Source organism: Gordionus sp. m RMFG-2023, chromosome 2 (assembly GCF_954871325.1).
Source record: "Gordionus sp. m RMFG-2023 chromosome 2, tfGorSpeb1-WG-v2, whole genome shotgun sequence".
NCBI lineage: Eukaryota > Metazoa > Nematomorpha > Gordioida > Chordodea > Parachordodidae > Gordionus > Gordionus sp. m RMFG-2023.
In genome coordinates this window covers 12,671,571-12,798,503 of record NC_088776.1, presented here as the reverse complement: position 1 = coordinate 12,798,503, position 126,933 = coordinate 12,671,571, and the positions used below count along the sequence as shown (strand labels likewise).

Sequence of the window (126,933 nt, the reverse complement as noted above, 5' to 3'; positions counted from 1 at the left end):
TAGAAATAGGAGACAGCATATGGTATAAAACTTTTAAAGATAATAATTGGGAAAAAGGTACAATAATGCGCAAAAACGGAAATTTGTTGTATGATATAGATACTGGGAACAAAATTATAAAAAGACACTTGGACCAAATAAAAAGAAGATCAACTAATGTAGAACTTTCTTCTAATGGTGCAACAGTTTTTAAAGCGAATGTTAATAATAATGCATCACCTTATACATTGAATTTTAGAAGGGGAGGTGATGAACCAAGAAACCAAAACGTACAAGTAAATGATCAGAATCGCAACGTTCAAAGACCAGTTAGAAATAGTGTGTTGCCTAGAAAATTTGAAAATTTTATAATGAATTAAATTTGATAATAAAATTTTTTTTCTTTTTTTTCCTTATATTAAAACAAAATTAGTTTTTTTGTGTGTGGAACTAAATAGATAAAACGTACAAAAGATCAACGAAGGGGCTAACGAGCAAGAATGACATACAACTAAATTATAGACAGAGGGCAAATAAAAAATATAAAAAAAAGTGTGAAATGTTAAATAATATTAACTTTAAAAAATTATTTTTTTTTTATCCTTAAGTCATTTATGGCGTAACTTAAATATTTCAAATGTAATAAAAATTGTTTCTTTCTTTTTGTTAAAAACAACTTTTTTTATTTTAAATCAATTTGTTTATAAACTAATATTAAATTTTATATTTTATAAATCAATTTACTTAACAAACTAATATTCAATTTTTTATTTTTAACTTTTTAAAAAAAGATCAATTTATGATAAATTACATTGTCAATATATATAGCAAACTATTTTTGAATATGTGATCATTATATTTTTTTAATTTAAATATCAATAAATTGACGTAATATACGTTTATAACATTTATTTTCTGCTTTTGATTTCTGCAACCTTTTTATGGTGGCAGTAAAATTTTCTAAAATATTAAATATAAATTAACTTCTTAAAATTTTTATAAAATCCAATACTATAAAATAGAGAAATAAGGATATTGTAAATTATAAATTATGAAACAGACCTCAAATAATAATGTTAATATTAATATTGAATTTCCAACATACACAGGTAATGGCGATGTTTTTCTAAGTCGTTTCGAAGACATATTCAACGATGCTCAGATCTCTGATATCGAAAAAGCAGGATCCTTCACAAGAAGACTACCAGACGAAGAATACATCAAGCTCAAATCGATATGTTCACCTACCGATTTCATCAATCCATCGATATTGATTGAAAAATTTAGGTTATTACACCCGAGGAAATCTACAAGTTCGAAATTGTTATTATTCAATGCAGCTGTACAAGGTAAAAATGAAAGTTACATCAATTGGACTGAAGACAAGCGTAAAACATTTGGAAAGACAAAGAGGCATAAAAGTTGAAGAAAACAAACAGGTGGTCAGATACGACGATAGACATAATCCACGATCGAATAACGATAACAGACAACGATGGACAGCAAGAGGCCATGACTTTCAAAGAAATATTTATCAAGGAAATAATTATAACCCCAGTTTCCAAGGAAATAATTACAACCCTAGATATCAGAATTATAACGCGAATTATTACAACGTCAGAGCAAACTATCCAGGATCGTACAATAATTCTTCGAGATTTGATAATAGAGCTAGTTATATTAAAAATGACTATAATAATAATAGATTTAATAATGATTATAATTACAGATATAACAGACATTATAACGATTCAAGATGTATTCAAAGATATAACGATAATCATAATATTGGAAATCGAGGAACTAATCAAGTATGCAATTATAAATATCATAACAACGACAATAATCAATCACGATATACAAATAAAGTAAACACTGTAAATATAGAAGAGATAAAAGAAGATGATAATGACAAACTAGAAAGAAAAGAATATAATTTATACAATTTAGACATAAACAATATGGATACCGATAATAATTACACAGCTAACGATGCTTATAAGGTCACGGTATATTTGAACGACGTGCCTATTTTGATGCAGATCGACACCGGGTCAAAGTATAGTATTCTACCGATTCATATCGCGAAAAAGATTGGAGTAAAAATCTTAAATAAATCAGATATTAAATTAACTGGTTATGATGGAAACACAATAAATGTTTTAGGAACTACCAAAGTCAAGGCAAAATTCGAAGACAAAAGTCAAATCTTAACTGCTTATGTAGTCCAGAGTGATAAGATTGCACTCTTAGGAAGGACCTGGATAGCAGTCTTTAGAAATATACTAGATAGATTTGTAAACTTAGTCGAAGAAGATTATGACAATACTATTCAAGAACTGATCAAACAATGCGAGTCAAAACTTAGCAAGAAACCAATACTATGCAATTATGTCAAACAACATCTAAAACAAGGTGCTACACCGAAAATCATACCTCCCAGGCGTGTACCTTATTCAAGAATTGACTTGGTTACAAAAGAACTACAGAAGTGGATAAGTGACAAAATAATTGAACCTGTTGAAGAGGTAAGATGGGCCAGTCCTCTCACTCCTGTTGTCAAGAGCGATGGTTCAATTCGGCTATGTGTTGACTTCAAGAATACTATTAATCCTGCGTTAGAGGATTTCAAGTACCCAATTCCACGCATCAATGACCTTATGGCAAAGTTATCGAAAGGCAAGAAATTTACAAAGATCGACTTTAAAAATGCATTTCTTCAAGTTCCAATACACAAAGAATCAAGAGATTTTTTCACTATTTCAACTCATAAAGGCTATTTCAGGTTTACAAGACTTCCGTTTGGATTAAAAACTTCGTCAGCAATATTCCAACAAACCATGGATAATATTTTCGGGAACATGAAAGACGTCGTGTTTTATATTGATGACTTATTGATTACTGGGGAGGATGATGAAGCTCAGGTGAACAACATAAAAAGACAAAATATCAAAGTATGGGCTTACACCAAACTTCACAAAGAGTATATTTTTTAAAAAAAAACTACGGTTTCTAGGTCACGATATAGACGACAATGGAATCCATCCGAACGCAGATAAAATAAAGGCTATTTCTAATATGCCGGAACCTAAGACAAAAGAAGAATTGGCAACTTTTTTGGGGATGGCGAGCTATTATCGAAAATTTCTGTGCAATTTTGCTGACATCGCCGATCCCTTATACAAAATAGTAAATAAAGACAAGTGGTCATGGGATAGTACACATCAAGAAAGCTTTGATTACCTAAAAAAACTCATAAGCACTCCGGCTACGTTAAATTTTTATAACCCGGATCTACCAGTGGGCATTGCAACTGTTGCTTCAAAGAAAGGTTTAGGCGCAGTCTTATTTCATATTGAGGGTGATGGCAAAGAAAAACCTATCGCTTTCGCGTCAAGAGCACTATTGAAATCAGAGTTAAATTATACCAATATCGAAAGAGAAGCTTTGTCGGTAATTTACGCGGTTAAAAAATTCCAGGAGTATTTAATAGGCACAAGATTTGTAATAATTACCGACCACAAGCCACTCGTGTATATATTTACGAAGGGACTCAAGGACAATTCTTCCATATCAATGCGACTCCAAAAATGGAACTTGGCTATGGGAGCGCATGACTTTACGATAGTTCACAGACCCGGGAAACGAAATATTGTACCAGACTGTTTGTCCAGATTACCACTAATGAATACAGAAGAGATGGTACAAAAGTTAGATGACGAAATAATTGATGACAATTTTTGGGACACACCAATAAATTTTAAAAGAATAGTTAAAGAAACTAATATTGATCAAGAACTAATGGAAGTAATTAATGATATAAGGAATCATGAGCAGATAAAGAACAAAACGTATAAAAATATGGTATTGGAATTGAGTTTAATCAAAGGTTGCCTTTTTAAAGAGAATAGGATCATAATACCGAAAGGTATGAGAAAAGAGATTTTGCAAGAGTTGCATAATGGGCATCTCGGTGCTGGAAAAACAAAATCATTAGCGAGAGAGTATCTGTGGTGGCCTGGTTTAAATGCAGACATAGATCAGGAGGTAAAGAATTGCGATGCTTGCAATAAATACGCAGACAATCCTCATAATATTCAAAACCCATGGGAAACAGCAACGAAAGTATTCGAGCGCGTACACATAGACTTTGCAGAGTTCAAAGATAATAATTTTATGGTATGTGTTGACGCCTTCAGCAAATTTCCTATTATTAGGAGAATGAGAAACACAACTACGGAATCAACGATTAAAGAATTGATGAAAATAATAAGTTTATTTGGTATACCTAATAGAATAGTCAGTGATAATGGAACTAACTTTACCAGTAAATTATTTAAGAAATTTTGTGAAGATCACGAAATCGAACACTTGCTCACCGCACCTCACCACCATCAGTCCAATGGCCAATGTGAGCGTATGATTAGATCAATGAAAATGAATATGAAAAGGAATATGGAAAATAATAATAAAATAGACGTAGACATAGCTCTAGAAAAGTTTCTTTTTAATTATCGTAATACACCCAACGCAACGACCAACAAAATACCAAGCGAAGTAATGTTCTCCAGAATGATTAGGACAAAATGGGAGTTGATAAAACCGAGGGATGAAAGAGATCATATACTAAATCGCAAGATATCAATAGATAGGGATATAGAAATAGGAGACAGCATATGGTATAAAACTTTTAAAGATAATAATTGGGAAAAAGGTACAATAATGCGCAAAAACGGAAATTTGTTGTATGATATAGATACTGGGAACAAAATTATAAAAAGACACTTGGACCAAATAAAAAGAAGATCAACTAATGTAGAACTTTCTTCTAATGGTGCAACAGTTTTTAAAGCGAATGTTAATAATAATGCATCACCTTATACATTGAATTTTAGAAGGGGAGGTGATGAACCAAGAAACCAAAACGTACAAGTAAATGATCAGAATCGCAACGTTCAAAGACCAGTTAGAAATAGTGTGTTGCCTAGAAAATTTGAAAATTTTATAATGAATTAAATTTGATAATAAAATTTTTTTTCTTTTTTTTCCTTATATTAAAACAAAATTAGTTTTTTTGTGTGTGGAACTAAATAGATAAAACGTACAAAAGATCAACGAAGGGGCTAACGAGCAAGAATGACATACAACTAAATTATAGACAGAGGGCAAATAAAAAATATAAAAAAAAGTGTGAAATGTTAAATAATATTAACTTTAAAAAATTATTTTTTTTTTATCCTTAAGTCATTTATGGCGTAACTTAAATATTTCAAATGTAATAAAAATTGTTTCTTTCTTTTTGTTAAAAACAACTTTTTTTATTTTAAATCAATTTGTTTATAAACTAATATTAAATTTTATATTTTATAAATCAATTTACTTAACAAACTAATATTCAATTTTTTATTTTTAACTTTTTAAAAAAAGATCAATTTATGATAAATTACATTGTCAATATATATAGCAAACTATTTTTGAATATGTGATCATTATATTTTTTTAATTTAAATATCAATAAATTGACGTAATATACGTTTATAACATTTATTTTCTGCTTTTGATTTCTGCAACCTTTTTATGGTGGCAGTAAAATTTTCTAAAATATTAAATATAAATTAACTTCTTAAAATTTTTATAAAATCCAATACTATAAAATAGAGAAATAAGGATATTGTAAATTATAAATTATGAAACAGACCTCAAATAATAATGTTAATATTAATATTGAATTTCCAACATACACAGGTAATGGCGATGTTTTTCTAAGTCGTTTCGAAGACATATTCAACGATGCTCAGATCTCTGATATCGAAAAAGCAGGATCCTTCACAAGAAGACTACCAGACGAAGAATACATCAAGCTCAAATCGATATGTTCACCTACCGATTTCATCAATCCATCGATATTGATTGAAAAATTTAGGTTATTACACCCGAGGAAATCTACAAGTTCGAAATTGTTATTATTCAATGCAGCTGTACAAGGTAAAAATGAAAGTTACATCAATTGGACTGAAGACAAGCGTAAAACATTTGGAAAGACAAAGAGGCATAAAAGTTGAAGAAAACAAACAGGTGGTCAGATACGACGATAGACATAATCCACGATCGAATAACGATAACAGACAACGATGGACAGCAAGAGGCCATGACTTTCAAAGAAATATTTATCAAGGAAATAATTATAACCCCAGTTTCCAAGGAAATAATTACAACCCTAGATATCAGAATTATAACGCGAATTATTACAACGTCAGAGCAAACTATCCAGGATCGTACAATAATTCTTCGAGATTTGATAATAGAGCTAGTTATATTAAAAATGACTATAATAATAATAGATTTAATAATGATTATAATTACAGATATAACAGACATTATAACGATTCAAGATGTATTCAAAGATATAACGATAATCATAATATTGGAAATCGAGGAACTAATCAAGTATGCAATTATAAATATCATAACAACGACAATAATCAATCACGATATACAAATAAAGTAAACACTGTAAATATAGAAGAGATAAAAGAAGATGATAATGACAAACTAGAAAGAAAAGAATATAATTTATACAATTTAGACATAAACAATATGGATACCGATAATAATTACACAGCTAACGATGCTTATAAGGTCACGGTATATTTGAACGACGTGCCTATTTTGATGCAGATCGACACCGGGTCAAAGTATAGTATTCTACCGATTCATATCGCGAAAAAGATTGGAGTAAAAATCTTAAATAAATCAGATATTAAATTAACTGGTTATGATGGAAACACAATAAATGTTTTAGGAACTACCAAAGTCAAGGCAAAATTCGAAGACAAAAGTCAAATCTTAACTGCTTATGTAGTCCAGAGTGATAAGATTGCACTCTTAGGAAGGACCTGGATAGCAGTCTTTAGAAATATACTAGATAGATTTGTAAACTTAGTCGAAGAAGATTATGACAATACTATTCAAGAACTGATCAAACAATGCGAGTCAAAACTTAGCAAGAAACCAATACTATGCAATTATGTCAAACAACATCTAAAACAAGGTGCTACACCGAAAATCATACCTCCCAGGCGTGTACCTTATTCAAGAATTGACTTGGTTACAAAAGAACTACAGAAGTGGATAAGTGACAAAATAATTGAACCTGTTGAAGAGGTAAGATGGGCCAGTCCTCTCACTCCTGTTGTCAAGAGCGATGGTTCAATTCGGCTATGTGTTGACTTCAAGAATACTATTAATCCTGCGTTAGAGGATTTCAAGTACCCAATTCCACGCATCAATGACCTTATGGCAAAGTTATCGAAAGGCAAGAAATTTACAAAGATCGACTTTAAAAATGCATTTCTTCAAGTTCCAATACACAAAGAATCAAGAGATTTTTTCACTATTTCAACTCATAAAGGCTATTTCAGGTTTACAAGACTTCCGTTTGGATTAAAAACTTCGTCAGCAATATTCCAACAAACCATGGATAATATTTTCGGGAACATGAAAGACGTCGTGTTTTATATTGATGACTTATTGATTACTGGGGAGGATGATGAAGCTCAGGTGAACAACATAAAAAGACAAAATATCAAAGTATGGGCTTACACCAAACTTCACAAAGAGTATATTTTTTAAAAAAAAACTACGGTTTCTAGGTCACGATATAGACGACAATGGAATCCATCCGAACGCAGATAAAATAAAGGCTATTTCTAATATGCCGGAACCTAAGACAAAAGAAGAATTGGCAACTTTTTTGGGGATGGCGAGCTATTATCGAAAATTTCTGTGCAATTTTGCTGACATCGCCGATCCCTTATACAAAATAGTAAATAAAGACAAGTGGTCATGGGATAGTACACATCAAGAAAGCTTTGATTACCTAAAAAAACTCATAAGCACTCCGGCTACGTTAAATTTTTATAACCCGGATCTACCAGTGGGCATTGCAACTGTTGCTTCAAAGAAAGGTTTAGGCGCAGTCTTATTTCATATTGAGGGTGATGGCAAAGAAAAACCTATCGCTTTCGCGTCAAGAGCACTATTGAAATCAGAGTTAAATTATACCAATATCGAAAGAGAAGCTTTGTCGGTAATTTACGCGGTTAAAAAATTCCAGGAGTATTTAATAGGCACAAGATTTGTAATAATTACCGACCACAAGCCACTCGTGTATATATTTACGAAGGGACTCAAGGACAATTCTTCCATATCAATGCGACTCCAAAAATGGAACTTGGCTATGGGAGCGCATGACTTTACGATAGTTCACAGACCCGGGAAACGAAATATTGTACCAGACTGTTTGTCCAGATTACCACTAATGAATACAGAAGAGATGGTACAAAAGTTAGATGACGAAATAATTGATGACAATTTTTGGGACACACCAATAAATTTTAAAAGAATAGTTAAAGAAACTAATATTGATCAAGAACTAATGGAAGTAATTAATGATATAAGGAATCATGAGCAGATAAAGAACAAAACGTATAAAAATATGGTATTGGAATTGAGTTTAATCAAAGGTTGCCTTTTTAAAGAGAATAGGATCATAATACCGAAAGGTATGAGAAAAGAGATTTTGCAAGAGTTGCATAATGGGCATCTCGGTGCTGGAAAAACAAAATCATTAGCGAGAGAGTATCTGTGGTGGCCTGGTTTAAATGCAGACATAGATCAGGAGGTAAAGAATTGCGATGCTTGCAATAAATACGCAGACAATCCTCATAATATTCAAAACCCATGGGAAACAGCAACGAAAGTATTCGAGCGCGTACACATAGACTTTGCAGAGTTCAAAGATAATAATTTTATGGTATGTGTTGACGCCTTCAGCAAATTTCCTATTATTAGGAGAATGAGAAACACAACTACGGAATCAACGATTAAAGAATTGATGAAAATAATAAGTTTATTTGGTATACCTAATAGAATAGTCAGTGATAATGGAACTAACTTTACCAGTAAATTATTTAAGAAATTTTGTGAAGATCACGAAATCGAACACTTGCTCACCGCACCTCACCACCATCAGTCCAATGGCCAATGTGAGCGTATGATTAGATCAATGAAAATGAATATGAAAAGGAATATGGAAAATAATAATAAAATAGACGTAGACATAGCTCTAGAAAAGTTTCTTTTTAATTATCGTAATACACCCAACGCAACGACCAACAAAATACCAAGCGAAGTAATGTTCTCCAGAATGATTAGGACAAAATGGGAGTTGATAAAACCGAGGGATGAAAGAGATCATATACTAAATCGCAAGATATCAATAGATAGGGATATAGAAATAGGAGACAGCATATGGTATAAAACTTTTAAAGATAATAATTGGGAAAAAGGTACAATAATGCGCAAAAACGGAAATTTGTTGTATGATATAGATACTGGGAACAAAATTATAAAAAGACACTTGGACCAAATAAAAAGAAGATCAACTAATGTAGAACTTTCTTCTAATGGTGCAACAGTTTTTAAAGCGAATGTTAATAATAATGCATCACCTTATACATTGAATTTTAGAAGGGGAGGTGATGAACCAAGAAACCAAAACGTACAAGTAAATGATCAGAATCGCAACGTTCAAAGACCAGTTAGAAATAGTGTGTTGCCTAGAAAATTTGAAAATTTTATAATGAATTAAATTTGATAATAAAATTTTTTTTCTTTTTTTTCCTTATATTAAAACAAAATTAGTTTTTTTGTGTGTGGAACTAAATAGATAAAACGTACAAAAGATCAACGAAGGGGCTAACGAGCAAGAATGACATACAACTAAATTATAGACAGAGGGCAAATAAAAAATATAAAAAAAAGTGTGAAATGTTAAATAATATTAACTTTAAAAAATTATTTTTTTTTTATCCTTAAGTCATTTATGGCGTAACTTAAATATTTCAAATGTAATAAAAATTGTTTCTTTCTTTTTGTTAAAAACAACTTTTTTTATTTTAAATCAATTTGTTTATAAACTAATATTAAATTTTATATTTTATAAATCAATTTACTTAACAAACTAATATTCAATTTTTTATTTTTAACTTTTTAAAAAAAGATCAATTTATGATAAATTACATTGTCAATATATATAGCAAACTATTTTTGAATATGTGATCATTATATTTTTTTAATTTAAATATCAATAAATTGACGTAATATACGTTTATAACATTTATTTTCTGCTTTTGATTTCTGCAACCTTTTTATGGTGGCAGTAAAATTTTCTAAAATATTAAATATAAATTAACTTCTTAAAATTTTTATAAAATCCAATACTATAAAATAGAGAAATAAGGATATTGTAAATTATAAATTATGAAACAGACCTCAAATAATAATGTTAATATTAATATTGAATTTCCAACATACACAGGTAATGGCGATGTTTTTCTAAGTCGTTTCGAAGACATATTCAACGATGCTCAGATCTCTGATATCGAAAAAGCAGGATCCTTCACAAGAAGACTACCAGACGAAGAATACATCAAGCTCAAATCGATATGTTCACCTACCGATTTCATCAATCCATCGATATTGATTGAAAAATTTAGGTTATTACACCCGAGGAAATCTACAAGTTCGAAATTGTTATTATTCAATGCAGCTGTACAAGGTAAAAATGAAAGTTACATCAATTGGACTGAAGACAAGCGTAAAACATTTGGAAAGACAAAGAGGCATAAAAGTTGAAGAAAACAAACAGGTGGTCAGATACGACGATAGACATAATCCACGATCGAATAACGATAACAGACAACGATGGACAGCAAGAGGCCATGACTTTCAAAGAAATATTTATCAAGGAAATAATTATAACCCCAGTTTCCAAGGAAATAATTACAACCCTAGATATCAGAATTATAACGCGAATTATTACAACGTCAGAGCAAACTATCCAGGATCGTACAATAATTCTTCGAGATTTGATAATAGAGCTAGTTATATTAAAAATGACTATAATAATAATAGATTTAATAATGATTATAATTACAGATATAACAGACATTATAACGATTCAAGATGTATTCAAAGATATAACGATAATCATAATATTGGAAATCGAGGAACTAATCAAGTATGCAATTATAAATATCATAACAACGACAATAATCAATCACGATATACAAATAAAGTAAACACTGTAAATATAGAAGAGATAAAAGAAGATGATAATGACAAACTAGAAAGAAAAGAATATAATTTATACAATTTAGACATAAACAATATGGATACCGATAATAATTACACAGCTAACGATGCTTATAAGGTCACGGTATATTTGAACGACGTGCCTATTTTGATGCAGATCGACACCGGGTCAAAGTATAGTATTCTACCGATTCATATCGCGAAAAAGATTGGAGTAAAAATCTTAAATAAATCAGATATTAAATTAACTGGTTATGATGGAAACACAATAAATGTTTTAGGAACTACCAAAGTCAAGGCAAAATTCGAAGACAAAAGTCAAATCTTAACTGCTTATGTAGTCCAGAGTGATAAGATTGCACTCTTAGGAAGGACCTGGATAGCAGTCTTTAGAAATATACTAGATAGATTTGTAAACTTAGTCGAAGAAGATTATGACAATACTATTCAAGAACTGATCAAACAATGCGAGTCAAAACTTAGCAAGAAACCAATACTATGCAATTATGTCAAACAACATCTAAAACAAGGTGCTACACCGAAAATCATACCTCCCAGGCGTGTACCTTATTCAAGAATTGACTTGGTTACAAAAGAACTACAGAAGTGGATAAGTGACAAAATAATTGAACCTGTTGAAGAGGTAAGATGGGCCAGTCCTCTCACTCCTGTTGTCAAGAGCGATGGTTCAATTCGGCTATGTGTTGACTTCAAGAATACTATTAATCCTGCGTTAGAGGATTTCAAGTACCCAATTCCACGCATCAATGACCTTATGGCAAAGTTATCGAAAGGCAAGAAATTTACAAAGATCGACTTTAAAAATGCATTTCTTCAAGTTCCAATACACAAAGAATCAAGAGATTTTTTCACTATTTCAACTCATAAAGGCTATTTCAGGTTTACAAGACTTCCGTTTGGATTAAAAACTTCGTCAGCAATATTCCAACAAACCATGGATAATATTTTCGGGAACATGAAAGACGTCGTGTTTTATATTGATGACTTATTGATTACTGGGGAGGATGATGAAGCTCAGGTGAACAACATAAAAATGGTATTTGACAAAATATCAAAGTATGGGCTTACACCAAACTTCACAAAGAGTATATTTTTTAAAAAAAAACTACGGTTTCTAGGTCACGATATAGACGACAATGGAATCCATCCGAACGCAGATAAAATAAAGGCTATTTCTAATATGCCGGAACCTAAGACAAAAGAAGAATTGGCAACTTTTTTGGGGATGGCGAGCTATTATCGAAAATTTCTGTGCAATTTTGCTGACATCGCCGATCCCTTATACAAAATAGTAAATAAAGACAAGTGGTCATGGGATAGTACACATCAAGAAAGCTTTGATTACCTAAAAAAACTCATAAGCACTCCGGCTACGTTAAATTTTTATAACCCGGATCTACCAGTGGGCATTGCAACTGTTGCTTCAAAGAAAGGTTTAGGCGCAGTCTTATTTCATATTGAGGGTGATGGCAAAGAAAAACCTATCGCTTTCGCGTCAAGAGCACTATTGAAATCAGAGTTAAATTATACCAATATCGAAAGAGAAGCTTTGTCGGTAATTTACGCGGTTAAAAAATTCCAGGAGTATTTAATAGGCACAAGATTTGTAATAATTACCGACCACAAGCCACTCGTGTATATATTTACGAAGGGACTCAAGGACAATTCTTCCATATCAATGCGACTCCAAAAATGGAACTTGGCTATGGGAGCGCATGACTTTACGATAGTTCACAGACCCGGGAAACGAAATATTGTACCAGACTGTTTGTCCAGATTACCACTAATGAATACAGAAGAGATGGTACAAAAGTTAGATGACGAAATAATTGATGACAATTTTTGGGACACACCAATAAATTTTAAAAGAATAGTTAAAGAAACTAATATTGATCAAGAACTAATGGAAGTAATTAATGATATAAGGAATCATGAGCAGATAAAGAACAAAACGTATAAAAATATGGTATTGGAATTGAGTTTAATCAAAGGTTGCCTTTTTAAAGAGAATAGGATCATAATACCGAAAGGTATGAGAAAAGAGATTTTGCAAGAGTTGCATAATGGGCATCTCGGTGCTGGAAAAACAAAATCATTAGCGAGAGAGTATCTGTGGTGGCCTGGTTTAAATGCAGACATAGATCAGGAGGTAAAGAATTGCGATGCTTGCAATAAATACGCAGACAATCCTCATAATATTCAAAACCCATGGGAAACAGCAACGAAAGTATTCGAGCGCGTACACATAGACTTTGCAGAGTTCAAAGATAATAATTTTATGGTATGTGTTGACGCCTTCAGCAAATTTCCTATTATTAGGAGAATGAGAAACACAACTACGGAATCAACGATTAAAGAATTGATGAAAATAATAAGTTTATTTGGTATACCTAATAGAATAGTCAGTGATAATGGAACTAACTTTACCAGTAAATTATTTAAGAAATTTTGTGAAGATCACGAAATCGAACACTTGCTCACCGCACCTCACCACCATCAGTCCAATGGCCAATGTGAGCGTATGATTAGATCAATGAAAATGAATATGAAAAGGAATATGGAAAATAATAATAAAATAGACGTAGACATAGCTCTAGAAAAGTTTCTTTTTAATTATCGTAATACACCCAACGCAACGACCAACAAAATACCAAGCGAAGTAATGTTCTCCAGAATGATTAGGACAAAATGGGAGTTGATAAAACCGAGGGATGAAAGAGATCATATACTAAATCGCAAGATATCAATAGATAGGGATATAGAAATAGGAGACAGCATATGGTATAAAACTTTTAAAGATAATAATTGGGAAAAAGGTACAATAATGCGCAAAAACGGAAATTTGTTGTATGATATAGATACTGGGAACAAAATTATAAAAAGACACTTGGACCAAATAAAAAGAAGATCAACTAATGTAGAACTTTCTTCTAATGGTGCAACAGTTTTTAAAGCGAATGTTAATAATAATGCATCACCTTATACATTGAATTTTAGAAGGGGAGGTGATGAACCAAGAAACCAAAACGTACAAGTAAATGATCAGAATCGCAACGTTCAAAGACCAGTTAGAAATAGTGTGTTGCCTAGAAAATTTGAAAATTTTATAATGAATTAAATTTGATAATAAAATTTTTTTTCTTTTTTTTCCTTATATTAAAACAAAATTAGTTTTTTTGTGTGTGGAACTAAATAGATAAAACGTACAAAAGATCAACGAAGGGGCTAACGAGCAAGAATGACATACAACTAAATTATAGACAGAGGGCAAATAAAAAATATAAAAAAAAGTGTGAAATGTTAAATAATATTAACTTTAAAAAATTATTTTTTTTTATCCTTAAGTCATTTATGGCGTAACTTAAATATTTCAAATGTAATAAAAATTGTTTCTTTCTTTTTGTTAAAAACAACTTTTTTTATTTTAAATCAATTTGTTTATAAACTAATATTAAATTTTATATTTTATAAATCAATTTACTTAACAAACTAATATTCAATTTTTTATTTTTAACTTTTTAAAAAAAGATCAATTTATGATAAATTACATTGTCAATATATATAGCAAACTATTTTTGAATATGTGATCATTATATTTTTTTAATTTAAATATCAATAAATTCACGTAATATACGTTTACACCATTTATGTTCTGCTTTTGATTTCTGCAACCTTTTCAAAGTTTTTAGTATAAAAAAAGAATGTAAAATATAAATAGTTTAAATAAACGATTTTTTATATAAACTAATCTTCAAAAATACTTTATGGATTACACTTATATTCAAAGATACTTCAAAGATACTTCAATTATATTAAATTTATTCAAGTTTGTAGAAAAAATTTCAAAAGAGCAATCTTCTCTTTCTTTTATAGAAGCTACGTCACTGTTATTAAAAAAATTCGGTTTTAACTTCTATTTATAAACCTGTTTATTTTCTAAAATCTTTGAATTATATTTGATATTTTGAAAAATAATTAACTTTTACTAATCTTTCTTTGTTTATAGTAAGGTTAAGTGGAAGGTGGTGTAGTGGGGGGGGGGGTTATTGGCTTAATATTTATGAGAACCTCCAGGCTATTCCCAACTCACTCTACTATAAAGTAAAAGTTAAATGTAATTGAATATTTTCTAATCTATAAATAAAGTAAGTTACTTTGTTAAGTACTTCGTTTTATGTTATAATTAACAATAACAATATGAAATATAAGAAATTTCCTAATTCACAAATATTTTGATTTTAGCCCTATTACATTATTGCTTAATTTATGGTTCAAGTCAATTAGGCAGCGTCTACATGAGCGGGAGGGGTTGGAACAATTTTCATCCTATTTTTTGAGGGGGTAGGCTGGTTTAATGGGGGTAGGAGCAATTTTTTGGGGGTTATCTATTAAATCTTGAGATGAAATAGGACAAAATTTATTGCTGTAAAAATTAATACTTTTATTATGGAATTATTATATACAATTTATCGACCAAATCTATATATTGCAAACAATCATACACATTGTTTTCCAAATAAACTATCCTTTTAAATGTAATTTAAGGTTTAGATATTTCAGCAAGCTCATAATGCCATAATAATTAATTCATTGTAAATAATGGAAGTTTTAATTGTATTTATTATCTAAAAAATAAATTCTTTATATTCACAAAATATCGATAGTTGGTTGTAGAGATAGACTAATTTAAGTTATCCTTTATAAATTCTATGAAAAGAGTATCAATAAATTAAATAGGTGAAAATAATAATAAAGCGGTAATTTTTTAGGGGGGTAGGCAAAGGTTTTTGAAGGAGGTTTGCATCCAGTGAAAATCCTGTCCTGTAGACACTGCAATTAGGTCATATTTTGCCATGTTTGTAAATTTAAAGCGAATAAAGCAGCGGCAGATCAGATGAAAATACTTCTGATGATTCGCTTTCAGACTGAAAAGCTGCTTACTAGTTAGATAGTATTTTTTTCTAATGTTTGTTCTTGGGTCTATCGGGATCAAGGTAATCTTCTTTTGATACTAATCCTGCCTGCTCGCCAACCCGTGGTCGTTGTTATACGTAAACATAGGGATTACGTCTTAGCTAACTATAAACTCCCTACCTCTGGAGTGCCGTTAACGACTTCGCGCATTTAATTTATTATTATTCAATACTAATCTCTGGTTTCTTTAAATTAGAATTATCATACCTTAGATTTAAGTGAAAGGATATATACTTAATTTCATGAAAGTTATTTTAAACTTGTTAAATAAACTGAGCTGGCGTGAGTAACGACTTCTACTATTTTGCAAATTTTTCTCTGATATCTGCTAGCCCTTGAATTGTTATAAATCCATAGGCGTAGCCGGGTGAGATGGGGGTAAAAAAAAATTTCCGCCTGGATACCCCTCATCAAAAATGTATATAATATATACTATTATAAACCTGAATTTTAAAGAAAAATTAGTAAAAGTTTATTCTTTTTAAATATGGACTATAATATATAATTTGTAGGAAAAAAACATTTTTAATAAAAAAAGTGGAAACCAAAAATTATTTTTATTCTAATATAGCCTAAGGATGTTAACATAAAGACTTGCGATAACATTTATAGGAATAAAAATCATTTAATAGTGCTTCCCCTCTATCAAAATTTTACCTATAGATAATCGGGTGGGGAGGGGGTGTAGTAATGATTTTCGGGGGAAAAGGGTAACTTTTAAGAGGGCAGTAAAATATTTTTGGAAAGGGAAGTAAATATAGAAGTGTTGGCATTGCTACCAAATCGTTCTCTCAAGAAGGCTCTATTACTAATCCATGCTAATATGACTAGCAGTATCATAGCCAGGATTATTTCATAAGGGGGGGGGGGGTTTAAAAATCTTTTGGTGGATTTTAAATATTAGCATAATAACAAAATTTTAGAGAGTATTTCATTATAGATTTTATTTATTATATAAAAATACTTAAGCATATTTAATCATGTATTTATTTTTATTATTTAAAATAAATTTCAAAATGTAGATATTTTAATTTTATACTGATTATAATATTAAAAATTTTATTGTATAAAAACTCTATTTAAAAAACATGTAATTTAACAATTACACAAAATATAAGTAATTCAAAATTTGATTATAACTATTATATATTAAAACTAATATAATCATATTGCAATTTTGATTTGAATTTATAAGGAGAGGTCTCTTTTTCTCTGAGATTTTGCTAATTCATATAGAATCAATTTTTACCTAATACTTACTAGGACTAATCAATTTAAACGTTTTTCACCGTTGGTATTTCTTAAATAGGTATTTAACCTTTTTAAAGTTAAAAAAAAGTCTTTCATTAGTGCAGATACTAATTGGTAAGGTAGCTAAATGCTTTGATATTAGGTAGGGTATCTAAAGGGCAAATACACATGGAAAGGGCCTGCAGAGCATTTTTTGGTCTCAAAGAATACTTTATTCTGTCAAGATATAATCAAATACTGGAGATCAATAATTATTTATAATAAATTAAAAACATAAAAAAGGTTAAAAAATTTTTCCAATTTTTCGGGGAGGGGGGATGAGCCCCCCTCCATATGCTTGTGGTATTGGTAACTAGTTTTGTAAAACTTTCAGCCAAAAAATATTGCCTAGGCATCAAGATTCTGGTAATAGAATATAGGCTCAAATCGGACCGTTTAACAAAAATTGTAACTTGGTTCAAAGTTATACATAAATAACCGGTTTCGGTAGATTTTTTTCGACATAGCCTGCAGGCACTGCCACCATTAGGGGGAGGGGTGTCACACAAGATATAGCCAATGAAATTTAAGGAGGTAAAGAGTTACAAAAAAACCTCCTTAAATAAAATGGGGGGGGGGATGTAAATATGTGCAAACGCAGTAATGGTATATACTGATTTCGATTAGGATTTTCTTTTAGTTATTTTTTTTCGTCGATTAATTTTTTACTGATTTGGATTTTGAGAATTCTATCTTAATATTAATTTTGATATTTTAAAAATTTTAAGGTGGAAGTATCTGACGATCTGTACTCCACGCTAAAATTACAAATTGCTATCTTTCAAATACAGCATGTTAATCGATTCATAGATATCATTAAATCTTTCACCTCGAATAACCTTTCCATGGGTTTGCGGTATCATGGAATGGATTAGGAATTTTCAAAAATTTATCAATTCCAAATAGGAGTACTCTCTCCTCCTTATCGATCGGACCATAATGCCTATCCAACTCTAACAACTTCAATATGCAAACTCTCCAGGTTACCTGACCACTTGTAAATTGATTTACTAGAACCAAGTCCTATATCAGACGCATTTCATTAAAGGTTAAGCGAAAGACAGGCGTTGTAATTAATATAATAATTTCCATAACCATATACTGAAAATAATTATTATTGTCTCAGAAATATCCTTTTTCCAATGACTGTTCAAATATATATATAAGATAACAATTATACTTCATTCCTGTTTGGATTAACAAAAAATTTCCCTAAATCAATACAATAAATTTAAAGAAATAAATAAATTATTTTCTTTCTTCCTATAAATTTTACATCATATGAGAAAAAAAATAGATTTTTATTTAAAATCTATTTTAACCGATAATTCGCTTTAGTCCGATTTTATTTTTATATTATAGAATCATATCGGAAACTAATTTTGTCATTTACCCGATTATATCTAGCTTTTTAGTCACATAGGCGGTGTCCTGGTTCGACTTAATTTTGATAAATAATTGCTTTTTAGCCTAAACTAAACACCTTTTGAATTAGGGCACCCGATTTTGGTTTGTTTTATAGGTTTATTTTTTGTATTTTATTCTAGTATTTTTTTTTAAAAAAAAATTCCTTTGCTTTTAAGGCTATTTGGTTGATACTAAATAGCCGGCTAAGCCGCAGGCTATTTATAAGTTGAACCAGGACACACTCATAATGCTCATTTTCAGACACATAGTGACTTTTTTTAAAAACAGTGTCCTCTTTTTGTTTGATAAGAATTGAAAAAGCAGTGTTTTTTTTTAAAACTCGAAAAAGGTATATATCTTTTTAAATTACTCTATATAATTACATATTGTATTCATTGGGGGAGGGGTAGGGTTAATGTTTATAAGCTTAAAATTTTAATTACGAAAACTTAAAAATGAACCCTTTTCTATTACATGTGGGAATTATTTTTTTTAAATTGACTTTTATTATACATGTAAAACATGTGTGACTTTTTTTTTTAGATTGAATTTTTTCCTAAATTTTTGAAGAAAATTTATATATGATATTTTTGTGTAAATTTAAAAAAAATATGAATTGTTTTTATTAAGAACTATATTTATTTCTTAATAAATTAAATATGGTAGTAAATCAATCAATATTTATATTATTAATATAACCAATATATTAGTGTTTCAATTTAAAAAAAAATTTATGGGAAGAAAGTTTCTATAAATAAAAGCTACAAGATAACTTATCATATAAATTTGCATAAACATACATTAACGTAATATATTATTTAAATGGAAATACTAAAAAAAAATAAAAATAAATTGAACCTCTTATTGAAAAAAATAAGTTTAAAAGCAAAATTTAACTTATTTACAGCCAAACGATAAAAATGTAATTTTTTAAAGCATAAATGTTTATAAACATTATAAGATAATCTTTCTAATAGTATCAATTAAATTTACTAATTATTATAATAAATCTTATTACAAACTGGTCAATAAGATTTGCAATCACGAGTAGTTATTAATATCCATGAATAGGCATGAACGAAGTTGCTAAGATTGTATAAAAAAAATGGAATAAAATATGAAAATAATTGTTGATTTTATAAATAATTATAAGAATGATTAAATAAAAAAAATGTATTTAAAATAAAGATAATTTAGGTAAGAGAATATTAAATATTTATACATGCATTATATATATTTTTAAATAACTATATTACAAATAAATTTTTAATTTAGAGGAATCGATTTGTTATATGGTAAAGATTGAACTATCACATCATTGTATTGGCTCATATTTTTTTTGTTAAGGCGTTAGGCATTCAATGGAGGATTTTTTCATCGTACAGTAATATATGAAACGAAGGAAAAATAAAAAGGTTAGCAAGAACGCAGCTTCAATATATATATATATATATATATATAATTTAATTAAATAAAACATAAAATAATGAATCTTATTCTGACAGACAAGAAGTACATTTTATAACTCATTTTTAATATAAAATATAAAAGGATAATAAAATTGAAATAGGGAAAACTTACAAACATAAAGTATTATCATGGTAGGCTTTTTCTGAATATGTGTGGTAATCTAAAAAATAAATAAATATTTTTCACAAATTTAGTTATAAAATTATAATTAATTTTTAAAAATCATAAGTATATTTAGTATTTATATTTACCAATATAGCAACAGAAGTTGTCAGCATCAGAAAGGTGAATATAAGAAATAACAACGATTTTTTCCGAGCAAAATTAGAACCAACAGAAGAGCTAAATAAAAATTAAAATAACTTGTTTTCAAGTCAATATCAAATAAAGAAAATAAATATACAGAATTATTAATATTTTACGAGCAATGTATGTATAGCCCGATTGAAACTTCAGTCAATCCGTGTTTGTAACTTTAGTATATACGTTAAAAATAACTCAAAAATTGATGCCTAAATAGTCCAAAATTTATAGGATAGGTTTCCAACTATAAAAGAAAAAGTAGCTAATAATTTGATATTGTTTTTTTCGCCAAGAAAGTATTTTAAAAACATTCCCATATTTTAAATGATTTGATTAATTGGGGAAAAAATAAACCAAACTTAATCATTCGTAATTGTGATAGATAATGCACCAAATATCGCTGGCCATGAGAAACTGAAATTCAAGGTATTTCTTTTGCCATAGTTTGTAATTATAGTTATTTATTTTATGCACATTAGTTCAAAAATAGATGATAAATTAAAATCAATCTATATTGGATGGAGTTTGTATCAATATCGGATCAGATCAAATTTTGTGGATCGGATAGGCAAAAATTTTGGGAATCGACACAGTCCTAAACCTATCCTATAAATTTCGGACAATTCTATAAAATGTAATACATATTGCTTAATTATGCACATTGCTATCTAATTTTAGTTTAAATTTTAATAGAATTTTAGATAATTTAATTAATATTAAAAAAAAGAAAATATAGAAAGATATTGATATAATTAATTAAACTTACACTTTTCTACAATGGGGGCATCTCGCTAATGTGTTGCTTGCCAGGTTGAACTAATAAATTTCAAAAATATAACAAATATTATATAAACATATACGCCATCTAACGGTATAATCTTTAATTAAAAAAATATATAATTATTTTAGAAATCAAAATATTGGAAAGAACAATATAAAAAATACATCATTTTCATGTTGCTCAATCCAAATGGGGTAATATTAATTATTGTCATGTTTTAAAGCAAATTTCAATCATTTAATTATTATCAATAAATGCATTTACATATCTGATCCTGGAATAAATATAAATATATAAATGGTTTTCAGAATCCCAATATTATGTACCGCCTTTATCATGGGGGGCATACCATTTGATGATCTTTAAGAGAAAATGGTTTTGCTGACAACACCATAATTTAAATTAAAATAACAATTTTTGAACACATCATAACCTTAAATATATCTGGTGAATTTAGCAATTTCCAGAAATATTGTATTTTTTCAGTTTTACAAAATTTTTCTCTAATAAGGAATAGGATTAGTGATCATCGGGCCTAAATTTTCAAGGCCAGACTAGCCCGAAATTTTTTTTATAAATTTTTGCCCGGCCAAAATTTATTTAAATATAGAAATTAATTTTTATAATTACTCAAAATAAACGATTTATGTTATATGGCGTCTACTTTCTATAAATAAAATCACATATTTTTATTTTACATAAAAAATTCAACATAAAATTGATAAGTTTAGATATATTTTAAAAAATTTCTAAAGCCTGCGGCTTACTTTTGCAGATCTCTAAATAGTCAGGGTTTCTGAAAATAAGGGATTTTGGGATTCAATGAATAATTTTCAAATTTATTTAAATTAAGGTCTTTCAAAATTTGTTGAAATCGGGTTTAATGTATAAATTACATAGTAAAATCTCTGAAGATTTTCCGTATGCTTTACAGTATTTTTTATAAAAAAGTAAATTCCTGCTTAAATTTGTTAAAATCATGTTTTCCTGTAGTTCATCTTTTTCATCTTTCATAGTCTGCACTGACATTTTCATATGATTTTTGTATAAAAAAATAATTATAAAATAAATATGAGCAAAACAAAACATGTTGATCGTCGTCAAAGGGGTAAAGAAAGGAAAAGCGTAATTTTTTTGGATTCTCGAATCTTAAAGGATTCAAATTTCAGAAACCCTAGATATCAGATAAACTTTGTTGATTTTATTTAGGTATTAAAAAATATCACTTTTTAAAATGATTAAAGCCTTAAAATTAGGGGTGTACCATACCACTTTTTGGAGGCCGATCCGATATTCCAGATATTAATTCAATATCGGCCGATAACCGATCCGATATCATATCTAATTTTGTATTCTGTAAAGATACCAATGGTTTTAATTTGTAATATACTTTTTATTAGTATTATAATTTAATTATACCATAACTTATGTGATTTAAATATATTATAATGATCAGTTATAGTTTATATTCAATTCTATTGCCTAAAAGTATATAAAATATTTTTATTATAAATCACTTTTATATAATAAGTAACAACATTAATCTATATACATAATAAGTAATAAACAAATATATTATGAAATTTAAATAAAATATTTAAAATAATATTTAACATTAATATATCGAAGATTTCTTTTTAGAAATATCAAAATTTCCAATTTATTAGAAATCAGCCTGAGGCGATGGTAACTGTCAATATCACCAGCTTCACTAAAAACAGATTCTGAAGAGATTATCGCACACTTTTATAAACAGAATGCGCAAAAAAATAACAATATGGCAGAATGTTTATTAATTAATTATTATTATTAAAAAAAATATGGATTTTGATTTTATTTATAAAAATAAATGATTTTAGATATAACTTTTTTTAAAAAATTTATATTTTATTTTTTTTAAGGACGCCATTTTATATCGGATCGGCAAATTTTATAATATTGGCCGATAACCGATATTTTATAATGGGTGTAATATCGGCCCGATCCGATCCGATAAAAAATATCGGTACATCCCTACTTAAAATATATATTTATTTGATAATAAATCAACAATGAGGTTTAACATTTCTTTACTAACTAATTTCTAATAAAAATATCAGAGATTTGCAGAAGTCAAAATTATAGGACTGGGCCAGGCTTAAAAATTAAATATTTTCAGGTCCAGTCCAGATTTTAAAATTTTATTTTCAGCCTGGCCCTTTTTTGAAAATTATAAAAAAAATAAAAAAATTATGTAATAAGAATAAGCCTTTAGAAGGGAACCCAAAGCAAATGTGGACTGAGAAAATCAACTATATATCAAAAAGTTTTTAAAAAAATCAATGGAAAGATCACAAATAAACCCATGATTATTCCCAAATGGGAAGGAACTGAAAAAATGTCAGCAAATATAAATTTTGTGACAAATTAATATAATAGTAAATCAATCAAATCTATACACTTATTCAACAAAAAAACCTTATTCTCTTCTATGGATAAAAATGAGCTTGAACAATTTACTGAAATTCTTTTTTTCATGTTCTAAATTATCCATAATTTAGACTCTATTGATCAGCATGCACAAGACAACCAACGATAGCTAATTTTATGTGTTAAAAGCAATAGCAGCAAATAAAAGCCTCACTCTATTTCAATGATAATCAGGTTAAATAGTTCGATCCTTTATATAAAATAAAACCTCTACTCAAGATTTCCAAAATTTTTTTAAAAAAAAATTCCATTGAAAGAATAGTGATATGTTGATGAACAAATTTGCTACAACGGAAACTTCAAAATCAAGCTAATCATTTTGCAGTAATGAAAGGCTAGTTTATAATTAGAAAATATTTACTGATAAAATTGAAAAAGTTGATGGATTCCCTGATATTAGAGCTAGTGGAAAAGCTCAACTTTTGAAAAGGTACTACTGCGTCGATAGGTTCTGTTGGATAAAACTTCAGATTGCCAGCTCAAGAGGGAATTTTTGTATTGGAATAACGAGAGGAAATAGAATTTATAATTGTCATTTTAAGTTGAAAGAGAATGATGGAGTGCAAATATTTTATTTAGAAGAAGGCAATGGTAGATGGTATATAATTATACCGCTTGACATGATAATAGATCTGTCATAATCCCAAGTAAAAATAGAAGGAGTTATCCTGACAAAGATTAGGAACAATTTTATAGTTTGAATATGTAACTAGATGCACTTTTAAATCATGTATTTTTTTTTATCTCGATACATTTAAAAGGTATTTTTTAACAACCTGTAAGGATATAATCTTACCCTTGATTTCTAATTATATAAATTCATTATTATATATGTCAAATCAAATATATTCTAATTCAAAATTGTGAAATAATTACTATAATTATGGGTAATTCCATGAAAAATCGACCAACGATTCGGCCAACCATCTCAAAAATGAAACTTGGCATGTTAGTTATTATTTTGTAAATGTTAATAAAATCGAAATTTTAGAGTGCTAGCCCAACCAGATCCAAAGATATACGCCTTCAAAGTCGAAAATTGCGAAGTGCGTGATTTCATTAAATCTTGTTATTTTAAAAAATACTTAAGATAGAGTTACAAATTATATATCATTTTATAGCCCTTAATATTTTACGTTGGAAAATATTTTAAAAAAATTAAAAAATTTTAAGTGTTTTCTTATTTCCGGTAAAAATAAAAAATTAACATTTAGGAAGAGATTTTTTTGGGGGTGTTAATATTCACTAAAAATGTTTATTACCTTTATATTAAACGATTTAATAAAAAATCTCGATAGCCATTTTTGTTTTTTTAATTTTATTCGAATTTTTATTATTTATATAAATAAAAAATGCAATATAGATGGCGTTATATTAATTTTTTTTATAATATGTAATTTTTAGTAAAAATATGAATAGTATTGTGATTAAAATTAAAAAATCCATTGAGTATAACCAAAAATGACGTCCTGGGGCGATATGTATCAGGCAGCCGATATAGATATGATTTTATTAGGACGCTATATTGTAAAATAAACATATTTTAAAATTTTATACACAAACAATATAAAAAAAAATACCTCTTGTTTTAATCTTATCCCATTTTGTGCTTATTAATATAATTTTTTGAGACGATAATTTGTAGGTGCGTCCTGTTACTGCAATAGGATCTACTACTGTTATTATTTCATTAATTAGTAACCACATCTTTTCTGCAATTGTGGGGTAAAAGAAGGATGGTGATGGTCCATGGGTATGTAAAAAGGAAATATATATCTCCTCTGTAATTTCATTTATTTTTAGTACTGTGGCTAACCACCAAAAATCGTCATAAACACATGTTACGAATCCTTTAATATTGGCAAAAGACAAATTATCGGCATTTGAGATATTATTAATTTGAAAGTCCTCTGCATATGAATATATTTTTGATCTAAGTTTACTTAAACTCAAAACAAATACAGCATGCATTTCCCGAGTTGGAATGGGACTGGCTAAATTGAATCTTTCTCGTAGTTTAATCTCTTGTAAATTGTATTGTTCACTGGTTTTATATGAAAATTTACTGATGGCATGTTTTGTTTTGCAAATCGATATCAATCAACTGGCATTAAAATGTGTCCAGAACTGATGCGCTGAAGGCTTGACGCTGCTAATCCTTTTAATGTTCCGCCAAGGCCATCACATGGACCTTTTCCATGGGATATAACTGAAAAATGCCATTCAGCTGCTACACCAAAATCTGATTCATGATAACAGATTTATAAAAAAAAATCTGTTTTTATATTGTGCAACTGATCCATCAGAGCAGTAATATATTTTGTTTGGCTTTTTGCTGAATTGATTGGTCAAAAATTTTATCATTTTAGTCTGGTATAAATGTACTGCAATAACATTATTGAAGTGATTCATATATTACCATATATTTAAGGATTTCTATATTGCCATTATTATTATAATATGCTATCATAGGATGGATAGTGGCTAGATTATTATTCCAGTGGAATCTTTGACAGTGTCTTGGAAATGCATAATTTTCAGAGAAATCACAAATTTTCATAAATACATTTGGTTGTAAAAAATGTTTAAGTTTTGAAATATATGATAATTGATTGGTGGCGATGATAGGAATAAAAAAATAAAATAAGCTGATAAAATCGCTATTTTCAAATAATAACGATAGTAGATCCACAACAATGAACTACAAATTATGGCCTTAGGAATTATTAAAAGGCACAAAATTATAATAGTTTGAATATAAAATTTTAAAATATGTTTATTTTACAATATAGGGTCAATAAAATAATATCTGTATGGGCTGCCTGCTTACATATCTCCCCAGGAGATCATTCTAGGTTATACTCAATAGATTTTTTAATTTTAATCACAATACTATTCATATTTTTATTATAAATTATATATTATAAAAAATATTAATATAGCGCTATCTATATTACATTTTTTTATTTATAAAAATAATATAAATTCAAATAAAATTAAAAAAACAAAAGTGGCTATCAAGATTTTTTATTAAATCGTTTAATATAAAGGTAATAAACATTTTTATTGAATATTAAGACCCAAAAAAAATCCCTTCCTAACAATGTTAATTTTTTATTTTTACCGAAAATAAGAAAACACTTGAAATTTTTTTAAAATACTTTCCAACGTAAAATTTTAAGGGCTATAAAATGATATATAATTTGTAACTCTATCTTAAATATTTTCTAAAATAACAAGATTTAATGAAATCACGCACTTCGAGATTTCCGACTTTGAAGGCATATATCTTTGGATAAAATTTTGATTTTATTAACATTTACAACATAAATAACTAACATGCCAAGTTTCATTCATTTTTGAGATGGTCGGCTGAAAATCTCGTTTTTTTGGTTGATTTGACGTGGAATCACCCTTATATCATAAAATTTTTTTATAACATATTACTAAAAATGTTTCTCCACAATGTACACATTCAACCCTAACACTATCAGGTGGTAATGGTAGAGATGATATTATTTTTGGTGTCTCAACTTGAAGGTTTAATATTCTTTTACTAATAAAGTGAAATTAATATAGGTTTAAATCAACTATACCAATTAGATCTTGGGCATGCTATTCTAGGGGCAGATTCTTTACAAATCAGTAAACAATTACAAGGACATCTTACATATTTTTTCTGGAGAGGAGCAGTTTTTAGTGGCTATAATAAAGATTATGTAAAATTATTATAATTAATCTTTACAGTGGCTTCATTACAAACGTCACATTTAACAACATGTTGATTTTCTTTGCCAGTAATATCTATCATATTATCACAGACTCGGCATTGAATAATTCTTGAGCCATCTGCCAAAGCATTGATAAATGGTCTTGGCTCTTCAATTTTTCCTATGCAATGTAAACCTAAAATGTCACCTAAAAAAATATTAATCGTAGTAAAAGTGTGAATTAACCTTTATCCTGAGGTGAAGTATTCTGTAACGAATCATTTTTTTGTGAGGGGGATAACAAAGGTTGTGTTTCAGATATAAGTTGGGCCATCGTTTAATAAAAATAAGTTAGGATAGATGATTGTTAAAATTATCATATGTTGGAGATTTAAATATGGCAATTGGCAACAATTTATTTATTGTTAAGTTAAGATTAATATTGAAAAATATATCGATAGATAAAGTCAAATTTTTTCTAACACTTTCTTAAATACATGCAAGTGAACATTTAAAGCAAAAATGTTACATATATTTTGCAGGGGTTTGCAGGGGGCGTCGCTAGCCTTTGCAATCTCAGGGGGCTCAAATAAAAAAAATTTATGGGGGCCTTGCCCCACCATACTCCCAATTTGCGGGCTTTCACTTACATAAACATAAAATGAAAAAAAATTAATTTTCCGTCATTATTTTTTGAGTTATGATGTCAATTCTCAGTTTAATTTAGATTTTTGTGATTTTAAACCGCCTTTACTCAGCTTAATATATTCTACTTTTTTTTTAAATTTGCTAACTCTAAACAATTATTCTGAATTTCATATTTTATCATTCATTATATTTTGCATACAAAATAAACTAATATGTAAATTACAAAGACGTATCTAAAAATAATATTTTTTAATACAAAATGTATTTATCAAAGTATAAAATATTTTCGATGGTTGATATAAAAAAATTTTGCTTCTAAAGAATTACAAGTGATAAAAAAGGTTAATTAATTCATACATATACCTCAATTGATAATGGTTTTTAAAAACCACATAAGGCTATATAATTCTTAGCAACTTGCATTGACAAAAGGCATGAAACTAATATAAGTATCTGTTACCATTTTAGACAATGTTTTATAGAATGGACTAATAAGAAACAATTTAGAGGCCTTACCAAATTAGCAATTCTTGAAGAAGAGAATATAAACGACCAATCCAAATCATAAAACTATATGGAGTTAGAGCTTCCTCTTAGATGACATGATGGAAGTTAGATAAGTAATCGAGAAAATTATTGTGAGATATCAAATTTCTAAAAGATTATCTTCCATTTTTAATGATATATAAACGACTACACTGTTGAACATTATTGCATATCTAAAATATGCAATCATATACTCTCAGCAGCTGAAGTAATAATCTTAAATTACATAGCCATACAAATAATAGGTGCTGGTTAATTTACAGTCATAGCCATCACACACACGATGGTAATACATATCAGAATTTATTATGTTAGATATGTTGAAACAAAAACACTAAAAATCTTTAGAAGAAATTATGCAAATATATTGAAGCTTGAGTTATTTACACGGCAAGGATGACATATTAGAAATGTGACATTTTGTAACTATAAAATAAGAAGAGTGATATCATGAAAGCATTTAAAATTTTATATATTATTGTCGCACCATCTCAAGTTGGTTTATTATATCTTAAAATAATAGTAGTTTGTAATAATATCTAATATATATTCGTTAAAAATTTAACTCAAAACTGTTTTCCAAAGAAGAAAAAAAAGCTTTCCTAAAAACACATAAAAAAAGAGAAGAAAAGATATCTTATTTATTACATCTATTGTGGGATAAATAATATGTTTAATTATAATAATTTTAAATAAATAGATGGCGTTAATTAAAATACAAATTGTTACTTATATTTATTATCAAAAGCATTGATTAGTAAAATTTTATTAACTTTAATATATTATATAACTGTCAAATACGTCTGCAAAAGTGGCATTTTACCTAATATTTTATAAATAATTATATATATTAGAGGATTATAAACTATATGTCCACTTACTTTTTATAAATAAATCTCTTATATACTTATTTGGATTTGGACCTTGAAAATAATTTTAGAAAAAGACATGATAATTTAATTTAATTTAATTTAAAAATCAATAATATAGTTGATTAGTGATGTTAATCTCGGCTAATTACAATTAAATTTGTTAATTTTCAATTAATAAATGATTATATTAATTTAATTAGGGTTAAATAATAATTTAAATAATAAAAGTCTATTAAGATTCGACTGTTAATGCTAAATTAATATTTAGTGAGTGATATTGATATATTTTTAACACAGAATTTGATCGCAAGCAGACATAGTGAAAATATAATTAATAATCTAATAATTAAAATAGTATTCATTTAATAAAAATTTAGATAGTCTTATTAATTTTTAAATAATAAAATTAAATCTATATATTACTCAATAGAATTATAAAAAAATTGTTCAGGGAGCAATTAAAAATTTTATTTTTAGTTCAAGGGGATATTAAGGAGTCATTAAAAAAAAATTTTTGCTTCAGGGGGCTATTCAAATTTTTCAGGGGGCTTGAGCCCCTGCGCTCACCCCCCCTAGCGATGCCACTGAGATTTTGTTATTATATATTTTTGTCTAGCATCTATAAACCTTCATAAATAAAATACAGATTTCATTAAGTCTAAAATTATTAGGAATTTTGATAAAATCCTATTTGCTTATCAGGGATAGTTAGGCTCTAAAATGTAATCAATGCTATAAAAGATATTATTATAGTTCATACATTTTATAATACATTCTATTTGGATTATATTATCATAATGATTGACATTATATATTTTCTAACAAATGCAACAATAAAGTCATATGTAGTAGTATAATTTAGTAGATTGGCTTCGAGTAATTCTTTTATTTATTATGAATAAAGAAGAAAAACCAACTACTGTAATTGGTAAAAGAGATGAATCAAGCATTTTAATTAATAAGAGTGGTGAAATGAATATTTTAAGTAAAACGAATAATGGCAATCAAGTACACAACAACTATCAAGAAATATAACAAAAAAAAATTGATAATTTTGATAAACAAAACAATTTTCAAGATAATATTGAATATATAGATGATGTACTGGAGATAAGAGGGATATTAATAAATAAGGAAACCAAGAAAAAAAATATTATTTGCATACATGGGGATTAGCAATTTGGCAGAGATGAGGTCATTTATATATCCATGAATCTTGAAATCATAACGGATTTGAACAATGTGGAAAAAGTATTCATAAAATTAAAACAGGCTGTAATGAAGGTAAAATGGGTAAAAATAGGTTTTTTAAAAGAATCAGTTTCTCTGGAATTTGCGATAGATAAAAATGGCATTCAACCTGCGAAGGAAAAAATAGATGTTATTCAAAGGATGCCAACTCCTAAGAATATACACCATTTGCGATCCTTTTTAGGACTTGTGAATTATCACGATAGATTTTTACCACACTTACAAGGTATCGATGCTCCACTGCATAAATTAACAAGCATTAAAAGTTCCTGGGGTTAATCTGACAGGGAATATGATGTATCTAATGAAATAAAGTAGCTTTTGTCAACAAATAAAACTTTAATTCCTTATTCGTTTAACTTGCCAATTATATTGGAATGTAACGCCTCCAATACTGGTTTTGGAGCAGTGCTACTTCACCTAGTTAAAATGGGTTTTAGCAGACCTATCGCATTTGCTTCGCGAACATTATTGGAATCAGAGAAAAATTATGCACCAATAGAAAAAGCGTGCACTTATGTTTGGAATCAGTGGCGTAGCTACGGGGGTGGTTTTCGGGTTTGGACCCGTCCCAGAACAAAATTTTTTTTAGATTATATGTTTAAAAGACTTAAAAGTGACCTTATATCAAATAAACACCATTAATATTTATATTTTTTTGGTTTTGATGTTGGTGAAAGGATATTATATTACTATTGAAATTATTATGGATAATATTATTATAAAGTCATTGAGAATAATCTAGTAAATTATATATTGATGCATTTAAAAAATATATTTATTATATATTATCGAAGATATGGTTATGATTTGTAAGATAAACCCGGCCTGTCTGGGGGCGAAGCTTCCCAGGCTTTTATATGTATGGACCCCCTCTAAGGAAAATTCCTAGCTATGCCACTGTTTGGAATGGAAAAATTTCTTTATTCATTTTTTGGATGAGAATTTATATTACTAACAGATCACACTGTGAAAAAATTATTTTGTGATAAATGTGAACTACCAAAAATATCCAATAGTAGATTATCGCGCTTGGCATGGAAAATGTGTGCATATGATTTTGATATTAAATATCGTCATGGAAAAAAAAACAAATTTGAAAACTCCTAACAATTAATCTGAATTTCATATTTAGTCATTTATTATACATACAAACTTAACTAGCATATAAATAATGAAAGTAAAACAATACAAGACATTTCTAAAGATACCATTTAATATAAAATATTTAATTTATTACACAATATTATATTTTAGATTGCGGATATAAAAAAATTTCGCGTCTAAAGAAATACAAGTGTATGGTTTTTAAAAACCACAGACAATATAATTCTTAGCAACCTATATTGACAAAAGATCATGAAACTAATATAACGCTATGTTACCATTCTAGACAATGTTTTATAGAATAGACTAATAAGGAAAAATTTGTAATTTAATTAAACAGCATCCCTTGCTGCTAACTTAATATAGATCAGAAATTAATTAGGCAAAATGGTTTCCATCTTATTTTGATATAGCTTAAGAAAATTGATAACTTTAATACTGTGATGAGACTAAATGAGAACTCAGTACAAATTTTATTGTATATATCACCCGGCCGATATCATTTAATGGTGGTCGAATTATTTAAAAAAACAAAGTTATTATAAAAATCACATCTCATGTGGTTCCAATTCAAAGGAACGTTAATAATATCATATTACGCGGAGACTAACGGCATACTTTAAACAATTAACTTGAAATGGTAGATTACTCCTTATCTACTATAAGGAAGATTTTGACTTAATTTAGTCACGGTAATTTTTTTACAATCTTAAGATAGCATGCAAAGCAAATTAGATGAAAAGTTAAAAAGAACACAACATCCTTTATGGTTTATTTGAATTATTATTGTTATAAAGACGGATTGAGTCAAATGGCCAAACCTGAGTATATAATCATTATATTTCGTTACTCGTATAATAAAATTCATTCGAATTTCATTAAAACCTCATTATTTGAATTTTAATATTCAGGTAAAATTGAGCATGATTTTTACAAATATCTTTAAATTAATTGGTATTTATAACTAGAAATTTTAACAATGCACTAAGTTATTCACTAGTCTTACCTTTAGTATACATCTATCAATTTTTTTAAAGAAACATAGAGTCCCCATCAAAAAGCTCAGAATGGGTGCATATTTGGACGATATCATGGTGTGCGGAAAGGTCCAAATTGATCATGAAAAACTCTTAAACTCTAAATAAACACAGCAAGGGATAAAAACACATCAACTCCCCTAAATGCCAAATCAAACGTTTGTAGACAAGGATGTGTATTATGGTTTTATTCCTAACTTCGACAATTGCCCAGCTTTTGCATTTATTTTTGGATAAAAACAGAAAATTAACTTGAAGTCATAAATATGATGAAGTGAAAGGTAAGTTTCGCAAACAATGGCCTTTCTTAAATTAATTCACTCGGGCAAGCTAAAAAATAGATATGTTATGTTTGATCAAGTAATGGGTACATAATAGTGTTGTTAAAAAGTCCGATTTGGGTCAATTTTTAAAAGGCTAAGAAGTCTAAACCTTTCTGTCTTTGATAAGCAAATCTCCAATCGTACTATTATTTTTTTGGTTAAAATTCCAATCGGGTCGTTTTTAAAATTTGCCACAAATTGGGCTTTATAACATAACTATTACATAATCTAGGGAAAACTAATATTCGATTTGAGAGATAGTTTATTTTATTAGATTTTATATTCAAAATTTCATTTTTTCATTAATTATAACTAGTTATAATTAAATTTTTATGATAAGAGATTGAATTAATAAAATAAATTACAGGCGTTAATATAACAGACAGGACTATCTTTATTTTTTATTTGATATAAAATAAAAATAAGTTAGATCCATTTTCATGAAAAATATTTTATAAGCCATTGATAATCATCATATTTGGAATAAATACGTGATATTTTATTAAATTCGAATAATTAGTTTTTCCTAACTTAGTTAATAAACTTTAAATTAAAATATTTCAAGTGGTAGAGAATAGTTAGTTCATTCCTACACGATAATAGATACAACTCTTTACCATTATACGATAATTTTTTTTTGACTATAACATAATTACATTTCTTAATTTAAGCATTCTCTTGCAAATTCAATTTGAATCATTACAAATGTCCTAATAATTAAGTATATCTGACTATAAATAGTTAATATTTTTTGTAGTGATTCTAATTAGTAAAATAATGAAACTACATTTAATTTATTACAGACATTATAAAGTGAAATCACTAATTCGCAAAAATTATTATTTCTATAAATAATTTTAGGCATTGCTGGAGCATTAAGATACTCCAAACCCAAGAATTGAAGTATACTTTTGTTATCTTTCTATATAATGCCTGTGAACTAAAGTGCTTATTTAAAAATTATTTTTTTTGATTTGATTGACATGATTGCACCAATTTGAAGTAAAAGTTACTAGAACAAGATTTGTATAAGTGTGATGGCAGTGATTCTGTCTTAACCAAGATTTCTCTCAAAAATTCTATCCACTCATATTTGTGGAAGAGGCACCCTGTTTTTAATACGCAACTAATCTCACGGAATATTTAGAAATCTATTAATTTAATTTTTTGAATTATATTTAAAAGAAAATTCATAAAAGTTAGGTCTCCTATTTTATTTATTCCGAAAAATTAACTTAATAAAATAATTGTATAAATCGTCTATATATGTGGACATGTGTATATTATGTAAAAACTAATACAAATTTACTAGATTAATAATGAGAAAATAACCTTCAACAATATATTCCCATTAAAACCATCTATTTATTATTTTAATAAATTAGAAATATTTTATAGTTTTTCTTTAATTAAAAATAATCTCTTTACTATCGGTTCGTTAAAAATTCTGATAAATATTGTGTCGTAAAAACATTAAAGTATAATCTTTCGATATCAAATATCGTTTTTTTTAAATTAAAATTTTCGTCAAATAAATATATGTCCACTTTAAAAATTTGGTAAATTCATGAGACACTATAAAACTTATACGATAAATACTAATTAATATATCCGGAATTTATAATAAAATATTTAATCAAATTTACTAAGGTCAAAGATTGATTGAGTTTATTTTTATATCAATTAAGTTTGATTGTATCCAAAAATTAAAATATAGTTATTAAAAACAAAATAAAATTTTGATTTAGAGGGAACTGATTTTATGAATTATTATAAATTAAAATCATCTCGATCACTGTGAAATGAACTAAAAAATTATCTGTAGATTTATTTTAAAAACAGAGTGGTAATTTATATCGAAATTGATGTAAACTAAAGGTCTGCAATGGTCGTGTTTTTATGGGTTCAAACATTTCAAACAATGTTCGGGGGGGGGGGGGGATTTTTAAAACAATAGGCCAGTGGGCGGGTAAATTAAAATATTGGGCGAATGAAAAAAGGGAGCCTATATTTATTAAAAATATTTTTTTTATTTATAATTTTATATATTTTATCTGTTTGCGTAAAATTATATTAAAATACATTTAAAAAAGAGCTAAATACTAATCAAATAATTTTAAAAGATTGAGCGGGCGGCAGGGCAAATTTTTTAGAAGAATGGGCTGGCAAGCAGTTGTTTTTAGCCTTGGATGAGAAAATGGGTTAAAAGAATTTAAAAATTTGGCCAGGCGAACTTTCGGGTTAAAACCCACTGATTGCACTTACCGACATTCGTAAAACCCTATTTATTCAATTCTATTTTTAATCTCTGAAAAACACAAAAATTTACAATAAACCCCTTCCTCTCTATTCATCAATTTTTTATACCTTTAAATTAACTACATTTGGAATCTATTAAGTTGGCATGCTAACATAATGATTTGTCGGTATATCCTAACATGAAATATTTAAGGTTAAGTAATGCAGCACAACTTATTTTAATTCATAGAAAAGGGGGGGGGGGTCAAAATTTTCAAAAAAATAGGAGTTAATTATATCCAGCATTCATAATTTTGGAACAATAGGTAATCAAAACAATTTTAAAAATCAAATTATATATAGGAGGAAAAAGGTATTACAAAATAAAATCATTGTAAAATTCATTCATCTTGTTTTTTTCTCAATGTTTCTTAATTTGATTTAAGGTTTTGTTATTTAAGTTAACAGATTTGATCCCATAAAATATCCCTTGAATACTTCAATGAGTATTTAACTCTCCAGAAGCACACAACCTCTATTTTTTATGAGATTATTTTTCTTTTAATATTGAATGAACTCATGTAATTCCTAACCAGGGATTTAACCGACCTGAATCAATTGAACCGTTAAACCGTTACTAACCAATATTATTTATCGAAACTAAACGAACCTCACTGAACTATTATAAAATTGTCACCCTAACCTAAACCGAAACTCGAAAAAGGTATATTAACCTGTTTAATAAACCTTTCGATACTATAATACTTTTAAAGATGTATGGCTGATTAGTATCAGTAATTAATTTTAGATATGTTTCTATATTGTTATTTAAGGATTGCCAGTATAGTTGAGTAATTACTATGTTTCTAGCCAAGCCAATTTTTAGTCAGCTAAAAAACACTTTGACCTCGGGGTTTTTCATAAAAATATAGCAGCAATTTTGAAAAAAACTAACATATATTAAAACGCCTTAATAACGGATTTTCTCAGGCACGCACCTTTAGATTGAGATAAATTAACCGATATTTAGCCAATACTCAACTAAAGTTCTCAGCCATAAAATCTACTCTTAATCCTTATAGATATATTTTGACAGAAGAGAATGTTAGAATACAGCTAATATTATTTTTCAGAAAAAAGCGACAAAATTTTTAAAAAATGTTCTTTTCTCCACATGGAAAATCTTGATGCGGTTTTTAAAGGTTCAGACAGAACCGATATTATTATTTTTTGCGAACTCTTTATTTTTATCTGAATCAGAACTGAACATATTCCTTACGGCTAGGATCCCTGTTCTTAACAATCTAAAAATGTCAAACCAGTGAACTATACTGACTCATTTATAACAAAAAAAAATAAAAAAATAATTCATGCTTACTGCTTTATGCAGGATTAAATCACTGAATAAGAATTTATTGTATAGAGAAGGTCATAGTTTAATTGGTTGCAATCTAAACTGATTAACACAAAAGAGCGCGCATTGAGAAGCAAATAGAAAAATGGACAACTACATAAAAATGCCTAATATTTATATATATACATACCATATGATAAGATGAGTAATGATGGTTTCTTATAATGATTTAATGAAGCAGAATGGTCGGGGACCTAGTTTTCGAGCAACTTCTTTTTGTTTGAAATTAATCTATTATTTTACTTTCAGTTTTTTTTAAATATATTATATTTCGAATTTATTCGGCTAATTTTTAAATCTTAGTAAAGGGATTCTATAATATTTTAGTTTACTATAGAATTCTAATTTTAATTCTAATTGAAATTAAGTTAGACTCTAAATTGTATCCTATTGGGCTCCCCCACCCCTCTTTATTAAATACCCCTTCAAAAAAATGTAATAGAATATAGTTCCTATAATATTCATTCTTTTTGGAGGTCTGCAACAATTGGGTTAGTAAAAAAAAATGGGTGGAATGAGCATGTTGATTATTTTGGCGGGTTAAATTTTTTTAAGACAATAGGCAGGCTTGCCGATTAAAACGCACTAATTGTAGATCTTATTATATAATATAAATACGCAATCTTTAGTTAATTCTAATTTATTCATAGAAATAATGATTTACCTTAAAAAAAATGCCAATACTTAATTGATAATTTTTTCTATGCATACTTTATCATAATTTTTATTTATATAAAATTTAAAAAGGGTTCACAACAGGTTAATCTAAAATATGTAGCGGCCAAAAAATAAATAATTTTCTGGATGCCTTGTCATGTTATGAGGAGGCATGGCTAAAATTTAAAAAAACATATCGCGTAAATGATTAGAATGTGTTAATTATTTTAATTTCACAATTTCGAAATAGTGCAATAATTTTTTATACCCATCCTAGCTCATACTAAAATTAGCTACGAATTTTTAAAATGAATATAATAATCAAACAATCGATTTTTTAAGTTAATATAATCCCATTCTAGTTTATCTGAAATTTAAAAAAATATTCTCGTCGAATTTGTGGATTAATATTATTTAAGAAATTGGTTTCTAATTTTAGTAATACATCTTGGAAAGACAAATCTAATAACATTAGCTAATTTTAGTGTGAGCTAGAACCCGGTAAAAAAAATTTATTGCCCTCGTTCGAAATCAGGAAATGATAATAATTAGTTCATTCTAATCATTTTTGTTTTTCATATTTTAGGCATGGCTCCTTATAACATGAACTAGGTGTATAAAGTTGATTAATTTTATATAAAAAAATTACTATAAAGTATGCATGGAAAAAATTATCACTTAAATATTGGAATAATTTTTTTTTCAGATTACTCATTATTTCCATGAATAAATTAGAATTAAATAAAGATTTTGTGTCTATACAATATTATATAATTTGATGATTTGTAGTATAGTTAAGTGTAATTTGATTTAATTAATAAATCCCCATAAATAAAATTGAAATGGAACATTTTGAACAAAAATAATTAATAAAGTGTTTAACTTATTCCATTTGGATTTTAATTTTATCAAAAAAATTGCTCACAAAATATTTTTGTGTAAAATTTCTTTTATGCCATCTTGGAAGTTGTAGTATGAATTACCTCTCAATTTTTCTTACTTCTATTAATCCATAAGTTTTTCTTATATTTGAATGCAAACTTTAATCCAGTTTCAACAATTTTGCACGTGTGGCACTCCAATTATACTCCAATGAAAGTTTAGAAAAGTGAATGATAGAAAATATTGCAGCTATTTTTTTTTGTTAGCTATATTCCATTTTTTATACAAATATACTGAGTTGTTTATTGGACAGAAAGATTAAAAATAACGGAAACTAAAAAACAGCTTTGAACGTTGGGTTAGTCAAATATGAGAGCGGTGTATAAATACGTAATCGATATTTTACAATTTAATAATAAATTTATTATTAAATCCTTAAGGATTGATTTTTTTTAGATTTATCTAGTCCATTCGTTATATATAATATTATACATATAACATGGAGTCAAAATTTTTGTCAATTATCAAAAAAAAATATGAACAATTTTAAATGTTTTTTTATATTAACATAAATATTAATATACAAACAACAATTTCAAATTGATTCTCTTTTCTAATTATGTCCTTGATGCCAACGCCATACAATAATTCGTGTTAAGTGGTATGCATATCATAATATGGAATTTTAAACGCTATTTTGGCTCTAGATAATGAATATTTTTTTTTTAAAAAATTATTTGCTACAATTATATTTTAGAAAGCTGAAAATAAATAAGTGCTTTATGTTAAAAAAAAATAGCTTATAAGAAATAGTTTTTGCGGAATAAAATATATAATTGTTTCCTTTAACTTAATGGTGTCCCTTTATGATCTAACATCATAATAGAGAATGTTTCAATTTTTTTTAAAGCATATTTTATTGCCTAATAAATATTATTTCGAAAAATAATAAATTAAAGTTTATAGGTAAAATTTTCATTAGTTAAAACCATAAAATATCTGCTTTGAACTATTCAAGAGCCCTCCCTCCACCCAATGGCTCTCAAGAACAGTTCTTCGCCTTTATCGCCACAAAATATTCATCCATTTTAGAAAATTTTTTATTCATTTATGGTCGGACTCATACAGTTTTACTAAATAATAATAAATCACTCAATCGTTTAAATTAAAATAAAATATATCAGAGATCTGCAGAGGTACCATTTGCACGGCCCGGCCCGGATTAAAAAATTTTCAGCCCGGCCCGAATTTTTTTTTCAAAAATTTTTTAAGGCCTGGCCTGGTCCGGGGTTTAAAAATTTTAGGTCCGGCCTGGCCCAGATTTTTTTAAAAAAATTTTTTTAGGCCCGGATCGGAATTTTTTAAAATTACATTCGATCTGGTATATACAAAAAATTCACCTATTTGATATTTTATCATACATATTTTCGGCGAGTATTATCATTTAATAAGCAAGCCTATTTAGCTAATGTTGTTAAACGGCTTGTTTTGAGCCTATTTTTAAAACTCGAAATTTCGATGTCTAGACCTTTGCTCATTCTATGAGCAAAATTTTCAGGCTTGCATAATATTTTTCTGGATAAAAAACTGAGTTAGCCGTTTTTAAAAATCGACTCAAAACGAGCCGTTTAACAACACTACGTACATATTTTATTTTTTTTATTCTAAACAGATATTTAGTATATTACAATTGATACTATAAAAAATTTGTGTAAATAATATTTTGAGAATATACTATATTAATTGTATTTATAAAAAAAATAAAACTGATATTTTAATTAATAAAAAATATAACATATATTATATAATAATGTATTTTATCCTTAGCGTATTTATTCCATGGTAGGAAAATTATAATTATATTATGTAATAGATACTATAAGTGTTAGCTAGTGTTAATTTTCACCAAACATTATATTAATCATAACTATATATAATCATTATAACCATATCTAATTGACAAATATAATAATTCATGTTGTATAAATTTAAAAAAAAATAAGGCAGGGCTTAGGGCCGGGCCTGCATGTCTCTGATATATATTATATATTATGTTAAGTCCACAAAACTGATTTTAATTTTCATAAGCAACACCGTATATCAATAACTGTCCGTAGGGCAAAAAGGAGCACCTATGTATTTAAATTTTACGGATGAATATGATCAATCATATTAAATAAATTGTGTGATGTATTAAAAAATTATTTTCGCCAAGGTATCTTCGGGAATACATTAGGGGAGACCGGGGTTATGGCGAACCCAAAAAGGCAAACCTTAATAAAATTAAAAGTACTTTATCATTTTTAATAAAAAATATCCCACTTTGTTCAGCTCTATTAGTTTTATGGTAAGTTTAAATTTCAAAAATATATATCTAATACTTTTTTCAAAATGTTATTTTTTCTGGAATTTTTTTTGGGGAACGAATAAACTCTACTCGGGGACAAACGAACCTTTGGTCATACTTAAATATATTATCATGAATGTACCCTTTTATGTAGAATACAGTGAGTAAGTAATTTTCAATTGAATTATCGCAATTGCCATTTTCATCATATACTAGGTATATAGATATCAGCTGTATAGGTTTGATGTTGGCTATGATTAGTATACAGATAAGTGGGTGTTTAGAGGGTTGGTAAAAAATTTATATGTATAAATGTTTTGTCTAATTTAATAAAAACTGGGATGCATGAGGCATAGATGCAGTTTAATTGAATGTATTCGTGTATTGTTATTTAGTGTAATGAATTCAGGGTATTGTATTCGAGGCTTGATGTAAAGTTCTGGTATTTCATTGGAGGTGAACCAGAGTATTACATTGGCGGAAATATTAGCTATAATGTCTCTCACGGGAAAAGCTATGCGAGAATGAGATGTAACCTGTAGAAGCTGTGGACTTTGCAAGTTAAAAATAAAAGATTCATATTTAAATGTGTATAATAATATAGATTTTTTAGATATTTTCATATCTCATTTTAAGGTAGGATAAAGAGTTCAATTTTTATTATTTATTTGGGCATAAAAAATGTTTTTCTCAAATTGAAATTATATTGTGTGTCTTCAGAATATCGTTTTTATTCGCCTATTCATTATTAACATTGATAATAAATTATTGATAGATTTGAAAAATCCTTATTGATTTTTATATATTGTAAAGTTGCGATTGTAATATGATACTAGATGTTATATAACAAACGTTTTCAACAAAGGCCATCGTGTCAGATAGTATAGCTGTTTCTAACAAATTTTCATGATTTATAAATTTTTATCAGAAATAAATAATATATAAAAGACATAACGATAAAGTTACGGTCAAATCGGTAATTTATTAAAACTATATAATTATAAAATATTATCTTTAATCCTCCATGGCAGGAATTAATTGCGCATATGTAATATTATATTTTGAGTTAGAATAGAAAATATAAATATGCTTATAAATAAAATTATTTAAATATTAATAAAAAAGATTTATATTCCGTAAAATTTATTATGGGATTTGTCATCCAACTATTAGGAGAAAATTGACTCATTTTACCCCTATATCTCCATTTTAAAACATTTTGTTTAATATATTCTCTCTCATATAATATATTTTTTATGTATATAAATTTAAAAAAAAAATTTTTACTGTTAAATTTTTTTAAAATTAACCTAAATTAATGGCTGGAGTTTTTAATCAAAATTTTTTTTTTTATTTAAAAAAAATTGAATATTTACTATCACTATACAATATACTATATTTATCTGTCATAATATATATAGTTTCACCAAGGTTGCGCATTTGATCGGTCAAATATGATTCGGCCAATTGACCGATATGTGACCGGTCATATATGGTCAAATTCAATTTTTAAGTATAATTGTAAAAAATGAATTTATGAAATATTAAATTATATTCTTTTAAATTCTATAATGAATGTTTTGCTCTCCGCGGCAGAGTCTTGTTCTGATTTGTATTCAGTATTATCATCTTCTTTAATATATTTAATCAATCGTTGGTTATAATATACTCTTACCAATTTTATTGTAGTTGAGATCTTCAATTGATTTCTTTTCTTCATATAAATATTACCACAAACCGACCAATTTCTTTCTGAAAAAGAAATATAACTAGGAGGTGGTAGTGAGATATTGGACACTTCTCCTAATGTTCAACGTGGGCAAAACTCATTCAAACAACTTGAGGCCTAATCTGATTGTTATTCGCCGCTTTTACCTCTGAAATTTATGATATCACTTAAAATATTTTAACTACACCATCTTATAAAATGCTTAATTCTTGTATCATATATATCACATGCCTCATCAAACTCACTATTAGTATGATGTTCTCCTTATACTGGGGATCCAATAAATAATCATCATTGTGGTGAGCACATGTATTTGGATTATTCTTTTTTTCAAACATATCTTTAATTTTTTTTCTTCAGGCGGTATGTGTTTTCTAAATTAAGCATCTCGTTTTTTATGTGGGCCAAAATACATTTATCCCTTTGCACTTACAACAAAAAGATAGTTAAATGTTAAAGAATAGTGTAAAATTTAACATTTTTCGTCCAAAGCATTTCTTCATTTAATATATTATTGGTAATTTCTTTCCGAGAAATAGAGCTTTTATTTCGTATTTGCTCCTTACATATTGTTTGGATAATTATTGTAAAATAAATTGACAATTAGTAATTTTCTCAAACAATGCTTTAGCAAAAATATTATATTTAATTATATATTGAGATCCAATCAAATTAATAATGAGAAAAATTATTTTATTTTATTTATATTTTTATTTATATTTTTATTTATATTTATATTTATATTTATATTTATATTTTTATTTATATTTATATTTATATTTTTATTTATATTTATATTTTTATTTATATTTTTATTTTTATTGTTATATTTTAAAATAAAATGTTTTAATATGAAATTCTTATATTTTAATATACAATTATAATGAAATCGATGCTTTGATGATACAAATATATTTTTAAATAAATTTTAACCTAATTAAATTGATAAACATGCGTTAATTATATATTATTTAATTAAATCAATATTTATTCACCAATAATATTTTAGAGTATTTGAACGTTGACAAATACTCCTTCGGTCAATTGGCCGACTTGACCCTGCGTTTCACATAAATCATCAATTTAGATTTAAAAATTGTGAGAGATGTTAAGGACGCAAGAAGAAACTTTAATCAAGAAACATTGTGAAATTATAATGAGATCAGAAATCAAAACGATAAATAAAGGGAAAACACAATAAGTTTGTATCTAATTTTTTTTAAAAAATAGCTGAATTTACCTAAATAAAGCTTAACAATGTGATAATAATTCTAGGTGGACTGGTTTAGCATTTCTCCATCATAAATGGGAAATCGACGGTTTATATAGATATAAAGCTGTTAATATGAAAATTTAACTATTTGATTATAAATAAATTTATGGATGACACGTTTGGCGTCTGTTCAAAATATTCAATACTATTGTAGATTTTAGTGGTTAGCCATTGTGTTAATTCTTATTTCTATATTTTTGTATAAAATGGAATATTCTCTTAATTTATTGAACCACTGTGACTTAAGTCAAAATATACATATTTTAATACTTTTAACAACATCCATCTATATAAAAAACAAATTAATTATTAAGAGGAAATCGTTAGATAGAACGGGGGAAGATCAGTTATAAGTAAGGCATCTATAGGCGCATTCCGTTCCAGATAAAGAGTGTTGAAACGAGCTTCCTGCTGGAAAAAAGACAAAACCTGAGGGATAGAAGTTTAACTTTCTATAAGTATTAATAGTAATTGATTTGAATGATTTTTGTTCGTAAAATTTTCATATAGTATTATATCATAACAAAAATTTGCTTCTGACATAGATTTTCTTTGAAATTAGCTATATAAATCATATTATAGTTAGTCATGCGATACAATTAAGATCACTTATTTGTATTTCAAATCGATATATAACATAGTGATTGTTTTGTAATTTAATAAATGACATAATTTTAATTTGTTAAAGTAAATGTTTCATAAATTATTAATATTATATTTTAAGCTTAATTTTTTTAATAAATGGTATAAAATTGCCATATAGCCACAAACTGAGATTAAAAAAATTAAATTGTTCTTTTTTTCCTACTATAAATGTTTAGGGGAAACCAAGGCACATAATACAGGATTTCGTAAAAATTCTTATAAAATTTGTTAACAAAAATGTTATCTTACTGTGGCTGTCTAAATGATGTATCTATGTACCACATAATTATTTTTATAGAAAAATAAAAATTTTAAAATTATTTCGATTTTTCAAGTAGAAAAAACTAAAAGATAGCATTCGACCAAGTGGCGGTCTACATAAGATCACATACAGGATCAAATAAAATATCTCTGTAATATTAAACGAGAACTCTAGAAATCAAAGATTTTATCAAAAAAATTTATGATAAAATTTGTGTCTATTTCAGTTATCGGTAAAGATAATATTGACAAATGCATTACCATGTTTTTTTGGTATTTCGTTGGCATACTATCTTATAATTATAGTTGAATAATTCAAAAGACTATCTAGTTAATCTAGGGGACAGTTTAATATCTGGACTAGCAATCTTGGCCACCTTAATTAATGTCCGGCAATTTAATATGTAAGATACTTTTCAGCTTTTATGATTATCTAAATTTTTTAAGAAGGTATTTTTTAAAAAATATGGTGACCTATATCCTGATCTTTCTTTCTTTCATCATGATATATTGAATTTATTCTGGACCAATGATCCTATTTAAGACTCATACCATAACGATATAAGTAAAAATGGGTTGAACTGGTAAAGGCCATGAGTAAAAGTAAGTTCAAGAGAAAATACCATCCAATCCTCACATAAGCCTATCCAAGATTTTGCTAATGGGAGGGGCACTATTAGATGAGATTTTCTTCTGTAAATTTTATTGAAGGTCCACTTATTGTAGGCCTTTGGCTATATTATAATTTTATAAAAATATTGGGCTTTTACTTATATTTTTAAAAAAATACTAAAAAATTTGAATTATAGTCATTATTTTAAAAAGTTATTAACTTTTATTATATTTCTTTCAAATTCCTCTTTATAGTGATATATTATATAAATTTTTTGAGGGAGAGGGAGGGGATGTATAGAGGAAATTTTTTTATTAACCTAAAATGATATTTAAGTAATCAAGTAAATTTGCGCTGAGAGAAGACCTCATCCCCTTGCGAATCCTCATTTTACAAATGTCATAGAGAACAGAAGAGATAATTCGTCGAAAAGGATACTACTAGATATTATAAAAATATGAATCTTAAAACAATAACCTCTTTTAATTTATAATATCATAAATTGATAATATATGAAAACAATGTTTAGAAAAAAAATATCAGCTATCCCAAGACAAAAATCTTGGAAATTTGAATACACTTCTTCCATTTTTTTTTAAAAAATTTGTGTTCGCCTTTTTTTATTTTTCGACATAATTTTTTTATTACCTTTTATTTTTCGATGAATTTTTATAACTTTTAATTTCAGCCAAAAACCTTTGTGATTTTCAAACGGAATTTAATATTTGTATATTTAAATGGTAATTATTCGTTTGTAATTTTCAAAATTGGAATTGTAAATTGGTAGTTAGCAAATTAAATAAATTGAATAATTAATTATTAAGCTGTTGAATATAATTGTGTATTTAATGTAATAAAATTAATAATCAAAATACATTATACAACTAAAATCAATTCAAACAAAATGTGTATATTGGTAGGTAACAAAGCTCAACCAGCTTTTCAAAAGAATTAGGAATACGGATCAATCCCCCAAAAAACCATTTTTTTTTATTTTTCACTACGAAACTTTAGCAATTATTCTCTCAAATTATTTTAGATTTATCTTCTCCATTAAATAATCTCCCTATCCCTAGCATAAAAACTACAAATATGGCCTTTCCTCCCCAAAATTCTTCTTGATCCTTACCCTACCTTTCCCCGTTTCTTTGAATTTCTTTTAAATTTCTTTCAAATTTTATACTATTTTTCTCTAATTTTTATCCCCTAATTTTTTTTTAAAAAAATAAAATTTATAAATTCAATCTTTTATAATACATAATAAATTATATAATAGTAAAACATAGCAGATTCATTAATTTTCCTGTTGGTGGAATAAAAAATTGACATTCGAAATAAAGTTAAATTAATGAATTTATTAAAATTCTGGTAATTTTTTTTAAAATTATGATATACTAATTTAAATACGGGTAGTATATTATATATAAATACAATGCACATTACAACATTACATTTATATAAATCTTAAAACTTTCAAAATGACAAAAATAAAAGGACTTCTTTTTGTTTAAAAAGAATTTGTTACCTAAGGCCTTCTTTTAGAGCAAAAAATATAAATAATTTATATTTGAAGTTTTTATACATAAAAATGTAATGATATATTGTGTATAATTAAATTTGAAAAAATAGTATTTTGGCTATGCATTTTTTTCTAATTTATCTTAACTTTTCTCATCATTTATGTAAAATATTATCTTATTTTTTTTCAGATTTTAAAATAAACATTTCTTTATCATTTCTAACTTATTTTTTTTTACGGTAAAATTTAATAAAAAAATTATTTAAAAAAATTATTTAAAAATTGAAACTTTTGTTTGGCTTCAAATGTTATGGCCATTTTACTTATTTTTTATTGTTATATGTTATTAAATTTAAAAGATTAATATTATGTTATATATAATAATTTTATATACAGCGAAATATGATTATTTTTTTGAAAAAGTAAAGTTATAATAAAATTTTAATCTCAAATCAAATTTATTTTGGAAAAAAAAGATGAAAAAAATGTTGTTTAAGAATAAAATAATCTCCAAAACAATTTTTCGAATATTATTTTGTCTAAGTTTATCCACCTTTATATTGTCGCTTCTCATATTTTTAATGTCACCGGGAATGACAGTAGAACGAAACCATTATATTTCTAGATTCAAAATTATCTCGAATGCTTATAACAAATTGTATTACTCAAACTTAGCCATTAATTTCCTTAGATTCTCTACAAGAATCGCGGTATTGAACTTTCAAAGAAGTAAAATGACAGTAACAAAGAGTGAAAATAAATATCGCGCAAAACGATCAGAGCAATCCTTGCTTTCCAATTGTGGTCAATTCAGTACTTTGGACAACATGCCATCAATATTTGAATATAAGAGTGATTGCTATTACCTTTTTAGTCAGGATTCGCAAAAAATGAATTGGTCGGATGCTAAAGGCTATTGCAAGTCTAGAAACACACAATTAATCCATTTTAAAGGTCAGCAGCTTGCTGGTTATCTAAAAGAAATTCTGAAAAAGCGGTAAAAATAATAACTTTCTATAAATCATTCTTTTCATATCTTACAAACTTCGTTCGTTTAAAAACGTTTTGTATAAAATGTTACTCAATTCGAACATATTCTACCCACTAGATAATTTATTCAGAATATTATTATGTTTTTTTTTCAATTTTACTTTTGTAAAATTTATTTGTTTAAATTTATTTAAAAAAAGTTTTATTTACAAATAAAAAAATAACTTTAAGGTAATTATAAAATTGTTAATTGAGTCACAAAAAAAAGAAGCATAATGAAATCTAAAAATTTTGGTTATTTTTGGGTAATATAATATATGCAGGCGCGTAGCCAAAGAGAGGATTAGGGGGGGGGGTATAATCTTTCATCTTATATTTATTAATAATATTAATTACAGATTTGAAGATATAACATATATTACTTTATGGGTAGATGGTCCTATTGTAAAATCCACCGATCCCATGCCATTTGAAGGTAATTTATTCAATTAAAAAAAATATTTGACAGACTAAATTTAGTGATTTTTTTTAATATTTAAAGTCAAATCAAATATTAGATAACTTAGGCTTCTTTTCCTTTTATTATGAAACACGGATTTAAAATTATATAGGATAAAATATAGTTTTTATATTTTAGATTAAAAAAAATTTGAATGTAAATAAATATATATTCTCTAAAAAATAACAATTAAATATTTAGTTCTTAATGACATATGAAACATTCCCCCCTTCTTTTGAATATAAATTTAGCCTTGAATCTGTATAAGATTTGTTGTATTTAAATCGAATATGAATTGAATATACGATTAAGGCTAATAAACATTTAAAACTTTAAAAGATTCTTGTCATGAGTTAAGATTCGTTTCGAATAATACCGAAAGTGCTGAGCCCACTACGACAGAAATATCACAAGAGGTGATGGGTAATAGTCCAGTTATATCATGGATGAAGCCGCAAGTCGTGAATTACCTTAGGGATTCTAAAAAATGCAGTGATAAAAAGTATTTTGCTTGTTACAAGACGCCCGTTCATGTGAATATGTCAGAAGTGATTGAATGTAACTTTTATAAAATTTAAAATTATAATCTTGTAAAATAATATAGCATGATAATATATCAGCTACCGCTAAGTTTTAATGAAATGTTTTTTTTTAAAGTTTATTCCAAATTTTTTTATTAAATGGTATATATCGTACTCATATCAAAAAAAATATCTACAAACAGGGAAATATTAATATTTATAAAAAATAAATTAAAAAATATATATAATAGGGGAGACTGGGGCTAGTCGAACCAATTTTTACAAAATTGGCTATAGCTCTTGTTGTTTTATAGATAATATAAAAAATAATATATGATTGGATACCTAAAACTATACTCTATAAAGATTCCTTATAAAAAATCTTAAGAATATAATCATTTTTTTAAATTTTATTTTTTGTAAAAGTAAAAATTTTGTTCAACAAATCCTAATAGCGGGGTGAGGCAAACCACTTCAAGGGGCTTCCTAAACCATTAGTTTTTTTAGGCCATAATAAATTGAAATGCATTTTTATTTATTAATAATGATATGTATAGAATAATTTTATTGTTTTATTATTCAAAATATCATAATACTTATAAATTGAAGCTAATTATATATAAAAATTGAAACTTAATTTTGGCTAATTTAATAAACATTATGGACATAAAAAAAATATGAATTTTAAGGAGAGATTAAGATTTCTTAGCATAAATCCTAAATACCAAACATAAACAGCCATGAAATAGCCTTTTCAAGATTTTGAAATTTTTTTCATTATTAATTGCCATAATTGGCGTGTATGGTTTAGCAAACCCCGCTTGCTCTAAATTGACAAATCATGATGGAAATAATATCTAGATTTGATAAATACTCATAAAACTTACCCAAATTAAGAAGATTGTTTAAACTTTGTAATAAAATTTAATTTACATATATATGATTATATATTTTAATAAAAATTAAAATTCTGTCATGTAAAAATCTTTTGAAAATTTCATTAAAATTTTCTTTCTTAAATAAAATTTTTAGTAATTAATTATTTTAAAATATATTTTATCCATAGATGTATACTAATGAAAACTATATTAGGATAAAATTTTAACCTTCTGGTTATTTAATTTTAAAATGAGATTAAGTGGTTTACCTAACCCCAGTCTCCCCTACTTGTAATTCATTCTATTTCTAAACATGAAGAGTGTTTCATTTTAAACTTTGCAATTATCATTTCTAATGCAAAATAGGCCTAAATTAAAAGTGAATATTTTAGAGGTCGGAAATGATATAACTTCAAGTTTAGAATGATATTATACTTCATAAGTTTAAAATGATATTTTAAGAGGTACTACATATCATCGATTGAGAATTAGATTATTTCATAGTTACTTTTTGTAATTTTACAGGAGCGCATAAAAATTAAGTTTCTATTGTTCTCAGTTGAATGGTTAATAATTTGCCTTATTTTATAAACATTCGGATTTTTTTTATGTAAATAAAATTATATAATTATAAAAAAATGAAAAAAATAATTGAGCGCACAATTTTAAATATATATTTTTTTTATTCAGTCTATTTTAAAACTTTTTTTGATTATTTATACCTTATAATTATATTGTAATAAGCTGTACCGCTAACTACTTGCAATACAATTTTGAGGATTACCCAACAAAGACCAGTTTTATATTATAAGAGTCCAGAATTTAGTGAATTACAAGACCTGATAAATAATAATATTCTTAACTGTGATATCTTGATTTTCAACACGTATCCCCAAGCTATATTAAATATTGAGTTTTTAAAGTTGAATTTAGAAAAAAGCGAAAGGTAATTATATCAGTTAACACTATAATTTTTTTAAAATGTGTTTCACATCAAATGTTATGTAATTGCTAATAATTCGACCTTTAATATTTTAATGTTTAGCAACATAAAAAACTTTTAAACTCTGAAATCTCTTAAATAATTTAATGAGTAGGAAATTTGTTAAAACCTTAGAATGTGATGTTAGCTCACACTTGAATTTATAAAATAAAATTAAAAAATAACTTTGCATAATATTTAAGGTGTCAAAACAGTTACCTAGAAGTTAGTACCTACGATGATATGGGTGCCTTATCAAACAATCTCTCTACACAATTCAATAAACTTAAAATTAACGATTATAGTGCATATAAAGCCATAATGTATAGCAATACATTCGAGTCCGCTAATATAGAATCAAATAAATATTGTGGGGATTGGGAGTCTAACATTAAGCTATTAAAATTTCAAAGTTTTAAGCCTCGTCTTAAAATGCATTTCTTCGCAAAGCACATTGCACTAAAAGGGGATTACACAAAGGGATTTGGGTTTAAAGCTTACTTGGAAATAAATAAGGGTATATGGCTTCTATTTTCAAATAAATATATTTTCTAAAATAATAATGAAATTCCTAATTATTTTAAATGTAAAGTTTATTATTAAATTTTTTTAAAAAAAGTCTTTAAAAAAATAATTGAATTTTCAAGGTTATAAAAAAAATATACAAAAAAATAGTAAAAGTTCTATCCTTTAAGAACAATTAAACCAATCTTGTATTTATCTGTACAAATATATTATATTTTTAAACAAATTATTAATTCTATAAGGATTTAAACATGAGAGGCAAAAGCCAAAAAAGATTGACTTCCATAATCAAATTGAGGGCAGTTATTCAAGCTCAAATTACCTGTCTACACCGAGATACCAAAATAACGCCGATATAGATATCAATATACGCATGCCTGATCTCAATTATCGAATAGAAATCAGCTTTGTTTTTATCGATATAGAATATCAAAAATATTGTCTTTACGACTATATAAGTTTTATAATTTAATTTATTTATGAAAATATATTAAATTTATCATTTATTATTATCTTCGTAAGTTTTTCTAAGATATGAAATATTTGATTGTTATTTTATATAATATATTTGCTAATTATCGTAAAAGTAACCATTTACACATGGATTTTTTTAAAAAAATCCAATCCTGGGGTTTAGTGTTGTCAAAAACCTTGATTTAAATGCCTATTTAAAAGGGCTTAAATCAAGATTTTTGCCAAAAAAATTAACAAAAACTTGAGATTTGGTCAAGAGAGGGTTAAACTTCTTTTCCCCCACCTACATGAAATCTCGAAACTTGGGTGAAATTTTTTGACTAAATCTTCAACCCTTTTTAACGCCGAAATCGAAGTTTTCGAACAACCATATGTTTTTTAAATTTGTCAATTTTACGGCCTAGTTCAAAATTTATTAACCATTGCATATTATATTACAACAAAAGGTATTTCCGACTCCGACACTCCTATCAAGGGTGAAAACGACGATATACGTATATGCGGAAAACTGTATTTCTTATCTCGGCAACATGATAACCTATATTATTCTTCCTCTCATTTAAATATTTTCAACGACGACACTTTCAATTCTAAAAATGATTATTTCAATGGGCCGAACTATAAAAATTACAATAGCATTTCCCTTAATAACAGCACATTGAGCATAGTTAATCTACCTAAAATTAACTTCAATGACAATGATCAAGATAAATATTTTGTAAGAAGCATTAAATCTGCCCCCATTACGCTTTCCGGGGTAAACCCGTTAACATTTTTAAGCTTCGAAAATAAGATGAGCGTTAAATTTAGATCTGATTCATCACTGAACGAAGGGGCTGGCTTTTTATTAAAGTGGAAAGGAATTGACATGCGAGACTGCGATAACCTATATATCAAAGTGGTGCCTGGAATCATTTATGAGAATAAAAACGAAGATATATTATTAGAAGATATAGGTAATAATTATAATAATAATATGAATAAAGGAGAAGTCATAAATGATACTCGGGGTTCTAATCAAGTTGCAAAACTTATTATTGATAAAAGCGTCAAAAAAATGCAAAACAAAATAATGCCCGCGATCTTTAATTATTTTAAGAGTTTCAACAGGATTGATATACCTTACCTAAAATGCGCCACGACTTTATTCATTAATAATTCAAACTCAGAACCAACTACGAATAATAAAACTGCCAGCATTAGTAAAAATGAGAATGCTAAGGATAGAATATTGATAAAATTCTCGAGCATTAATTTTGACGAGGATAATCGTCATACCTCTTGTTTGGAAGAATATTTTCTGATTGAGCTTAGCAATCCGCAAATCAGACTAAGCGATCTAAATCAAAATATTTATACTAATCATTATTTTAAACTTAATAATAGGACTAATCATTATAATATCTCACTGAACAACTCCAATAATTATGTTAACAGCTCTCTTAATTTTATCACCTCTACAAGAGGAATTGATAAGTACGAGTCACAAAAAATGATTGTATGTCCGGACAAAATCAATGATTGGAATTTTAAATACTTCGTGTCATATTCGAATGTATTAAGATTCCATTATATCAAAAATACTAGAGAAAATTACGTTCTAGATTATATGATAGCATATCGCCATGGTATAATATTTTTAAATATGCTATTTTATAAAGTCACCCCAGTGGTACTAATATAGCTTATTATTAATTATTGATTATTATTACTGTTAAATATTTTCCAAGGATTAAATTTTTTATTTAGTTTATTAATAGTGTTGAAAAGCCGGACATAGTTTTTAATTTTTTTATAAAAATGCTACATGCAAGCCCTAATTGGTCGTTTAAGACTTTTTATAAAATATTTTCCTTTCAAACTTTTCAGATTCTGGGTACATTGCAAATCTCTACATATATATATATTTAATATATTATTTGGAATCATTTTTAGTTCAAAAGGTAAGAATAAATGTGACGATATCGATAAACCATTCAAACAGTGAAAACAATTATTTGACTACTTTAAATTATCCTAATCCAATTCCTAGTGACACGATTCACAGCATACTGTTAAGATCGGACGAAAAGGCCAATATTCACTTGTACACAAAAGGCCTCTATTATGACAGTTCCTTTATAAAATTAAAAGATGGTGAGGCTGAATTTGATCATTTTACTTTTCAATTTTCATACATGAATTGAGATAATCCATTAGGATTCGGAATTTCTTAATCATACATTTACTGAGGGAGATTTTAAAATTTTAAAAATCTGAATTGACCTAAAATGTAAAGCATTTATGAAATACATACCTTATAAATTTCAGACAATTTTTGCAATTATCTTTTCTGTATTTTTCATTCAAATGAAAAATTTATATAAAAGTTTATATAAATTTTAAAATGCTTCATATTTAGATAAATTTGTTGAAATTCACAGTGTGGGTACTCTATACATATTGGAATGCATTTTTTGTAGAATCAGATTTTTTATATTAGTAAATCTCCCCCAGTGAATATTATAAAATTTAGAAATTCAGGATCGTCATGGATTCCATATCCTAATTCAACATATACAAGCAATCAATCGTAATGTAATATAAATTCAAAATAAAAGATATACAGTGTAATCAATAAAATATTTATAGATTAATTTTTTAAGGCAGTGAAGATAAACTTAATTCATTTTTGTTATTAATAAATTCTGACAATTAAATAATATTTTCACTTCCGTTCTATCTTATAATCCCATAAAAAAATAAATAAGATAAATGCGCAAATAAATTAATAATCGAGGATCCTTTCCTACTTCTTAAAGAAAATGACAGCGGCTACACTCCAATGAAAAAGATTTATTGCCTCAAATCTATAAATAATATTAATCGAAGTGGAGAGGACATCATAAATAATAATGATATAAATATTAACAGAAATGAATTATCTCACGTTATAACTTCGTTTATGCATGCTCTTATATTAAGAATCCATTCTGACTCGCATTTCTCAGCGTCTCCATTCATTTTATACTGGGAACTTAGCAAAGGTAAGGTAAGTTTAAAAGTATGTTTTAAGATATTATTTGTTTAAAACTATTTAACAATGGCTATCTTGAACCAAAAATAAATACAAATCAAATACTTCATTTTATTTTTTTAACGTTATAGATAATGACTTCGAGATAAAATCTAAAGCATCTACACTTTCGCAACTCCCAAATCATAATTTATGCGCCAACGGGGGCAATTATACTATCAATCAATGCGAATGTAAACCTCCATATTCAGGTTCATAAACTCTATAAAAATATGTTTTAATATTTATATTTTAACCAGCGTCTTCACGAGAGAAATTTTTAAAGGGTAAATGCCTAGATTTATCTCCCCTCCCCACCTCTTCTCCGCAATAAAAATAGTGAAATAAATAATTTTTTACTCATTATTCACAAGGAGTCTACCCCCTACCTCCTGAAAGATATACAAAGGCAAATAGTTCATACCCCCATCCCTATTCATGTAGACACTGCGTGTCGTATATTCAATTGTTTATAGATATGCTTGTTATTGTGACTTTACATTTTGACACTAATTCAGTAATAGTATATTATTAATCAAATTTATTTCAGTCATAATATTTAAATGAATTTTAAAAAAGGCAAATTTTGTTTGAATCATCCCTGCGAGTCTCAAAATTGTAATTTTGGCGTTTGCATCATAAAGGACAACACCTATGCATGTGAATGCGACAAATTTCACGTGGGATCAAAGTGTCAATACGAAATTTGCGATGCAAATATATGCAATTCTCAGGGGATTTGCCAATTATCGTTAAACGAAACAGAAGTTTGTAATTGCTATGGTGGATACACAGGTTTGTATTTATTAATTTTAGAGATTAGATCATCTTTTTTCATGGCTGCAATTATTAAATATGAGTAAGGAGGTCCAGATAGTTTAGCACGTTTAAATTAAATTGGAGTACGTAGAAAATTTTTTAGGGCCACGTTTATAATAAACGCGAAATACCGCTATACAGTTCAAGCGATGTGTAATTTACAATAAGCATAATGTCAAATTATATAGCTACACTAGATAAAACAAAAAAAAATTAAACCTATGGCTGAGAGTATAAGTAGATAAAGACCTTTAAAGTTGAAGTGTCTAAGAAATATTCTTAAAAGTCATTAAATAATATACCATATAACATACTCATGCGATTGTTATTTATTTTATATGTCTTATTGAATTTGGGATACGTAATCTATGGTAATTTGGAATCTCCAAATTTATAATTATTTTAATAAGTTCAATACTGAGATCCCGTTTAACCGAAAATGTATTCCGCTGTGTAGAGTAACTACCCAATAAATTTCAGACAATTTTTGCCATAAACATTTTGTGGAATTTTTAACAAAATCAATATAATGTATTTTACGGTCTGGGTACTCTATGCATGCTTAAATACATTTCCGGTCAAATCAGATTTTTCAAATTTAAAAATAACTTTCAATAAATGATTTTAGATCGAAAGATTCTGAATCCCATGGATTCTATACCCCAACGCTTATAATATTTGCAAATTTAAGAAAAAAAATAAAATAAAATATCAAGATATTGTTTAAAATAAATATAAATGACAGGAAGCACATGCGAATTGAAATTACCTATAATAAAGGTATTGACACCGTCCGAGAAATTTTTCCAAGAACCATTTTGGATGGGTATATTTTTGGTGATTATAGTGCTCATCATATTGGGATTGATTATGTTGTGCCAAAGGAAATGGACAGGGGAATACAAATTTATATTCTGCGACGATTGTAGTTTTATAAAACCAAGTATAGTTTTGATCGAAAAATAATGTTTATTTGATTGTTTATTATTATCCAACTTTTACGTAATCGTAATATTTGATTTGAGCTTGCATTGATAATAAAAATTATATTATATAGAGCTCTCTTTCGGTATTAACGGCAGGTTTTCTAAATCTCATACGTAATTAACAATAAGTAAAAAATAAAAAATTAATTTTTATATTTGAAATTAATTTTATATAAATATTATAATACAGGGCCTAAATCCAAACGAAATAAGTTTCAAGATAGCAATTTTTCTTCTTTGGACACCATCATCAGCAACATAAATAATAGTAGTAATTTAAATACTATTCCTAGCGACATCATTATACATAATGATATAGGAGATAAATCAATGCCTATTTCTAAGAACTTCACTAAAACCTATAAAAAACGTTCAAATGAAAAGAGAAGGGGCTCTTTTCTTCCTTTAGCATCACCTCTCAATCATTTAGCTTTAAGAATGTTTACAAATCGTCGCAAATCATCTCCAGTTACTAGTCAAAAGTCCTTTTTCTCCCAAAAAGATCATGATAATTTTGCACTGAATTCTTGTCGAGATAAAGATAAAAAAGATGAGAAATATAATAAAGAAATTGGGAATTTGCCTGAATTCAATAAGGGAAGTCTTGATTCTAAAAGAAAGTCTAAGGTGTCCAATGTTCTTAAAAATATCAGGGAGTCATCAAACGAGTAAAGATTATTTATTAATATTCATTTCCTTTTCGAAATGTTTAGGTGCTTAAAATATTTTACTTGAGATAAATTGATATCAGGTGTATTTTTGGTTATATATCATAATAATACTCTAGGTTTAATCTATTAATTTATTGATTTGTATTTAATATTATAACATAAGTATATTCCGACCTGTGAACGAAAAAAAAATGAAAATCAATTTATTCAACGATTCTGCCATGCCAAAGCTAAGGAAATATAGTTTGGCGACTCCTTATAATGATGACAATTTTTTAAGACCTCATTCTAATAAAAGTATAATTAACAGATCATCCACAATGTCTTCAAGCAGTGGTTGTTTAACCAATGACACCTCGATTAGTGATAATTTTTCTGAAAATCAAATTAGTTATAATCTAGATAAAACGGCTAATGACTCAATACCAATCAATTATAATGACCTCTGTAGTTTAACTAGTAGTCTTTGTGGTGTTTCACATAGTCCAATCATTAAAAGGTGTAATATTAATCTAAATGATCTGATACATAAAAAGGCCCATAGTATAAGGGAACGAAAGAATAAACGTGATTTAGAAAACTTTAGATGTAAAAAAATGTTAATTAAAGATTACTTATATGCTAATAAGTTGAATGACGCTAAATATTGGGATCCAAATTATATGGATTACTATCTGAATTATTTAAACCCTGGACAACATAACTCTGAAATTATCGATTCTCATGGGTTGTGTGATTCTAAATATAAATTGCCTACACTTGAATCAAATAGAGAAAATAATTGCATAGATGTTGTACTTACCAAAAATTTTGAATTCAAGGGCAGATCTCAAAAACCTATTATAACCATAATAGATACTAATGTAAAAATTAATAATTTTACTAATTAATATTATTTACATATTAATCAATTAAAATATTAATTATATAACAATTAAACGAAAAATTTTGATTTTAAGTTGGAGAACATATAAAAAAATTCGATCAAATGGGATATAAGATAAAAAGAATTTAAAACGTATTTGGAATAAAAGAAATCAAATGAGCCAAGAAAAACAGTTAACTTAACGTATTTATTATATTGTCTTCTATATTGTACAAGCATGATATATATTTTTAAATCAAATATAATGTAATATTGTCAAGCATGTTAAAACAAACTATTATTTAGGTTTTATTTAATGCATGAAATCCTAATAGCCAATTTATTTATTATTCCTAAATAATAGTGTGGTTAATAGGGGGGGGGGGGGGAGTACAATTTTTTCAATTTAGAATAAATAATTATTTTTTATAAATTTATAAAAAAGATGGTCCCTCCAATTTAAAAAGTCTGGTAATGTGAGTTAAATTTTTGTATTAAAATAATAGTGTAGTATCCCTTTAACAATTTTCAGAGCATGATTTAATTATTTATATAAATTAAAAGAAATCTAGAGGCATTCGATGAAAATGGCAAAAATCTTCCACCTCCCTACGTATCGGCGATTAAAGGTTTCATGAGAAGGTCTTCTTCACTTCTAAGTATCACCTCTTTCGGGCATACAAACACAAAAATAATTTCACCTAATATAAATAACGTTGAGAACAAGGCAACACCCGAGTCAAAAAATAATCCACATCCAGGAAACAATCGTAGTAGCAGAGTAAGTAAAAGGACTCAAAATTTGTTGATGTCTTATTCTTCACCATTTTTTGCCCAGGCTTTTGATTCTTCTTCCGAGGATGACGATAGAAATTTTAAAACCAACTTGTACAACAATAAAATATTTAACAGCGAACCAATACCGCCATTAACGGATATAGTAGCTATGAGAAATGATAATATTACCACTCGTAATTACGACACTATTGCTTGTTTAAGGGACAAAAAACATAAATATCCACCTTTTATACAAGCTCTTAGAAGCCCTCTTGAATTCAAACCGCTAAATTCAGTAATAGCTCATATGTTTACAGTTCCTAAAGATGGCAGCGTCCACAGATTGTCTTACACAGGTGGCCATATATGAAGGAGCAGTATTTTTTAAAAATTAAGAGTTTAAGTTAAATATAATATATTTCAAAAAATATGGTGCTAATTATTTTTTACTCCTAATAATTTTTGTTTAGTTCTATAATAGAGACGTTGAATTTTATATCGTTTTATATTATAATGATTTACTAGTCAAAAAATCTTTGCCTAAAGCTTGCACTATTTAAAAAAGGGTTAAAATACTATAATTCTCTTAACATTAATCTTAATCATAACAAAACCGAATTTATTTTTTATTAGTCCTATTACAGATTATTTCTTTAAAAAAAATGGGGTGCGAGCTGGAGTCAAGGGGGAAAAGGTTATTTTTTAGGATTGATTTATATTCATGGTATAAAAAGTTATAATTTATGATAAATTTTTCATTTTTTTTATAATTTATTATCTAAATAATACATATATATTGTATATTGTATCACTTTTCAAAATATTCGATCGAGCAAATTTAATATTGTAATAAAGATATATATATATATATGTGCATGATAAAATATCGTTGATATGGCTACCATTTCATTATTTCTAAATAATTTACATAATATAAAAAACGTATGTAATAAATTTTAAAAATGATGTATTGTGACATCATCACGGGAAGAATGTGATAGGTAACAATTAGAATTGCGGGAGGGATTGGTAAATCCTCAGAACCAATTGAAATCGATTCATGGTAACTATACAGCTTTTTTAATGTTAATTAGCTGAAAACACAAATTTAATAAAATACTTTTATTACTAATATATTATAAAACAATAAGTAAATAAACATAAAAATTATGACGCTTTTATATAGTAAATATAAAAAGGTGCAATAAAAAAATATAAAATAAATGACGCAGTACTTTTATACAAATATAAAAATGGGTTGTGCTTGTTTTCTTCGACTAAATCGCGTTTTTCCCTAAATATACTAATAAGGAAAAAGTCCTATTATTAATTTTAAAAAAATCTGTTAAATTTTTGGGCCGAAATGGTTAGTGTGTCCAGGTTTAATTTCTCCTGAACTAAGACCTCATTCAGCTGGGCTTCTCTTCCTATTGCAATCAGTATTAATTAAAAGGACTGGCTTCCTTATCCTCTATAATCTTAAAATAATTTAAGTGTTCTCATTCTAATTAAAAAATCATTCAGGCTTAAACAATATGGTTACAAAAAAAGGATATATTTAAGGGGAAGAGTATATAATATTGCAATTATAATGAAAATTCTTAAGAAAAAATAATTTTTATCTAACATTAAAATTGCTTGTAAAAAGCATAAAAAAATATATAAAATCAAACATTATCACAAAAAGATTTAAAAAATTCATTTTTAATTATAAAATATATTTTTATAATGCATATATAGGCACGATGAGATCCTTTATAAATGTCACAGTTCAAACAATAATATACTAAAAATAGAAATAGTTTATTCATAGCATTGAATTTTTTTTAGAGTTTGGGTTAGTTTCTTAACCATCAAACATAATATTTCTCTATCAGGTATTATTAAAAAATGCCCACCCTAATTCAGTTAAAAATTCAAATAGCGGGAAGTAACTCATTTTACATTTGAAAACTTCTTAAAATGCTATTAAAACAACTTCCTATTAATATTAGGAATAGCTGTCCATTAAACTAACAACTTATTAAATATTATTCTTATATAATGTCTATCCCAAATTTGGATCATGAAGTTGAGTTTTGAGTCGTTCTTCCATTTCCAACAATTGAAGCCTAGATTTCGTCTCATCATGAATCATTTTTTTTGAATCTTGAGCTATTTGCTCCATATTTTCGAGGATTTCTCTGTTTTTCGTTTCATTGCCCAGGTTGATAGTTGCCTTTAAATTATTAAAATATATTATTTTACGTCAGAAATGATTTTTTTTATAGAAAAGTAAAAAAATTTTTTGCACGTTTAATCTTTTATTGACCTTAATTTTCCATAATTTTATATTTCTAAATCCAGGGAAAAAAATTCGACAAACTGAAAAAACTGTGGGGGAAAACGAAAGGAAACATCAAGGAAAAAAAATCTTAAGAAAATATTTTTCTGAAGACTTTATTACTGCAGATTTTTCCCTGCGATTTGTCTTTGTTTAATATTTTTTTTTTGTTTGGCCAAGTTATTTTTGGGATTTGCAAATATAAAATTATATTAGAAGATTTAATGCAAATTATAATTTCTTTAAGGGTTTTTATAAAAACGATCATAAATCACGGAAGAATTGAGACAAACTATAACATAATATAAAAAAAATAAAAGCATGCAAATTATACATTTATTCATTTAAATGTTTATCAATTCTTTTTAAAAAAAAACAACCCAATAATTAAAACGTTTATATCTTAAAAAGCGATTTAATAAAAATGCTTGGAAATTTTCAGAAATATAGTTCCGCATAAATTGAGGCTACTAAAAAAAATCAGGTCAATATTTATATGTTAATTTACAATAACCAATTTTAAACATCCGGGTGTAGAAAAACCGTTCTATTAGCATAGAAAAGTTAAGATAACAGATTTTTTAATTTTTTGGGTTGTCATAAAAGTTAAGAGGAAGAGAATGGATGTAGCATGTATATATATTCATAAAATAACCCTGTATAACAATCGTTCCAACTGTTTAACTTTGTCTTTAAGAATGTTAGTATCAGCCTGATATCCTTGCTTATCAAAATTTCTACGTTTCAAAATATTTTGATACTTCAATTCACATGCCTTAAGCCTCTGGGTCAAAGTTTCATGTCTATCCTACAAACAAAATGTGTTTTTTTTTCGAATATATAAAATTTAATTCAAATTTTTTATAAAGATTTTCATAATTAAGTAATATGATAGATAAAATAAATTCAAACTGATAACAACATTTATCTTACAAATAATTTTTAAATTAAATAATTAATTTTTAATATATTTGATAACTTATAATAAAAAGATATATTTGACACTGATAATTTTGATTAATTAAAATTTACTGCCCAAAAAAATCCTACCCTTGATATCATTTACAATAAAATATTATTACTTACACTACAACATAATTCACCATATTTCACTTTCAAAATAATCAACGTATTTATTATATAGCCTAGAGGTAAATTATAATTTATAATAAAATATTATCACCTACACTAGAAAATAATTTATAATTTTTCAATTTCTTAATAAAATGGAAGTTCACAAAGAAAAATGAGAGAAAAAGCGTTAAAAATTTTTTTCCGTGAATTAAAATATTTTTTGACACCTAGAACCATCCATTTTTAAAAAGGATCTGGGTCCAAGTTTAGCTAAAATACGAGGGTTTAGGGTCCGGAGTCACATTTTTGATTAATATATTATATGTAATATGGAATCTCAAAAAAAATTTCAGAAAAATACAAATATTGTAAGGTAAAGGATGAAACAAAAATTGTTTCATCTTTTAGGTCTTTTTTAGGTTAGACGTGTCCCAAAGACACTATGTCTTGGACTGGATAACGTCTGGCCCAGAATAAGAACGCCTCCAACCAGTCCCAATTTGATATTCTATAGACTTATCAAATTTAATACTTGAGTACAACAAAAATATAAATCTAAAACATTATATAGCATATTATAAGTAAATAAAAAAAATATTGAATTTCTTACCGAATAAATTTGATGTTCTGCGATATATTTTGCATTCAATAATTCGTGTTCATTCTCCAAGTCTAAATACTTTTCCTTATAATATATGGCACTATCTTGAGAAGCCTTCATCTTCTTCTCCAAAACTTTATCCTAGACGGAAAAATATTAATATTAAATTACGTGTTTAAAATATTTTTTAATTTAAATATCTCTTATAAGCAAAAATATCAAACATAATTTCAAAAAAAAGGATGTTAGAGTATGACAAGCTATAAAAGATTAGTATTCTTCATGTCAGGGCAAAATAATGTTAATGAGCAATATAATGAGTAAATGAATGTATAATATTTTATGCATTTTTATTTTAACCATATTATATTTTTGACCATGTCTATATTTTTTAGCATCATCAAATGAGGAAGTATCAGTTTTGTCATTGAATATGTCTTCATCACTCAACAAATTAACATTTGACGAAAACTTCATGTGGTTTATTTGTGATCTAAGTTCTATGATTGTGTTTCTTAATGATGCTTCCTTTATTTTATAAATTTCTTCATTTTTATAGTATATTTTTTTCAACTCTGCCAAATCTTTAGCAGTTTGACACAATAATTCTTGCGTTGATGATAATCTATTGTGTATAAAAATATAAATAGAATATAACAGTAAAAAAAACTTCTTTATAGTTAACTTTCATCAATTTTAATTAAATGAAGCAGAAGTCTTATCTAATATTAAAAAATTTTGGTTATAGTTAAGTCCTCGCTTATTACAAACTATTTATGTTAACTCTGTCTATTTCTTAATGAATCTCATATTTTTTTAAGATATCAAAAAAATGCAACATTCAATAGTTAAGAAATTAATTTATATACATTTTACAATTTTTCTAGATTATATAGAAACTAATACTCCAAAATTTATTTCTAATAACCAGACCGGTGTCTATACCAACTTCTTTTTAAAAGCGTTTATGAACGAAACTTAAAAAACATGTAGTATGTTTATTGGGAAAAAATAAAGGTGGTATTGCGTCAATTCAGCACAGTCATTTTGTCGTGGTCAATGGGACGCCAAATAACTCGACGCCATTATTTTGGGCAAAAAAATGATCCAGCCCGTAGCATATTTTTTTCTTTTAAATTAAATATATGCAAGTTTTATTTTAGATATTTTTTTAATCATGATTAGTAAAGCAAGTGCCAATTGGGGCTTGAAAAACCAGGGTTCCTTTAAATACCAATGAATAATTATAAAATATATTTTTAAATTTATTTTGTGGATTACTCATTAGAAGTCAGCGCGTGTCAGCCAGGCCTATCAAAATTTTGATTAGGCTTTCCGAGCCAATCTTATAATTACCTTAACCTGTACAAGTTATTCTACCCATCTGTAATAATTTATTTAAGAAGGAAAGCGACATAAATTTGCCTAATTATGAGTCATAAAACATTTTACAGACTTCGGCAAAAGTATATCCCTTTGTATCTTAACTAAGGTTTTAATTTTACCTTTGCACTAAATTTTTCTGTTTGGCAATTTCCCTTTTTTCTATTTCTTTGACAAAATTTTCATTTTGATTATTTTTATCAATTATTTTTCCCATGTGAACAGTAATAAAACGCCGTTGCTCTTCAATCTCCAATTTTAGTGCTTTAATTTGTAACATTTCAATTTGTTTATCTTGAGATCTAAAAAATTAATTAATTAAAAATTTTAAAAGACAGATTACTACTTTGATGGGTTTGAATTTTTAAAATTCTGATTTTCTGCAATGTTTTCCAAAGAATTATATCCACTTGTTGATGCCCGAGATTTACTAAGTGCTAAACTGGGAATTGTTTTATGTGTCTTACCCATTACCTGGGTAGTTTTTAGACCCTATATTAAATATATATAACTTTTTTTGAGGTTATATTTACATCTTGATCAGAAAACAGTACTATTTCCAATGCTTTGATCCTCTTTTTATTATCAATATCTTTTATCTATAATCTTATAAAAATTAATTTATAAATGAATATGAATAACTCTTAATTGATCATTTTCAGCAGATACCCTCAAAGCACTCTCCTTCTCTTTTAATAAACAGATTTCTACTTTGTTTAATAATGCTTGAAGATGATATATATCATCATTCTTTTCTTTAATTTGTTGCCAAAAATCTAGCTATAAAAATAATATAGATTTTACATCCTTAATTCAAGTTACCTGATTTGTATTACATTTTTTAATTTCTTCTATCTTCTTAGTTAATGTTATTATATCCTTTTCGTATTCAGCCGATTTGTTTTTATAGAATTCAAGTAAATCTTTTGTTGGATTTTTATCCATATGATTTAAAGCGGTTATGGACCGCAAAATGGACTGGGAATGACATTTGTCAATCAAGCTCTTTGAAAAAAATGAATTAAAAAATCTTATTCCTCTGGTATTTTATAACCTAGCTTTGAGGCTTTCGGAGACTTTAATTGGTTGTATAGTAATATTAACTACTTTGGTGGCTTAAAAATTTGTCAGGTTCAAATATCAGAAAGCTGTTACCAATTAAATTTATAATGAAAAACCAAAAGTGTTCATTCCCTTACAAAAATCTTGGATAAAACTTTGGCGCCTTTGCAGATAGAGAGACTATAAAAAAAAAATCGCTATTGATAGATCTATCTGTGAAATGTCATAAGTGCCATCTATTATGACAATTTACGTTTTATATTTTCGAATCCTTTAAAACTAGTAAATTTACAATTCTGTATCATGTTAGAGCTGGGAGATGGTGAAAGTAGTTTTATTATTAAAGGAATAGAGGTTTTAACAATGCTTATGCTATTTATCAACTATATTCCTAGAAAAATATTCGAATTGATGGAAGAACTAATAATGAATATAGAACTATATATTTAGAATTAGATAATATTTTAAATTCCCATGGTTCAGCTCAAATAAGAATAGTAATACAATAAATATTCTAAATATATTATAAATATTCAGAATAATACAGAAATTATGGTAGCTGTAAAAACTGAAATAATGATACCTGATATTCTACACCCTGATGAAGGTTCAATTGAATTTTACCTTGAATGGTAGATAAAATTATCAGATTAAATATATTCCTAACTATAGTTCTGCAAATGCTAATCCTATCTTCCAAGGTAAAGGGGGGGATGAATTATCTGAAGAAATTACAACACTCTTATATAAATTATATGATTCTTCTGCTGCTTTTGATAAAAAGAAATTAGGTATTTGTAAAAATGAATTTTGTTGGAAGCTGTATGTAGAAATATTGGTAAAGTTTTAAAATTTTAAATTTTGACTTTATTAATAAAAGATTTTACAATATGGTGGCAATATCTTTGATGCAGTATCTCTTGCAGTTAAGGCTGCCTTACATAATACTAGGTATATTCTTCATATTTAAATGTATTCATTTTTTGGAAAAGGATACCTATTGTTGAAGTGAAGAAAGATGAAGATTTACAGAAATACTATATTGAATTATCAAATAATTCTAGTGATGAATTCAATATAGATGTATCAAATTGCCCTTTGTTATTAACCATATCAAAAGTAAACAAAATATTTAAAATTTATAAAAAATATTAATAAGTTAAATTTTAATTAGAAAAGAAAAGTGTTATTTCTAAAAGGTTCAAACCTTTAATTAAGAATTTAGAATAATGAAACATAAATTTTATCACTTTAGGCTTTTGAATTGAGTATATAGCATGTCTTTCATCTTCTAAATATGTGAAATAATATTTAAAAAATTAACACTTATATTTCAATAAAAACTAACTATTTGTTATAATTCAACTTATGTTAACTAACAAAATTTTCAAAATTAAATTTTTTAAAAATGAATACTTTACCTTAATGGTTCAAATTAATTTGGGTAGTCTATAATCCACCCAGAAAATCCCCAAATTTTTTTTAGATGAATATTCATAAATATTGTCAAGCATAAATCCAATTTAGATAGTGAGTATATACTTTTCAACTATGTTATCTTCACGCACAACATCTTTTAATTCATTAAGTGATGAACATGCTTGTATTTCAGTTCATTCCTTTATGATTACAAGGGGGGATTAATGGGAAACTTTCCTCTTCCTCTTTAATAGATCAATTTATTATTGATTTATCCTTACTACAAGTTCATGGCAAAATATTTATTGATTTAATATATTTCAGTTTATAATTCACAAAGGATTTCTAAAAAATTAGTTGAGCAAAAATAATATAACGATTTCATTTCTATTTTTTACGCCTTTTATATCTTATACATTTCAAAAATAAATATAAATTGATAAATAATCATAAAAATAAAATATATTTATACAAATAATATAAACATCAAATATAAATAACTTTTAAATAAAAAAATAACTCTGCAAGATAATCAAAAAATAATTTGTCCCTAAAAAGATATGAATGAAATGCCATAATTAGTGACTTATAAAAATAACGGAATATACATCACATTCAATTAAACTTAAAAATCTAATTTTAAGTAATATCATTTTTAAAAAAAGTAATTATATTCTCTTACTTGATTGTTTCCCTCAAATATTTTTCATCAGTCCATTTTTGGCTTGGCACACTTATAATTGATTTTATAGGAGATAGAAGGTATCCTAAGACTATGAAAAACGTTGACAAAATGTCAATTCCAAATCCTCGTTTTTTAAACTACAAATTAGTAGGCACTCTATAAGAGAATTCTTTATCAAAAAATTATAAAGAAAACATAAAACTAGAGAAGATCAATCGATACCAGTTTAGACCTCCTTTCAAAGAGTGATCATCTGCATACCTGGATTTTAGAAACAAATATTGGTGTTTTATATTTATTGGCCCGATAAAAACAAAAGAACCCTATTTTATATCTAAAATCGATCTGCATAAAGTTGGCTACTTTTTTAGGATCTCCCAGTTGACATTCTCTAAATAAAACATTTAAATTTTTATTCGCTAAATACGAAATGGTCATCCCAACTTCAGCTCTTGTAGAACGCCATTCCGGTTTCGCTACCAAACCCCCTTACTTCAGATATTTAAAAAAAAACATTAAAAGAATTTGGAATTTTTTTTAATTTAAGATATATTTTACTTAGCTGCATTATACTTTAGGATATATTCTGCTTTAAAATACATCTACTCTCCTAATTCCTTATTAATATGGATTCACAACCCTCTTTAATGCTATACTTTCTTAATTCATTCTAATATAGGATTCACACTACATTTTCTGACTATAGTACATGATTCTCTCATTAATTGAGATGTGCTTGTAATCACTTAAATCAAGTAAAATAAACAAATACGTAAAGACCTAGAAATATTATATCTTCACCATTAGCAAGTAATTAGATGGCCATTTATCATACTCATAATTCTCTTAAATACTCTGTTAGCAGGAGCCAATTCGATAAATTGCAAAGTGAATCCCATTTTCTCTAACGATTCCGAGATCAGCCAAACTTTTATAGGATAAGAATAATTTTAGGGAGATCTCCGCTGGGAAAACTCTATCAAGCGTTGGTAGATTAAGTTTTTAACATGGCACAATAACCTATATTTTATTGATTTGCATATCAGGAGACCCATATGGCTCGGTTGGACGTATTAAAGGGAAAGGTTTTTAGTAATATATCTTAAACATTTGTTAATAAACGATTATGTTCTCTTATTATGGGTTTGGGTGAGATTCCACGTCTCGATGGCTTTTGTACATCAAGGAGAGAACTAATGTTTAAATAGCCGTATCTTTATGGGATAGATAATTGGTTGGATGTCTTCATAAACGAGCGGTACTTAAATCTGGCCTTGTTCACGATATTCTTGTTTGGTTCCCTTTCTTGTACAAAATAACTCCCAGATTTTATGCACGTAACTTCTTCAATTTCCTCATCCTCTAGAATGTATAGACTGCAATCACCTTCGTTTTCTCTGAATTGAGATTTAGGCCAAAAACTTTTACTTTGATGATTATTTTATCGCAGCTTAGACATAGAAGTCCCCTGAAGTCATCTGCAAAAGCAGGAAAATTTATATTTTCTACCGCCATTTTTTCGCATGTGATCTTTGTTATATAATTTGTTATGAAGTTGAATATTCAGCCCCATCTTTACTGGAATTCTTGGTGATTTTGGACTAGCGTGAATAATTTGTACTAATTTTGATAAAGGTATCAATAATTGAATCGAACGCTCTTCTAAAATCTAGGTCGTGATGAATATTTGGCTCTTTCGTAAAGGGTCCTCTCCTTTAATTTTTCGTGCCATAATAGCTCCAACAGTATTATGACCCTTTCTAAACGAGACCACAATCTACATAAATTGGTGTTTGGTGAGATGGAGCATCCCCGGCCGATAAGTTACCGCTATTTAATGAATTTCCCCAAAGTCAAAAATCTTTCTTAAAGACTGGAGGGGTATCTCTTTAAATTCTGTAATTTACAAACTATTTACGCAAATTATATTGAACAGACTAAACCCAATCGTTGAGTAGGCGTATTTCCACCCTTTTAGCGATCTATCTGAGTTATAAGTTTTGTAAAAAATCAGCATAATTATACGAAGAATGGGCCTTAGGCACGTAACTAAGGGGTGAGGAGAATTTCTTCCTAAATCACAAATTTGCTTGTTTCGTAAATATCATTTTAAGCTATTAATAAGTACCCCCCCCACTCCCTAAAAACTCCCACCCCTCTCCCCCCGAATATGTCACTATAAAGAAGAATTTGGAAGAAAATTATTGATTTTTTATAATAACGACAAAATTAAAAATATTTAGAAAAAAAACGTATTTTTATAAAAATAAGTGAAAACCCAAAACAATTTTTATAAAAGTATAATATAGCCAAAGGCCTACGATAAATCGACCTAAAAACCTCCAATAAGATTTATAGCGGAAAAGCTCGCCTAATAGTGTTTTCCCCTTATAAAAAAATCATGGATTTGCCTATGGGCCTTCAGATAATTCACGATAGCTCATGATAAGAATATAAAATTTTTGAATTAAAAAGTATTATTGATATAATTTATATTTTAAATCATTATATTTTATCGTTCTTTATATTTTTATACACTATTCTATACAAATGGTGTTATTTGTCATTATTCACTATTATATGGGCTGAATAAATAAAAACGCGTTATTTTTTGCAAATGAATTACGATTGCGTAGGAATTGGTTTTTTAAAAAATGTTTACATTCTTCATCTTTATAGCATTATGGGAAATCTGGTCCGGATTTATAATTTTTTAAGGCCCGGTTCAGACTTTAAAATATTTCGGCCATTACCGCTCTGGATGGGTCTGCATAAAAATTGTAAAAAGATGACGAAAATAGAACATAAAAATTAAATAGACGTTGCTAAAAGGTAGAAATAAAATTTTTAAGAAAAGTACATTTCTTTTTTTTGTAGGAAACTTTTCCTTTTCATGTGCTTTTTTGATTGACACTTTTCCTTTTTTGACCGAACTTTGTCTTAAGACTGAACTTTTTCCTTATTTTGATTGGATCATTCCCTCTTGATTGAATCCTTTTCTTTTTTGGATGGGAAATCCTGTAATAATGTATTTATTTGTTTGCTGTGACATTCGGCGTTTACATCTGTATTTGCACTAAATTAGAATTCATATTTTTAAAAACGAAAATATTTGCTTATGACAAGCCATTTCGGATATGATTTTAAAAAATTAATTAATTATTTTATTTAAAAAAAAGATTGGTGCAAATCACATAATAGATGCTTGTTTAGAGGAAGAAAGTTGCTCAATAGCTAGTCTTATATTTGCTATCATCCCGAATGGTAACATTTTGTTAACGAAGAAGCTTGGCAATGGCAGCTTAAATCCTACTAGCATAAAGCAGATGATCATAGTACAATATTAATATAATTATTTTTATTACTAGTTATGATCTAATGATTATATATATCATTCTATGATTTAAATAATTGTAGGTATTTATAATATATTTTAAAATTTTATGAGTTTTTGTTGTTTTAACCCTTCATTCTATTCTAATTATATTTTTTTCTAAAATTAAGTGTTACATTTAATAAATCATAAACTACACGTGAAAGAGCCTTGCATAGAGAAGCGAGTCGGGCAGGCCCGCCAATATAAAATTGGGCCGGGCTGCCAAGATATATCAGTTGCAGAACTCCAATATCCATTGTCAATTTAATTATATAATATTTTTGTTAAATTTTATTCGAGTAAAATGATTGGTCAATATTATTTTATATCGAAAAAATAAATAATCAAGTCGGCAAAAGATATCGGCATCGAACTTCATGAACGATTAACTACTCTGCTAAACAATAATACACAAAATATAAACGTCGACAGGGATAAACTAGCGAAATAATATTTTATTTATATGATACGTCATTTTATAATGCAAATTAAATTATATTTTAAAAAAAGTAATCACCAAAAAAATTCAAATAAAAAATTATTGTGATACAATGAGAAAAAAAAGATATGAATAATTTTAAACTATAATACGTTATACTCGGAAATCATGAATATAATAAATAAATTAGTTTTGAACTTTCGTTATAGCAGTATAACAGGGGAATGGAAATGATAAAGTTAAATGCAGTTTTCTTGTGTATAAAAAAATATGCTTCAGTTATAAAATGATGTCCCTAGTTTTATTTTAAAAAATATTATGATTAAATATAAAAATTATAATATAATACCTATTATAATGCCTCGAGTTAATTATTTGGATTAAAATAATTAAAAATATAAATATTGGAGATACATTTTAGTTTTTTTTAACTAACTTTAAAATACTAAATTTTCTGGTAATTTAGCTTGTTAAAAATAAATAATTATATACATTTTATTTATAAAAGATGGAAGTAATTTCCACCCTCAAAAATTTATTATGGTTTTAAAGATTTAAATGGAGGACAGTAAAAATGTTGATTTTACTTAGAATAGAATTAACTAGAATAATATTGCATCATTTTCGAATAAACTAAAGGCAGAAATCCGAATATTGGTTTTTTTTAAAAAGGAGAGTATATCTTCACCACATTTATTTTTTAAATACGTTTTTTTACCACGCATCGGTGTATCTTATATCACATTCTTGCAAGGCTGGTAATTTTTCCTGTTATAACATAATTTTTTATTTAATTAATGTATATTACAGATTTTAACTATGAGAAATCTAAAAAAATGATTTGTTAACCAGTTCATTGTTAAATAAAAAAAAGTTATACCTTTAATCCTTCAAATGTTTTAGCTGACAGACTAGTGCTGTTTAGATTGAGTTTCCTTAAATTTTTCATAGCTTTTAAAATATAAATAACATATTTAATATAAATAATTCATGATTTCATATATTTTTCTTAGTCTTTAATTGTTATATAGATCAATTATATATATTATATTTATAGCTAATATACAAATTTAGCTAACTCATTTTCTCAGATTTTTAGTACTATTTATCCTTAAGTATTATATTTTCTATTTTTGCTTATGTATACTGTTTCAACCCACTTTTGGTTTTTTTAAATGACTTTTTCTCTCGTTTTTATAAATTTTTTACCTCATTTTAAAGTATTTTATTATAAATATTTCTTAATTTAATCTGATTTCTCCGTCTTCAGTTATTTTTATAATTTTAACTAATCGCATTTTCCCCTAAATTTTTTTTGTAGTGACCTCAGATTTAATTCATTTTTTTTCATAAACTTTGTTTTGTAACTACTTTTTTAATTTACCAAAAGATAAATAAAAATTAAAATGGGTTAAAAGTAAGTAAAAATAGAAAAAACTCAGGAAAGATCTTATAAAAAAATTTTAAAAAAGTGGATGAAAAATCTGGAAAAAGTTGATTAATTAGCTTGTAAACCTAGCTAGTTTGTATATTAACTGTAACATATATACCGACTTGATCAACTATCCATTCTTTAAAAATACATAGGATAGGAGTCCGCTTAGGTTCAATTTTATGGCCTGCATAAATATAGATAATACTTTAACAAGATAAAACTTAATTATAGTAAGAAAAAAGACCTAACTATTATATCTTAAAGAAAAAAGACTTCCTTTGAAGCTAACGTAATTGGACTTGTGTTTTATTATATTTCATATATATTTTTTAAAAAATATTTGTAAATTCTAAACAAAAATCAAAGTGTAGATAAAAAAAATGGGATCTACAGCTGATTCTCATATATATATATTTGAAAAGATTTTAATGAGTGAATAGTCAATATAGTTGGTAGAATAGTATTTATATATCGTGATGGGAGGAATCAGTGGGGGTTCGGAATCTAAATTTTAATAATCTGATAGGACAAAAGATGTAATTCCAGCATGTATGAGTACCCAAATTAAATTTCAGATAATATTATGTGATTTTTTGAACTACTCGTAATTAATTATATATATATGTTGTATTACATATTAAATCAACCAAAAAAAGGTCGATTCTCAACCCGACCCCCTTCGATTTTTTTAAAAATTTGTATGATGGTAGTATATACATTAACTAGTAAAAATATAAAATTTTAATTCTCAACTCAGCTTACTTCATGAGATATGGCCATCTTGAGAAACGTGGAAATTCCAAAATACACTATATTTAATTTTAAATATCTCAAAAAGTAATTAAGCTAAAGACATGATTTAAATTTTATTAAATAGCTCTTTAATATGAGATAAGAAATATTTTTGTGAAAAAAAGTATATTACCAAAAACCGGAAATGGTTATAAAATAAAAATTGCTCTTTTTTTTTCTTTTAAATTTTTTTTACAGATAGACATTATATTTCTTAATATTTGTACAAAATCCTAGATTGGGACGAGTATTGGGCCAAAAATTATTACACTTTAAATATAAGTAGTATGGCTTAAATCCTATATTATACTAAATAAAATTAGTTTGGGATCCGGATATATTTTTTTATAAATCTTTCTGGCCTTGTTAGAAAAATTAGACCCTATGCAGATCACTAGTAGACATTGTGTCATATTTAGCACATAAGTTTAGCTATTTTATTTTAGAAGAAAAATAATTGTAAAAATATTTATAACTTTATTTAGCTAATTAATGGGAAATTAATATTTTAATAAACATATTAACGTTTGGCCATTAAAAATCTATTTTCAAGATTGATTTCCATTCTTAAATATTCTACGTTGCTAACAAATGTATATTTAATTCCCGGGATATTGATTCTCGCATAATTATATAAGTCAATAGGAGTTATTATAGGATTTTCATAAGGACGTTGCAAATTTGCTCTAGCCGCCAGCCTCTTAACAATTCCCCCTAAACTATCGCAAGGAGTTTTGCCATGTGCAGTTGCAAAAAAATGCCATTCTGCCTTGATCCCAAAATCATTATATATTCCCCATCCTTCAAATTCGATTTTAATGGCTTAAAAAATGAAGATTGTTCCGAGGAATTAAAATATTTAATTTTTCAATCAAATACTCCACAAATTCGTTGGCGGACTTTGTTAAAGTTTCGAGTGTAGTATAGTCAGCTGCCAACCATTGTTTAAATGTTATATATTTTGTGGCATTATTATCAAACAATAAGTGTAGTCTTTCTTTAAGTTCCAAAGTCCCGGGACACATTTGGCATTTCCTCAAGTAATAGCAAGGCTGGGGTGGATTGCATAGACTTCGTGCAATGTAATGTTTATAATCTTTTAAGGGAGGAAATGGAAAGTTATGCTGGTTTGCAGTTAACTTATCTAATTTACCACCAATTATAATTAGCTTAAAATTAATAGAAGGTAATGTGATAGGGATCGTAAAAGTAAAAGGTAAGATGGGATTTGTTGAATATTTTTTAAATTTTTTCCGGCAAGAACTTTGATTAATTGATAAGCTAGAATTCACTTGTATCATCTATTATAAAACACCTCTAAGATCGTAACGTACTGAATGAGATTTTATTCGAAATGGGTTGCAGCACTTTACAGGAATTGTAGACATTTAAAAAATAATTTTTTAAAATTAATAAATAAATTTAATTTTTTAGAAAAATGGCTATGTAAAATTAATCAATAAAAATGACGACTGTTGCTGTTGGAATTAATTTTGAATATTGACTTTATGCCAAATATAATTATTTTATTTTAATTAATTATAATTAGATTAAAATAATCTTTAAAATGAAAATATATTTCTGACGATCACAATAATAATTAATTGTCTGGCAATGAAAAATAAACTTCATCATTCACTCTCAGAGTTGCCAGGTCAAATCTCGAATTTAAGAAGAAATTTGGGACGAATATAATCTTTAGGTTGGGGTGAAGAGATTATTGAGCTCACTTTTTATTATCATAGTTGTTACTTTATTACCTTATACAAAATCTTAGTCCTCCAAATTGAGGCGTTTTGTGTTATATTTAAAATAATACAATACAATTTGGTGAATGTTGTTTTGAGTTTTTTAACATTTAAAAAATGCAAAATAAGATTTTTTTGGATTTTAGTTTTAATGCAATTATTCACATATATTGCCCACTTTTTTAAAAAATAATTACTCTATATTTGGTATAATATAGAATTTAAGCCATACTACTTATATTTAAAGTGTAATATCTATTGACCCAGTACTCGTCCCAATCTAGAATTTTGTACAGATATTAAGAAGTATAATGTCTATCTGTAAAAAAAATTTAAAAGAAAAAAAGAGCAATTTTTATTTTATAGCCATTTCCGGTTTTTGGTAATAGACTTTTTTTCACAAAAATATTTCTTATGTCATTAAAGAGCTATTTAATAAAATTTAAATCATGTCTTTAGCTTAATTACTTTGAAATATTTAAAATTAAATATAGTGTATTTTGGAATTTCCGCGTTTCTAAAGATGGCCATATCTCATGAAGTAAGCTGAGTTGAGAATTAAAATTTTATATATTTATTAGTTGGTGTATATACTACCATCATACAAATTTTTAAAAAAATCGAAGGGGGTCGGGTTGAATCTTCAGTTAATTTGATATGGAATAAAACATATATATATAACAAAAAATGTTTAAAAAATATACAAAAGTTCACGAATAGTTTCAAATTTACAGGGTAGGTACTCTATACGTGCTAGAATACATTTCATGGCGAATCAGATTTTTCAAATTTAGAAATCGTTCTCAGTATATGAATTAAAAATGAGATACGAATCCTCGCGGATTTCATATTCCGTAATGACATATATCATTGTATAAAGCAATAACTTCTCCCTATAATCTTTCAATAATAACGAAAAAATATATAATTTAACACTTACAAATCAAACAGGAGAGCCCCTTATCGGTAACGGGCGTCTCACATAAGTTGAGCACCTGTAGCCTGGGCAAATGTTCTGTTATAAGTTGTAGACCAGGATCCCCGAACTGGGTGGACCAAAGGTTTAAGTATTTTAGAGAAGGGAGTTTTATTAAATATTCGGCGCATTTGCTTGTTACGTGAGTGAAGGCTAAGCTCAAACATTCTAGATTACCGAAAGAACCTTGGGATAAAATCTTTTTAAGGTCCGTGTCGGTGGATTTGGCCGGAAGGGTTAAACGTTTGGGGCCGCCTTTTTGTTGCTTGAAAGTGAAAAAAAAATTCTATAAGATGACAGCTTTTTTTATAAATCGTTTCGCTTGCAAAATTAATTAATAGAAGTGGAATTAAGAACATTATAATAATATAGCAATATCTTACAGTTATTAATATGGCTAAAAATTGGATATTTATAAAGAACGACTTTGGATTACCAATTCTTTTAAAGCTGCTAATCTATCGCATAAATCCGCGTATAATTTTTTGCCCTTGTTAGTCGAATGCAATGTAGTCACTATTTGGAGTTTTAAATCGTGATTTTCTATGGTATCTAATTCCAACATCGAACATAATACCTTTATTTGGTTAGGCACAGATAATATGAATACTTTAATATAGAATAGAAATAAAAAGAATGTTATGAGTAGATTAAATGTAAATCAAATAGTTTGGTTAGGCGATATTTTTTTTAAATATTAGTTTAAAAATAGAACCTCCATGGCAATTTCTTGTTCCCTAAGAGCTAAAAGCATACATGGTCCTAACATTTTATTCATATGTGTCAAAAACTTTTTACGTTTGCAGCAGCATCGCATTAACGTGGTGAGCTTGTATAATAAATAAGATAATCTTTCATCGTAAATTATATTAATATAAATTTATAATGAAAGCAGGACTGGCACCTATACATAATTGATTTGTCTCAAGATCAAAAATAAGAGGGTCAATAAATTATTTTGTCAAAAAAAATTCTGTAAGTTGTGCTTGAGCCTAATTTTTATTTAAATCGGGCCAGGCTCAGGCTTTAATAGAAAAAATGTTCTATCTTCTCAGAGATTAGGATATATCAATTTATGATTTTTTCTTTATTTTACATTATAAAATAAAATGCGTTCAGTTCAATCCATATATTTTTTCCAATTAAAAATTTCAAAAATTAATAATAATTTCGGACCATAATTAGGAAAAATGATAGAGGTTCATGGTCCGACTAGTGATCTATATATAATCTTATGTTAAAAATCTAGACGGTCAAATACCATTTCGCAAAACAATTTTCCCTCGAAATAGTCCATCTCATTTTCGAAACCATTGGCAACAGCCACTCCATTAATTCCACTTAATCCATTATGGGCATTGAATCCGTTATGACCATTGTGATGCATCATATGATCATGGTTATCTGTATTATAGGCCAAGTCTTCCGAATTATTATTCAACATCAACTCAGAACGATCCAAATTTATGCTATTATCTCTACTAGTTTCAGGGTTAGTAATACTGTGGGTTTCATCCAATAAGATGTTGCTGCTAATGTGATGAGCCAGGGGCGAAACAAAAGTTTGATTGAAATCGTAATAATAAATGGAATTGGCGGGGCAGAATAAATGTAACCAACCTTCCTTGCCTTCCCTAACACCCAAGAGTGCTTGATGGACCTCGCAACGATTATCCTTGGCCAAGTTAGATATGACTTTCTCCATACGTTTCATAAAAAGTTCATGGCAGAGGGAACTTTTAAACATTTTGATAATTAATAAATTTATTGCAAAATAAGTAACAAAAACTTTATATACTTCTAATTAAATAATATAACTATAATATATTTGAAGGTAACAATTTTAAACATAAGGTTTATAATACTGATTTTGATTTCTTCTTTACTATAGACATTTGCCGTTTTAAGTTTCTAAAAAAAATTCTGTTACTAATCGGGGAACGGAATCGGTTGCAATAGACTGGATAAGAGAGGTCTCCAATCTTCATAGGTCGACATTACGTGTATCATAGCCAGATAGCACAGGAGTCTTCTGTCTATCTCAGTCCCCCTCAGATTACTAGCCCGTTTCTGATTTCTAATAATATTGTCAGTCTCGATTGTTTCTTCTTGGCCGTTTAGGCAATCTTGTTTGAGTCTTTTTAATTATATATAATGATAAATAAGACATTTATTGTAGCAATGTTAATAAATGGTCCGATTAAGATTTTAGCAATAAATATCATGTAATTCTGGAGATCTTGCTTATAGATGGCAGAAATTTTTTGACCTCTATTTGTTAAATCTCGAGGCTTACATAATATAATTTTGGCAAAAATCTTAATCGGGTCATTTTTAAAAATCAACCAAAATCGGGCTTTTTAATAAATTATAGGATTTTGAGAGAGTATAACCGAGATAAAGAGGCCAATCATCTTTGTAGGTTTTTACTTAATTAAGAAATAGAGATTATAAATTTTAACTCCCCGTAAAAAAAAGAATTAATATTCATAATATTGGCAAAATTATTACAATACAGAAACGAATTTGTGTTTAAAAAGATAAATGTTATGTTACAAACTTTAATTTTTCGTCGTAACATGAATATATACCGGATAAGATGACCGAAACTAAATTGGGTAATAAACCAGGATGAGGGCATATACTGGCGTGTCCATGCATACTTTAATGATAAAATAATTATTAAAATCAAGCAAAATTTTAATGTCTTTTTTTAGTAAACATTTAATTACTATTAAATATCGATTTTTCTAACAATTGTATTTTCTTTTAAAAAGGGAGACTCAATTTTTCAAGTAAAGATTTAGTTGTTTTATGCATAAAATTTAATATCTATCTTAGTATACTATATTGAAAAAAAGAATCATTAAAAGTTACGGGACTTGTATACAAGTTTGAAAATAAAATTATCATAAAATCATTCCCTTTTATTTTAAAATATATAAAATGTAGATGTGTAAAACTAAGTTGATAATATATGATATAGCTTGAATTTGTAAGATGAAAAAAAAATGACAATCTAACGTCTAGTTTTGTTCATTTAAGCGTTGTTAATTCGATGGTTCCCATAATAGATTAAATTAATCCTTCGATAATCTTATACAATTAATTATTTCCTTAAATCTTTTCCTAATTAACGCGATTGAAATAACAATTTAAATAGTGTAATAAAATTTTTATTAAGAACAACTTATAAAAACCTCATTTTCGCTACATATTTTTTATCTAGTTTAAAAGATGATGAAAAATCTCATAATTGAATAAACTTTAAATTTTTTTAAAAAAATTAACTTTTTGACAAGTTGTTCAACAACCTCGATACCGTTATTTTGTGAATTGAGTGCCTGAATATATTCCTGGACGAATATTCTCATTTTGGGATATTTACCAAAATCTTGAAGGTTGCAACACTTTATATTCAAATAATAAATAAATAATCAGTTTGAAATGCCCTTCAAAAGTTTTTTTTCGAGAATGCTCTCAAAGCAGGCTTAGTGATCAAATTTTACCTAAAATTCAAAATCATTTATAAGTAAATCTTTGATTATGAAGTCGCAAATTTTTAAAAATCTCATTTGGGCTGTGTCCAAAACATAAAACAAATTAAATTCAGAAATATTCGAAACTTTAATGAAAAAAAAGACGCTATTTTAGATATAAAAATAAAAACATGTCCAAAATATAATTCGAATTTTTTTTATAAATTTTAAAAATTTAGCGTACGATTTCATTAAAATTTTAAAATAGTTTTGAAACTTTTTCAATTTTTTTAAAATGTTTGGGCCTTAAAAAATTCTCAACTGTAAATAATCAAAGCCTTTTTATTACTTTGATATATTCAGACCGACTTTGGAGATGCATCGCGGGGACGGTCGCCATTTTAACCACACCCAAAAATTATAAATGGCATTCATAAATTAAAAAAATAAGTATATGAACATGATCCAAACTCAATTTCCGCCCAAAATTGAATTTTGATCTAACTTTTTATGATATGGGTTATTAAGGGACGTGATGCCACTTCTAATAAATGTTTGATAGTAACCCACTTCAATAATACGCGCGACCACTCTTTACTTAATTAAAATATATAGGATTTAAATTAGTAAATATTCAAAAGTATCGTCCTACTCTACCAAAATATCAACTATTTCCGCACACCAATTTCAATTGTAAAAGCTTACATTTTTACCCTTGGATGATGGAATTTTTATTATTGGGAGGACATTGTATGGCGCCCAAGCGTAGAATGGTACAACATGCAAGTTTATTCCGGTTTCATCTAAGAAATATAAGGTTTCGCCTGGGATATTTAAGATCTTTATACAGTAGATTTGCCGAATATTAATTACCCCAGGATTATTTCCTCTATCTGGCTCTTTGCCAGCTTTTTTTTAGACCAATCTATATTTTTGATATATTTACTAATCATTTAAGTTGGAAAAATTATCAGTATTAGTATTACTATTGGATAATAAAAATCTATATTAAGCATTTTTTTATTGCTTTAGAAAAATTTTATAAATATTTTAAAACATTTTTTTATTAATTAAATTTCCAACATAATTTCTTTTTATTATTTAAACATGACGTTTAATCTTAATTAATTCCCTTATTTAATTTCAATATGTGTTAAATTAAAATAAAATCTTACTTTTTATACCCCCTTTTATTATATATTTAATAATGACACTGGTTTCACTGTAATAAAATTCTGGCACAAATTTTGAGATATCGATTTCCATATAAACTCTTTTCTTATCCAAAGAATCCTTTGTTCAACATCGATGCTTTCTAAGCCCTAGGTTGAGTAAGCTCCATATCTTTTCAATAGGATTGAGATCTAGAGAATAGTAAATTACAATTCTTGCGATATGACAAAGAGTCATATCTTTCTGGAGTTGTTTTCCTCATGTCTTCAACTGAATTGATGGGATCAGTACTTCGCCGAGAATACCTTATAACAGCTTATTTAAAAAAAAATATATCCTAATCTTTTTGCATTCACGCAACCCCATACCATTATAAGAATGGAAGCTTTTGCCTGGGAATTTATGATTCAATTTCGTATCAAAACTTATATCAAAGTTTGATTCATTGTTGAATATTGTGTCCACCTTTTGCTCTTTTGTCCAATTTACTTATAAGCCCAATTTAATCTTTTATACTTTTGTAATGCTTTAAAACTGGTTTCTTCTTAGTCTATATAAATTAGCATGAAGTAAACAAAATTTCAAACTATTTTTTTCTGTCTTCATGAAAGAAATATTCTATTAAATTTATTCTTTTGATAAGATGATATGGAAACTTATTTCTCAATTGCAGAAATCTCACGAAATCATATTTTTGGAAAAGAGGCATGACGATTTTTAAAAACAATCTTTCTAGAATTCTATCCTCTTTTGGATTAGTAATCTTTAAACGTTGACTAAACTCAATTACCCCGGGATTTTATATTTAGGTCATATATCTTTACTTGTAGATTAACTTATGGCAAATAAGTTTGCTATATTTCTACCAAAATTTCCTCTCTTAGATGAATTAATAATATTCTCAAGAATTACAAGATAAAATTTTAAAAAGCCATAAATTGATTAAACTATATATAATTAAAAAACAAACGGATGATAGTTAATTTTTAAAGAAGAGAAATAAAAATTAACATGGGCGAACATTTTGGTGATTTTTAAGAGGTGAATATTTATGCACAAAGTGAGAATAATTAATATTGTTCTTATAATTTAAATAATATAATGCAAATAAAACTAATATAAGAAAATTTCGAAATTTTAAAAATGAAAAATATAAATTAAAAAATTAAGTAAATAAAGTTAAAGCCAATATTTTGGCGAAGATAAAGAAATTCTTAGGGATCACCGGAAAGGGCAGATATTTTTAAATCTAGTAACCGGAGTTTCCCAAAGTGGAGTTGACAACCGAAACGAAGTGCATATTGTAAATGAATGAATATTTATTCCTCTTTTTGTTTTAGGCACACCAGAAGCAAATTTGATGCATATTTTTAAAACAAGTCTATGCACATGTAATCCAATGCAAGTGGCCCATCTCCCATGATATTCGTGACAATCCATCGAATCTCTTACCGTTGGTTGTGCCGAAACAGTTCTAGGAAGCATGATATGTTTATTTTAAGGCCTTAGATATGATAGGATTGAACAGTATCTTACTAAAGAACTTTAATTGTTTTTAAACGGGATTAATTTTTTTGAATCAGAAAATTAATGAAAAAATAAAAATCAAGGGCGGCCGAATATCAATGAGGTAGGATAGTATTTAGATGTGTTTTTATAAAAAATAAGTGTTCATAATTAATAAATTGAATGGATGGCATCCCTAGCATCATTTATGCAAGCTAAAAAATATTTATTATTTAGGCAAAATTGATCGGGCAAAAACATTTTAGACGCATATCAAATTCAATGTAGGCGTACTGAATATGAGTACAATTAGGCCTTCTTCCTTCAAGATTATTAATAGTGATTTGCATCAGAAATAATTATTCAAGCCCGGTATGCCCCAAAAGTTGTCCGTCCGGACCTGATACCTAACGTTTTATTTGTCCCGAAAGAATAAAAATTATTTGCTCCCTCCCTCCCCGGCTCGAATTTGTCTAAATATAGAAATTAATATTTTTTTTCAATATAGTTTATCTTAAAATATATTTCTTTTATTTCAGAATTTAAGCCTGACCCAGCCGGAAATTTTAAAAAAATATTAGTGCCGAACCATTTTTTTTTTAAAATGGGCCCAGACTTACCTTTGCAGACTTCTAATCATCACTAACCCGGCATGTATTCTTCACTATATTTATCAGAGACCTGCAGAGTTTCCAATTGTCTGGTTCAGCCCGTATACTGCCCTGAGCATGCAAATCTCTGATATTTATACAATGTTTAAAAAATAGTTTGAAATATTCCGGGTTTTTAGCCCAAATCTCCGTGCGACGTCATCACTGAAAGAAAATAAATGAAGCAAAAGAGTATCGAAAATGATTTTGATAAATAAATACATGATAATATTTACCATGTTATGTTTGAGTATTCTTTGAACGACAGAAGTAAACATTTCGATTATTACGGTTGATCGGGGACTGTCTTTGCAATGCTGTATATACATTATATAGCAAAATATATAATTCTCTTTTTTTGTTATGAGTAATTTAGTGTTTGTGATATCCCATGATTTTGTAAACCGCCCAATTCAAATTAAAAACTAACAAACTTAAATGAAGGTATTTATATCTTATGAGGTATACAATTTTAATTAAGGCTATGTTTTTTAAAAAAAAAATCATTTACTTTGGTAAAAAAATCACATATTTCGGGGGATGGATGATTATTTTCCAACAAGGGAGCTAGAGCTGTGATAATATTTTCATGGATAGTTTTGGGTATACATTTATTCTGTTTAAATGTTAAACAAAAAATAGTAATAATTAATTACTAATGCAACATTAAATAATATTATGAATAAAAATAATCTCAATTAAATTTTAACGGAATAAATCAACTTAAAATATATCATAATTTTTAAAATCATGTGGCGAATATTTATTTATTAAAAAGTATATTTCCTATTTAGATCATAATATTGGTATAAATAAAATACTACCTTTCGAAAATTTTACGTTTTATATAAGAGTATTGTCGCTAATGTGATTCACTGACATAAATGTTCTCGACAAATGTACCTTGAACAAAAAGATACTGGATAAAAATACCCTAATTATGAAAAAAATTATAAGAGGAAACTTTTTAAATGACCATTTTTTTTAAACATTTAAATTTTTTCTAAAATTGTAATATTTTTGTCCCGGGTACTTTTGTCTAAGTCATTTATGTAGTGATTCACTCCTATTATTGGTTAACATACAATTTATTTTATCCTATAAAATGATATTTTCTTTATTGGGTATAAAAAAATTTAAGAAACGAAATATTTTAACAGAAAAAATTAATAAATGAACACAAAATAAAGAAGCGTGAATAAATAGTAAACATAATAGGTAATACGTTGTAAATGTAATATTATTTCAACAATAATAAAACTAAACTTTTTGCAATAGATCGGATATTAGTTCCAATGGAACTTGGTGAATTTCTTCATCCTGTAAAGGAATGCTCATGGCCATGTCTATCAAATGCTAAAAAATATTTAATATTAGCTAATAAAAAAAATGGAGGCTTTACTTAATCGATATTTGCTATCATCTTAAATAATTAATGCATAGTTCATTAATAATATTAAGGAAAAATATTTTTAAAACGTCTCATTTCAAAAAGAAAATTTTTATGAGTAGCCGATTTTTCTGTATATTCTACAGTTTTATTTCATTCAAATGTTCATAATATAAAAATCGAAAAAAATTATGTGCAAAAATTAGTTTAAAAGTGATTTTTTAGTGCCGTATAAGCATCACAAAAGTAACTTCATTACTCGTTACTTTTACCAAAAATCAGGTAACTGTGTTACTATTCAAAAATATTTTTTTAAAAGCCGTGTTGAGAGATAAACAATCATAAAAACTAAAAAACAAATTGCATAAAAAAATTCTGCCCAATTATTTATTTCTTTAAATTTTTGGCAAAATAAAAGGAAAACAATTTATTAAATCTTTTTCCATATAACGGTTTCCATGTTTTTATTATTTTTTTAATCAATGTAATGGAGTTACTTTAAAACAACGTTATATACTATTTTTGCAAAAACGGGAAATGTAGTGACGTTATTTGAGTAAATTTGAAAGCTTTATATTTTTTCAATTTGTCTTCAGTTGACTTATCGGATTAGTATAGAATAAAATTTTCTGCATAACCAACGGCGCAAAGACGCGTGCGCGTTGATATTAGGTTAGGGAGTCGTATTTTAAAAATTTTTATAATGCAAAAGATCTGTAATAAATAAACCTTAATTTCTCTAGTTAGAACTTCTGGCCGTGTGGTATTTTGAAGGATTTTGGTATATTTCAATACTTGTTTCTGGATAAAATAAATTTTATATTTCAGAGTTTATTTGATTCAATATTTTAAAAAAAATAAGTGTATTATATTCAATTTTAAATACTGATACTAATACTAAAATTTAACTGACCGATTTAATGCGTATAAATATGGGATACCTACATATCGTTTGATTGAATTATCATAAAACTTAAACTCGGAAGAAAGACTGTTCCTTATATAAAACTCATATTCATGTTAGGATTTATTAAAACATTTCGAAATTGTAAATCGTAAATGAAAATATTTTTGTATTTAAATTAATGATCTGCATCGGGCCTAATTTTCAAGCCCGGCCCGAAATTTTTTTTAAAAAAGTTTTGCCGGCTCGGTCTGAACCCGAAATTTTTAAAAAAAGTTTTGCCAGCCCGGCCCGAACCCAAAATTTTTTTTAAAAAAATTTACCGACTCGGCCCGGCCCGAATTTATTTAAATATAGAATTAATTTTTATAATTAGTCAAAATAAAAGACATATGTTATATGTCGTTTAGTTTCAATAAATAAAATAAAATATTTTTATTTTACATAAAAAATTCAATATAAAATTTATAAATTTAAATATATTTAAAAAAAATTCCAAAATCCGACCCGACCCGGTCCGAATTTTTTTTTAAATATTAGGCGCGGCCCAAACCCCGGGCCGGGCCTAACTTTGCAGATCTCTAATTTAAATATTCATCTGTATAAGTATCTAAAAACTGATAAAAGTATAATATGGATATAATTAGATATAATTAAATGGATTTGACTTATAATAAAAGACGTTTTTTTGGAAGGCAACCACTTTGTATATTTTCTCCCATTTGATGATTATACAAATATTAACTAAAATAAAAATGCTTAAAAACTTAAATAGAAATATGAAGGTGGCCATCTAAGAAAAGAGGTTGTCAAGGCCATTCGACTTTCATATGTGGCTGAAAATTGCAAAATTGTTGCTATAAAAGGATATGCCATAGGCTAGAGCACATAATATAGCTTATCGACAAATCAACTGAAATTCATAGGGCAGTGTTGATCACATTTTATAAACCGTGCTTAATAATTTTAAAGAAAAAATAACACATTGTAGACATATTAAGTCTAACAATAATAAATTATATTTTGTAAGTAAATTAAACTTTTCTATTATATCACAAATAGGAAAAAAAAGGACTATTTGGGGGAAATCTTTCAAATCAAATGAAATTATTTTATTTAGTTATATTGGTTCGGAAGATATGCGAGATATAATGCTTTGGCACATAAAAAAATACTCGAAAAATATAGAATATAAATTACTGTTTAGTTTCATTAGATAGCCCCTTAAAGCCCTCTATTTAAAAAAACTAAAATAAATTGACAGTGTTTTATTAATTCCGGAAAAAGTAAAGGTCAATTTTTTTTTGGCATTTACGATGTGTTCAAAATTTCCGTTTTTTTTATAATTATTAAAATAGGATTAAATTTATAAAATAAAATTTCGTTAAGGGAGAATTTGTTTTAGACTGGGATTGAAACCGTAACCGATTAACCACGCTTTTTAATTATTTGCATTGAACCCAAATCTAAAAATAAAAAACGGATTCGGTTCGGGTTAAATAAGTTTTTAAAATATTGTATTTTTAATCTTATTACCGCTTTGTTTATTGAAAGCGAACTCTTTTTTAATTATTTGCCTTGAACCCAAACCTAAAAAATGAAAGAACGGATACAGGCTCAATTAGTTTTAAAATATTATTTTTAATCTTATTAATACATTTTTAATTAAAAATTGCATTTCATTTTCATTTAAGTGATTTTAAAATTTTTTTACATCAATCACTCTTATTTCCTTCTTTGTCAGCTTATTTCCTATTATCACCTTTACTATAAAATTCAAACCCGTGATTGAAATATTTTAATTTATATTTTTTATAAGATATGTCTATAAGCTTATTTGAAATTATAAAATCAAAAAAAAATTACTTGATTTGATTACATTACATTTAAAATTTAACTTGTACTTTTAGGTATAGTAGTTTTCCTTTACATTATCCATTTAGTAGGTTCTTTATTAATCACCTTTTTTTATTTTAAATTGGGAAATCAAATCATAATTTGTTGAAGTTAACATTTCATTGGGTGATTTAAATTATATTATCACATTTAAATCACTATTTTTTTTTATTTTACATTAGAGAATCAAAATATAATTATATATTACATTTCACTTTTATTTTTGATGATTTATATTATCTTTATCTCATTAATTAAGATATAAATATTTATTCACATAGTAATTTTTATTACCATTTAAAATAATTTGATTAATTAGAAACTAAATTTACATTTTTTTAATAACATTATCAAACATTGATATTTCAGAATATGATAAGGGATACCAATCCTATACAAAAGTATTTTAAATACTACCCAGCAACAAATGTATCCAATTGTCTAAATACAAAAATGTAAAATAAAATTTAAGAAAAATCATTGCTCAAACTTAGAAAAACATTTGCAACGAAATCCTATAGCAGAGCATGACAAATACATAAAACTAAAAGCAAAAACACAAATACCAACAACATTATCCTCTCTGGCCACAAAATATTAGCCAGACGCAAATCCTAATACCATTGATAAATGTTTCCTATAAACTTCAGCTACAGTTAAAATTTCACAAAAGGAAATAATTGAAAGTAAAGTTGAAATGGTAACAATAAATGCAGCCATTTTAAATTAAAAATAACAGTTGGTTTAGAATACTTAAGGGAATAGGAAGAAAATTGGTACTTAATGATAATTTAATTATATAAGAAATGAAGTTCTTGAAACTGCTAGCAGAATACGAGATCAAATAAAAAATCAGGTCCGGGGAAGACATCATTCATGAAGATTGATAGTGTTACCAGATTCGATAGAACTATATTAGGAATAAATATATAACTTATTGAAAGAGGCAAGATTATTTTAAGAACTGCTATTAAGGGAAATATTTGAAAAATCTTCGGCGAGAATATAAATTTTTTTTATTAGAAGTGATGATACCAGGTTAATTAATAAAAAAAACTAAGAATACCTACTGTCTAAAGCTAATAAAAAGTTACAATTTATAATTAAATTGTGAATCTGCAGCTAATAAAATATCTTTTATATTCTTGCGTAAAGGTTTTTCAAATATTTTCCTAATTCTAATAGCTAAAGTTCTTAAGCCCTCCCCGGGTAGCTCATCCTTTTCCAAAACAAAGTTCAGAAAAATTTAAACTGTTAAAAAAGTATAATTTTTTTAAAAATTATTTTTATGTATATCATAAAAGTAAATAAATGGAATAAAATGAGATATCATTTATTCAATATTATTTAATTTTATTGGCGTTTGCCTTTTAGGACTCGCATGCTCTCCGGTTTTCCCTACAAGTTAAATTTTATAATGTTGTAATGTAATCAAATCTAATAATTTTTGACTTTCTAATTTCAAATAAACTTAAAGACATAGCTAAAAAAATATAATGTATGTATACATTTCAATCGCGGGTTTAAATTTTATAGTATAGGTGATTAATAAGAAATACAGGCTAATAAATTTGAAAAAAAATTTAAAATCCTTCAGGCATCTAAAAAGAAACATTAATTTTTAATTTAATAGGGTTATTTATTTTATCTATATTTTAATTATACTATATGATGCCATACAAAAAATTAATCAATAAATCGATTTTATTAGAATTTAATTATCAGTGACCCGTAGCGCTCAAAATTTCAGCCAACCATGAAAATAAAATATATAAAAAATTTCCGGCAAGGATTTTTTATATTTTTCGACCTACATTTATATTACTCATCCCCGGTCCGATTTATGAATAAAAATTATTTTAAAAAAGATTTGCGACACTTTCGATAATTTAAGCTGTATTTTATTATGATTTCAAAGGGAAATCATTGATATGAGACATGGTTTAAAATTGGATGTATCGAGGACTGACTTAACTAACGTGAATCGGCAAGTTCTCGATCTTGAAGTTAGAGGTCAGCGAACTAGAGGCAGGCTACGACTAACTTGAATTTCTCAAATCCGTGTGGAAATGTTGGATAAGAAAATTGTGATTGATATGGCCCAAAGTGGAGCCATATAGAAGGATAGGACGCGTTTTAAAGATCCCATAAGTTTTGGGATTAACACGATGAAGAAAAAGTTATTATTCTAATAGTGGAACCCGAATTTTTTAAATAAATCATTTTATGGTCGATTCCGTGGCAAAAAATATAACATTTTAAAAAATTGAGTCATTTTTTTTATTTCCGGACGAGGTTAGGCCTGATATTTAGGCCATTGATATTTAATAAAATCAATGTATTGAACAATATACATGGCACTATCTAATATGAATTATTTTATGGGTAAAAAAAATAGAACAAAATAAAATAACTTTTAAATGTCTTTTTATAGTAATTTTAGAAATTCCTGTACTAAAATAAATCCTTATCTTTTCCAGAAGTGATAAACCAATTTAGTTTATTTTAAAGCTTATGTTAAAGTTATAACACCAAATATTCTTCTCTATTATTTATATTTTTCGAGTAATCTTTACTTTTGTGTGCAGAATTGAGCAATTGCTTAACGCCCAAAGCTCCGGAACTAATAGAAATGAGCAATAAAATTTCGATTGCAATAATCTTCATTAACATACCTAACAATTGTAAAAATATATACTATTTGATTTAAAAGATGTCGCCCGAAACTATTTTGATTTTAGGTGGAATGATTCTTAGCTAAAACTGATCACGTCTAAAAAAATAAACGACTGTGTTTTCCTCTAGTACGTTTGGTCATGTTTAGATTTGTTTTGTTGAATTAAAAATTAGGGACAAATTATTTATTACGATTACAGAAAGAGATCTAAAATTTATTTCATCCCGACTCAAATTCTTTTTTAAAAAAAATTGTAATTTTCAATTTGGCTTTATTTTGTAAATTAAGGAAATTGAAAATATGAGCAGGAAGAATATCTATGCATGTTCAGTTACTTTGTTAGCTCTAATAATATTCAGACCAAATTTATTATCACTTTTCTTCGTGATAACCCTACATGTATAAAATATGCTGTAATTTTGTATACTTCGCCGCGAATTGGTGATAACCGTGAATGCAGGTTAATGCGGTAAGCATATACATCGTTATGGAGATATAATATGCTATCGTGTTTGCAAGAAATACAGAAAAAGATGTGCTCAAGAGTGGAATTAAAATGAAATGTTAGCTCAAAGAATTTTTAAAAAATTAGGTCGCTCTCAAAAAAAATCTCGATGCGTTTGAGCATATTATATCCTATTGCAAAGATGCCGCTGTCCTAAATTTATAAAGCAATTATATTCATTAATTTTAGAGGTTATTAAATATCGATTTCATAATTATATACTTATTTATTAAAAATTATCAGGGACACTAGAATAGAAGCATAATAATAATAATTTTTTTATAAGGTATTATTTACTTTTTCTTCCCTGTGTTAGTGTTCCTCTAGGAAGATGTAATGTATACATTATATTTTGAATGTTAGTTTATAAAATGAGATTAGTTTGCTCTTAAAGCCATAAAATTAATTAATTATAGGTATTTTTGGTAATCAATTAATCGTTATTAATTTCGATTAAAATTTTGATCGCGTATAATAAAAATAAATAAGGATACTTACTTTCCATTGTAGTGAATATAACCATTGGTCCCTTAGATGAGAATTGTTTACCTATATAAAAAAATTGATATATTTATTTTGGTAAGATATTGGTAGCATAAATATTGGTATAATTATTTTAAGATTTTAAAAAAGGTGTTACACATATCAATTTTTGGTTATATTAAAAAAAATGTGTCGCGATAATTTAACGCACCTGTTTATTTTCAATTCTAAAGGATTACTTAATAAAACTAAACTCCAAATTTATAGAAAATTATAAGTTAAAAAAAACTATTAACCACTTTAAATATAGTAAATATTTTCGCATAAGTTGTTTAATTTTGGAACTCGTGGACTAGAATCTTTGACCGAAAGGCAAGCGTTTGAAATAATTGGTATAATCCATTTTTTTTTATTAATTAAAAAAAATATTTTCATTGATCATTCACTAAATTAGAGAAAAGTTTTATTATCAACAAATTATAATATACATAAATCATAGGGTGTGGTTAAATGAGCCAATTTTTTAAAAAGGAATAAATCAACATTTTAACCAGAAAAATATTGCCTAAAGCCTCGAGATTTCGCTAATAGATGTCTAAACCTTTGTGCCATCTATGAACAAAATCTTCAGGCTTGCCATTTTCTAAATAAAATATTAAGTTCGTTGTTTTTAAAAATTGGCTCAAATCGAGCAGTTTAACAATACAAATCTAGGGACCAAAAAATAGTGTTGTAATTATGGAGGAGGCAAGTTTCGCTGTGCCCAGATATTGCATTATGGCCTCAGTTCGACTTATGCATATACTGATAAATATATATGGACTTGCAAGAGAAAAAAGCGCAGTGAAATCTGTCAGAAGATATTTTCCCCTTGTCAGATTTATTTAGGAATAATTTGAAAAATTTTAAGAATAATTTAATCTGTTAAAAAAAATGATTTTTTTTTGTTCAAAAAAATTTATTTGCAGTTTTCGTGATAAAAAATAATATAATTATAAACTCATTAATTATTTTAAAAGCTTTTCCTTTCTTTGATTTAATTTTTTCCCCTCATTATGTTAAAGCGGAAAGGATAAAATTCTTTGTCCCTTGAGGATTTAGCCTCTGACAGATTTCACTGTATTAAATAAATGAATCTGCTAATAAATAAAACATATTAATAAATAATCGGAATTTCAAAAAGACCATTATGATGATAATAGTAAGATAAGATTCTGAGATAGCAAAAATGGTCGTTAATTTTTGGTGCGACCCATAATTTTAAGTCTTAATCTTGTGGAAAAAAAATTAAACGGGTGATTTATTCCCATTGAAAGTTCTAACAATCTAAATCTAATCGAGTTAAGTACAACGGTTCGTTCTCAGCGATCTTTTTCATATTGTCTTTAATCAGGACTGGTGCTTTAGTAGCAGTTCGGTCCAAATCGGTTATTTTTTAAATATTTTAATTAACTTATTAAATGGTAATATATTGACCGCAGCAACGTTTAGAGAAATAAAAATCATTATTATTTATATTTTATCATTTCTTTTCTAGGAAAGTTTTCATTTATAAATTCTCCCATAAAACTTAAAAGTTTATCAAGAGAACACTATATTAAATCCTAAACAAGCAATATCTATCTATCTCCAGTTACCAAATATTTCTTAAATCATGGGCTCTTATCCCCAAAAAGAAAACTTTCTAATATGATAATGGATATCAGGCTATCTAGTGGTTGAACTCTTGGCTACGAAGCATCTTTATGAACAAGGATATTAGCATTTAAGAATTAATCATCTATAACAATTATTTTATCATGTATATAAGAAATAAGAAATAAAATTATAAGCCCAAAAAACCGGCAGTCTGCGGTGCTATTAGGGTTTAAAGGTTATTTGGTCCGGACTTGGCTGCGAGCTTTGGTTCGAATCACTCCGCAGTGCAACCCGAGTTTTTAAGGTTATTTGGTCCGGACCAGGCTGCGAGTTTTTGTCTGAATCAAATACAGATGGTGATCTTCACCAATCTAAGCTTCAAACTTTTTATAAACAAAATTTGTTAAGGCACTAGAATATTATTTTATTTTGTCATGCAGTATTGATAAAATATTGTATAACTGAGCTTGGGTCTTTCTACGTGAATACAGAATAGTTTTGGCCATGCAATAAAATTTTATTGCTCAATGGCTTTATTAGTGTCAGATTAAAGCATAAAAATGACGCGTTGCTCAATTTTTTTTTAACTACATGTAAAAATAAATATTACTCGAAAATTATAAATGGCAGAAATATATATTTGATATCATAAGATAGCCCTTAAAATCTTTAATTCGAGAAAAAAAACTCGAAAAATTTTATATCGGTGTTTAATCACTTCCGGAAAAGGAAAAAGTCGATTTTTTTTTAATAATGCCGATGCGTTCTAATTTCATGAAATATTGCATATATTCATTAAAATAAGATAAAAGTTATGTTAAAAATTTTGTTGGGGTTTTTCAAATTTTTATCAATAAAATAGTTTATTCTAGATGGCGCTACCAAAAAAATTGATCAATAAATCAATTTTATTATAATTTTAATATCAGTGACCTGCAGCGCCCTATTTCCAAACCGAGCCTGGACTAAAATTAATAAAAATTCTGGCTAAATTTTTTAAATATCATATCACTTTACTCGGAATATCGGTCATCGAGCGGATTGTAAAGTGGAAAACAATCATGGTTCGTCCAAATAAAAATAAATTTTAATTCCGGTGTAACGTGTGAAAGTGATTACCGTGAGATTTCGAATTCTCACACCATCAAAATCTCACGGCTGACACCGTGTGAAAGTGATTTCATGAGATTTTGATTTTTATCGCTTCAAATACATTGGGGGCCATTTAAATCATCAAAATCTCACGGCTATTCAATATTTCAAAATCTCATGATTTTTTCAAAATCTCATAGATATTTTTAAAATCTCGCATTATTAATTTAAATATACTTTTAAAACGTCAGATTTGAATGAGGCTGTCAAATTAGAAATATTTCTATATAATACAATTTAATTTGAAATTCTTTTTTATTATGAAGTAAATTTTTAACAATATATTATTTATTTCAGAAATATTTTAGCTCAAATTATAATGATATATATGACTTCCTAAATAGAAAATCAATTATTCTATGGGGAAAGTAAATTTTAGATATGTCATGATTAATTTATTAAAATTAGCCATTATAAGTTTAATGCAATATATTATTTTTTAACATTGAAAAATGCTCAGGCCATTGATTATTATCTTTTTTTCATCTAAAATTAATTATAGCTGCAAATGTAAGTGTGTATATATATATATATGTAAGAACATTTGATAAAATTTTACATATAGGCATTATTAAATGCTATTTTACAACTAAAATTTAATTTAGTTTATCACATAAAGATGAAAAGTAAATGTTAGATACTTTTATTATAATGTATATTGGGCTTATAAATGATTGCATAATTAATTTATTAAAGTTAGGTATTATAATATATACAACTAAAATTGTATGACAAAATTAAGTGCAGTTTATTATTCTAGCCATTGATTATATATATTTTTTCTGCATCACAAATATTATAATATATATAATTTAATGATATTTTAGAAGAAAGAAAAGTTATACTGACAGGAGATGAACAAAAAAAAATAATTAAAACAATACATGAGGGGGGTGTATCTACAGTTGCAGGTATTGCTATGGGAGGGCATCTGGGGATTAAAACTAATCAAATAATAGCTAAAAGTAAAAATTTGCAATATTCTTTTAATTATTTTTTTTAAGCTTTTATTGGTTGGGGAGCAATAAAAGTGTTTTATCAAATCCTGTGAGGCTTGTCAAAAATCAAGCAGTCGTTTTGATAAAACCTCAAATGTTTTACATATATTTGATTTATTTTTTAATTTATTACATATACAGAATTGGATGATGATATTTTGATAATAAATAAATTAGAAAATATCCCTAGATATTTTTTTCCTACAACAAAGGTATGGAAAAAATATCATGCTAAAATATATGGTCTAAAGCCTCCCAAACATTGTCGGGATGTAGAATGTAGACTATGGGAAACTGGTGAACCCACCATCCTGGTGCAAATTGAAGGTGATGGGAATATTTTTTATAGGTAAAACATATTAATATAAAATTTCATTTTATTCTACTTTATATAATTTAGGGCGATTAGTGTAGAGCTTACTGGAGCTCAAAATTCCCATGTTATTCTCAGGCAATGGTTGTCACAATTTACGCTAACATCCGAGATGGGAAAGGTAATTAAAAATTATCTTTACGACACGAACAAAAAAATAGACATAAAAACTTATGTCTTAAATAATGTAATGATACAGCAGATATGGGCTTCTGACACAGAAGTAAGGGGGATGGCCACAATGTTAAATACAGCTATTTTTACTTATATAAAATATAATGATAATTTTGTATGGGCCCGATATGACCCATTTTATATTCACGACAATATTAAAATATTTAATAATAATTTTATTTATATAAAAAATGGGGAGAGTCATTTTGAAAATGTTTTAGATTGTGATTTATCTTCCATCTAATTACTATTTATTATTTTTATTAAAAACAATTTTTTATATAAAAATATATAAATATATTTCATTCATATTATAATTTATCGCCTTATATATATATTTTTTATGAAAGTTGTAGTTTATAAATAATATTCAATTACATTCTGATATGCAATATATGATAATAATTATAGTTTTCCATGATGTTTTTATTAAATTTAAAATTATGTATAAATATTTATATCAATAAAGTTCTTCGTCTATTTTCTTATACCAAATAAAGTTTTATCTAATATTTGTGACCCAATTCAGTACAAAATAATATAGAAATGGATTATCTTTAAAACATTATATTAGGTAAACAAAATAAGCATTACGATTAAGCCATTTAGGCTAAGAATTTATCTTACTGTTTCTTTGCAGTGATTTTTAGAGGGTTGGGTAGAAAAGGCGGTTTACCTCTAGTAAATTTTCTGTCATATATGAGCTTTGTCTAAATTAATATCTATCGAGAAGATGTACTTTGTATAAGAAATATCATGGGATCGGAGTATTTGGTTATTTTATAAATTTCATGTTGTGTAAAATAGCATGTTAGTAAGGATCTCTTCCCTACCTAAATATTGCTAAACTTTAATTATGATATTGATTGGAGCCTCCTATCAATAATCTGAACTAGAGGTCTGGATTGGGTGGTTTTTTTGCCCGTACTTAAAAAAAAATATTTTCAACATTGGGCGAGAGGGTTAAAAAATTTGGGAGAATTTGATATTTTTCAAGCGAAATGAGCAGAACAGTAAATAGTTTTTCATAATATTCCATATTATATGTTTAATTAAAAATACATTAAAATAAATAAAGAGCCAAACCAGTTATAAAATAATTTTAAAACAAAATATATATAAAAAAAATTATAAGTGAGAGCGAGGGCAAGTTAAATAAATCTTTTCGCTAAAAACCCACCCATTACAGACCTCTAATCTGCATATCTTATCACACACTATTTAGTATGATATGCAGACTAAAAATATAAATTTAAAACTATAGAGAGGCGGCGACTATTTAGATAAGATAGATAAAAAAAAACAATTATAATAAATTTACGCTACATAGATTTGAACCCGCATTTTGAGGATAGGTAATGTAAGTCTTACTAACTAGATTACCCACCACACCTTTTAATTTATAATTTTATTTGTTATATATAATCTACTTTTTAATTAAATTTATACATATCAAAAAGAGAAATTTTATTATATTGTTAACTTTAATGATGTTAAAATAAAGATGAGCTCTTGAAATGAAACAATATATATTTTACAAAGCATTACTAAAATATTATTTTAAAACATAGATTATAATTAAATAGTTAGGTGTGATACCATTATTGTCTCTATATTATATTTTATATCCTTAACTTTAATGATGTTCCTTGATTTTGCAACTCTCATTATTCGACTTAATGATCTTAAAAAAATAAAGATGAGTTCTTAAAATGAAACGATATATATCTTGCAAAGCATTATTAAAATATTATTCTAACATAGATTATAATTTAACAGTCAGGTTTTATACCATTATTGTCTCTATATTATATTATCATTTAAATTCATGTCATGAAAATTTTTGCTTTAGATTTATCGCTTCAAAAACATTGGGGGCCATTATCATCAAAATCTCACAACCCATCCGTGTGAAAGTGATTGCGTGAGATTTCGAAATCTCACAGATCACTTTCACACGTTACACCGGGTCGGAGGAAGAGAGATATTTTTAAATTTTTTAACTTGTTGAAAAATTAAACAATATATCATTCAAACCACTTCAGGTATTAATGATTGCCATTTGAAATCTTCATTAAATTCCGTTTAAATTACCGAAAATGTATAAAAAAAATCAAAATCGCTTAGGGCCGAATAATCCTGAAAACTCTATTAAAAAAGTATGAATCCAGGCCAGACTAAACCATAAAATTTGGAATGCTTTAGTTCAGTCATTTCTAATAAAATCGATTTATTGATTAATATTTTTGCACGGCGCCATCTAGAATAGACTATTTTATCGGCAAAAAATTTTTAAAGTAATATAACTCCCAAATTTTTACCCCATTAAATTTTTTGTGATAGCACAATGAAAATTTTGAGTATTTTAATTTTTTATAGAGGATTTTTAGTGCTATCTAATGACATCAAATATAGGTACCATTTATATTTTAAAGGCGATCTTCATTTACATCTTAAACGCTCTTGTCTCCAGAACTATTGTAATGATCCCCATAACATATCTAATAAATGGGCAAAATTTTACTTGATTTGATCTATATTTTCAAAATGGCCTTTTTTTATTCCGAATGACCTGCTTGCTAATATTATATCTTCAATAATTTTTTATCCACCAAACCTTATTAAAACCCGTCTAAGTTTATTACTATATTTTGGTGATTATCATGATATCTTATAAAATGATGGAGATAAATGTTTTATAGCTTTACTACTCTTATGATCTAGCAGTAGAAGCATTGGTAAGGGAATCTATTTTTAATCTTATTAATATCAAAACAAATTAACTTGTATAAGAATGCAAGCGTCTGGTATATTTATTTGAACGCAAAAACGTTGATTTGAATCCCATCTTGACATTATATGGATGTCTTCAATGATTGAGTACGGGATTGACGTCTCCATGAACCCAATATTCTTATTAAATAAATAAATATATCAGAATAATGGCGAAAAAAAATTTCATCATAGCATGTATAAATTTTGTTGATTAGTATTTCTTTAATAAATAATTTATATAGAAATAGGAAGGAAAAATAATCAAACAAATATTTTCCCAAATACAGTTTAATTGAAATATTTACAATTTTTATAATTATTGCTAATAATATTAAAAAACATATTTGTAATTCTGAAACAATGAATATAATATGAAATATTTTTTGATATTCAGACATATCGCCGATTTTCCTAATTCACTTCAAATTCTAAGCATATGCATTTAATAGTATAAACTTTTTAAAAAAATGTCTTGTTTTCTTTTATTTGCCATTCTAGGATGTGCCCAAAACATCAAAAAATTAAATTCACAAATTTTAGAACCTTTAATGAAAATAAATAAATAAATAAGTTATTTATAAAAATAAAAACATGTCCAAAATATAATTATAGTTGGGTAATGGCTAAATGTAGGCTAATTCGGCTCAATCTACTGACGCGTACCGAAGAAAATTCGTCAACATTAAGGCGTTTAAATTCATATTAGTTTCAAGTTTTCGGTCGGTTTATCCGATTTTTAGCTGGCTAAAAATTGGCTTAAAAGGCTAAAAAGTATAGTAATTACCCAACTATACGTAGAATATGAATAAATCTAATGCATTCATTTAAAATATGGGTACAAAACAGAACAAAAACATTTTATTATATAATCAAAACAAACAATATTCTTTAAAAAAAACTAATAAAGGATCTTCTGAAATTCAAGTAAAATTATACAAAAACCATTCCCCCCTCCCTCCCCAAATAGAAACGTAACACATTGCTCGACATTTAGTTTATTATACTAAACAAGATAAGGGCCAAAAATTAGTAGCCTATTTTTAAGAGGCTACTTTCCTTTAAAAGCCATTTATAAAATACAACAAAATGGCAAAATTTAAAAACCAGGATTGGGCCACAAATGACTAAATTTTTTAAATTTATAAACGGGCCGATAAATAAAAAAATAAAAGACCGAGTTAATCCCCCCACTCCCAAACTGAGCTTTAAAATGGATATTTATGAAGGTTCCTGCAATACAAAAATATTAGTAATGGGACCAAATATAGGGGAGAGGGTTAAGATAAGATGATGTTCATTGAATGGTCAAAATTAATTTTTTTTATTAACAAAATATATTGAAAAAAATAAAAACTAATTAAAGTTGCGGACTTTTGTAAATATATAATACGCATAGTAAAAAAAAAGAAACCAAAACTTTTTTTGTAATATGATGCTAGAATTTCAATTTAATGAGAGATAAAAAAAATATTTTTTCCCCAGATAGTAATCGCGTTATTTATTATCACTACAATTTATTGTAACAAGCATAAAATAGAATTCATAGTCGAAATCCATTTCTTGCTATAAGGAACAACAATTAGTTCATTTAAAATGATGAAAGGCGTGTGCTCAAAATAAACTTGCAGGCATAGAACATGGTTTTTATTGTCGTTAGTGAGAGACGATGCCATCGTTTTACTTATATTGCAACTTAAGCCTACCCCCCCCCCCCAAAAAAAAGATCATTTTCAAAATGTTAAGTCATTATCATTTATAATATGTTAAGTTAACAAGGGGAAACCTTTTCAAATAAAACATTTAAAATAAAAGTTATATCTCAATAGTTGGAGTAATGATTTATAACGTTGAACGTTATTTATTTTATGTGTGTTATATTAAAATAACAGATAGCGTCGTAATTTTATCCGTATATCCAAAAAAAATTGTCGCTTTTGAGTAACGTCTATGGTTCAAATGGTTGAATGCGTGCATCACTAATTCGTTAGTTCTGGGCTCGAATCCAGCAAGGTTTTATTCTGAAGCAAACTAAGTGGTCCTGCTATGGTGATGATATATAAAATATTAGAGCGGCCCCGTGATTCCGTTAATATATAATATGTCGGTCTTACTGCATTTTTAATAAAATTTGGTTGTAATTTCGAAACTTGTTATATGACGACCAACGCTTTATAGTATTATGAGTTGGAAGGGGGGGGGGGCAGTTTAAAGATAAACATCTTAAAATGGTGTCAACCCATAAATGGCGCGTCGCGTTGTTAGCTATCAATCATGGCCTGATTTCACTCTTTTGCTCCTCTTTAACTATTACAAATAGTTTTTTTAAAGGAAGAAATAAAACTTCGTGTCAGAATTTAGAGATAATAGTTAAAGAAATCGAACAGCACCGTGGCTTATTAAATTTAAAATTTTAAAGTTAGTTTATTATTTTTAAAAAATTTTATTAGTAAAAAATAAACACTATAAGATTTGAGAAAAATACTTCAAACAAACAAAATAAATAGCATGCAAATACATGCATTGTGAATATGTAAGTTATATATATAATATATAAAGATCTGCAAAGTTAGGCCCCGGGCTCGGGCCTAATTCTATTTTAAATAATCGGATCAATTTTATATTGAATTTTTTATGTAAAATAAAAATTTTTGATTTTATTTATTGAAACTAAACGACATATAACATATGTCTATTATTTTTAGTAATTATAAAAATTAATTTCTATATTTAAATAAATTCGGGCCGGGTCGGGCCGGTAAATTTTTTTAAAAAATATTTCGGGTTCGGGCCGGGCCGACAAAACTTTTTTAAAAAATATTTCGGGTTCGGGCCGGGCCGACAAAACTTTTTTAAAAAAAATTTCGGGCCGGGCCGGGCTTGAAAAATTAGGCCCGATGCAGATCACTAATATACATACATTAAGGCATATATAAGAAAATCGCACTCATTTAAACATCTTTTTGTTATTGTAGATATTATAAGTCGTAGGTTTTTCTGGAATATAGACTTGGATTACGAATCTTTATTTTAAATAATCTATGAAGGTTATTTTTAAATTGATTTTATCCGAAATGTATTCCATCATTGTGTTAGATATATCTAATATTTTTCAGACAATTTTGCCATGAACTTTTGTGTATTTTATAAATTACTAATGAAGTTCATGTTAAAATTGTTTAAAATTCATAATGTAGGTATACTCTATTACACATGCTGCAATACATTTCCGTTTAAAATCCTATTTATTCAAATTTAAAAAATCAACCTATTCAACTTATAACATTATATAAGTGATGTTCATTTAATATTATATATGAGTGTTTTTTTGCTGGACCTCACTTGATAAAGAATTAAATTCTATATCAAAATTATGATCTGGAAGACAGAGAAAATGTTGACTAGATCTTCTTTTATAGGTTTGGGTCAAATAAATGCAATTATAAATTAAATGGTAAAAATTATTGCTTATTATTAACTAGATTGGCATTGAAAGCGCCAAAAATTAGTAATCATAATTTAAAATAATAATAAGGATCTGGGAGAGAAAATTTTATGTATAGCATAAAAATATTATTCATATCCATAGGATTGGATTGTTATGCTATTTGGACAATAAAATACTTTAAATGTACATTAAAATAATATTTAAAACTATATATAGGCACTTCTACACCTCCTTCTTTCCCCCCAAGCCAATGATAATATTAACCCCCTACACTCCTGATGGAAATCTCAAAAAAGATAAATAGCAAATAAAAAAATGAAAATTAGCATATCAGGTTTTTCGGCCATTTAAATTGCCTGGCCAATACAAATTCTTTTTAGTATGGCCCGTGCAAATCTCTAATAAATAATGGTGGAAATAAAATTGAGGTAATTATACCCTGTATTGATTTTTTATCAGACTATGTAATTGATGTAAAAAAATTTTAAATATCGATTAATTTTAATATTTTATGTTATCACCTTTTAATTATGCAATTATGATAATAAGGAAAAGAAAGATATAACTTCAATATTCTTGTATTTATATTACATATGTCGTAAATTATAATAATAGGTTTTATAATCGTTCGGGAAGCCAACATTTTTGCATCCTTGGTTAAGATGTAAACCAAGTCATTTTACGCAGAATCTTAGTATTATATGGTTCTAAGTTAAGAAATACAAATGTATCCACACCCAAACACTTAATAAGCATTTTCGAAAACGAAGAAACAGTGTTATATTTATTTTCGATATACGATCAGGACTATTTAGTTAAGATGTAATAATCATAAATATCTAAAGAAATCATTTTTTGAGATTTATAGTAACATCTTCGCGAAAGATCTTGTCGAGGTCGAGAATTGTTTTATAATTTTATTAATTAATCTTGATATCCATGATATTTTGGGGCGGGATGAGGGTATGACAAAAGCAGTGAAGCGCACGAAGATATAAAGGGCGTCAAATTTATATTATTTTTGCAGAAGAATAAAATATTATAAATTAAATATATCTCGCGCAATACTACATAAAATATTTCTGATAGCTGTCAATATTTTTTTTTAAATTTTGTAATTCGATCTAAAAGGGGAATTTTCAGACGAAACGTATAAAAAGGGAAAATTACTTTAACCTTTAAAAATATTCTAATTCTTGTAAAGATATCTTCTTTACACTTATAGATTAAATAAGATATAAATTGCTTCTCAAGATTATCATTACCCTTTTTCGAAAACTATAGGCAGTCTAGTAAGATTGCTAAGAAAATAAATATCTTAGATAAAACTTCTAGCGAATGTAAATAATTTGGTGACGCTAAGACGAGATCGTATTGGGATATAGAATCCACGAGGAAGCTAAATAGATTTTAAATCGTGTACGAGTGCGATTTAAAAAAAATATTTACGATTTACCAGGAAATTTATCCCAGCATGTGTAGAATAGTACCTACCCTATTTGTACGAAAAATTCAAATGCAAAAATCACCATAAATTAAGAATAGTTCTAATGTTCACGGTATTGTTGTTAAACGGCTCGATTTTCAAAATCAACCCAATATTTTAGCCAAATATATTACGCAAGTCTGGAGATTTTGTTCATAGGTCGTAGGAAGGTTAGAACATCTATTAACAAATTCTCGAGACAAGTCGTTTAACATTAGTTCACTGTAAAATTGTTTGAAATTCACAATGTGGGTACCTTGAAATATAATTCGAGTCAAATATTGATTTATAAAATATAAGAAATGAGAGATTCCAATACCCCATGGATTCCATATCCCAATACGACATGTATAAAAAATACGTAAGAAAAAATAAATTCTAACGTAAAAACGAAGAAAAGAATGAGAGTTTTAAAATGATTGTGATAATTTAAAAAAAACGTATATTAATTTTAGGATGGTCATGTTGCCGAAAACATGGATTTAGATAATATTCAAAACTTTATCCCAAGAATACATATTACCTGTTTTGGAGATTTCACATATAAGATGGCAGTTTTTGATCCTCTTTTAACCAAATCTCGAGGCTTAGGGTAATATTTTTTGGTTAAAATCTTTGATTTACCGTTTATTGAAAAACGCCTAAAACGAGATTTTCGATAGCAAAACAAGTGCGAATAAAAAATTTGCTTTAAAATTGGGGGATTATATTTTCCAAAAGGATTATCTTTTTATTTTAGCAACATTAATAATTTACATTGAATTACTAATAATGCACATCTTAAAACCGCTTGGACAAGTTTTTAGCATGAAAAAACGGCTAGACTCTAAGGCTAAAAATTAGCTTAGCCATTTATTGCTCCGCGTAAACCTGAGGCAACGTCTTAATTATTTTGCTATAAATATTGTTATAAATGATTTTACGATCCAACGCACATTGTATATTCTAAGTAACATATATATTTTATAATAAAAACGTAATTATGAACATAACATTATTTTTTCTAACAAATATTATACATTTAATTATCACTTTTTATAAAATGGTTACCTTGAAAATTTAAATTTATTTTTCGTATTTTGATTCGTTATAAATCATTCAAATTTTAGTGGAATCCTATAAATATTTGAAAACTAGTAAAAGTAATATCATTTAATATAATTCCATTTTTGTAAATTTTTAAATTAAATACATTTTTTATTTCTAATAATATGGTATGTTAACTTAAGTTAACATTGTGCATTTAGATGATTATTGTCATAATAAAATATTTATTGAAAATTTTATCAAATATATTTATAGTTCAATGAGTGAATTAAATTTTAGAATACCGGTAGAGAGTGAGGATTCTCAATTGAATGAATCTTGATGATGAATATATACCATATGACACTGGTAAATTTAGCATTTCTTATGCTATAAAATTTTTTAAGGTATTTGATTCAAATGATTTGGATATTGAAAGCACTGTCTCTGACTCAAGCCAGCCAGATGATGGATTGTCAGGACGACGAAATATATGGAACTAATGTCCCATGAATAGCCTTAGATTGGAAAGGTTGTTTACCCTTCGTCAATAAAGTTGAAAGTCTGATATATATTACTTCAGAATTTTACAGGAAAATTTACTTCCACCAATAGTATTACAATCTGATCTTTATGCAATTCAAAAAGATCCTAGCAAGCCCCTTTAACGCTAGATGAATTAGAAAAATTCATAGGAATTCTGTCTGACAAGAACTATTTTATATTGGGCAGCTTATACTAGAGCCGCATATTGGCTAATATTATATCAGTAAAAGGTGGGAGTTCATAAAATAATATTTTTACCTAAATAACAACATGAAAGCATGTCATTTTGGGACCGAAGGACATGATGTTCTTAAATTAAAACCTATGCTGACGAGATATTATGAAAGAAATTCCACTAAGAGAAAATATATATGCGATGAACAAGTTGTTCCTTTCAAAAGGCAAAGTAAGATGAAACAATAAAACCCACCAAAAACCTAAAAAGTGGAGTTTTAAATTTTTTATTATGTGAAAATGAGTATCATTTATAATTATGATATGTATATGGGGAAAATTCTTCATCTCGAAGAGATGCCAGATTTCGGGGCTTGTGGGAATTTTGTTCTGCACATGGTTGTCGAAGTCTAGTTGCAAGAAAGTTTTGGGTTATGCTGTGACAATTGGTTCGCATAAATTTAATGGTTATATTAGAGCAAGGGAGATACAATATGTATCAACCGTTAGGGCAAATCGCCTCAAATGCGTTTTGCAGACAGATCAAGAATTTTTAAAAAAGGGAAGAGGAAGTTTTGATAAAAAATGGAGTCAATTTATCTGTTATTAAATGATTTGACAATCGTTCCGTTTATCAAATGAGTAGCTTTATAGGGGCCTACCCAATATCCTATGTGAAACAATTTGATCGAAAAAAAGGAAAGAATTAACGTGAAATGTCCAGCCATTGTTAAAAATTATAATAAAAACATAGGCGGAGTAGATGTTATAAATTCCCTACAGCATTTCATATATTTGATATGATGCTTGCTAATGGATGGCTATTATATCGAAGGGATTGTAACATGCCAGGAAGATTTTAAAATATCAGTCGCAGATGTATGGTGTAAATGAAATAAAAGTACTAATTCAACCTCGAGTAATAGACGGGTATCGATGCAATCCGAATATATAAATAAGTGTAAAAGAGGTACAGCACAAAGTTTAACAAATCCAAAAAAAATTGTTCCTTCTATATATATATATATTTATTATATATATTATATATATATATAGTAAAAAATGAGTATTATAAAGCGTGCAATAGAGGGTTAGGAGAGGCGAACCTAAAGTGTGCACAAAAATTGACGAAATCTACTTAAAATAAGAGCCGGATTTAGAAGTTAGACTAATCCATTTTATTTAACTTTTTAATTTAAAAAAAAAATAATAATTTTCAAACTTTTTTTGATTAAAATCATTATCTTATAAACGTATTGATTAGTGCCGACGCAGCGTTTCAACGCAAATAAAAAACGTAAATGCAGCTATGTTTAAATTGAAGCGTTAATTTTTATTTTTTTAATATGAAACGTCTAAATTTAAAACAAAAAAAAATGTCCAATTTAACGAATGTACTTAAAATGCATTATTTGCGTTTTGAAAGGCTGTTTGAAACGTTCAAATTGTGCGCACTATTATAATATGTCATATCATTTTTAAACCTTTTTATATTTTTTGAAATAAAAATAGGTAATGATGGATATTTAATCACGTATTCATATAATTTGAGTGAAAATATAATTCAAACATTTGAAAATTTTCATAATTGTCAATTTTAAACTTTTTTAAAAAATTTTTGGCCAAAATAATTCGATATAAATATTTTAAACATAGTGGCATAATTTCAATAAAATCTAGTTCGAAAAAGTGTCGAATTACATTTTAACTGAAATTATATTTATAGCGTAATCAAAATATAAATGGTGCTGTTAAAGAGGTTAATGCTAGATATTGCCAAGTCAACATATAGCCATTTTCTAAATAACAACCTAATTAGCTAAAAACGACCAAAATTTATTAAAATGCATTATATTAACGGAATCAAGTGATAGAATCCGATCTATATATATATGTATCATCCCTTCAAAAATAAAACAACCAAATTGGCCTAAGAAAAAGCATGATCCTTGCTGAATTCGAACCCAGAACCAGAAACTAATTACTTTGACCGAAATAAGTTATTTTTACCGGAACTAGTTACATTGTTAAGAAAAAATAACTAACTAATATTTTTTACATATTACCTGTATGTAACTAGTTAATTTTAAAATATCGTCAGTTGAATATTATATTATTCTATATTCACATTTTTGAAATTGCATTTTTTTTCGATAAATCATATTTAGTAGCATATTAAAAATCAACAGTAAAAATATTAAAATATAATTTAGAATAATCCTTTATTTTCATTGTTATAGTGTTATCTCCTATTAGAATGTGTGAAACATTTTTTTTAAAAGTTCTCCAGAAAAATTTTGAAATATGTTAAATAATATTATGTATATCATTTATTATCTTTATGATGATTTTACAAATTCAAAAATTCTTTTATATGATATTTTTTAAGTCATATTATTTTATTTAAATTCTTCTTTTGATTAAAATTTGTAAAAATTCTATAATAAAAAAACTATATTTAAAAATGATCGGTTGTAAATTCGTTACTTTTGAGATAATGTAACTTGTTACTTTCTAAATTTAAAAAAGGATGATTATGAATATGATAATTTATCAAAACATGTGTAAAATTGAAATTATTTTTGTTGATTGATTTTTCTTCCTCAACAAAAAGTATAAGATTTAATATTATTTCTTTCCCTTTATAAACAATTTGGAAAATAATGTAATACTACACTATGCATAAAATATTATTTAAAATATCGTTAATTGTATAATATCAAATAAAAAATTTAAAAAAAATTTAAACAACCTTTTTGTGCCATAATTGTATAGGAATTTTTTTATACCGCGATATCAAAAATTCATAAGAATTATTTAAAGAAAAAAAATAATTCGAGAATTGAAATTTCAAAGTGCTTCAATTAGCAAACTATTTAAATGATGGACTATATTGATATTTTATATTTAATCGTATACAAACCGCATTTTTTTAAAAATGCATTACTCTGTTTATGAATTAAATCTGAATATATTAAGTATCTATTTCATTAATCATTTACTAATTAAATTTTCTTCTCATTGAAAAGATAATCTCTTTCTATATAAAATCCTCTTTAAAAGTGGATAATCGCTCAACTCAAGAAATGTGTTCAACTGAAGGAAATTTTTTAATTGGATGAAATTAGGGTTGTACCGATCCACAAATTTTTTACTGATCTTATTCGATTTTATACAAATCTATATTTTAATAAATACCATAAAATTAATATTTTCTATTAAAAAAAAACTTTCACAAATTGTTAAGTGTATTTGTTTATTTTTATTCACAATAGTTAAATATCTCATTTAAAATATAAGTTAAATGCTTATGGTCGAATGTAGTGTTAAACGGTACGAATTAATCGATTTTTAAAATGGCTATCAAGATTTTAGCCAAAATATTATTACCGAAGCCACTAATTTTTTCAATAGATGTCCAAACATTTCTGCCAACTGTGGGCAAAATCTCCAAGCTTGAATAATTTATTTTAGGCTAAAATCTTGAGTTAGTCCTTTAAAAACATTAACTTAATATGACTCATATCTAAAATAATTCGATTTTTTTTAAAGTTAAAAATAAATTGAATTTTGGTTCTTTTCATGAATTTATTATTATGAAATTATGTATAAAATAAATGATATATTAATTATAATTATATAAATACAATCATAATATAACCAAAAACAATGAAAATATCGGATCAGTTATATCGGCCTGATCTGATATTTTTAAAAAACGTGAAATATCAGTCCCGATTTGATATTGAATATCGGCACAGCCCTAGATGAAATATATTTAAAATTAAACAAGCATTTAGTAGTAGGATTAAAGGATAATGAGATATAGGTTGGAGTTATTTAAATTTAAAGGTTTGAGATATAGGTAAGGTTTAAATTGATTTTTAATAAATCATTTTTATTAATAACCTGTCAAACCTGACAAGTCATGTAATTATAAATTGATGAATGGACATTTTAATAGATCAGCTGTTGTAACGGCAATTTCCTTGGGTTAAACCATAATCATAAAAATGACTCCACCAGCACTTATAAATAAAATATTTCGATCTGACGAACTTTAAAAAAAAATCAAAATGAATGTTGATAAACATAGATCCACTCACCCAATACAAAAATACTGATAATAAAATGCTCATACTATAATTAAGAAATTACTTAAATTAAATTCGTTCATTTCCTCGACCCCCAATTTTCTATAAAAAATAGATGCTATCCATCATAATTATATTATTTAATAAAATGAATATAAATTTTAGATAATCTTTAGTTCTCTAAGTAGAAACTGATCTAAAAGTACATTATTTTTATTTTTAAGGGTTATAGGTTAAAAAATAAAAAAATATTTTTTTAAAAAAGAATATATTAGTACATTTATTTTTTATCACCCGTATAATCCAAATCTTAAAATAATAGATGACAGGAAAAATAAAATAACTCTAGCGGATTTCATAACTGAAACTGTAAAAAAATGGTCACAAAAAAAAATTGAAGGAAGCTATGTTGAGACTAAACAAAAACTTGTTTTTTTTGGAAGTCTATAAATTTCCTGATCTGTATGCTTTAGTCCAGTAAAAAATCTAATGCCGCAGAAAATATGTATTGAAAAAAGACTGCAAAGTCTGGCTAATCCTAAAGTCCGGTCCGCGGGCTGGAAAATTGTTTAAAAAATTAAAAAGGGTCGGGCTGGGCTCGACAATTTGTGCAAAAATTCTCAACGGGCCGAAACGAGCAGAGCCATGCTTAGCAGATCTCTAATAAGGATATCGACAAGATGCACATTTTTTTTATTTCTTAAGGCCAAGGCCAAATATTTTCTTCTTTAAAAATGGCTATTAAATCATAATTCATAACGGTCACCATATTAACTTTATTATACATTACATTTAAAATGTCTAACATATATTGATTTTTTTTCCCCCCAGAAAGAAGAAGAAAAATTTTTTAATAAAATATATTTATTTTTTCAATATTTAATTTAAGTTGTGACGAATTAAATTTAACATTTCATAACTGTCGTCTTATTATTTTGAATGTGAATCATATTTTATATCTTACATTTTAACTTTTATCGCAATTTTTTTTATACCATTTCGGGAATGTCCATATTACAAATCATAATATTATAACGACGTGTATAAAGATGATATGGGGATTAAGGAACAATCTTAAAACGGTTGTAATTAAATATTTACACCAGAAATTGATTTTAAAAAAGGATCATCTTTAAGCGAAGAAATAATAAAGGTAATTAGGAAAATTTTTTAAAAAAAATTAATTTACCACTATAAAGTATAAGCCCCACTTCAAAGCATTATCGACTATAAGCGCGCTTTGATATCGGACGTTATAAGCAATTTATTCAGTCTTCTCGACTCTCCTAAAGCAATGACTCAGAGACGCCCCCCCCCCGATGACTAACATATGAAATAATTCATATAAAGATGTTGATTAAGATGGCACCCTTCCCCCCATAGATTTTAATGACACAAATGATTCGTACTCCCAGTGTTTGAGGGTCTCAGGCTTAAGTTTAGGATTTATTACGGCTCGCATCTTGGTGACAAGGAGAATTCGCCAATTTAGCAGCTCTATTTAATGATAAAAAATGAATGGGGAATGAACAACTCCAATGAATTTTCTAAAGGTAACCACCTCCTTATCTTAATCACTTCAAGTAAGTCACGAATAGAACCCCGCGCGGGCTGTCTGAAGCCCCGAACCTCGGGTTGGGTTGGGATATTTAAACTTTTTCTCGGACACGGATATTAAATATTAAAAATATCCTCAATAATCATTTTGTTTCATCGAAATATCAATCAAAATCACATGATATTTTTCATCTTACACATTTCACTCATTCATTTAAGTAATTTCCATTTCCCAAAATAACAATTTTCTGTGATTATAATTTGTATTGCGACTAGTTAAATCTCTGTTACTTATATACATCATATCTATGAGGTTAAATAAAATTTATAGTATATTCTACATTTAGCCAACATAAAATCTAGAATATTAAACTGTTATAACAGTTATGAAATATTATAATTTGATAACGTTTGTTTTATCTAACATTTACTCAATTAAATAGCTTCCGATTTTTATATTTTTGTTAATAGAATGAATCCAAATTTTATAATATTTTCTGAAAAGATTAGAACTCAAGAATTTGAGACCAAAGAAAATACAAATGAAAAACTAAAGTATGGAGGAAATTCCTACTTATATTTAATAAACAGGGTGAAAAATACCAATTTTTTTTTGTCGGGCTCGGATCGGATTAAAAAAATTGTGTTTAAGCTCAGGTCAAGCTCGGACACGATATATGATTAACTACGGGCTCAAACTGCGAAAAAATAATCCTGCAGGATTCTATTCAAGAATATGTTGAACATTTTAAATAGGATTTTGACAGGACATGATTGACCTAAGGTTTTCAAGATAAGGAGGTATTAACAACACCTCTATAAATTAGCCAAAACTTAACCGTATATTTAGACATCTTATGCAGATTTGACCGTATATTTCTATATAATGATTTATACAAAAAAAAGTGTATTATATAAAAATTAAAATATTATAGCTTTTTAATTTCGAACTTTTTTATGTAATCACGTTTAAAAAATTGAAACTAATTTTTAAAAATGTTTGGTGAATCTTTTTTTTATGCTTACAAAAAAATAATAATATTGTTGTTGGAAATAATCATATCGATTTCATAATTTTGAGGCTAAAAAATTGTGAAACATAGACTGATTATGAATTCTTCTCTAGCATGATTCATAAAATATTATAATGAAATTGTAATTATTAAATATGACTAATAAAATAAGAGTGCGAACATAGAATAGCTACCCTAGCTATAAAATATTCATGCAAACGAAAAAAAAAATTAAGCAAAATAGCGACATTTTGAATAAAAGATGAATTTTAGAATGCGAAGATCAATAATAAAAATTATTTTTAAAAAAATTAACAGATCGTAAAAGGGATAAGGGAAAGGAAACATCGAGACACAAATGAGGAATTTACGAATTGGCGCGTAAGGTTCAAATTACAAGTCAATAAATATAAAGTAATTTAATTTATATTTTATTTCACATGATATATGCATTTCTGCTTGTCTACATTTCTTCTATTGGTATAAAACTTATATTTTAGGCTATGTCCAAAACTTGAGGGAAAAATAACTTACAAAATATGAGAACTTTTACAAAATTAACAAAATAAATTTAAATAAACTAATGGAATTTTCCAAAATAATGATAGAAAATTGTTCTTGACATAAATCACTTTTTTTAAAGAGTTGGGGAACTGGATCTCTGCTAGGATCAAGGATCCCAACGAGGGATATTACCTAAGTCAGAGGTTGGCTCTAAACATAATAAAGTGCAATCATCTCAGCTTTATACTTTCAATGACCTAGATCTCCTGATTAAGCATCCTGTACTTGGGATATGCTTAGGCTATTTTTTCCCCAATTTTAACGTTGGCGTTAAAAAGGAACTTGGATCTCTGCCGATGACAGCAAAAATTAAAGACAAAAACAGAAACGAGAGTAAAGATGCGCAGAATTCGATAGGATTAGTGGCCGCCAAAGCAAAGCCAACACAAATTTTCGCTTACACTTAAATTATTAGTATTATATAAGTTTTTTAAATTAATATTATACTACTTCATAATTATATAAAGGCTTATTCCCTTATTATTTTCATTAAAATTTTCAAATTTTGTCCACCTTTCTTTCTTGAAGTTTTGAACATAGCCTTAAAAAATAATTAAATATGCATTTATCTCGTTATATTTTAAATCTACCCACCCACAACCTATTCAATATATTTTTAGTATGAACGAGTATGAAAATTCCTTAAAAATCTGCTATTGGTTATATCATCACTACCTAAATTTTTGCCGTTCCGATTATGTTCATAATTTTCTCTTATACCAAAATGATGTACGATCCAATCTACCCTATTGTTAATAAAAAAAATAACAATTTTGATATTTTCGAATTTCCGGAAGTCCAAAGTCGAGATTTTTTTTCTTCCTGAAATAGTATATTTAACTTAGGAAAATTTTGTCTAAATCCTATATAATAATATTATATCAATACTACACATTCAATATTTAAAATTTTTGTCCAGCTATCGTATTTCTAAACTAATTTTATAATATGCAAAGTTGCATTTACTCATTTAGATCCTCGTGGGGAAGAATTGATTACGTTGTATATGTATATGTATTATTTAATATATAATGGAAATCATCTATTCTATGAAGTGTAGCAATGTTGATGCCTTCAAAATAGCACTTCGGGTTTGAAAGCTTGGATAAAAAAAATTAAGATGTTCGCATTCCCAATCTTCAATAAGGGTAATATTTTTCATTTAAAAATGTTCATAAAAATATATATCACAGTTTTTTAAGATGTTTTAAGATGGTAGATAAAAGTAAAGTTATGAAAAAAGAAATTATATTGCCCACCAAAAAATGGTTTTATAAATATTTTATCTCAAAACCAATTTTTTTTTTATTATTTTTCCATAGCGCTTATAATTTTTCCGCTTTCATTTTAAATGGTACTTTTTTTACTCAGTAAATATTTTTCCTTAATTTTTTGTTTTTAATTGGGATCAAACTTAAAATTATTTCTAAAATAAGAGATTTGGATTAAATCTATTATAAAAAAAAAAAATTAGTCGGATCAGGCCGGACCCTTGATAATTTCAAATTGTGATTCCGAATAGCTATTAAATTCGATAAGATTTTGATAAGCAACGCGGCTAAAGATAAATAAATTGTAAGAGATTATAAAAGGGTTTCATTTTACGAAAGAACAACTAAATTTAAATAGCTATTACTATTATAGTATTTTATTAGGATAATAAAAGGTATCATTTTACGAAAACGACAATTAAAATCTACATTATCTAAATGAGTAGGAGCACTAAAAACAATTTTATCGCGAAAGTTTATATATTAATAAAGAAAACATTTAATTGGGAATTTAATATTTTCTCAAAAAGGCATCATAAAATCCTTCAGTCAGTCGAACTAAATAAATACCTGTCGCAACTACAAATAAAAAACCTTACCGAAAAACGTAAGTAGAAAAACTATGGATAAATCATCGAAAGCTGAAACTGAAAATTTTTTCTAAGTCTCCCTTCTCCATTACCAGCTAACAAAAAATTTTTTATTATTAATTTTAAGCCATAAATATGTTTTACAATATTAATAATTCTTCATAATTAGGTTGATTCCGCGACAAAATTTTAAAAGAAAGCTTTAGGATTCGCAAAATTTTTTATGGCCCCTTCCCCATAATTAAGGCCTATAAATTTGCAAAAATATCTCCTCCCGACAGCGTAAGGTCTGCAGAGGATGTTTGGTTAGCCATTAGACATAGGTCTAATTCTTATGGTTTAAGCTTATTTATCCAAACCCAAAGAGAGGACATTATATAATTTCTCTAAAGTTCTATATAATTAAAAGTTTGGTATTCGATTAAAAGGTGTTGCTCACGTTGCGTCCTACTTTAAAAAAAAATAAACGAAAAAAATATCTAGGATAATATTATTTAATATAATTATAATAAAAAAAATTGGGAACATATGGAATTATATAAAATATTTATGTATGATATAATGATGTATAATCTATAATGTTATATAAAAAACAGGAAATAAAATGATATTGTATTTTAAAAAATATAAATTTAGCCACAAATAATTTAAACCGAACGAGTAAATTAACTCAGTAAATTTGAGCTATCAAGGTTTGCCCAGTTCCTGTAGAGTTCAAATTTTTAGGCTCAATAACCACGGTTGCCAGGTCTAAACAAAAAAAATTAAGTAAAAATCTACCGCCCTCAGGATATCAAATTATACCACATTTTGAAATTTCAAAAAAATAAATCCAAATATCTATCAAAATCTCCTGTTTTTAAATTTATTTCAATGATTTTGAAATTATATATATAAAGCAATATCTGATATTATTGGATTTTTCATATTTTACCCTTTTTTATTTTTGGGGTCTTTGATTTATTTATAGAGTGGCTTAAGAACATCTGATCTTGATAATTAGTTTTATATAAGTTCTTTTAATTGTCTTGTTTGTATCGTATTTGTTTGATTGATGCAACAAGAATCTTTAAGTTAAAATTCTGGAAAATTTTTTGGTATGAACAAAAATCCCCATTTTTAGATGATATATCTTAAAGGGATTTAATCTGTTGACCATTGTTGGTAATTATCTCAACAAGCCTGAGGGAATATGAATTTCATTTTTTTAGAAAGGATCTTAAAATAAATAATTTATTTAATATCATAAAAAATAACCTTTTCGATTTAACTAGATACGTTGTCGATTTCTTGTATATTTAAAAGTCCCGTCCCGTATTAGCAAACATTTGCGTAATACTTCTTATTGAAGAATAATTTATCAAAAAAAATGGATTTTAAAATCTTAACCCCATCGTTTCCGCTACGTGCTGATCTTCCTTATGACCATAATGCACAGAATCTCAGAAAGATTCCTGAACAAAAAAGAACAAAAAACGGGGACAAAAATACCGATGGACACCCATAAAAATACCCGTTTAAAAATTTCCTTGTTTTTAAGCATGTTAAATTTTTTAAATTGGGATATTTATATTCGGGGTTTTTTTGTGCAGGAAATTTCACCGGATATTAACCTATTTGTTGTTATCGCAATGTGCCCTTAGATTATAGGTGTTTAATTTTAATTTATAAAAAAGATGAGATATATTTAAATTTGGGAGCGCCATATCATCTTGTCAAAATATTATGGCGACCTCTTTGACATTATCCATTCGATGGATTTCGTTGTTCCCTAAAAGAATTTTTTGCGTTTTTTATATTTAATTGTAAAGTTATTGGTTTATTTTATTATACTCTTTTCAAAAAGGTCATATTTATTATTTTTGGGATGATCTAACCCTTAATTAAAATTGTAATTGTAAATTCGGTAGGCATGCAAGGATTTGGTAATTTTTTGTTAAGCCCTTGTTTTAATTTTACATTTCATGCATAATTTTTAAATTGAGGTCTGATGTAAATAATCTTTATTGAAGCCTTTCATTCTTATTGTGATTTAATCACAGCAAATAATATAATGCGAAATTCAATTTCTTACACCATTTCTTAATTTTTTTAAACATTGTTTGCCACTTTTATAGACTATGAATATTTGAAAGATTATTTTTTTGATTTTTTTAGAAGAAATATGAAATTGTTTGCTGTGATATATTTAGTTGACAGAAAAATTGTTTACATATCTTTTGCTTCTTTGTAGCAAAATTCTATGCTTTTTATAATGTGCCAAAAAATTTAATTTGATTGATGCTATATTATATAATCAGATTATATTTATATAAGAATAATTAAATTATTATGATTGATAATTAATTATCTATATAAAAAATATCTTTTTTTGAAAAAATTACAAATATTTTTTAAGAATGCATTAACAGGTAGTAATGGAAAATCGCTCCATTTTAAGCCGTTTTTTAAAAACGGCTAATTCGATATTTTAGCCAGAAAAATATTGCCTAAAGTCTCGAGATTTCGCTAATTGTTGTCCAAACCTATGTGTCATCTAAGAGCAAAATCTTCAGGCTTGCATAATATATTCTGGATAAAATACTGAAAGGGAAAGTTTCTCAATTTTTAAAAATCGTTTTAAATGGAGCGGCCTTGCATAACTACTAACAGGGCCACATTTTTAATATATTGTTTTACCAGGATTTATAATAGTCGTATTCAATTTTTATTATATTTTATAAACATTTGAAAAATAAATATATATTTAATCTTTATTAACAAACGAATCCACTTAATTCTTGACTCTTCCGAAAAACAAGAAAGGGAGGACTGAGGTGAGACCCTTTTTTTTACAAAAATATACTATAATCGATTAATTTTTACTTGAAAACCTTGCCCCAATTTAATTCCCTCCCCCCACTCCCATTTTCAAGTCCATCACTAAACAGGTATTTAAAAATATGAGCAGTAATAGTAAATTGATGCTAAATGATTATATGATTTTCCAACTACGCCCAGGTTTGAAATTTATTCTTAAACCCGGCCTGGGCCATCAATAATTTTCAAAATCATATCATTTTGCGGTCATTTCGAAGCGGGTATATAGGTTTTTATCTTTGATATACTTTAATGTTAAAGAAATATTCGAAAAAAATAGGGGCTATAAATAATTATATAATAAAAATTATTTCAAAATTTAAAAAAATATATTTAAATTTAAAGTACGTGCCCCCCCCCCACTCCCTACTACATCGTATCGTAATATCAAAATTCAGAGTATTTTATCGATTTTATATAATCGGCATAATATACCAAAGGGAAAGGACATTATCACGTAAAAGTAACATTTTAAAAACTTTAACCCCATCTATGCCTTTAAAATATTCTTTATTTTTTAGTACAGTACCTCTAGATATTATTGATCATTTAAATCAAGTTCGTTTTAAAGATTTTTGTGAATTTTAAATATTTATTAAGGGAGGAATTTTAAACTGCCACTTTCTCTCTTAAACAAAAGATAAACAATGTCATATTTAATGTTAATTAGAGATTATAACTTTGAAAAATGAATGATTTTAAAATAAAATACTCGATTTTTAATCAATTTTAAAGTAAAATTTGATATTATATCCTCAAAGTAGAAATAAAAACAAGTTCTAGGTTTATCTTTTAGTATACTGCGAGCGAGGCCTTATTGTTTTCCAACAAATTCACAGTACATGATGACGCCCCCGTTTTTCAAAGAAGTTCCCCAATCCCGAGTTAAACTTTTAAAATACGTCATCGAGTGTTTTTGTCCATTTTTAACCATAATTTACCAAACATGGCTCCATTATCTACACATGGTTTTGAAAAATTTTGTTTTTTAACTAGTTCCCAACACAAAAATGCAGGGATCAAAACCAAACCCGAACCGTAAAAAAATTTGTCATTCAAGTATACCGAACCTTTAAAAAGATCTATAAACCGGGTTAAAAACCTTTTGTACTAATAATCAGTTTTGATTGATAAGTAGCAGTAATTATTTCCATATTTCTCGTAGACAGCTAGCCAAGTTGGCATATTAGAAATGTTCTCGACCACAGAATTTCTCCTTTCTCCTTTATAATTTTATCGAAGAAAATCTTAAAAATATTTTAAAATTATACATATTATTTTTAGAGAGTAGGGGAAAATTTCAAAAAATGTGCTTGTCTTTAGAAAATTCTATATGATTGGATGCAAAAAAGTTCAAAAAAACCGAACTTGAAAACTGTTATTTTTAAACTCCCCCTGAATGGAACCGATATTAATTATGTTTCGAAACCCATATTGGATCAATTTTTAAAATATACATATTATTTTTCTTAGAATTAAAAAATGGCCAAAAAAATCTTCCTTTTAATTTTCATTGAATTTCCGGCCACAATGAAACAATATTAATGTATGTATAATATTATTTGTAATTAAAAAATGGCCAAAAAAATCTTCCTTTTAATTTTCATTGAATTTTCGGCCACAATGAAACAATTTTAATGTATGTATAATATTATTTGTAATTAAAAAATGGCCAAAAAAATCTTTCTTCTAAATTTCTTTAAATTTTTGGAAATATTAGACATAATATTAAGTCACAAGTTATTAATATTTTTAACTTTTAAACTATTTTTGAAAAAAAAATTGTATTGTAAGAAATATTTTTTATGAAATTTAATAGAAGATGATTTTGAAATTTCTATTATAGAATTGGAGGATTTTTTGCAAATCAGATATAAAGAAGGATGATTTTATGATATTGTAATATTTCTCCTTCGATTATTACGTTGCCAACTTAAATAATCAAAGAAAAAAATGGTCATATTTGGCAGAAACCCGGCTATTCTTCGTTTCAGAAAGATTTAGACAAAATACAATTCATCTTGGAGGACCAAAGGGATAATGTAATAATAAAATTGTATTAGTTTCCTAATGCCAAAATAAAAAGTTGCAGATTGTTCAATGATAGAATTCTACCGTGAATATTTTATCAAGAGCGACGTAGATAGCCTTTTTATGAGTCTTTTTTGTAAATAAATAATACTCTTGACAATTTTTGGAAGCCGATAGCCATATAAGTGATCAAAAAGGAAATTATGAAATTATTCTATCTGCTGAATATTATTAGCAATATAAGATTTGCAATCTAATTTTAAAATAGTTTAACGTCTTTACCTTAGCTTAATTCTTTCTGAAAAATGGACTCAAACTTGATTAAATATTTGTTAAAATTTGAGACGAAATATACGTTTGGAAATCGAAGATGGAAACGAATTATCATTTTATAAAACACGTAAAAAATAGTGTGTGCGTAATTGCCGAGTTTGCCGCTCTAAAATAAGGCGCAAGACAACAATTTCCTGTAACCTACGCCATCAAATAATTTGTTATAACGATTGTAATCTTATGAGTAAAAACAGATAATTTTTTCATATTTCGTATTATCTTTCATTACGATTACTAAATAAAAACTTTCTTAAAGCCAATTATTCTGTTAAAAAATTAATAAAATATGTGTTAGACCCATCTTTAAGTATAAGTATTAATTCTCTTGTTACATAAGATTAATATAACTCAGGGTTAAAGTCAAAAATTAGTTACAGTATATTGTAATATTTTATAAGAAATTATTATCAACCAATGACATTAATACTAACCCAAACTGACGATTCATTCATTAAAATCTATTTCCGCCATTGTATATAGGCGAAATATAATTTCGTCTACAGTTGACTTAGCTGTTAGAGACCTGAATAATTATAGAAAAAATGACCCAAGCCCGTCTATATCCCAGTGGTATTTTTTAGATCCATTAGTGGTAGCCAATTTAAAAAAAATAATAATATAGGGAAGAAATCTCAAACCCCAGATATTTATTTTATTATGTTATAAAATAAATTATTCGGCAAAAATTTTGATAATTTAATGATAATGTTTATCTATTTTATTATATTCCTATTTATTACAAAATATGATATGAAAATGAATAGTAAATATTTTCCATCTCCTAATTTTTCTAAAGCTTTTTTAAATTTTACGTGATACGTGATAAAAAGGTTTCACCATCTCGTTGTGGAAACAGAGCTACGCTGGTTTTCCTCAAGTAGATCCAACTAAATATTTAATATGGGGGAGGGGAGCCCTTTACATGTTTAAATTCCTTTTATAATTACGATATTTCAATCAAGCAAAAAAGGAATAGTTGGAGGGAAATATAACACTAATATTCTTAGGGTTAAAGTAAAGGTGTAGCCTTATTTATTAAATTAAGGGAGAATTGGATTGAGATCATATAAAATCCCTCTGTATTTCTAGTCAGCCTAAACATTTTGCAAATATCAGGTAGAGCCATCTGATCCTTAAGCAAAAAATAATTATTCATGGATATTTACAGATTCTTGAAACCTACCCAGACCATTATAATAATAAAATAATTTTAATTCACCTGATAAAAAATATTAATTTTAATTATAGAGAGAGGGTGTAATTTTTTTTTGCCATTAAAAAACCATCTATTACAAAGAGGAAGATTTCCAACTTTGTAAGGATAAAAATGTAATTACAATATTATCAGGTTTATTTATATTATACTAGCTAATAGCCCGTCAAGATTGACGGGGTTGAGGGGTAATCAGTTTGTATATAAGGTATTAAATATTATTTATTAATATATTTTATAAAATTATTAAAATTTAGGAGAAAAAGAGGTAAATTTGTGTATCACACCTCATAAGATATTCTTAATTTAAAATATATAACTAAGAATACCAGAGCTCCTAGTTAGTGTTATTAAAGGGCTCGTTTTGAGCCGATTTTTAAAAACGGCTAACTCAAAATTTTAGCCTGAAAAATATTGCCTAAGCCTCGAGATTTCGATAATATATGTATAGACCTTTGTTCCTTCTATGAACAAAATCTTCAGGCCTACGTAATATTTTTCAGGATGAAGTATTGAGTTAGCCGTTTTTAAAAATCGGCTCAAAATGAGCCGTTTAACAACACTACTCCTAGTCATCATTGCTGAGCTAATCAAAAATGACGGGGAATGAGAATTTTCTCCATACTCTTATGATAGTTGTTACTGTTATTTAAAAATAATATCCAATTTTTATTCTTTATAACCCCCTCCACCATTTAGGCCAGGTCCAAACTATTAAAACTAGGTGTAAATGCTATGTTTTGAGTCAAAATATATTTAAAGCTTTTACTTGATACCCATGTCAATATTATTTGTTGAAATATTGCTGAGCACCTATGCCTAATATTTAATATTGAAAAAATTCCTAAGAAGGTCCAAGGCCTTAATAATTTTGAAAAAATTTCCCCAACCCTAACCAAAGATCATAATAATTTTGGTAGTTGAGAACTGGAATAAAATAAGGGCCTTGGTTTTTTGATCAGACCGAGCTCAGGCCTGCAAAAAATTTGTTTTACGTCAATAATTAATAATAATAAAAAATTCCCAAGCGTCAAAGCTGATAATAATTTAAAAAATTTTCCCTAAGCCCAGCCCAATATAATTTATAAAAATATTTTCCAACCCCAGCCTGACTCATTATAATTTTAAAAATTCTCAAACCTAGCCAACCAATAATAATTTTAAAATTTTTTTCCCAAGCCTGGAGTTTCAATAAAAAAAATATTGATATAATTAAATTACTTTATCAAAATATAGTTTCATATATAAAAAGGAAGGGGGCTGAGCTGGAAAGAACGTTTGCCTATGGAACAGGTGTATTAAATATTTAACATTAGAGCTATATGGTCTCCTTCGATTTATTAACATTAAGATGATAGGAAATTTGATAGAAAAACTAACATTAAGATGATAGGAAAGTTAATAGAAAAAATAACATTAAGATTATATGAAAACATTCATTTCTTGATTATGGAGATTATATATTAGATTATATATTAGATTATTTATAATTTTAAGGTGTTTTCTCAACAACAAAAAGGTTCAAATTTCTTCTTTTCTAAAAAAATAAATAATAGATGGAATAAATAATAAACAAAACAATAAAATATTTATTCAATGAAATATTATAAATTATTCATTAACTAATATAATATGTATGAGTTATCATCAAATTTGAGAATTTATTTGCTAAATATCATTAATTTTTAATAAAGCTTATCAATATTAACCAAAATTTATCTGTAATAATATCAAATCTTTATATCTATGTTGTGTTTAATAAATTCAATAAAATGATAATAATATTGATAATTACTAAAAAAAATTTAATGTTATTTTATGTTAAAAAAAGTTATAGGGCTAAAAGATGGTTCCCCAGAGAATTGAAAAAAGTTTAATATTTTAAATAAAATTTATGGAATATTTAGATAAACAAAAATATTTCTCATTAATTATACTAACAGTAGATGGGTAGGTGAGTTTCAATATAAAAGTGTTGTCTTATATTCTTTTAAAAATATTAGGATCGAATAGACCCAAAAGATTAAGATTTAAGTTTCTTAGAAAACCTAGGTGATTAAGTTTATTTTTGTGTAATATATTTGAGATCATTATAAATTTAAAGTTTGTGATAAATAATAATAAATAAGGTTATTAGAGATCTGCATTCTATTTAAAATAATCGGGATCAGGCTGGGCCTAATATTTTTAAAAAATTCAAGCTGGAAGGGTCTTGGAAATTTTATTAAATATATCTAAATTTATCAATTTTATATTGAATTTTTTATGTAAAATAAAAAAATTTTATTTAATTTATTGAAACTAAATGCTATATAACATATGTCTTGTATTTTAAGTAATTATAAAAATTAATTTCTATATTTAAATAAATTCGGGCCGGCCCGGTAAATTTTTTTAAAATAAATTTTGGGTTCGGGCCGGGTCGGCAAAATTTTTTTAAAAAAATTTTGGGCAATCACTAAAGGTTATATAATTAATATATCCATTTATTTATAAAAAAGGAAGCGATTATATATAATAATTAAATATTAAACAACTTACTGAGGTTGAATATATTTCAGTTGAAGATAATACTAAATTGTGATTCTCCCATCTTCTTAATAGATTAGACGACAATATTTTATTTATAATATTTCTTGAGTGATTAATTCTGCATAAATGCACATTTCCATCATTTAATAATTTATATTTTGGACCTATCGATTTTCTAGGAGAATGATTTACTTTTGTGTTGATATCATTACAGTTAATATTATTTTTTAAATCTGTAAGATCCAGTGAGATTTTGTGTAGAGTATTTTTAGATGCATTAATATTATTTAAACTATTCATAGATGCAAACGGTTCAGAATTTCTTCGAATTAAGTCTTGAACAGGAACAGAAATACTCTCCATGACTAATAATAATATATTATTTTGGTAACATAATAATATAATATCCTTATTGAAAAAATTATTAAAATACTAATTATCACGTGATTAACAACTGTTTTAATTTTAATACAAGAGGAAAATGTTAATGTAGATTTAACAAATTAAATATGCCTCTAGTTTTTATATATTTTTTTATTCAAAAAGCATATAATTTAAAATAATATTATACATATAAGGACATGTATTTAAATATATATGAACAATCTAATAAAAGAACTAAATATATTCTACCAGTATAGCTTAATATGAAATATATCAAAATATTTTGAATTTTTATATTTAGAAGTTCTACATCATAGAATTCTGATTTGTTAAACTCAATTTATAAAAGTAGCCCCCCTACTGCTATCAATTTGCCAAAAAAGTAACGCGTTACCCATCAGGCAAAGTAAGCGCTATTAGCTCTTTTCTACAAATGTAGTTGACTACTTTATAGGATTCATAAAAAAAATACAAATAAATTTATTTTATTTTTTGATTATAATTATATTGTATATATAAAAGTCAACAATTATAAATATTTAAATATAATTAGTTATTGATTATTAAATAATTTATATAAATAGACCAAAATTGATATAATAAAGAATAACTATTTATGATAATTTAACTTTTATTAATTTTGTTACATTTTAATAATAAATCATTTTTATATTATAATTCCTATATTGTTAAAAAGCATGATTCGATTTTCAAAAACGGCCCGATTAGAATTTTAGAAATATTATTATATTGTCCTAAAAATGCTTATGGATGTCGGAAAGTTTTGGACATCTATTTTCCAAGACTTAGGCTTATTTAATATTATTTTAGCTAAAATCTTTATCAGGTCGATTTTAAAAATTGGCTCGTCGTGCTTTTTAACAAATCTAATCCTCAAACTATTTTTATAAATAACTTTTTTTAAATAAGAATAATTATTAAAAAAGTTCTTTGATTACTTTGTAAATTTAAGAGGCATTTAAAAGATTTTCTCTTAAATTTATATCCTTTATTTCAAAAAAAATATCTGAAAAAGTCTTTTTTGGCTTATAAATAATTCATCTTTATTTGATATATAATTTTTTTAGTTTTATACACAGGCGTAGCCATAATTTCCTTGGGAATGGGGGGGGGGATATAAATTTTACTTATTTATTGACTTGATTTTGTAAGTAATGCTGCATTAAATAACACATCGTTAGAACATAACGCGGTTACTATAAATTCCCCTTTGTCATTTATAAATCTTTTAGCTTTTAAGTTTGAATTAATTGTTCAATTATAGTCAGGACAACTATACACATTCTACTTATATATTGCTTAATCCAAAATATATATACAAACTTAAATTATAGATTAATTGTGATTTCATTTATTTAGCCTGTAATTAAAATTTCCATTAAATAGAAAATTACTTTTTCTTAATGCCTTATAGCATAGAATCTACTAGGGACTAGATATCTCTTTAATTTCTTCATATTATTCTAACCTTCCAAAATTTTAGGAAGCCACACATTGCATAACTTAAATTGAAATATGGAAAAAGAAGTTGAATAATTATTCATTAGAATTACATTTGTATACTCTTTTATAATAGTATTCTCATTATCATTAATCCATTGAAAACTAGATCATAAAGAAAATTCATTTTCAATCTTCTTTCATCAAGAAAAAATGCCCCTAATTTGATTGCATTACATACAGATTTCCATCTAAGGAGTTAATAAATACCTACCTAATTTGAGGATATATTTTTCCTACATTTTAAACAGATAAATTTGGAGCCCCTTTTGTTTTTCCGTTGATTTGAAAATATTTTACAAATTTTGGAAAATGAAAATATCGATTTCAATATCCAAATTAATTTTACGGAGTTAATAAATACCTACCTAATTTGAGGATATATTTTTCCTACATTTTAAACAGATAAATTTGGAGCCCCTTTTGTTTTTCCGTTGATTTGAAAATATTTTACAAATTTTGGAAAATGAAAATATCGATTTCAATATCCAAATTAATTTTACTCCAGATGGTTAAGTTTTATAACACAAATTTGAAAATATCTCACTTTCAAAATTTAATAATAAAATAAAATATTATAAATTATAAATTCATAAATTCATAAAATTATATTTTAATTTCCGTGTTTATAGCTATATTTATTATATTATTTAGAAGTAGGGAAGTAGCGTGCTCCGCTCCTAAAAAAAATAATCTAGTGCGCAGGTACGCTACTATAACAACTCTGATGTTTTATGTTCAGTCTAACAGAAAATAGGAAACGTTATCCTCGTATTTAAAATATTCTATTTCTAGTGTTGTTAAAAGTTACTTTTGAAACCAATAATTTTTTTTTATTGTTTTTGTTTATTTTATTAAAAATTATCTTTTCTAGCTTTTATGTTTGTTTATCATACTAGGCATAGTTACTAATAATATTCTTAGAAAGATAACTAATCAAGTAACTAGTTTTCAAAATTCAAAAGTAACTCGTTATAATTTAAACAATTATACTGGAAAAAATACCAGAGAATATTATTTTTACTGAAATAAAATATATATTTGCACTGATTACTTTTTATAAAAATTTGGGTTTATAAATTTTCTAAAAGATACTCTCGTTTCTCATTTTCCTAGACTGAAAACATTCCACGGTAGCTCTTGATATAAGAAAATTATATTTAATAAAAAGTAATTTAAATGTGGGTGTGAAAATTATATATAATAAACTACTAATATAACAACTCCATTTAATAATACACTCAATTTCAACACAACTCTAAAACTAAAAGTAATAAATTTTCAACTCCAAATTTTTTCTCCATCTAAATATATAATTACAAAAAAAACAAGAAGTCATAATAATTATAAAATTTAGTCCCTTTTATATTTTTATGGGACAAATCGATCATGAGTTCTACACGTAATATATAAAATCAGGTGACTATTTATAAATTTGATAAATATTAAACAAAATAATTTTAAAAATAAATAATTTCAAATATAATATGACACTAGGAAATCATCATATATGATATTGTTATTATCGGATTGTATAAATTCTTCTATTATTTTCATTATTAACAACAAAATTTTGCCCCACCCTGTTATACTGGATATGGTAGTTGATAATTTATTCTCTTTATTTAGTTTAGATAATAGCCCTGATTTATTTGGTAAATTCCACAATGTTGGCATTTTGACATGAAATGTTATATGCTCTTAATTATCATTCTCTAAAAAGGCCTCCAGAAGACTGTTGTGCAAACAAAATTATGCTCTAATAATCTATCTCTAAAATAGCCTTGAATACATATTTAGATATTCTTGAAGTTAAGGTTTGTCTGCAATACTTCAGATTAGGTTACAGAGTATTTATTAAAACTATAAAATCTACATCCTCATTATTGAACAAGCGGGAGTGATGGCTTGATTTGAACGTAGGAATTAATAAGAATCGATTTAAAAATATTGATTTTAAAAGTTCAGGTAGTAAAGTTTTATAATAATAATCAAAAAAAAATAAAATAAATCAATTTTATATTAAATATATCATCTAATATTTAGTTTTCTTATAAAATTTAATATGAAGGAAAAGTTTAATTTGATAGCCTTTAACCTTCATTAAAAAATATATTAACAAAATAAAATCGTTACTAATATGTAATACTCACAAGGAGTTAATTTTTGTTTGTTTTAATTTATTTGATGTTGAATTACTTTTCTTATTATATATAATTTATCTTATTTTTAAGGATTGGCTA

General features: G+C 26.7%; 6 protein-coding genes and 1 non-coding gene across 14 annotated transcripts; 4 read left to right on the top strand and 3 right to left on the bottom strand.

Annotated features, from left to right (window-relative positions):
- Positions 1-19,541: 19,541 nt before the first annotated feature.
- LOC135923666 (type II phosphatidylinositol 4,5-bisphosphate 4-phosphatase-like) lies at positions 19,542-27,958 on the bottom strand. Its single transcript, XM_065458538.1, has 8 exons — positions 27,808-27,958; positions 27,597-27,769; positions 27,448-27,554; positions 27,299-27,407; positions 21,368-21,417; positions 20,550-20,640; positions 20,410-20,458; positions 19,542-20,259 (listed from the first exon to the last, which is right to left on the bottom strand). The coding sequence occupies exons 1-8, from the start codon at positions 27,893-27,895 to the stop codon at positions 20,171-20,173; spliced, it is 756 nt and encodes a 251-aa protein (XP_065314610.1). The 5' UTR covers positions 27,896-27,958; the 3' UTR covers positions 19,542-20,170.
- LOC135925602 (U4atac minor spliceosomal RNA) lies at positions 21,707-21,807 on the top strand. The gene has a single exon (XR_010571687.1). It is a non-coding gene; the product is annotated as a U4atac minor spliceosomal RNA (small nuclear RNA).
- A 19,365-nt stretch (positions 27,959-47,323) lies between the features above and the next one.
- Positions 47,324-59,883, top strand: LOC135924943 (uncharacterized). Of its 3 annotated transcripts, XM_065460084.1 has the most exons (15): positions 47,324-47,920; positions 48,312-48,388; positions 48,752-48,970; positions 50,556-50,757; positions 50,997-51,310; positions 51,561-51,776; positions 52,239-53,420; positions 53,728-53,928; positions 54,543-54,818; positions 54,940-55,059; positions 55,427-55,642; positions 56,412-56,609; positions 56,843-57,320; positions 57,487-57,822; positions 58,753-59,883. In XM_065460084.1, the coding sequence occupies exons 1-15, from the start codon at positions 47,400-47,402 to the stop codon at positions 59,333-59,335; spliced, it is 5,139 nt and encodes a 1,712-aa protein (XP_065316156.1). In that variant the 5' UTR covers positions 47,324-47,399; the 3' UTR covers positions 59,336-59,883. The 3 variants fall into 3 exon arrangements, with proteins under 3 accessions (XP_065316156.1, XP_065316157.1, XP_065316158.1); XM_065460085.1 differs by lacking the exon at positions 57,487-57,822 and having other exon boundaries at positions 47,328-47,920; positions 58,753-59,879; XM_065460086.1 differs by lacking the exons at positions 47,324-47,920; positions 48,312-48,388; positions 50,556-50,757 and having other exon boundaries at positions 48,832-48,970.
- On the bottom strand, positions 59,845-65,299 carry LOC135924945 (coiled-coil domain-containing protein 77-like). The gene is made up of 9 exons (XM_065460087.1): positions 65,169-65,299; positions 64,989-65,126; positions 64,880-64,945; positions 64,693-64,838; positions 64,469-64,648; positions 63,324-63,588; positions 62,973-63,104; positions 61,944-62,096; positions 59,845-61,183 (listed from the first exon to the last, which is right to left on the bottom strand). The coding sequence occupies exons 1-9, from the start codon at positions 65,289-65,291 to the stop codon at positions 61,013-61,015; spliced, it is 1,374 nt and encodes a 457-aa protein (XP_065316159.1). The 5' UTR covers positions 65,292-65,299; the 3' UTR covers positions 59,845-61,012.
- Positions 65,300-65,650: 351 nt separating this feature from the next.
- LOC135925461 (exosome complex exonuclease RRP42-like) lies at positions 65,651-71,486 on the top strand. The gene is made up of 8 exons (XM_065460792.1): positions 65,651-65,762; positions 65,804-65,905; positions 65,946-66,040; positions 66,081-66,246; positions 66,289-66,359; positions 66,401-66,527; positions 70,692-70,847; positions 71,238-71,486. The coding sequence occupies exons 1-8, from the start codon at positions 65,712-65,714 to the stop codon at positions 71,337-71,339; spliced, it is 870 nt and encodes a 289-aa protein (XP_065316864.1). The 5' UTR covers positions 65,651-65,711; the 3' UTR covers positions 71,340-71,486.
- On the bottom strand, positions 71,358-123,182 carry LOC135925460 (C-Maf-inducing protein-like). The gene is made up of 16 exons (XM_065460791.1): positions 122,795-123,182; positions 98,061-98,189; positions 90,957-91,007; positions 85,206-85,277; positions 84,353-84,442; positions 83,598-83,702; positions 83,323-83,403; positions 79,570-79,688; positions 78,839-78,940; positions 78,209-78,415; positions 77,540-78,014; positions 76,994-77,107; positions 76,715-76,855; positions 76,243-76,543; positions 72,208-72,278; positions 71,358-72,095 (listed from the first exon to the last, which is right to left on the bottom strand). The coding sequence occupies exons 1-16, from the start codon at positions 123,146-123,148 to the stop codon at positions 72,042-72,044; spliced, it is 2,466 nt and encodes an 821-aa protein (XP_065316863.1). The 5' UTR covers positions 123,149-123,182; the 3' UTR covers positions 71,358-72,041.
- On the top strand, positions 94,040-95,722 carry LOC135925462 (uncharacterized). 6 transcript variants are annotated; one of them, XM_065460793.1, is made up of 5 exons: positions 94,046-94,241; positions 94,559-94,696; positions 94,871-95,078; positions 95,130-95,224; positions 95,475-95,722. In XM_065460793.1, exons 2-5 carry the CDS (start codon positions 94,651-94,653, stop codon positions 95,495-95,497), a joined length of 372 nt encoding a protein of 123 aa, XP_065316865.1. In that variant the 5' UTR covers positions 94,046-94,241; positions 94,559-94,650; the 3' UTR covers positions 95,498-95,722. The 6 variants fall into 6 exon arrangements, 1 of the variants encoding a protein (XP_065316865.1); XR_010571641.1 differs by lacking the exon at positions 95,475-95,722 and having other exon boundaries at positions 94,040-94,099; positions 94,140-94,241; positions 94,559-95,078; positions 95,130-95,466; XR_010571642.1 differs by lacking the exon at positions 95,475-95,722 and having other exon boundaries at positions 94,046-94,148; positions 94,192-94,241; positions 94,559-95,078; positions 95,130-95,466.
- Positions 123,183-126,933: the final 3,751 nt, after the last annotated feature.

What these genes read in the sequence shown, in the direction of transcription:
- LOC135923666 (XM_065458538.1), bottom strand. Translation starts at nt 27,895, where the DNA reads ATGGCCCAACTTATATCTGAAACACAACCTTTGTTATCCCCCTCACAA. An exon ending in TACTTCACCTCAGGATAAAG is followed by an intron (nt 27,770 to 27,807) that starts GTTAATTCACAC and finishes ATATTTTTTTAG; the next exon opens with GTGACATTTTAGGTTTACAT. An exon ending in TGCCCCCATTGTAGAAAAGT is followed by an intron (nt 20,641 to 21,367) that starts GTAAGTTTAATT and finishes ATTTTTATTTAG; the next exon opens with CTCTTCTGTTGGTTCTAATT.
- LOC135924945 (XM_065460087.1), bottom strand. Translation starts at nt 65,291, where the DNA reads ATGGATAAAAATCCAACAAAAGATTTACTTGAATTCTATAAAAACAAA. An exon ending in AAAAATGTAATACAAATCAG is followed by an intron (nt 65,127 to 65,168) that starts GTAACTTGAATT and finishes TTATTTTTATAG; the next exon opens with CTAGATTTTTGGCAACAAAT. An exon ending in TACTGTTTTCTGATCAAGAT is followed by an intron (nt 64,839 to 64,879) that starts GTAAATATAACC and finishes TATTTAATATAG; the next exon opens with GGTCTAAAAACTACCCAGGT.
- LOC135925461 (XM_065460792.1), top strand. Translation starts at nt 65,712, where the DNA reads ATGTTAGAGCTGGGAGATGGTGAAAGTAGTTTTATTATTAAAGGAATA. An exon ending in ATTGAATTTTACCTTGAATG is followed by an intron (nt 66,041 to 66,080) that starts GTAGATAAAATT and finishes TCCTAACTATAG; the next exon opens with TTCTGCAAATGCTAATCCTA. An exon ending in AGCTGTATGTAGAAATATTG is followed by an intron (nt 66,247 to 66,288) that starts GTAAAGTTTTAA and finishes TATTAATAAAAG; the next exon opens with ATTTTACAATATGGTGGCAA.
- LOC135924943 (XM_065460084.1), top strand. Translation starts at nt 47,400, where the DNA reads ATGAAAAAAATGTTGTTTAAGAATAAAATAATCTCCAAAACAATTTTT. An exon ending in CGATCCCATGCCATTTGAAG is followed by an intron (nt 48,389 to 48,751) that starts GTAATTTATTCA and finishes AAACTTTAAAAG; the next exon opens with ATTCTTGTCATGAGTTAAGA. An exon ending in ATCAGGGAGTCATCAAACGA is followed by an intron (nt 57,321 to 57,486) that starts GTAAAGATTATT and finishes TTATAACATAAG; the next exon opens with TATATTCCGACCTGTGAACG.
- LOC135925460 (XM_065460791.1), bottom strand. Translation starts at nt 123,148, where the DNA reads ATGGAGAGTATTTCTGTTCCTGTTCAAGACTTAATTCGAAGAAATTCT. An exon ending in ACGCTTGCATTCTTATACAA is followed by an intron (nt 91,008 to 98,060) that starts GTTAATTTGTTT and finishes TTTTTTATATAG; the next exon opens with GTAAACAATTCTCATCTAAG. An exon ending in TATCCGATCTATTGCAAAAA is followed by an intron (nt 83,703 to 84,352) that starts GTTTAGTTTTAT and finishes ACATTTAAACAG; the next exon opens with AATAAATGTATACCCAAAAC.
- LOC135925462 (XM_065460793.1), top strand. Translation starts at nt 94,651, where the DNA reads ATGGGAGGGCATCTGGGGATTAAAACTAATCAAATAATAGCTAAAA. An exon ending in TAATCAAATAATAGCTAAAA is followed by an intron (nt 94,697 to 94,870) that starts GTAAAAATTTGC and finishes TTACATATACAG; the next exon opens with AATTGGATGATGATATTTTG. An exon ending in GATGGGAATATTTTTTATAG is followed by an intron (nt 95,079 to 95,129) that starts GTAAAACATATT and finishes TATATAATTTAG; the next exon opens with GGCGATTAGTGTAGAGCTTA.